This window comes from Bacillus rossius, chromosome 12 (genome assembly GCF_032445375.1).
Source record: "Bacillus rossius redtenbacheri isolate Brsri chromosome 12, Brsri_v3, whole genome shotgun sequence".
NCBI classification, from domain to species: domain Eukaryota; kingdom Metazoa; phylum Arthropoda; class Insecta; order Phasmatodea; family Bacillidae; genus Bacillus; species Bacillus rossius.
The window spans coordinates 10,242,183-10,364,078 of NC_086339.1; the positions used below are offsets into that span (position 1 = coordinate 10,242,183).

The 121,896-nt window shown below is 37.7% G+C and overlaps 4 protein-coding genes across 9 annotated transcripts; 1 reads left to right on the forward strand and 3 right to left on the reverse strand.

Annotated features, from left to right (window-relative positions):
- Window positions 1-13,381: 13,381 nt before the first annotated feature.
- Window positions 13,382-56,772, reverse strand: LOC134537507 (serine/arginine repetitive matrix protein 2). 5 transcript variants are annotated; one of them, XM_063378013.1, is made up of 8 exons: window positions 56,646-56,772; window positions 43,461-44,434; window positions 40,025-40,135; window positions 38,121-38,241; window positions 36,007-36,256; window positions 34,357-34,523; window positions 18,316-18,499; window positions 13,382-14,068 (listed from the first exon to the last, which is right to left on the reverse strand). In XM_063378013.1, the coding sequence occupies exons 3-8, from the start codon at window positions 40,125-40,127 to the stop codon at window positions 13,478-13,480; spliced, it is 1,416 nt and encodes a 471-aa protein (XP_063234083.1). In that variant the 5' UTR covers window positions 40,128-40,135; window positions 43,461-44,434; window positions 56,646-56,772; the 3' UTR covers window positions 13,382-13,477. The 5 variants fall into 5 exon arrangements, with proteins under 5 accessions (XP_063234083.1, XP_063234082.1, XP_063234084.1 ...); XM_063378012.1 differs by lacking the exon at window positions 43,461-44,434; XM_063378014.1 differs by lacking the exons at window positions 43,461-44,434; window positions 56,646-56,772 and having other exon boundaries at window positions 36,007-36,166; window positions 40,025-43,454.
- A 3,037-nt stretch (window positions 56,773-59,809) lies between these two features.
- Window positions 59,810-68,483, forward strand: LOC134537509 (uncharacterized). Its single transcript, XM_063378016.1, has 4 exons — window positions 59,810-63,193; window positions 66,511-66,609; window positions 66,917-66,971; window positions 67,662-68,483. The coding sequence occupies exons 1-4, from the start codon at window positions 63,110-63,112 to the stop codon at window positions 68,300-68,302; spliced, it is 879 nt and encodes a 292-aa protein (XP_063234086.1). The 5' UTR covers window positions 59,810-63,109; the 3' UTR covers window positions 68,303-68,483.
- A 3,221-nt stretch (window positions 68,484-71,704) lies between these two features.
- On the reverse strand, window positions 71,705-85,342 carry LOC134537510 (inactive selenide, water dikinase-like protein). Its single transcript, XM_063378017.1, has 7 exons — window positions 84,895-85,342; window positions 83,068-83,172; window positions 81,951-82,099; window positions 80,877-80,989; window positions 79,824-80,014; window positions 74,424-74,636; window positions 71,705-73,502 (listed from the first exon to the last, which is right to left on the reverse strand). The coding sequence occupies exons 1-7, from the start codon at window positions 84,917-84,919 to the stop codon at window positions 73,318-73,320; spliced, it is 981 nt and encodes a 326-aa protein (XP_063234087.1). The 5' UTR covers window positions 84,920-85,342; the 3' UTR covers window positions 71,705-73,317.
- An 11,533-nt stretch (window positions 85,343-96,875) lies between these two features.
- Window positions 96,876-119,052, reverse strand: LOC134537511 (sentrin-specific protease 6-like). Of its 2 annotated transcripts, none has more exons than XM_063378018.1 (11): window positions 118,672-119,052; window positions 115,681-115,850; window positions 113,821-113,937; window positions 112,139-112,366; window positions 111,665-111,774; window positions 110,489-110,589; window positions 109,225-109,325; window positions 107,030-107,252; window positions 103,282-103,455; window positions 101,810-102,165; window positions 96,876-98,142 (listed from the first exon to the last, which is right to left on the reverse strand). In XM_063378018.1, exons 2-11 carry the CDS (start codon window positions 115,788-115,790, stop codon window positions 98,136-98,138), a joined length of 1,527 nt encoding a protein of 508 aa, XP_063234088.1. In that variant the 5' UTR covers window positions 115,791-115,850; window positions 118,672-119,052; the 3' UTR covers window positions 96,876-98,135. The 2 variants fall into 2 exon arrangements, with proteins under 2 accessions (XP_063234088.1, XP_063234089.1); XM_063378019.1 differs by lacking the exon at window positions 118,672-119,052 and adding an exon at window positions 118,393-118,569.
- Between the last annotated feature and the right edge of the window lie 2,844 nt (window positions 119,053-121,896).

Here is a 121,896-nt window from a genome sequence, read left to right on the forward strand (position 1 = left end):
GTTTCCTGGAGGAGCCGGCGGTTCCCCGAACAGGCGCAGACATGCTGGGCACGCGCGACGGCCGCTCTTTTCCTGCTGACCTTGGGGTAGCTCGGCTGGCACTTGGCCAGGTCGCGTCAGTCCTCCCCCTCCACCGTTCCCAGTGGACAGGTGGTACCTAACACTAACTTATTACAATTTTCTAACTCCTCCCCCCCCCCCCCCCCTTCTCATTTACATGCCTGTCGGCGCGTTTGTACAACCACTGGGAAGGTCCCCGCCTACAGAGCTTCAGGAAAAACAACGCGATTTGAAAACTGCTCAAGATATCAGAGTTGTGTCTGTGTACGAAAAGCATTTAATAATTCGCCGAGGGCAGATAAGTAGTTTTGTTTCCGAATTAAGTTTTTTAAAAAAATTTTCTTTCTTCAGAAGAGTTAAAATGGTTAAAACACGCGTTTTCGGAGTAATTTCTAGGCCTAAAACAACTGGTAAAGATTCTCGAAATCACTTAAGTGATTCGCGTTACACCTTGTATCTTAATTTATTCGCCACATGTTATGGTCACCGCACAATTTCATTGTTGCCCTATGCACGACGAGAAGACTGCGCGCTAGTTCATAGCTTTGCTACCGCGCTAGAAATACAAGCTAGCGTCGCGCTTACAATCCCTCCTCACCAACACAGATACACCCCTGGGTAGACGGGCCTCTTAAAGCTGGTAACCATTAAACTAGCGCGTCACAAAATCCTTCATTTAATCCACTTCGTCACAACTCACTTTCGTATTTAGACTACACCAGTAAAACACTCTCTCTCACTCTTCCCCCGCCCCAAGGTTTATTTCTTTTGTGAACGTCATCTATACAGCTTTGTTCCAACCTTTTGGTCGACATCCTCCACCAGTTCTCCCATGTGCGCGCCCTTTAATGTAGAATGGGAGTGACTTACAGATCCTTTTATTAATTCCAGAGCAAGTAAAATTACGACAGAGCTGTCATTGGATTATTTCCCCATTTGACTAGGAAGGTGTTAGAGAGCTCCAGTAGCTTCCGTCAAATGTAACGCTCACACAAGGGCCAAGAAAATGCGGCCACAGATCACTTGGCACTAGCACAAGCCACACAGTCTTTGTGTTGCCCAATCACGTCGCTCCCATCTAGGTTAACATAAAAAAAAACAGCCAACGTACCAAAACCCATTTCCAACAAGCACTGATCTAAGCGAGAACCCGGCGACTAAGTGATGAGCCTCACTAGTCACAGACGTGCTCTCACTGGCAACTCCGGCGTCCGCCAGTTCTCGCCGACAGCAGCGCCGCTGGAAGACTGCGGGAAGCCTTCATTTCACAGACGAGAGCCACACACTAAGTTCACGCGGGAAGCCGCCTTTTCACACACGAGAACCAAACGCCCGATCGTGCATCTTCGTTTTTTTGTTTGTTCATTGTAACTCATGATAACTAAATGGTCAATTAGGTTAGGTTAGCTACATTATAAAAACTTTAAAACACTGTGGACGGTTGATTTGGTTAGGATAGCTACATTAAAGATACTGTGAAATCATGTAAACGGTTTCCTAGCCCTGGATAGCTACATATTAAAATGTTATTTGCTAAGCAACCATACAATTATTTACAGTATTTATAATGTAGCTAACCTATCCTAATCGACCGCAAAATTTAATGCCACACCGGTTAATACGAGATAGAACGGAAACAAAAAAGTGAGAGTGAACTGGGAAGCCTTCATTTCACAGACGAGAGAGCCACACCCGAAGTTCATGGTTGCTTTTTTGTTTACATGATTTCACAGTATCTTTAATGTAGCTATCCTAACCAAATCAACCATCCACAGTGTTTTAAAGTATTTATAATGTAGCTAACCTAACCTAATTGACAATTAGTAAACATGAGTTACAATGAACCAAAAAACCCGAATATGCACGATCGGAGGTTTGGCTCTCTCGTCTGTGAAAAGGCTTCCCACCGCAGAGTACTTGGGCGTATGACTTGGGGTCTGTGAATCTTTCGTTTCCCGAAGGAAATGCACGGTCAAGTGGCACACTTCACACGAGCTCCACCGAGCAACACTGCTGTGTCCGGCAGCGCATCTTATAACCGCTCGTGTCAAGAGGACCCTTGGTCATTCTACTTCTAGCTCACTTAAGGCCCTGCCACACTGATAATTTTAGCCTACCTATATATTTGGCAACAGAAGGTGCAATATTAGAATAAATATGACTTTTAATCTTCTCCATTCAATAAAGTTGGTCAGCTAAAAGATGTTTAAATCTTTGACTTAACTAGCTCTAACATTTCAATGTTAATCTAATCTTGAAACTAATATAATGCATCAGATTGCTTGATGGAAAATATTACTTGGCTGTGTTAGTGTCGTAAACCTCCAATATTATTCGACCAACTTAAATGGATGAAAAAGTTGGACAGTCCGACAGGATTATAAGAGCACAGTCAAAATTATGCCCTGGTTTCTAAGTTTGGGTGCAGAAGGGAGACGAAGCGTGGGATGCAATTTAGCTCAATCAAGCTTCTGCCAGGTAGTGAGGGGTCCTCCCCCTACTTCACCCTCCGCAGATCTCTTGCCCCTCTCAGCGTGGCTTTTACAAGGGAAAATGATTTAAGGGAATAAACAGTTATGTATATTGACGTACTGTCTCAGAAACAATCAAACGTATTATGGCGGAAGGCAAGACAAAGAGCAATGGCAGTTTGAATGTCCAGGCTATTACATCAACGTTGCTAGATGATTAAAAAAAAAAAAAAAGTGAGCCAGAGATGTGCAACATATAGGTAACCTCGGTAACGAGCAAATTCATATGAAACTCTGACATTAAATTTGAAGTAGAATTCTTTAAAATTATGGAGTGTGATAAATATATGCAAATTGTTTTTTTAATATACCTTTCTTAACCCAAATCACATAGTTTCCACACCCGACGCCAGAATTAGTTGCCAGAGCAGTTACATTGAATATTGAAACATTTGATTAGGTGAACAAAATTTTGAACTATATAATGAAATGATTCCCATAAAAGAAAAAAAAAAGACTTGTAGTACTAATCCCTGGCTTTGGACCTGATTTTTGAATATGAATTATTTTCAAATACTGCCTATCATATAAAAATTAATCAAACAATTAAAACTATAAAGTTTCCCTTTGTTTTTGTGAACTTTGGTTCATTATCTGCCACAGATAGCAGCACCATGGTTTCATATTTCTGTTCCAAGTGACTTCCGTTCCACCAGCCCTGGATCTACGATTTTTCTGAACCGGGGGCAGAGATAAATTTTTTAAAAAACTCACAAATATAAACTGAATGGGATTTTTTTTTGTTACAGAGAGAATACAAACCCTTTAGTAAATCTGCACTCTTTATTACCTATTAGCTAATAACTTTTTTTTGACATAAAATTAAATATAGGAAACAGACAAGCAAGAAAGTACACATTTATTAAATCTTTAGGTTCAAGCTTTCTCTCTATATATTATTGCCATAGCTTTACAATAGTGTACTTTCCTTTCTGAGAAAGAATCTACTAGCTCATCAAAAATTCGTCTCATAGGCAGTTTTATTTTCAATGGCTAGAATCGTGAGGCCAGATAGACATTCCTGACTCATTTTTGAACGTAGATAGCGTTTAATTATGTTCAGTTTGCTGAAGCTTCTTTCACAGCTTGCAGATGACGTCCGTAAACTATACTAACATTAGAAAATGTTTCTTGCAAGTCATGATTGCACTATGTGATAGGTTGAATGCACTTGATTGTCCATTCATTCTGGTTACTAGCTTTTTTCAATATGGAGAGTTCCTGGCAAAAATCAACTGCATTCAAGTCTTTCGAATGTATCCCCTTACTGGTACAACTTCTTTGATCCAATGTTCTGTTGGTTTCTCTCTCATTTCTTGTAAGATACAGGCTTTAACATCCAACAAACACTTTTTATGTTGGCCTATTTAACAGCGTAATGTTCGGGCAAAAACTTTTTGTCAAAATTTCCTATTCTTAAATACATTCTATGTAGTAGCGGATCCAGAGGTGGGGGGGGCTAAGGGGCTCAAGCCCCCTCCAAAAGCATCTGGGTCCACTATTGTTTTAGTGTTTGCCTTGATAAAGCCTAGCCTGAGCTGGGTCAAGCCCCTCCCAAACCAAAATCCTAGATCCGCCACTGATTCTATGTTATTTTTTGGCTATTTGACTGGACTATTACACCAATAAGATAATATAATTATAATATGTATTGTTCCCTATCTTTTATTCCTGTTAGTCGTTTATTTCCACTACGTTAGTTTAAAACTATAGTTTTTGCTAATAATTATAACACTGATAACTCGCACATATAATCAACCAAATAAACAAACAGCAATCATCACTTGACGTTTGACCGTTCTGGTTTATTTGCTTCAGTTCAAGTTAGGCCCTGACCCCTTTTGTCTGTGGGAACGATTTTTTCTAGATGCAACGGAGATTACGTACACTATACACGCGTTCAAAAATCAACTTAGGATACACTCAGAAATCAACTTGGGATGTGTTTAAAAACCAACTGGAATGCATTTCAAAATCAAAAAAATAATCGATAAAACGACGTGCGCTGGATGTTAGGTGCTTTGTGAAACAAGTTTTCTTCCTTCAAACATATGAATCTGGTGCCCTCTGAAATTGCCATCCTGGGCAGATACTCAGATCTGCCCCCCACCCCCCTTCCCTTTTTTTCCAATCCGGGCTGCCCTATACCAACAACTAAGATGCAACACATCAAAATTTGTGATGAGTTGTTCAGCAGCTATTCTAGGGACAAGTACAAGTAGTGTTACAAGTGTGGGAATTGTCTTATCGTAGGAGACAGACCTGACTGTAATAGCTTCAGCTGTATTTAATGGCACAAATAACTCATCTACTAAATTCTAATTACAACACACACTTGTGGCTGATATTTTATTTATCAGAACAAAAATTTTGTAACATTTTAAATGTTATAAAAACAGCAGATATGTAAAACTTATGTACAAGTATAAATTGACCCCAAGAAGATGAGAGTATTTGACGTGCGTAAAAATAAATTATAAATATTTTCTTCATAAGGCAGGGCCGTTACAGAGAAATTCACCGTGCAAAACGCTAGGAAACCAACACTAGCACGTTAGCCAGTAGTCGGTCTGAAACATCCACGATGCCACTCAAGAGTCTACACGGCCAAACTTTTCCTCAATCGCTTATCTGTGCCGCATGTTATCAGCAGCACGCTGGCCGACTGTAGCACAAACACGCAGTCTGGCACACAGCCAAGATCCCCCCCCTCCCTCCTTCAAAGACCAGTCCGTTAGGTTGTGTGTGTGTGTGTGTGTGTGTGTGTATAAACAAACACATACATATCTATCAATATATCTTCCTCTCTCAAATGCAGTGAGGGCCCTAGACTTTGCGAGGCTGTGAGCCATTTACTTTTGGGGGGCCCAAAATGTTTTGGAGGGGGAGCCTTTTTGGGGGGCCCCGAGATGCATGGAATAGCCATTCTCCGGAAATTTGAAGAATAAACTATGTATTTAAATCATTAGTTTCAATCCAACCTTGATCTTTAACATCGGCGAGTGTTTTAATAATTTGTCTTAGGAAATTACAATATTCTTTCGTAGTAAAGTATATTCGAGTTATTTATATAAATGCTAACGATTAAATTCCAGCGAAGTCGCATCATCACACTGTTAGGCAGTAAAATTATTGAAAGTTTTGAATGTAAAAAAATCATGAAAACTAAATATAATTCTAAAAGGTAAGGACAAGCACTATGAATTATGTACATGCAAATAACTATTGAATGCCCTCTTTTTCTCAATAATGCCCCACATTTTTCGCAAAAAAGTTGAGAGAACTGGCACGGGGCCCTGGAGCTGCCCCGCTCGCGAGGTCGGAGAGCACGCACAGAGCTGCTGCATCGGCACAGCCGGGCGAGATGTGCACCGCAGGTGGCATCTCGTGCTAGCACGGACCGTGGTCGCTGCTAGTTCAGACTCAACAAACAACCACCTTGTGATAGTATTAGTTTATTCTGACAACTATGCACACTATTACAATCAATAGTAAAACAAAATAAATTAAAAAAAAAAAAATTTAAAAACTGACAAATATCAACCTGCAAATGCAGCTACTATAATTAAGACAAAAGTTCAATCACTGCTATAACAGCTGTAAAGTTTTATAAACATGTTAAAACTGCAGGCGACCACCATCACTATGAACAATTATGTCAGACAATTCACTTGTGTCACTGAAAACATATGAACCATATGAATCAAGAAAAGATACTGATAATAACCCAGCTGCAATGATTAGGGCTCATCTGGACATTTTTGGAATCAAACTTACGAAATAAATACTTAAAAGAGTGCCTAGTATATCATGGGTAATTTGCTTTTTTTTTTGAGTCCCGTGTGTGCAATAGCACAACTGGAGAAATTTATATGCTTGTCACTTTTACACACCCCTACTTAAGAATAAGGATAATGCTAGTATTAATTATTTAAAAACAAATGGGCAGAATGCAAAGAAAGAAGCACTTTAGTTGAATTTTCTTTTGTATTATTAATGCCCGAATCAAAAGAGTATACGTAACTGTTAGAAACCTAATCATGATACTACGAGCCCAATCATAACCCTGTTTTATCTTAGAAATTCAATGGACTTCATTGTCAACATAGATGATAAAATATAGGAAAATACAAACTACTGGTTTATCAATTTCCAGGTATGCACCACTCATTTTTGTCCTGTGGTTTTATTTTTTTGTGTTATCCTTTCTATTACTATCTTAACTTATCTTGACAATGGTACATGTCCATTAAAATTCTAATCATGTATGTTTAGAACAAAAAAAATTACGTCACTCTCCCTCCATAGCCATAAAGGGCTGTCAATTCCCGAATTCTTATCTGTGAGAAAGCAAAATGAAAGCAGCCTTCCTTTTATAGCTTTGCTACAGTCCCATAATACCTCCCTGAATTTTTTGGATGGCATGCATGCGGGTAAGCAAAGTGGTGCTACTTCCATGCTCATCAAGTGGTCTCACATACTATATAGAAGGTACCAATTTATGTTACTATTTTCATTTCTGGAAAGCTTACAGCAGTTTCTAATATGCTGGAAACTATAGTAACAGTAAAATAAACTTAATGTAAAATAAATAAAATGACATCGGCTGCATACCAGTCTCTCTCTCTCTCTAGAAGTATATATAATACATACAATCATACACAGGGGCGCAACAACTAAATTTCCAAAGGGGGGGAAATATACCTTTTTATAAAGAATCATTGATCCCCCCTATTGAAGCGGGGGGGTCCGGGGAAAATCTGTATTTCAAGGTGGAAAATGGTGCTATTTAAGCAGTTTTAATATCTAAAAATTGATTACACAGCACTTTCTTTGCCCCCGTTTGTCCCCACTTCAAGGTTTCAGAGGGGGGGGGCAAAAATACCCTTGCCCCCCCCCCCTTGTTGTTGCGCCCCTGATCATACATGTATATATAAATATAAGGGCATAAGCGATTGGTGCACAGCAACACACACCGGCACACTTCAGTTCATCGCACACATTCACACGCTTGCCGGTCATTTGCTTGGCATCCACTGACAGGTTGAGACTGCAATATGGTTGGATGTCCAATGTTAACAGGACAAGTTTCTGTACTCACACTGTACAGAAATGTTCATCAACAAGACAACCATCATGATGCCTTTTGAGAACAGTGTGTTGATGATTGAAATGTGCATACAAGTATTTTTACACAAAAAATTATATCAAAATTTGCAATTGTAAAACTTAAAACTAACCACAACAAATGAAAAAAAAATAAAAAAAGTAACCTAAGGATACAACATTCAATAGTCGTGTTTGTAATTTTTTCCAAAGACATCACACTATTCGAATCTTGCCCTTGAATGTTAGTAAAAGAATGGTGTACCAACTTTATGAAGTAAGCTATAGATCACACATTCCAAATGTTCTGACTATGTATGTGGGAAGCACCTAGATACCAATCAGGTATCTCCACATTTACCACGCCAATAGAGCGAAACCACCCAACTACAGATCAACAATCATTCAAACACAGACCATATTTATTCTGCACATCTATGAATTACGCACATATCCTGTAACTAACCAATACTAGGCTGGGCAACTGCATGAGCAAGTGACACAACACACTCGGTTCGACAAGTCTTTTTTACATGCTTGAAAACCAAACGATTCTGCAAGAGGTGCAGTACACTTCCAATGTAATCTCAAGACTATGAGAGCTTAATCATCACGAGCGGGCAAACTTACGCAGCAGGGGTGTGTAAAACTTGCATTTTCACACCTGAACCACATCCAACAACAAACTATCAAATCCTCCCAACACAACTGCATTTAAATTTATTTCTGCTGCTCACTCTGAGCTTTACGCTTTAACACAATAAATATAATTTTTTTTTAATTCCTCAGGTGAAAATGATAGGATTAAAAATTTTATAATAACCAGTTAAAGGAAAATTACAAAGTTGGTTTATAGCATTTCTGTAACTACAATTAAGACTATGTTTCTAACACACCTACTTTTCAATACTTGAGTATGCACTTTAGTGATAACCGACTATAATGCAGATTTTTCACATGGGACTGTCTTGACTGTTCTAAATTAGATAAAACTTTTGTAGATAATGGTTTTAGTATCTTGCATTTAAATATTAGAAGTACATATAAGCAAAAACTTTGAACAGTTCTTGGACTTCTTATCAGATATTGGAGTAAAATTTGATATAATATTTCTTACTGACACCTGGCTAAGCGGACAGAGTTCGTTGTACTCCATTGCGAACTACAGCGCTTACTTTAGCAAAACAACGCTTCATAAAAGTGATGGAGTAGCAGTGTTTGTGGCTGCTGACGTAGAGGAGATTATCCTCGCGGGAGCAGTCTGCTTGCGTGTCACTGTCGCGCTCAGTTGCAGCGACGCCGCTGTTTCAAGTCAAGCTTCGCTTTTAGCAGTTTACAGATCTCCTTCTGGGTGTCTTGACAACTTCCTTAATTCATTAGACAATGCGTTTACCGTTCACAATACTTCAAAATTAATGCTAGTTGGTGACAATATAAATATATGTACGACTGTTTGTGATAAATACACAGAAAAATATTTAAACATTATTGCTAAACATGGCTTCACATCTTGTATTAACAAATATAAACGCAAAACACTTTTCACACAAACCTGTATAGACCATGCGTTTGCAAAAATAAAAAATAAAAATTATGTTTAAGCTGCTTTGTTACACACTAATATTACAAACCATTTTGCTACTGTTATTAGCTACAATATTGTGTGTCAAAGGTCTCTTAGGAAAAACAATATACAAACAAATTTTGATGGAAAAATTTTATCTGATTTTCTTGAGTTCGAATCTTGGAATTGTGTATTAAATGAACAAAATGTTGATATTGCAACATATAATTTTGTAAATTTGATAGAAAATTACATAGACAAAGCTAGTTTGTTTACTGTTAATACACGTAAAATTAAACAAACTGAAATTACCATTTAATACACAGCTAAGACAAACATTTTGTAACTACAGAAATAGGCTTACGTCTCTTATACGAATAACTAAAGATAATTATTATAAAAGAAAAATTGCTGAAGCACAAAATGATTCTAAAAAAGTTTGCAATATTACCTATTAAAGAGGTTACTGGCTCAAAAAATGAAAAAGTAAATATTAAAACTGTATTAAATGATAATAACATAATAAATGCCATGTCAAATCCTGAGCAAGCTGCAAACACACTATGTAAATAGATATTTTACAAATGTTGGAAATGCTATGGCTTCATAAATCATTAAAAGTAATTCTAGTAATAAGTCCAAAAATTATTCTGATGCTACAAAAATTGTTCAAGGGTGTTTATTCTTAGCTCCTGTGTCAGAATATGATATACAATCAATTATTTCTGAAATTAAAAACTCCAATGCGTTGGGTTCTGATAAGAAAGTGTAAACATATTAAAAGAACACAGATATAAATTGTGCAAACCTCTAGTTCATATAGCAAATTTAAGCTTAAGTTTAGGGAAATTTCCTAGAGGGCTCAAGGAAGCGACTGTCATATCATTGCATAAAGGGGGTAGCTTTGCATCCTAGAATTTTAGACCAATCTCTATATTAAGTAACATTTCAAAAATTATAGAAAAATGTGTTAAAAAACAATTAATGTCATTTTTGGATAACAACACAATACTGTCTGTAAACCAATTTGGGTTTAGAAAAGGCTTAAGTACAAATGATGCTCTAATTAAAGTAACAAACTTTGTGCACAAAGCCATAGAACAAGATAAAAAATGTATTGGTGTAATGTTGGATCTTGCTAAGGCTTTTGATACAGTCTCACATAAAATACTTTTAGATAAACTGGATAACGTAGGAATAAGAGGTTTGGCAAATACTTGGTTTAAAAGTTATTTGGAGGGTAGATCTCAGAGAGTCAAAGTAAATAATAAATTAGAAGACATCCTATATATAAATTTAGGCATCCCACAAGGCAGTGTTCTTGAGCCAATTTTGTTTCTGAAATATATAAATGATCTATGTAACTTAGGCATAACGGGGCAGGTAAGTTTCTTTTGCAGATGATACTACAATTTTATATTCATCCGACAGTTGGCCTTCGGTTTTTGAAACGGTAAATAACGAACTTAAAAAAGTCAAAGAAATATTAGATGATAGTTTTCTTTCTCTAAACATAAATAAAACCAAATATATTACTTTCTCTGCCCACATTTTGGATCAACCTATCGAACATGAACTAAAAATTCATGTAACGAAATAAACGTTAACTGTGAAAAATGTAGTCTCATAGAAAGAGTACAGGATATAAAATACTTAGGTATAGTGCTTGACTCTCTTCTAAAATGGGATAAACATGTTTCTTATCTTACGTACAAGATTCGAAAAATGGTGTATAAATTCATTGAACTAAGCACAATATTATCTATTGAAGGTATTAGAATGGTTAACTTTGCTATTTTTTAGTCTGTTATGCAGTATGGCATTCTGGCTTGGGGAAGGATGAGTAAAACGTCAATTAAGCCACTTATAACAATTCAAAAACTTATTTTACGAGTTATTTAAAAAAAACCACATGTACCCATCCAAGGAACTTTTTAAACTATTAAATGTATTTGATATTAAAAGATTGTTTATTAGAGCTGCAATAATTAATAAGTATCAAAGAGATAATCAGTTAAATTACATAGATCATAACTATCCTACACGGCATAGACAGAATACAAATTTACAAATCCCTCAATTTCATAAAACAATATCTCAGAGATCTTTAGAATTTTTGCTTCCAAAAATTGTTGTTATTCTTCTTGCAAAACTAAAAACTAAAAATTATTTTCAAATGAAAAAAAAAAAAAATGTTTAAAATTTGGCTACATAATTTAACTGATGAAGAGATGGCTTTAGTATTTAAGTAAGTTTTATATATTTTTATAACTTTGTACCTGTACTTTACTTCAATACCAATTTTTTAAAATTATATTTTCATTTATTCATGTAACAATGTTATAATTTATAATAATTTATACGTTTTTTGTTTATACATTATATTGAATTTTGAAAATTTCTCTTTTTAACTTTCATCTTTATATAACTAATGTAAAGTTTCTTAGGTTATATTTTATATAATTATTTCTCAGTTATTATACATTTACAAATGTTTACAATCGTCGAAATACCGCATGTAATTTAAAGTGACTAGATGCACTCACATACAAGCTTGCTTTCGTGAGTGCTAAATTTCCTGATTAATTAAGTGAATATTGTTAACAAAGTGTAAAAAAAAAGGGGGGAGGGAATTTATTATTATTATAATTATAATTATAATTATAATAGTGACGAATAGTAAAGACTAGAGCTGTGCCAATAGGAATCAGAAGAAGCAGATTTTGCTGATATTAAATTGAATTTGTTAATTCACTATAAGCTTGTTAATTTCTGGCCGATATTATTGAAAAATGAAAGTACCTGCCATAACCTAAAAACCCACCAGAATTCTTTTCACTTTTCATATTACTTCATGCTTTGAACTCGCATAATTTTTTATCTACGTGTACAAGCCATACATATAAAACTTAAACATTCTTGAATCTAATACATTGTCAATAAATATATCACCAGCACAGTAAAAATAGATAACAAAATTTTGCTTTATTTAGAGCATGTCTACCACTACAAAAAATGGAAAATACCAACTGCTTGAACTGCAAAGAAATGTTCGTAATAACGTGACAGACTTTTTTAAATTAACTTACAAAGGGTTTTAAAGCTGAATTTAAAAAAAATTAACCAAATTATAAATACGACTTCACATTACATAAATTACTTTTACTGTTTCCCGTTTCCAAAGTGACCACATAAAACACATTTCCGTATAAATGTTTGAAACCATAAATTTTTGCAGCTGCACGCGTTAAGATGGTATTGGAATTCAGGTTCTTGAATTGTAAACAGGTACAAAGTCTTGCAATTTTTAAAATTTTAAATTCATTATTTAAACTTCATAGTTTGTGAATCAATATATTTCATAGTAACTTGTTATTAGATAATCTTATTTTATATAATTCATATTAAATTTTCAACCTTCCATTAGTAATTTCATGTTTCCATAAGCAACAAACAGGTCATCAACAAACAAATGAATACCAGCTAAAAATACACGTTAAAATAAAGAAAGAGAGAAGGATAAGCAGCAAGTTAAAAGACTATCATAGGCCACGATTATACAAACAATGAATAACTTCACTGAAATATGTTTAACTCTGCAACTGGTTAAAAAAAACTGTCCAAACATGCTTTAATCTGCGTTATTTCTAGTTAAAACTAAACAGGTTTCCTAAGCACTTCAGAATTGAATGGGCTCCTAACACGGGTTTCAATATATTTGGTTCTTGTCAGGCAAGTATGTATTACAATTTTGTGTGGTTTTAGAAAGTTCATACATAAGGTTATATCAGAAGTGTTTAATGAACATTAAAAAAAATTATGTAAAATGTTAACTAGGGTATTAAGATAAAAATATATAAAAACAGTATTTTATTCCTTTAACTTCGGTGCCAGCCTTTTTTTGTTGCGGCTGTCGCTGGAGGAGGATGGGGAGGATGAGGAGGGGAAGAACTTTCTTTATGATCAGTTAGAATAATTTGAAACCTGGAACACATTTGCACACCCCTAATGCGAAGGCAACATCGACAGAAGCTGTACACACGTTCCAACCCCAACCGGCAGCAATGTACTGCTGCTTCGCTGGCAGTTACACCTGTGCAGGTGGCAACACGCGCTACACGGGCGCACTCGCCTGCACAGGCAGCAATACCTACCTGCGCAGACGGAAATGCGTGCTTTTCGGGCGTAGGCGGCGACGCACATTGCCAGAGCACGCCTACCTGCGCAGGCGGCGACGGCGCGAGCTGCGTGTCGCCTCCTCGGCGTGCAGCGCTGCCCAGTGCTCGTAGTAGCGCTCCGCCTCCAGCCAGTCCTGGTACTTGTACCACCACTCCTCCCACTTGACGTAGTCGTCCAGCGAGAGGTCGCGCAGGTAGCCGCGGTCCTTGTAGTACTTGTAGCGCACCCGCACGTCGTCCCAGGCGTCCAGCCCCACGGGGGCCGAGTGCAGCGTCTCGGGGTAGTAGCCGAGCCCGATGCGCCGGTCCGAGGCGGGCGCGGGGCTCGGGCTGCGGTACCGGTCCCCCTCGATCACCACCTTCAGGTCGGAGCTGTCTGCCTGCTTCGTGATGCGCATGTTCTTCACCCCGTCCAAGTCCCGCCGGTCCACCGACCACTGCGCCATCTTGCCGAAGCGCTCCGACAGGGTAAGGCGCGTGGCCCCCCCGCCCGACGTCACGGAGGAGGTGGAGCTGTCCTCGGAGGCCGAGGGCAAGGGGGAGGCACGTCGCAGCACGCTGCCCTCGGGCGGCGCGGGCCGGCGCCTCTTCCTGCGGCTCTTGCGCTTCTTCAGGCTCGCCCCGGCGCCCTGACACAGACACACCCCGCGTCACCTTCCTTCCTCGGCCCTGCGCACGCTCCTGGGTCTCGCTCTCACGAGTCTACGAGCATTCACCAGGTGATGTCCGAGGCCGGAATGGATTATGTGGAATATACCTAAGCACTGAAAAATTTCATCAATTTGAAATTCCTGAAGAAAAAAAAGGTACTTTTTTTTAACTACAATTTATATATGTACATTAAAGAAAAAAAAACTTTCAAACTCAATAGGATAAAATAGAAAAGAATGTTTCCCAAACTGTCTAAAAAGTAACCTAAGCAGGAAATAAATCCACCTTAAAATCTAACTCGCATGTTTAAAATTTACATCAAGAAAACTCAATATAAAATTGGTGGCTGCATTTACCAAGTACTAAATTGTTCATTCAATGTGTATAGCAATCACAGCCTGTGATCTATAGATGAAGGAAAAAAAAAAAAAAAAGCTTATTTATTTTTTTCCCTACTCACACAAAAGTTTTAACTTTTAGTTACTAACATACACTACATTTTTAAGCCGAAGTATGTTCAACAAAATTATTCCAGTAAAGTTACGAATGTTTATTATTCATTTTCTTAAGTTATATGCATCTCCCATGATTTTCCACAATTTTTTTGTTGTAAAACAACACAAATGAAAACAATGTTTGTAGGCTGCTAAATTAATTTTCTCTGTTTCTGTTAAAAAGTTTAAGTACTTTACTGAGATTTCATGTTTATCAACCTAACTTTAAAACATCCATACACTTTCATGTAACAAAATGAACTGTAAAAAGTTCTGAACATGCTTACAAGTAATAATAAAAAAAAAAGTTTGTGTTCTTTAACCGTCCTGTCACCATCAAGGGTAGCACACAGGTACCTAGGCACCAGGATCTAAAAACTGCTTCATGGGAAGATAATTATATACTATTGCTGAAACAATGTGTAGATGCCAAGATCTCGATCGATATGGCTAGATACGATTGTGAGCTCACGCGGATGCGTGTGTTTATCAATTGGCATATATTTTTTGTTGATCATCTCATTGATGTTTACATTCTCTGTAGCATAAAAAAAGTTAAATATTACGATCACTAAACTTTCAGTCCTTAACTATTTACCCAGCAAGTCACGTCTTATTAAAAGTTATAAATTCACATTTGTAATTAAAAATCTGCATAAAATATGTGACTCGTATGCGGGTAAATACGGTAGTTGTGGTGCTCACACCGGGAGTTCTGCGAATTTCCAGGCACACTATCAGTAATTACATTTATATGTTCAATAAACACGGGCAAAAAAATAATTGTTCACATAAAAATACTAAGCTCTGCAAAAATATTAACTTTCACTCCTATACAGCAACGAGCTGATACATCCACGTAATTATTAGAAAATTCACACAGGTTAATATTTAAAATACTAAAAAAATAAGTTTCAGGTTAACGTTCTTATTACTACACACATGCATTTGTGTTTTTTTTTATAGGATTAAGATGTTTTTTTTAGTTAAAGTGGTATTTTTAAAATTATTTTGTACATTGTCAACTTTCACATAAATTATTACATCTTTTATACACACCAATAGAATTATGTAATTTAAACTGCACTACAACTTACTGCTAATAGCATCAGTTCAAAGTAATGCTACAATTAGCAAATTTATATGTACATATAATACAATAAAATTAGCTCGACAAAACGGACACACATTAGGACATAAAATAAACGAAAAGGACATACAGTTGGACACACATCTGACAAAAAGGACACACAGGAGACACATTCATCAAAAAGGACACACACATATAGGACACATATTCAACAAAAAGAACACACACAGGACTGCTAACAAATGCCAAATGTTGATATTTAGGAGATTTTATTTGGTAGAAGGCAAATGTGTGTGAGACGGAACCAAATACTGTAGTAAGTATGTAGTTATCTTTAGGGGTGGGCGAATATAGATATTTTCGTTTCGAAGCGAATTCGAAGCAAATTTTTATAAATATTCCCGAATTCGAATCGAATATCGAATACTAGGCCAAATCAAAGAATTTATTAAATGCAAACACCAAACAACAGTAAACTAGCTATGTTTAGGCAAATGCTTCTGGAAAGCACATTTCAGGGACAACTGATTTTCTTTTTTTATCTCTGTGACAGATTTTTCATGACTTTTTAGTTGTTTTAATTGTACAGGGTGCTGTTTCAGATAATTTTGTAGAGTTGTAGTAGTACCTGTTGGAATTTTATATGTTTTTTGACATGCTTTGCAAGTTGCTTCTTTCCCATTGGCACTCTTGGTAAAAAAAAAACAACCAAATAGGACTTATTGGTTTTTTGGCAGGCGGCCCCTGATTTAAACCAGAAGTACTTTCTTCCATTATTTGAATATCAACTACAAATAATGTAAACTGCTAAAAATCTTTCACACACGTTTGCTAATACATAACCTAACTTAACCATCAACGCAACATTCTCCATTAACTTAGGCGTTTTGAACAATTGCCAAAAACTTAGCCACATAACTTTTACTATTTGTATACAACTAAATACTGTATGGTAATATTATATACGGCCGGCTGAACTTTCTACGTTATTATCGTATAATAATAATTATATTGAATAAGAACGATTAAAGGTAAATATAAACTTTTTTTTCTTTTTTTAAACTTTTGGCCTTCAGTTTACGCGCACAGCCGTTTAGAGACAAACTGCTAATTGTTTATTACAATCCGTCCAACGCAAAAAAAAAAATATCTTTACTCTTTGCACAAAAGAAAGTGTGTGGGTGAAAAACGGAGTGGTTATATTGTCGCCATCTTTGTTTACGATTATTCACGTAACTCATTTTTTCTACTGTTCCATCCATGGAATATTTTCCCCGTTTATTTACAAATGAATTTAATTCAATAATCTTATTTCATTGGATTCAGTACCTAACTGCTGTTTTATAAGTCCGTTGGTAATATTGTATCACGTTAAATCATTATTGACGTTATTTATGCATGGAAAAAGAGCTGTTGTGGGGGGAAATTAAGACTAATACCGAAGTCGGGAATAAATCTGGCACGTTTATAAACATGAAAATAATTGATTCGGAGTTTCTATTTACCATTTTCTCAGCAAAATACGATACTGACAATTATTTTACTCTACGCCAATGTAAACTGAACAAAGTATAACGAACATATTTGTATTATGATTGAGGTTAGTTTAAATGATCAGGCATATAGGCTTAGGCTAAGCATGTGTGTCTTCTCATTATGCTAAGTTAACTCCCAGTTGATGTTATTGATCGTAGGCATTCTTTAACTTTTAGGTAATGTATGTATAGTAAAAGATTAGCTTAGAAACTTGAAATGTTTTTTTCTATTTTTCGAACTTCGAATAATTTCATTTTTTCGAGTACGAATTCTCATATAACAAATGTTCGACTCGAATTCGAACTTACGAAGCTTTGCCCACCCCTAGTTATCTTTAAAACTTTTAGAATGTAATTTAGTTAAAACACTATTAATATTATTACTACAGGCTTGGTGTACACGTAAAACCTCTATCCACTGTATTTTTAGGAACCATCAGAAAATTATCACATGTGTGGACAAACATGTGGTGCCTTTGGTTTAGAGTAAAACTTAACCTCGAGAAAGTGGTAGGTGTAGAAATAAAAATACCTAACCTCTGAAGTTAGCTGGAATACACCTTAGAATAATAATAAATAAAAAACACTAGCAAATAACTTGTTTTTATTAAGAATTTTCCCCCCATTTCTTTAATAATTTCTTATTCATGCATCCTGCCTGAGGTATCAGTTTTTTTTAAAGGCAGAGTCATCAACAGATAGTAAATCGCAATAATAGCACACACAGCTTTCTTTTAAATATGCGGGAACAATATGTACTTTAATTGTAATAATAATAATCTTAGGCCTAATATAAAAATTAAAACACGTAAAAAAACAGTGAAAATGAACTGAGAATTGTATGTCATTCTGTAACACATTAAAGCTGCTTGAATTTCTATGTAGTTAGTCTACAGATATGATTTATTTTCCTGTAGTTTGAATAAAGTTAAGCTGTACATTTGGTGCTAAAAGCTAAGGTGCATTTTCAAAAGCTTTGAGCGCAGCACACATGCGTCTTGTTTCGTTGGAAAAAAAACAATTGTTTTAATATCCGCTTTTCAAAAGGTACAAATTTTTAACTAGTTTGAATACGCACACCGTTCCGGCTGGCCGGGGCAACGCACCTTGTCCCGGCTGGTCTTCCTCTTGACCTTGACCTTGTTGCGGGCGGCGGGCGGCGGGCTGGTGGGCGGGCGGCGCGGGTCGCGCGGGGGACTCGACTTCTCCCGCAGCCTCCGCGCGTCCGCCCGCGGAGACAGGGGGGACCTGTTCGTGGGCTGGTTCCTCGGCACCGAGAACGAGCGAGACCTGCGACATATCATCTCCAGTAACGTTCGCACAACTACATCTAACACTTCAGCAAATCATAAACAAATTTTCTTTTTTAATGGGACAGAGATCCACTTAAAATGTAAACGTAAAAGGTGGGCCACACTGCACAGGCATATAAAATACTCTTCCTATTCGGCAGAATATTATGCCCAACTACTTTAAGTGAGATTTTATTACTATTACGAAATCATGGCCAGAATTCAGTTGGATAACAAAAGACTAATTGTTACTGATAACATCTTAAATAACAACTTACAAAAATGTTAATTCTAAGTCAAAATCTTAATTCATTTTATAACAGTTTAAACCTCAGGCTAGTTCAATATTTGTCTCATCATAACATACTACACATCTTTATTGAATGTTAAAATATTATTTAAGTTCCAGAAAAAAAAATGTTACGGCCAATGATTGATTACTGAAATGGAGTCCATCGAATAACCACTACTGGCTTATAATGTTTTTTATTACCTTTCATAAAAAAATTCACACATCACTCTCACACTGGACAACTTCCAACTACTTAACTGATCCAGACCTCTCACAATAACATCACAAAACTTCACTTATTAAACAAAAAATTCTCTTTTTCATCTTCCACCAAAAATGTCAGACAAGACATAGGCATTAAATATTCTCAAATTACTTTCCTGCTACCTTCTAGCCATTTGTTCTTAGGCCATCGCTCGTCCTTGAACCTTTCGGGGCCCACGACCACAGAATGACTTTCGCTGACTAAATTACCATGACCGCACTCCTTCTCCAAAAGGAACAAGGCACTCATGCAAAGTAATTTTCAACCCAACCACAAAAATGCACATAAACATCAGTTAATACTGGCACAAGGCAACAGCATCTCAACCAACTCACGTGTCTTTCTCAAGCACAAACATCTGTCTCTGTCTCTCTCTCACACTCATAAAATTTTGCATCAGCCCAAATGATCTAGAACTTTCTAGGAAAATCCCTGTATTCACACATTTTTAAAATAATAATAATAATAATAATAATAATAATAATAATAATAATAATAATAATAATAATAATAGCGACAGCTCATAAAAACATAAATAAGCAAGCAAGAAAACAGATAAATATAAACTACAAGCGGCCTATTCACCATTAAGCAAGAATATATGTGGCATTTGCACCAAGCCCATTTTAGGGGTTTGTAAGTTAAGTTTTGTTCCTGCTATTTTAGTCAATGTTATGCTTAAGTTTGGTATTTCTTTTTAATTTTAGTACAGATTAATTATAAGTTTTTCCGGATATTTTATAGTCTTTACTACAGTGGTTGAAAGACTGTAAGTTGGTACTGTGCTTCTCGAAAGTTTGAGAACTGTTGCTGGAACATTATGGGTACGGGTACACATCGTTTGCCCTACAGGCGTTTGCCCTAAATGTAGGGCAAATGCCTGTAGGGCAAACGACTTTAGGGCAAATGCCGTTTAGTGCAAACGACTGTAGGGCAAACGCCGGCAAGCACTTATGTTTTGGATTAACGAAACCACGCCAACTTTTAGGGCAGACGCGTGTAGGGCAAATGCCTGTAGGGCAAACGACTGTCGAAAAACTTATTTTAGGGCAAATGCCTTTAGGGCAAATGCCGGAGCTTGGTCCGAATGGGATTATCAAACATTTTGTGCAAACGCCTGTAGGGCAAACGCCTGTAGGGCAAACGCCTGTAGGGCAAATGCCGTTAGGGCAAACGCCTGTAGGGCAAATGACTTTAGGGTAAACGAAGTTTAGGTTATTTTGGGAAATGTAGGTTTTTTCAATTATGTATCGATTCAAACAGTGTTCTTGTAGTTTATATTTCATCCGCAGGGAGCAGTACCTAAATAAATGTTTTCCCTCTGAATGCAAAGTTTACAAAACCGTCGCTAGATGGCACTTATGTAAGCCTATATCGAGGTTTGGTGGGAATTCATGTAGTATGAACTTCCTAGATTTACCAACAGATGGTTCCCTGTGCTAAGTTCAATGTTATCGAATATTTTTTCTGTAAAATATTTCGGAACATTAGGTGATGTAAGGTCTTCGACCAAAAAAAAAAATCGTATAATAAAAAAACAGTATTGGAGATTTAACAAAAATATCGCTGGGAAAAGGTTCAACTTTTTTTCCGGGGCTTTTCTTATTTCAATTTCAGCTGTCAGACGCGCATTACGCTATGATTACTTAAAATATTACGAGCATATAGGTAAATAATGCGAATGCTAGCTGTTCATTAGCATAATAGTACTAATGCGGTTAAACTCCTACATATTGTTCATACTATTTTATTCTGGAATGTATACACAACATACAGCTGAAGTACACAATGAAGAAGTACCTATTCCAGTTCGTTTTGTTCTGGGTTTTCCATAATTTGCATTTAGTTTGTAATGTTTGTGTTAGATCATTTTGACGTTCAGTTATAAGAGTTGGCCGATAATAGTCATTGGTTGGCATGATTCTTAAAATAAGCTATATCCGTAATATAATATATATTTAAATATATCCATAATATTTCCCATATTTCCATAGTGAATTCCACTTATATTCCCAAAATAAAATATTGAAGATACGTAATGGTATTTCTCAATAATAATAATAATGTTACTTTAGCCCACCGCACACAGAACGACTTTCCTTGCGGAATTGTATCCGTATTTGTTTGTTCCACAATATTCCTTCCTTCTTCCAAAGTGACTTGCAGTGACGCGATGTAATGTTCACACTTACTTAATAGTTCATTTTCAGGAAGATCACACCCTTGTACATCAGTAACTTGCCCTGATGAGGATCCATAGTCAACATTTGGTTTAGTCGATTGGAGTTCACGCCGTTTTAGTTTCAACTGACTATCTTCTTGGTAAGCCAGTTTACACCGAGTTGTGCCGTGTTGAATCTTTTTACGAATTACTTTCTTGTTTATTGAACCAGGGCTTATACCTGACATTTTTTTGAAAGGACTCTTCTCACAAGCTAAACCTTTTTTGAATCTTGTCCTGCCATGTAACATTTACGCTGAAAATAGCCTCGCTGTGTCTGTGTGTAGGTAATTTATTATTTTGCGTCCATTAAATTTGGCAACGAGGCTCGTATAGAATTCTGCCGGATTACTGTTTTTGTTTTCTTTGAGATATCTGTCACAAAAAAAAATGTCTTATTAAAAAAATTAAAAACCTTTTGTTCGAACAAGATTGTTTTAGATATGAAGCGTCTGTGTGCATAATAGTGTGAAATCATATATCCAATAATTATAAATGAAAAATCCCCGATGGCAGCCAGTCGGAAAGGTAGATTTCGCCGTGCGGCCTACCAATATAAAAATAAACTTTCTGAAAAATTCCATAAGTTTCAATAACTATGTAAAATCTTATGAATATTTCTAGAATATCCAATGTAACAATAAATTGCAAATTAATTGTTGGCTCAACAATATGTATGGGATATAAATCCAATCCAACAATACATAGACATTCATATTTACCTCAATTAGAAATTCTGAAATTCATAGGACCTAGATCGGAGAAAATATCGTGAAATTTTCTGTAAGTCACTCTGCAAAATCTACCTAAAAACGATCTGAGGAGAAAAAAAAAATTATAGTCGCGTACAAACTTAATTTATGGAGATGAACTGCGCGTGCACAACCAATACTATTTTTGATACATGATTGTTATGCTAACAGTTTTTGTTATGGTTTGCTGTCCTGTAAGCCCGCCCCACACGACGCCCAATTTCTGCTTTATATTCTATTATACCCATGGGTATAAAAGTGGGTATTAAAATTTCATTAGCAGAATGAAGAAAGAATTCATTACTCCATACACAAGATACCCAGAGTTCTAACAGAGAAAACAGCCAACATATTTGCCGACCAAGACTAGCAAGTCGGGTTGGATAAACCTATTGCGTACATTTAACCAAATACTGAATATATATATATATCTTTATATATATATTTCTTGTGTGCGTGTGTATGTCACTGAACTCCTCCTAGACGGCTGGACCGATTTTGATGAAATTTTTTGTGTGAGTTCACGGGGATTCGAGGATGGTTTAGATTCACAATTGGATATTTTATCTTGATTCTGAGTTAAGAAAAAACTAAAAAAACACGCTTTAAAAGCAAAAAAAACTAAGCATTGTTGATAATTAGCCTCCATAGCAACGGACTTTTGCATTGTTGTTGCCTTCTGCGTAAACATGGGAAAGGTTTTTGGTAACGGCAGTGGCGCGCCCAAGAGGAGGGGTATGTATAATGAGAAGATACAAAATGTCCAGCGTAGAAATACTTACCGCCATATCCATATCTCACAAAAAGTACATTTGGGCAGGACAATGTCTGTCGGGTCCGCTAGAAAGATATATAGAGATATATATATGTAGAAAGATATATAGAGAGATTGAGATATAAATAGAAAGATAGAGAGAGTTATAGAGATATACATAGAGAGATAGAGAATTAGAGAGATAAAGAGAGATTCTTAGTATACGTTTAAAAAATTAAAAAATTGATTGAGGCATTGCAACGTATGCCGGGGATTATCTATATATATTCTTACCTACTTCTATTAAATTTCAGGTGGATGTTAACATTGTCATTCCAGTTGAATAAATTTTTTTGACAAATTAGTTGTTATTTATACTTTTCGTGTCATTTTGGACTATGTTTTTTGACGTGACAACGTCTAATAAATCGATGAACGCCGGCTGCACGCACGAAAAAGTGTCCCACTACGGATGTTCCTGTTTGCTCATTGTACGCATGCGTGGCATCTCTCTTCATGCTCATTGTACGTATGCGTGGCATCTCTCTTCCACTCGATTGGAATGACCATCGATTTGACTTTTCAATCATATTTTCGTCGTTTGAATTATTAATATTATGTAATTTAACGATCGTCCACCGATTTTCAGCACAATCGGTACGGTTATTTAAAAGTAATGTTGAATATTCAAATACGTTTTGAACCAACAATGGTGCTTTACAGTTACACATAATAATTCAAATTACAACCGGAATCTTTTGCACAATTTTTTAAAAAAATATTGTAACACCTTATAAATAAGTTTGGTGTATTTGGGATGCGTATTTGTTATAAAATCGAGGTTTTAAAACGAAATAATATTATTCCCCTACCATGAACAAAATATTTATAAAGGTATATATAACATCTGAAACTATCAATTACTAAATACGGCTTCGTGGATGAGCGGTCAGCGGCGCTATTTTCTAATTTTAAGGTTGTTGGTTCGAATTCCGGCAGGTGTTAAAATTTTTTTTTGAACTTGAAAAATAAATACGGTGCACGTAACATTTCAAAAGTAATAAATATATTTGAATAATGATTGCAAATAAAAGTAAATTTATCAATTAAATTGATAGAAAAATTAAAAAAAAAATTATTCCTCAAAGAATATAACATTTTTAATGCCTAAATGGTTTGGTTGCAAAAACCTATTACGGCTCAGTCTCAGGCCAAATATGATATTTCCTTTTCTTCTGGATCAATTATTTCATCAATGTTTTGTTATGACGTTGTCACGTTAAACTATCGTCCGTAAACCGACTTTATAGACAATCATTTTTTACTTAATTCAAAGATTTGTGGTGTGTACATGGAGTGATATCTCTATTAATTTCTATACTCCTTTGGATAAGCGGAATATGGCCATCACAGTTTTACATATAAACAAATCCTACAAATGTTTTAAACATTATGACAAATAAAAAATAGTTTCACAAACATCCTTAGTTTTGTTTGGTGTGTATATTTTGAAGTTTAATATTATGTATGTACGTAAATTCTTAAACATAGAGTTATTTATTAATTTATTTAGAAAATTATTCATAGGTAGGTAATAAGTTTTCCTTTATATCTCTTTCGATTTGAAGTGTTTCCGAGCTATTCGGGGTCCTCAAAATCACCACCTCTCTCCCCCCCCCCCCCAGGTGGTTAAAGCCCCAAAATTTCGAAAGTTTAAAATTTTTTAAAAATCTTTCTCTTTCGATTTTAAGCGTTTTCGAGCCATTCAGGGTCCTCAAACCCCCCCATCCCTCTGGGAAAAAGCCCCAAAATTTCGATAATTTTAGGGAATTTCAAATATCTATTCTTTCGAGATGGAGTGTTCCGAAACATTCGAGGTCCTAAACCTCCACCCCCCCCCCCCCCCCCTTTTCCACAAAAGTGAAAGCCTTAAAATTTCGAAAAATTGGAGGAAATTGTATTACAATTAATTCATTACGAACTAAAGTGTCCGGGGCATGGTGGAACTTTTACCCAAAGTCGACTTCGCACCCAATTTTGTGGGAGGGGGGGTGGGGGGGGGGGGGAAGTGCAAAACCCCAAAATTACGAAAAATTCAAAAATTTCTTAAATTTAAGTAGCCTATACTTTTTTACTATTTGGAGTGTTTCCGAGCCATTCGGGGTCCTCAAACTACCCTCCCCCCACAAGGAGTCAAATACCCAATAATAAAAAAATTTCCCAAACTTTTGAAAACCTATTATCTTTCGGTTTGGAGTGTTTACGAGCCATTCGGGGTCCTCAACATCACACCTCCCCCTCCCCCCCCCACAGGGGTCAAAACCCCAAAATTTAAAAAATTTCAAATATCATTATTTCGATTTTTATTGTTTCCCAGCCATTCAGGGTCCTCAAATCACCCCTCCCCCTCTGGGGACAAAGCCCCAAAATTTCGATAATTTCAGGAATTTCAAATATTTCTTTCGAGATGGAGTGTTCCAAACCATTCGAGGTCCTGAACATCCACTTTCCGCAAAAGTGAAAGCCCCAAAATTTCGAAATATAAGAATATATATAATTGGATTTTGGTATGTATGACGTCCATAAACTCTTACACCGTTTGACCGATCGTCATGAAAGTTGGCACATCGAAGTGTTTTTATCATGAAGAAGGTTTTTATGCTATCCATTTTTTTTGTAACTCGCCGCTAGATGGCGCTGTAGCGCATTAACTTCTAAACCTTTCAACCGATCGCCATGGGTAAAAAGAAAATCATAGGTCACAGATACACAAACAGTAATTATGTGTCATTTCTTAATGTCCAACACACTAGACATATCGCTATCCATTTTGCTGTATTTCGCGGACAATATATCACCCGGTGTTCAGCCCGGGCAAAGCCGGGTACTGCAGCTAGTGTGTGTATATATATATATATATATATATATATATATATATATATATATATATATATATATATATATATATATATATATATATATATCGTGCCCACTGTTAAAGTCGTAAGACTGTGGGCATGTAACAAATATGTAATTAACTAAAATTGCAACGGTTTATATTGAAAATTATGTAATTCGGTGAATTATTTTTTTTAAATATTTATTTTGCTTCACTTACAAAAAATACAGAGAAGTTGATTCAGTGTTTTAAAAACAAGATCATAGCAATTTTGAAACTAATTTTTTTTAAAAAATATATTAACTAAAATTGCACTTTTTTTTTTTTTTGCTGATTCATTAGCATCTGAAACAGAGTTATATTTAATGATATTTCTTTGTGTATTATACTTTTACGTAATTCATTATTGTACATTCCACGACATATCAAAATCGTTCCTAGTTTACACTCATACCTATGACATTCATTCAAATATTGTGGCAATATGGATGATATGATTAAATGCATTTTGAAAAGTTGTACATTTCATTGGCTGTCTCACATAAAATCAGTCTTTTATTATAGTTCACTTGTTCCCATAAAACTTATAAGGGGTTAAGCTATAGTTGGGCTGGGCGAATTAGCAAAATATGCACACTCTCGATGGAAGTATTTTCACCGCATTCTACAAACATATTAATAAATCGACAGATTCAGTTGGACACATGGTATATAAAAATTGAAAATAGGCATGAAGGTCTCGGAGGCTATTTTAACAGTAACTTTTAAACACTGAAATTGTTTTTATAAATGCATATGAAAAATCTTCTGCCTTAAATTATTTTAGGATCATCGTTTTTAACACGACTTTAAGTGAAAATTCCAGCAGGCAAGGATAATAAAATTTTGTAAGCTCATTTTGTTAACGCTTGTTTTTATATATAGCAGCAATATTAAATTAAGTTAATTCGTTCGCTAGTTAACCCCCCCCCCCCATCTTGGAAAATATTACATCATCAACCTCTCTGTTAAAAAATGATTTAAAAAATACAATCCAGTCACTGAGATTGGCGCACCATCTGTTGTAAGGTTCAATTACCAGCTGCATTCTTAGACTTCAACGTTGGGAAAGCAAACAGTATGTGCTGCCATCTAATTTGTGAATTTTGTACTTTGTACTCATTTGGAGAATGGTTCCAACATTTGTTAACAGGGGCGACACACGTAACGACATCTATCTTCGAAAAGATTCGTAGGGCAAACACCTGTAGGGCGAACGACTTTAGGGCAAATGCCTGTAGGGCAAACAACTGTAGGGCAAACGCCGGCAAGCATTCATTTTCGGATTATTGAAAATTCGCAAACTTTTAGGGCAAACGCCTGTAGGGCAAACGCCTGTAGGCCAAACGACTGTCGAAAAACTTCTTTTAGGGCAAACGCCTTTAGGGCAAATGCCGGAGCTTGGTCCGAATGTGATTATCAAACATTTTGTGCAAACGCCTTTAGGTCAAACGCCTGTAGGGCAAACGCCTGTAGGGCAAACGACTTTAGGACAAACGCCTGTAGGGCAAACGCTTTTAGGGCAAACGCCTGTTTGGAATGAGGAATGCGAGAATATGCTTCGAAAATGCGTTTAGGGCAAACGCCTGTAGGGCAAACGACGCACTCCCATGGGTACTATATTCTATTTTAGTTAGGGATGGGCCGGTCGAATCCTCGAATCCCACAGAATCTCTAGTATTCGAAAGATTCGAAATTCGAGGGAAAAGATTCGGGATTCGAGGAAAAATATTGATGTAAATGTAGTACTTTAAAAACTTAAATGCTTACAATTAACTTAGCCTGTTTACGTTTTCTTTGGAACACATCCTATTGAGGTACAGTAGAACCTCGTTAATACGTGATGGTCAGGACCGAGATAAATACGGATTACCGAATTTCACGGACTAGCGATTAAAAGCTCGAAGGTCTTGTCAAGCTTCTCAGACACCGGCGTGCAGCTAGGTTAAGGCCGTTCACGGTAAGGGCAGGCCGTCTTCGAATTAGTGTCTCGGCTTAAAAAAATACAGCACTGCCTAGCCCAGGGGTCGGCAACCTTTTGAGTCGGAAGAGCCAAAAATTACAATTTACAAAGTTTCAAAGTTTTTAAAGAGCCACAAAAATTTTTTCTTGCCAACAATAAATAGTACTTGCATAAATAAAGTTTTTTGATAAGAAAACGAATCTATTTATTCATAAGAAATATTTATTCATATATAAGTAGTGTTTTTTCACAACAAATTAGATAATATATGGTCTTATTAGATAATAACTTATTATATATGTAAAAAATTAAAACAATCAAACACTTACAGCACTAACGTGTACTTCAATGACAATTAATTGCGCAAACACATTCAATGGGAGCGTTGGCTTTGCATGGTTTTAGAAAGATTGGATAAATTTGGCTTATAACTTGTGGTTTTAAGTTTCAAACACGACTCTAAACTTTCATTTGTTAGTTGGCTTCTTACTTTACATTTAATTATATTCATGCAAGAGAACGCTTGCTCGCACGAATATGTCGATCCGAAGATAGTCAGCACTCCAAATGCCAACTTCTTCACCTCACTGTAGCAATCAGGAAGACTATTCCATGCGTCGAATATAAGTGCCTCAACTCGCGGCATTTCTTTTAAAGCTGTCCTCTTTTGTTGCGTTACGTACATACATTTCTGAACCTCCAACTCTTCCAACTTGCTTTTCAACTATGTAAATTTTCCACTCCACAAAGCTTTACTTTTTAAAGCGAATAATTGCATTTCTAGAGATCCAGTATCAACTACAAATGGCTCAATGTGGATTTCGTTACCATTTGTGTTGAGAGGATTTACTATGAATGCTAGAGTGGTTTTGTTGGTTTTGAATTGTTGAAATCTGTCAGCAAATTCATCTTTAATTTTTTTTATAACTGTGCTGAAGTATTTCGTGTCAACAGTTGCACTGGTTTTATCACGATATTGCTTTAGAAATTTAAAATGAAGTAATTTACAGCTCTGAATATCTTCTGCAAAAATAATTAATTTTTCTTTGAAACTAACCAATTCTTCTACCAAAACATAGGCTGGGTTTCCCTTTCCTTGCAGTTTTAGATTCAGCTCATTTAATTTCACTGTGATATCCACCATAAAGTAAAATTTTTGCAACCATTTGCCATCCTCTAATTAGGGTGATTAATGCCTTTTTCATTGAGGAATGTATTTATTTCATTCAAGCACAAAGCAAAACGTTTCAACACCTTACCTTTGGAAAGCCATCGCACTTTATTGTAAAGAAGGAGGTCGGAATACTGAGTCTCCATTTCGTTTAAGAATTCTTTAAACTGACGATGGTAGAGTGCTTTTGACAAGATGCTGTTAACAATCGTGATTACCAAATTCATGACCTCAACTATTTCGGCCGGAAATGTTTGGGCACAAAGTGCTTCTTGGTGTATTATGCAGTGAAACGTAAGAATTTCGTGGTTTATTTTACTCTGAAGAATCGTTGTTGTCCCTTTATTTTTCCCTGTCATACTTCTGGCTCCATTAGTTGCTATTGAAACGATTTTATTTAAATCAATTTTATTATCTTCGAGGCATTTTTGCACGGGACCTTGGGAAGACATATACCTAACAAAAAGGGCAACTTGTGCCGTGTCTTTTATGTCGCAAGACTCATCTATAGCAAGTGATAAGAAGCCAGTTGAATGTCTTCCACCTGCAAATATGTTACATTTGAAGAAATTTTTGCCTTTCTGTCTTGTACTGTTTTAGCGGATAGTGGCAAATCTTTGATTTTTTTCAAGATTTCTGGTTTGTTTTTGAAATCACGAAACAGTTCTTCAGATGCACGTATGAAGCAATCTTTGACATACTCACAATCTGTGAATAGTTTGCCTTTTTTTGCGATTTCTAGTGATGCCGCGAAGCTTGCCAGATTAACATTACTTGTAGATTGCGTCCAGTTACTTAACATGGAACTTGATTGCTGTTTTTGTTTTTGGAGCTCGTCGACAGCTTTTTTTCGTTCTTCACCGGCTGGATATTTACAAGCAAACTGAGTATGTTTTGTAGTGAATTTGATTTCTTATTGTGTGCGAGTTTTTCGTGGCAAATGAGACAGGTCGGAAGGCCATCTGAGTTGCATATGAAAGCGAACGACTCCGTCCAATCCCGATTGAATTCTCGATGCCCTTCTTCAGTTCTTCTCTTTTTTTTTTGTAGATACCATGCTTGCGGTGAAGCTGTAATAAAGAATTTTTAAAATTATTATTTAGGTATCCAAAACAGCAGATGACAAGGTTTGCAATTATTTACTATTTTAATAAAAACACTTTCGCGGTAATATCAAAAAGTGTACTTAGATTCTTTTTTGACACTTCTTATTGACTTCAAAAAAGGAGTTAGGTATCCTATTTTAAAAAAATATGTATAATATGTATATTAAAAATATAATACTTATTATGTTACCTAGCTTTACTTCGGTTTTTTTATTATTATATATGTACATACATACCCCTGAGAAGATAATTCGCTTCTAACGCTTCTACTTGAAACAACAAGCTATACGTCACAGCCAAAGCACTGGTGAAGACGCCAAACTGTCTTGCGTCGAAACGAATTAAATCCTACATAGAAACATCAGACAACGGCTTCATTCGAGAGCTTCCGACGGACCACAGAACAAGGAGGGAGATATAGAAGTGCGACTGATATGTTGGAAACTGAAAACATGTTTGCGCGTCAAGTGGCGCTATCTGTTGGGTGGGCCCGTAAGTACTAGTAAAACGAAAACCTCGGGCGGATGGATAGCTTTAAATTGATAATTTAACTGCTTGATGACATATTGTTTAGTAAAATATAACAAGCGTGGAAAAAAACAGGCTTACTACTGGTTTGTAATAAAAAAAAAAGTATTTTCTGTATAAATAACCTGGTGATGCAGTATTTCTGGTACGGAACTAAAGAGCCACAGCTTCACATCCAAAGAGCCGCATGTGGCTCGCGAGCCGCAGGTTGCCGACCCCTGGCCTAGCCATTAGTTCACGGTCATTTACAACAGCCGAAGAGAGAAAGATAAGATCGTGCTGACCTTGAACCCCCCCCCCCCCTCCCCCCTCATACAGCTGAATGCCACGTCACTCGCCAGGCGCCTGCTGTGTGTTGGCTGTGTTGGCGGGTGGAAACAAAGGGAGACCGGAAGCAGAAGTCAGGACATCCCCCTCAAGTTTAAAGAGTGACAAATGTGACAGCTGAAAGAGGGGTGACACAAAGGGTCGGTACAAACAGCGTTGCAGAGTTTGGCGCCCACGCGATGGCTTGCAGTGTTTGCCGCCCGAGTGATGTTAATTTTAAGCGCTGACAATTTTTACTTTTTTTTTCTTCTCTTTTAAATCGTCACGGATTATCCGATTCCCGAATTAGCGCATCACACATTAACGAGGTTCTACTGTAGTGTACTTTTAATTCGTTATTATATAAAAAAAATTATGAAGCATGTACTGATTTGGGAAACTTACTTTATATTCATGAACATGGATGCATTGTCGCTACATTGGCATTAAATAAGGCATAAATCACACATGTATTCTCAGAATATGCTAAAAAATAAAATAAAGCACATTTTGGATCTTGACTAAATATGAATCTTTTTTTTTTTTTTAAATAACTTTACCGAGAAATCTGTTAATTAGTAATACAACAATAATGCCGACTTTCATTACAAGTTACGGTCGCACATGTAGTAATAACAATGAAATAATGAATGACAAAAATTAATACATTATACAATTATTATTTTAATCGCAATTCAATTTTAAATATTTTGATACACATTCTATTTATGAATTTTTTTAGGACCAAGTTCGGTTTGTGTAGACTACCAACGTTAAAATATGTATTATCTGAGAATTCCATGATGGCCAACCAATGAATTTGTTAGCCAATCATTTTGAGCAACATAAAAAATAACTAATATTAGTATAAAAAATTTTAATGGGTAAACTAGAGAAAACATCCCGTCACTTTTAACTTCGGGCATATTAATCACTATGCTTTAGTGAGGCTTTATTTTAAAAGACGCACGACAATATTTCTTATGGCCTAAAACCATTGAAGCCAAGATGGCACCTTTCAGTTTCCATTAAATATTTCAGGAAAGCGTTTACCTTCATTTGGGACTTTAAACAAATGTTGAATTTCGTTTTCCGATATCCGTGGATACATGAATCACTGTACTCACAGATAATGCCTGAATGCCTTAAATCCACCAAGTCGGATTCTACAGCAATTGTGAAGTACCAGATTCTTACGTGATCCTACAGTTAACCCAGAAATAAAAATTCTGGAATACTGGAAAACTCACTCTGCGTGTTCACCCAGGCTACATAAACTGTCCAAAAAATATTTGTGTTCACCACCTGCGACAGTCTTCTCTGAACATTTGTTCAGCACTGCAGGAAACATATGTGACCAAAAACGGAATCGTCTTGATCCAGACCGTGTCAAAATCCTTGTTTTTTTAAATAAAAATTTAAAGGGTTAAATAATTCTGCATAATGTTTAATATTTTCTCTTAACTTATAAATTATTTTATAATTAACCCTTGAGAACTGGATTCAGATTCGAGGGGTGGATTGGAGGTACTGTTTGGGATTCGGATTCGAGAAAAATGGGATTCGAACCATCACTAATTTTAGTATTTATTGTGAAGTGCTTTGAGGTCAGAACTATTTTTTTTTTGGTATGACACAGCGCATTAAGTTTGTCCAGCCGGGCATTTAAACATTTGTTATCTATTGGTTTGTTACCTATTGACTAAATATTAATGTCAAATTTACATGTGCTTCATTAATTATTATAAAGTCATAAAATGTTTTATTACTTTTTCAAAGGAAATATGTAAAAGTTATCATGTAACTCATGATCTTCTGCCTGTGACTAACAAAACAAGAATATCTATTATAAATAGGGCCTGGAAAAATTAGCATCTATTTATTACATAATTAGCATTTATGATGTTGAAAATTAGCATCTATTTTCCAGAAATTAGCATCTATTTTTGAGAAATTTGCATAAGATATTAAAGTTACATAACAATACAAGAAGTTGTAATAGTGTTTATACCCATTATGACGAATTTTAACACAAACCAAAATCATTAAACGGTATTTGTAAACAAACGTTTGACCACTAGTAATTTCAGATGGAAACAAACTGACGATTCGAGTTGACCAACTTCAGTACGCTAAACGTGCACCACAAAATGTATGATTTGTCCCTATGTAAAATATTGATCAGAAAAAAAATTTGAAGACTAAAGTGATTATCAACGAATGTAAAAAACCGCGTACTAAAATATTTGTAGTAGTTTTCAGCATTTAAAATATTTTCATTTTTATCTTTGCAAGTTCACTACGATCCCGTCAACGACCTAGATATTTTCTAGGTTGTTGGTTTCCGTGATGCGCTTCCCGGGAAATTTTGTTTTGTTAGGTTAGATACTCTTCATGAACAGGCAACACACGATGCAATGGCGAACGTAGGCGAACGTGATGTGATCTAACAAAACAAAATAACTGCGTCGATAAGTAGTGTGAACATTCTTTTCTAAACAACATTCAACGGTATCTTGAGTAAATCGTAAAGAATAAATTTACAAAATTACTTATTCTATACTATCATGCGTGATATTTGGTTAAGGAATGTTTTATAAATAAAGGTTAGGATTCGGATTTTATTCCTTCAACAAGCCTTGTCAGAAGCTATTGTTTACGGTAATTGTGTTATGGTGGCTATTTTCAAAAAAAAATACTTTGAGGAATGTGTGTTCAAGCCATTTTGTTGCATTCTATAGTGGTTTTTCGCCCGATAATGGCAATTTTACCGCGATTTCGCAAATATAGCATTTATAACAACAATTAGTAAAAAATCGCATCTAACCTCAAAATTCGCAAAAAAATCGCATCTATCGCAAATTGCGAATTTTTCCGGCCCCTAATTATAAAACAGAAACTCAGTAACCAGTGAACTTAGTGTTTATATTTATTGGTTATATTTACAAACCACATTAACACACCTTCCCTGCTGTGAGTGAATTAATAACAATATTTTATGTACTCACCCTCAAGTTCACTTCTGGATTAGCAGTTTAACCGATAACTTAGTCATTTCTTGCCTCTCCCGTTTCTACTATTTTTTTTCTTTTTCTTTTCTATAGTACCATTCTAGGGTACCCAAGAAAACACGAGGGGAAGGGTGTATGTTTATGTGCGGCATGTCTATTGAGATTCCTGGGAGGGTGCGGAAGTAGTTGGTTTTGTCCCAGGTTAAGGGTAAAGCCAACAAAACGAGCATAAACACAGCGAAACTGTATCTTTCAATAATCACCAAGCGTATCCGACATTGATTTCATAACGAAAATAAAAATGAATTTTCATTAAAATGTTAGGTTGATTAGATGTGCGCCACAAACTACACACCTCTCTAGAGAGGTCGAGAAGGTTAAGTGCCGTGACATCGCTCTGTCAACGCTTGCGTGAGCAGGCGAGTAGTGGAATGTTACCAATGGTACACAAGGGTACAGCAGGGGAAGACAAACGGTGGCCAGCTGTGCGGTGAATGCCGCAAAATAATCGACGTGATATAGGGTCTAAGGGATGGTTGCAGACGTACCTGGAGCGGTACTTGGGGTTGGGGACCACCTTCTTGTTGGTCTTGGGAGAGCAGACGGAGCAGGACTCGTCGCTGCAACTGCTGAGCGAGCGTGAGCTGCCCGACAGCGATGCGATGCGCGACGAGCGACGAGCTAGGGGGCGCCCTCCCCTCGGCGGGGACTGCACCTGTGCAGGCGTTCACAATTACGCGAAAACCCTCGCACGAGCGATTCAGTTCTGAATATTAATAACTAATGTTTAAATAACTATGTTAATAGTTAACAATTATATTAATACTTGGTTTTAAAAGGATTTGCTCTGCTTAATATGTTGATCAGGTAACTATAAAATGACCTAACAGTAGTTTAACAGTTTCCTGCGACCATGACACCCGGCCTCGGCAGTCTCTTGAATTGAAATTGAAAACTGATGAGATATTTTCTGTATCGAGGTTCAAATTCGCAATAGATTTAATAATAACGCAAGCTATCATGGTAACGGAAAACGAAACTTCCTTACTCTACTGTCCAACCCTGTGGCCCCCTGAGCAGCTTGAGACGCCATCAGATAAAGCGAGATGGTTGAGAACGAAAACAAGACATGGGGACCAAATTAGAACAATCACAATCACCTCCTTAAGTACTCACTAATTAATGAGATGGAAACATACAACAACATAAGTGAAGGATCAAAAAAAAAAAAACAAATAGTAAAATAAAGTATAAATGTAGGTACTACTAATCAAAGACCAATAAGTAGGAAACTAAAGCTTATAAAACAGAAAAAAAAAGTTAAGGGTTTTACACTGCACATTCAAGCAGAGGGCTAATACAAACAAGATTAAAATGATTTAATCCAGCATTCTATGATTTGGCACATTCCGTAATACAGCACACCAATCAAGTCTCACACGTTCGTTCTTGTTTTTTTCCAGGTGGATAACAGCTATTAAATGTGGCAGCACTGCCCGCGTTGTTAGTTTGCTCCATTTACCGTTACTGTCGGATTTCATTTCAGTACAGTTTTTTCCTGTTTTCTAGCAGGTTAAAATTCACATTTGGTATTCCCTTTGGAACTGAATTGATGTTCCGATAATCAGGCAAAATTGCTAACCCAGCACGGCGGAGGTCCCAAACGTGCCAAATCAAAGACATTTCATGGTACTAGCATACAGACTCAGTGCTCGTATTCAGGGCCGCAACTGGGGAGAGGGGGGGGGGCAAGCGGGGCATACACCCCTGGCGCAAAGCTGTGGCGCCGAAATCTCTTGCTTTGTAATTCCTAATACAACTGGTAACTGGTAAAAAGTTTTTTTTAACTTGCATGCCAGGAATGTCTAATCTGATTTACAATATATATTGTCTCAACATATTTAATGAACAAGTCTAGTGATTATACGGACTACTTTTATGGACATGGCGGGTTCATGCATGGAAGGTACAGTAGCACAGAAACTGTTACACGTAGGTATGGAAAATGCTTTAAATAGCACTATTTTTCCATAGGAGGGCCCCCGGACCCCCCCCCCACACACACTTTATTGGTGTGGTGTGTGCAAAAAAAGAGGGGGGGGGGGGGGGGGGGAGTGGCGCATGAATCCATTCGTGCCCGGGTGCCAGAGACTCTAGTTGCGGCCTGGGCAGTTCGGCCGCAGACGACGACGGCTCACCTTCTGGGCCTGCGGCTGGGGCGTGTGCGGCCTGCGTTCGCGCTCCCTCTCCCGGGCACGCTCCCTGGAGCGCGGGCGGGGCGCGGCCACGGGGGAGCGCGCGCGCGAGCGGCTCCTGCGCGGCGGGCGGCTGCGCGAGCGCGAGCGTGACCGGCGGTAGCTGGAACGGGAGCCGACCGGGGATGAAGCTCCTCCTCCGCCGTACAGTTCCTTGAAGCCACTGTGCCGCCACCTGGCCAATACAGCAGCGCTGCGTGCCAGAGGGCTCCGTGACAGCGACGCCACCTCTACGTCTCCGCATCACATCACATCACATCACATCACCACATATCTCCACACATTACACACTGAGCAACCTGGCCTGAGGCGCACATTCACAAGCACCCTTCACACTGACACTTTTGAATTTGGAACATTCATTACAGTTCTGGTAATACAATTGAGGAACAGAGGCATTTAGCAACTAAATCAGAAACGCGTTCCTGTAATAAACACAACTGTGAAGCCACACTGAATCATTTCTGCACAGGAACAGAGGCATTTAGCAACTACATCAGAAACGCGTTCCTGTAATAAACACAACTGTGAAGCCACACTGAATCATTTCTGCACAGGAACAGAGGCATTTAGCAACTACATCAGAAACACGTTCTCTGTGATAAACACAACTGTGAAGCCACACTGAATCATTACTGCTCTGGAACAGAGGCATTCAGCAACTAAATCAGAAACGCGTTCCTGTGATAAAAACAACTGTGAAGCCATACACTGAATCAATACTGCTCAGGAACAGAGGCATTTAGCAACTACATCAGAAACCCGTTCCTGTAATAAAAACAACTGTGATGCCACACTGAATCCGCTACTACTCAATACTGCAAACAAATCTCAAACATGTCTAACAGCTTGTGTGCACTGTGCAAGCAGTTAACAACATGCAGTGTCCACTACACAGCTGATGGGTGAAACCAGAATATCATTTAACAAGAAAGGGGAATGGGGTGGAGAATCATCTTCAAAACAAACAGATTTTTCATATGCCTCAAAACAACTAACAATAATAATGACACAGTGAAAGTTATTTTTTTCTACATGTTATGAATGTATTAGAGCTTAAAGTCTCACTAACATTGAGATCATTAGAGATGAAATGAGAATAGAGCATTGACAATGCCTGGGTGTGAGAGCTGGAGTACCATGAGAAAACCCAGTGGCACATGGTAACATCTTCCACTATTAGCAATGATATCACAATTTTTTTGTGATAAAATCAAGTGACTTTTTAAAAACAAAATGTGCTTAATATATTTACCATTAGTCTGAAACCAAATAGAAAACAAAATTAATTTGGCTTACATATTTTAAACACACTCCACAGTTATAAAAATTATTTTTTTTCTCTCTGTATAACAAAATGGAAATTAAAAAAAAAATACCAGTTGATAGTTATGGCATTAGCACGGACTCTTGGACACCTGAAATTAATATTACATCACATAGTACTGAGTGTGTTCGGTTACAGAGTGGTACCGAACAATTTTGGTGACGCAGTGGCAAGTCCAGCTTACATTTAAGACACAGTGGGTTAGATCCTGGTCACCTGCACTGAGGAGTGGTTTCCCACACCAAATCCAGGCGAGTGCTGGCGGAGCTCTTTGACAAATACATATGTTATCCCATTCCGTACCCATGCATTGGCAACAAGCTGTTATAGCCAGCTGGAATGACATTTATGAAAATGGCGCCGGCCTCTCGTGTCGTGAATGCAGCGAGCAGTGGCGTAGCCAGGATTTGTGTATGGGGGGTGTTAAGAAGCATGCTGCCCCCCCCCCCCCCCCGTATTAAAGCAGGGGGTCCGAGCTTCCTCCCCCGGGAAAATCTGGATTTTAAGGTGTAAAATAGTGCTATTTTAGCAGTTTTCAGTACTTAAATTTAAATATTGTAATGGTAAAAATTTTATTAATTTTAATAAGAAATTTGTTTGCGTGATGAATAAGAAATTAATTAAAGATTTGGTGCTAAGGGTGAAGCAAGGGGGGGTTTGAACCCCTAAAACCCCGTCCTGGCTACGCCCCTGGCAGCGAGCACCGTCACACAAACACACACACACACACCTGTTGGGATCCTTCTCTTCCGCCTCCAGCAGCTTCTTGTTCCAGTAGCTGCTCTGCGTGGGGCCGTCGCGACGGGCCTTCTTCATCACGTTGTCCAGCTCCCGCCTCTTGGGGGACACCGCTGCCGACACACACACCACCGCGTGCATCACGGCACGAGTCTCGCGTATATCACAGCCACGGGCCACTTTTACAAGTACTACATGCGCAGTAGTGTCTCCATCACCCAACTGAATGTGGACCACAGCAACCTCGGATGAGCAAAATCTCTTACAACACGGATGTGATAAGGAAATCTTCTCAATTTTCAGTTGGCCTAGTGGTATCAGCTTTTCTTCCTTGTAGAGAATCTTTCACGTCAACTCCATGATTTGCCCAACCAGAAAATGTCGTTTTTGAGGTTAATTTTCTTTAGACTTTAAACAACAGTTCATAGACCATTAACTAGGTCCTCAAGCAAATGATTCAAGAGTCTTAGCTGGTAATGACGCTTTAGGTCAGCTCTGACAAAACGGAATCTCGGTCGATATGAATAGTTATTTCACAATTCGAAACATTTTGAAACTAAAAGTAAAATACAAATGAGTATATTATTTTGAAATAAAAAGGCACATTCTAATTGCATGTCAATTTATTTCTAAGTGTTGTTCGGATGCACAAAATTTTTTTTTTCAAATGGTTGCCATTTATAATGCAAGAAGTGACCCCAAAAATGTGGCATTTGGCTGAAGCATCAAGGGCAGTGATTGCTGTGGACTGATTCTTGTCTTTTGCACACGACGATGATGTTCATGACTTCGTTATTTAAAATTTGGCGCATAATTTGAGGTCTAAGTTCATTTTTTACAAATTGTTTTCCAAAAACACATTTTTGTTGAAACCATCCAATCGAAAGAAGTAACTGGGTATAGAACAAATTTAGATGCATTAGTAATGAAATACCAACACTGCATGGAAATTCGGACATACATACAAGATTTTACAGGTTTCCCACACTGTTACTCTAAGCAATTTTCCTGAGTGTTCCCTATCTTCCTGTACAATCAAACTTTTTTTTCCCTGTCTCATCAATCTTTCCATATAATTTATTTAAATCAAATACTTACTGAAAAAATTCCAATCACATATATTACATTAAATTGATTACAAAATATTTTCCGACAGAGTTCACAGTTAGCACTATTTCAATTTCCATTAAAGCTATACAACAATCACTGCTAATCTGTAGTACAAAATCACTACATTTGGAAGAAAATAAAAAAATAAAAAATTGAACTAAATATTGATTGTGACACGTTGAATGACCGATCGTGCTTCAAAACATTAAACTAATACAAGTTGATTTATTGGTAGTTTCTCTTACATTTAATAATATTCAAAACACATGCGTTTATAACTGCGTATAATATTTTGTCAATTTCCCTGTTTTTTCGAGGTTTTTTTAAGACATCTTTCGAATTCACTAGATTTAAAAAAAAATTCCCAGTCGGCAGAAACCCTGTTTCGTAACCTCGGATACATACAGCCACTGCATCTTCCGTGCCAAACGGTCGTGACAGAGCTACTTCGCCAAACACGGCAGTCCTACGAACGGGGCAGGGACAGTTACCTGCGCGGCTACACCATGGCAACACCAACTACACCATGACAAACGGTGCAAAAACTGCAATGGCGCTTCAGTTAATCAAAGAATTTATATTTAGAATACAAATTTTAAGGCATGTACGCCCGGCCTCTGCGAAACATGTCTGTTATATTATACAGAGTTAGTTGAGTTGTACTAATCTACCTTCTTCTCTAGTTTTAAGCTGCTGCCTGGTTACCAAAAACCGAGAACCGGACAAAAATGCAAAGCGGACCACGGGTCCGACAGGCGAACTGACAGCCGGCGCCTCGCCACTCACCCCGAGAGCGGCTGGCACGGCCGGCGCCGCTGTACGAGTCCATGCGCAGGCGTGACGACAGCCCGGGCTGAGAGCTGCGGCGACGCGCGTCCCACGACGACATGGCTCCGCCTGGAACACCCGCGCGCGTCAGCCGGCGCGCCACCGGGCCCCAGCCCTCCTCGTGCCAAGGTGCCGCCATCAGCCCAGCCCGCCTCGACTCCCGACCCGACGGACGGTGGGTCCCAGCCCCCCCACCGCCCCGTAGCAGGACCTGGTTCTCGTTACTTCCTAGGCTTCCAGCATGCACGCGTGTACTATATTTACAGGGTTCCCACGCAAGTTCCCAGAGTTTTCCCTGTCCAACCAAAGCCTCTGTGTATAGCTAAAAGCTCTAACGCTCTTCCTGGTTGCGTATGCGGCGTATCCGCATCCATGCCCATGGGGGCCCCAGCCTGGACGTCCTTATAGGATATGAAGGCTGGGTTATCAAAAATGGAGGAGAGATCCTCAAAAATTGTCCAACCAAACATTTTTTTCCCTTTGTCGTTAATCAATTTTGCAAGAAGACATAAACATGACCACATGCAACATACAAAAGTGACCATAAAATCATTTTCCTCATACACTGTTTGCACCGTTATTTCCATAAATGTTATACAACCAATGCTGCTTCTGTAACAAAAAAAAACCATATTTGATAAAAACTTTGAAATTATACATTTCGGAATGTGGCCAGGTGAATGACTATCGACACTTGATCAAACTTCAAATTATTAATCAAAAGACATGTTGATTCATTAGTAGTAGTACTTACATTTTACTAATGTTAACAGATGGTATTTGTGATTAAAAGACAGATGGTTTTCATAACACTTGTATTTAAAAAAAAATATTAATTAAGCTGGTAATTAACATTTGCTCAATCTCCACGTGTTTTCAGGTTTTTAAGAGACCTTATCAATTTCCAGTGTGTTCATCTACTACTCGTAAAAGCCGGCAGCCTAGTCAGCCACGTGAAATGATAACATCGACACTAACGCATCACAGCGAATGACTACAGGTGATGGATTCCAAGCCAAAGGGATGTGAGTTCATCGTCTGGCTGTGACTAGCAAAGTGATTAGACAGTGGTGTGGGTTAGTGCTGCTCAAACAAATGACTAACTGCTAAGACACCACGATCAACTAACGTTGTGCAGAGTCAGTGAAGACTTGTATAGAAATTATAGTGCATAAGTAAGAGTTAAATTATTTACTGATGTGATGTTTTATTTTCCCTGATCCCACACATCGGTAAGAATAAACTGCAAACATTTTAAGAACTTTTTCCAGTACAGTAACATGAATACTAACCACACAAGTCACAAAAATTACAACATTAAATAAGCACTGCTCCACAATTATGCCTTCAGATGTATACGGAATGCAACAGCAAGATATCACACGTAAAACAAAATAGCTAGTGCTTAGATATTAAGAAAAAATTTTCTCTCAAATTGGAGGAATTTCAGCCCCTCTATAACATTAAATTCATAAACTAGTGATGGAATTTTTTTAACCTACTTTTTCCCCCTTAGCTCTAGAAATTGGTATGTACCAGAATAAACTCATACTATAAATGAAAACGCACACCCACACACAAATAATTCCTTCACTTAGCTCTCATAAGAAGTTAAACAGAGTACATTCAAGCCTAACTCTCAATACAAATGACTGAGGCATTTCTCATTATTTTGTCAACACTGGGACAACTCACCCAAATATCAAACATGCATAAAAATATTTACTTGCCAATGATGCCTATTAAGGCTTTGCAAACACTGACATTGCAGCAATGTGACAGGGTCTAAAATAACATGTAAAAGTTTTTGCTGCTTACATTTTGTATTATAAAATAAAAATAATGCTATGAATCTCTTAATCTGCCATAAAACATTTTGGGTGTATAGTAAAATAAGTGGTGTTTTTTTAACAAGATGTAATCACTTAGAGTCATCACAATGGCAGCAGATACTTTAAATATTATATTTATTCCTCTATTTATGTTTTACATCTCGTTGACCATTAGAGACTGTTCGGAATGACACGGTTCCTGGAAACTGGCAAGAAATCAACCATGTCCTACAGCAAGATACCATCCTATCCTTTACCTCAAGTGATTCATGGAAAAACTAAAGAAAACCCGATTACTGTACTGGGATTCGAACCCATGCGCATTTCCAATATTTTACCATTACACAATCTTGCTCTGTCATTTCTATTAAAGTTACATTCAATTACAATATGTGTATATATTTCTCCAAGTACTTTATAATTCTTATGTGTTTCACTTTACTACCTCCACCTACATAATTCACTTGTATTCATGTACGATAACACCAAACTATTACGAACACATTCAATACTACATATTAAGCTAATTTGCAATGTGGTTCTGTTTATAAAAGAATAATTTCAACAACCAAATTTAAGGGGAATTAGGATACAACTTGGATTTTTAAAAATATTGCTACAGCTTGCAAAGGTAGCTTCTGTACTAGATGTTTTGGTTATACAAGGCAAAAACCCTATTTTTGGGTACTTTTTTAAGTAAACATTTGTGAATGATATATAGTCATAGTTATCCCTGTGAAATATTCAGTTATTCTCTCGTGGCGGTTACAACTGAATGCTTGATAAAGACTAAAACAAGGCATAGCCATTGTATTAATAATAGGAAAGGTGAAGCTAGAACTGATACTTCTTCCCCGCAAGTTATGTACACCTAAAGTGCTAACAATTTATGATTAATGTACGTATACACAATACTTGTAATCTCTAGTCCTTCAAATGACATTTTAGATAGAGCTGCAAGCAATTAATATTACCACAAACAAAAAAAACCAAGAGCATTCAAGCAGTTTGATGGAATGAATGTAGAATGAAGTTTACTTCTGGTTTCCAAATTTTGAAACATACATATAAATAGATCCATCCTGACCACACTCATCAGATCCTGACATGCACTATTGCGAGGCGAATGTGGGGTATTGGCGGCACATTAACAAACTACGAGTAACGGAAGGACACACATGACCAGACAGCACAGAAGAAACATTCTAAGTAAACGATACGAACAACTGGGAGGCACAAACACAAGGACACATTACTAACGAGTGCAAGATACATACAGATGATTCCATGTCTCAATTCACTGTAGACCATCAAAATAAAAATTAAATTTAAATTATGAGCCCTAAATCAATCAGATTACAACTGTAAATATATATTGCATATACTACAAACCTGCAGGTCACAGATGTTAAATACAACAATGCTAAATACCAAATATACATGTCTTGCCAAGAACCAGAAATAACGGAAGCCTTAGATGAAGTAAGCTATAACCTTAAATGTTTGTATGTTTCACAACCAGAAGCACACAGGTTACCCAAACACACAAACCAGAGGCCCACCTGTTACCAAGGTGGATAGGCTAGAGAGGCCAGCCCGTTAACGAAGTCCTCAGGTCGTCGAGGTACGCAGAAATTGTGGCTTCCAAGTCGTCAAGGCCGACAGCATCACGCTATCGAGCTGCACGGAAACATTCGCAACCACGGCGCCCGCGCGTTACCGAGGCCCGTAGGCTACCGTTACCGAAGCCAGTATAATATTGTCCAGCACAGAGCGAACCGAGGCCCAGGAGTGCGTTCACTCCGAGCATTCGTGTTACCGGCACCGCAAAGCTGCAGTGGTCTACGGTTGTAATCAAACCACTAACCGCCCGCATGTCTTAAGGAAAAGCCTCATGCACTCAACAAGGTCAGCACTTTACCAGCATCCGAGAGTTGTATGAGCAAAGCAGGTAACCAACTCCCAAAGGGTTCAATGAAAGCTACACATTACTTACTCTAATAGGTTCAACGCGGTCAATGCAGTAACATCACTAATGGATTCAACGAGGCCCAAAGTGTTGCTAACACTCACGTGTTCTACGAGGCCTGGGCATTACCGACATCCTCAAGTTAACATGGCCCACACGTTACCAACAGATGAGTTTGAGGGCAGCACGTTACCGAAAGCCATGGATTCAACGCGTTACCGATATCCATGGGCAGCGAGTTACCGACACACAGGTACGAGACTCGTTACCGACAACCGTGGGTGCAACGAAGACAGCATGTTGCAGACAACCACGGGTTCAACGAAGCCCGCGCGTTACCGACGTCCGTAGTTTCAACGAGGCCAGCGCGTTACCCTCTTCCATAGTTTCAACGAGGCCAGCACGTTACTGACACCCATGGGTTCGAAGCCGCCACGTTACCGACATTCATGCGTTCGACACCAATGGGTTACAAGCCAGCGCGATACAGAAACCCACAGGTTTAACAAGGTCAGTGCGTTACCGACGAAACCAACGCGAAACCGACACACGGGTTAAATGATGCTGCTGCGTAATCGAAAAAACATGAGCAAAACAATGCCAGGGCATAATAGAAACACACATGTAAAACTATGCAAGTGTATTACTTACATCCATGGGTTGAACAAGTCAGCCTAATAATATCTACAGGTTAAAAAAAATTAATTTGTTACCAACAACTTAGTTTAACGAGCTAGCACGTTAATGTGGTTGGTGGTCAGAATGTGGTTAACATAGTCAGTACATTACTGACACACATATTCATGCAAAGTTCTAAACATTACTCAATTCAAAGGGAAAACTGTGGTCCAAACATTGCAAAACCTGTAAAATACTATGGTCCAAAATTAAAGAAATATGTACTATAATTATAAAATAACCAAACTTAATGACATAATTTTAAACACTGCACAGCTTAAGTGATATAGTGATTAAAACGTTACTCATGATAATGTGATCTATAAAATGAAACTGTCAGTTTCGTAAAGAGTACCTCAAAGTCTAAACTGATGTTCATTGGGCAACTGTAAGACAAAATAGGCAGTGTGGTGTTTACATCTCTACATTGCTTTGATATTATGTGTCCATGTGTTTTAGACACATTTAGGTGCCAACCTCACATGCCACAATGTCACATGTTGAAGTTAAGTCATAATTATTATTAAAACCTTCCACATCACTTTATACCAAACCATATGTATTCAGTACTGAGTAACGGGTGCGACATCTAGTAATGAGTAACGAAACATTACACACGGCTGGATTTCGTTACTCTCATTTTTCGTATGTTTTATGCATGCGCGCGCATATTCGATGAATTTACGTTACAAAGAACGATGTTTGTTTATTAAGTAAAGTATAATTTGGAAATTCGTAGTCCAAGTTTTTTACTGTTTATAAGAAAGTATTTTTACAAATTAGAAATATGTATGTTTTTGTTTTTATTATCGCGTATTTTCAAGTTTTTTTGTTTTATCTTAAAAGAGATAATATAATAAAACCGCTCTAATAGAGATTTAATTGTTTCTTGGTTAACAAAACCTGTTAATTATCAAATATTGTTAATTGTTTATATTCTATTTTTTATTATTATTTACGCGACGTCATACTGTACGCGTACGCAATACGACTCGATTCGTTGCTGCAACATAACATAACATGTTATGCTGTATCAGAAGTAACGTAACAATACGATAGTAACGAGTACTAATTGTTATAGTAACAAATACATACGGGCACACTTTTTTTCGTTACTTTTATACCTCTACTTTATACTTTTGCAAAACATTCTAAACTCTTTTAATGATCCCTGCACAGTTATTTCTGATTATAATAAAATAACTACAAAACTCCTTCTACTGACTCTGTTTTGTTTCTTTAGGTTTCCCATTGCACATTATGCACAGAGGCTGAATGAGATTACAGTGGGCTCCAAACCACTTGGGTGCTCATGAATGAAAGTCACGACAGGGCGCTGGAACAGAACACACGACCCTTGCGACATAAGCTTGACGCATTAGCAATGAAGACCACCGAGGGCCTTTATTGTTACTGTTCAAATGTGCACAAATATTACTTCTGTTATATTAGCCTGTAATACTCTAGAATAAAAAAAATATAAAATTATCTATGAAAAAAGTTAAAGAGCTCAGCAATTAAAAAAAAAATTACTTAGTTTTGGGGGATTTTATTACACAATAATTTCAAATTCATGTAAAAAATTTATATTAGCATTTAAATAATTTTAGCATTTATGGGATTTTCCCAAAGTAAGTTTTAGTAATTTTCTCTAAAATCGTAATTTTAAATCTGGAGGGAAAAAAAAGCATAGCATAGAAAAAAGCATTTGTGTAACGTAAGTGTTAATAGTTAAGCTTAAAATATATTGAAATATTTTTTGTAGTTTTGGTATATTAATAAGTATATATTATATTACTAATGTCATCAGGCTACCATATTATATTCTGGATTTAAAAAAAATTAAATTATAATTGTGGGCATTTGACTGTCCGTAACCAGCACGCAAGACGAGGGGGCGCGTAAAAGACAAGTAATGAATGTGAGGACCACAGTTGGGGAAACTGACTACGCCAAACAACCGCATCCGACACGCAAAACGACTTGTGGCACATCTCGCACGACAACTGCCGCGCCACGAAAAATTGCAGTTGTGAAACGCCAAGCCACGCCGCGCCGCATACGCCCGGTTCTCATCGAGAGCAGAGGACCGCAACACGACTCCACAAGCCAGAGAGGGCGCGCGCGCACGCACATCTGGTCGTGACCACGCACTGTTGCTCGCGCTCACGACCGCCACGCCCGACAGAGAACCATGTTTGCCAGCTGTGTCTTCAGTGCTGCACCAGAAGCGTTGGTCAGCATTCGGCCAGGGTGCTTCCACCCCAGCGGCAATCACGGCTTAAAACCATGGACAACTTTTGACAAGTTGTGTGGACAGATGAATTTTCTCACAACGCGTGCAAAAGCTAGTACTAGTTGGTAATTGGGCTGCTCGTTCTGCTTCCGTCAGTGACGTGCTAACGACCAAGCAGATTACGTTAAAAGTTTAGACTTAAGAGGCCACTCCAGTGTTTCAGGGGCACTACGCAACCCGTGTTAACCTCATAAGATTCAATGTTATTTTCATTTTGCTTATAACTAATTAACTAATATAGAGTTTTAAATGATGCTTGCTTGATATGTAAGACAACGATGCTCTTATTAAAGCCCCTTTGTTCAAAAACGTGCATAAATTATGGTTTTATACTAATCTTTACTCAAATGTATAAATGTATTGACTAGGTTTGAACCATAATTTATGCACGTTTTTGAAGAAAGGGGCTTTGATAAGAGCATCGTTTTATTACATATCAAGCAAGCATCATTTCGAAATCTATATTAGATAATAAGTTATAAGCAAAATGAAAATAGCATTGAATCTTATGAGGTTAATGCGGGTTGCGTAGTGCCCCTGAAACACTGGAGTGGCCTCTTAACTATGCTCAGAACCAATTCAAAGTTCAGAAACTGCTGAATGAGAGCAGCTTTGGTAATATGTACCGTATAATAACTTCAGTGTTGTGCCAGTTTCACACAATCCAATAGATTTAACACTTTCCAATCCTCCAATTCATGTGTCCAACAACTAGGTTATACTCTATTCTATAAAAAGGTGCACTTTTTGACAAATTCATTTAAGGCATACACACATCATGCCACAAAAATCGTAACTTGAAATACCAAAAAGTACTTTGTTTTAGCTAGCCAACCATTTTCCAAACGATGGAAGAATATTCAGCTGTGAAACTAACTGTTAAAGTTAACTATCCAAAAAAGTGCACTAGTTTGTGATATGAACTATACGTACTATATTTCATTGCTAGTTTTTATATATGCACTGAGTGGTCTTTCTTAAGTGAATGGTAAGAAATGAAATGGATTTCTTTGGGCCAGAAACATGAGGCACATGATGTGTACTTCCATTCGTAGACAAAAATTGCAGCACAACATTCTTCTCTGAGCGAGGCGATTAAATCAGGCAGCAAAATACTGAATATTGTGACATAATAAAAAAAATCTAACACAGATTCATACAGCACTAGACTAGAGCATTATGTATCAATTTAAAAAGAATATTTGGCTGCCAAGGTCTGAATGTTCCTTCCTGCGTGTCAAAAAACGTCTTTACTTATAACAAGATGAGTGTAGGTTTACACATTCCGTGTTCCTGGTACGATCCAGCCTTGCACGGCTCTGCTCGGAAGCAGTCACAGTTGGATGATGCTCTGTGAGTGTTGTCTAGAAATGGAAGTACACGTCACCTGCCTCACGGAACTAGCCCAACTATCTCCATCACATTTCTTACACATTACAGGGGCGTTTTTGCTACAAATTAAATTACAAAGTACTTTACAATTAAATTGGAAAGAAGATTGAGGTTTTCATTTAAAAATCATATTAATTTCTCTGTACATAACTGTGCTGTGAACAGTAGTTACATGTAAAAATTGTCTCTTTACACACTATATTTTACTACCACTTCTTTTTGAGTCTATGACAGTTGCAGAGATTATCTACTTTAGAAAGACCACTTAGTATACGTATTACATATATTAAAGCAGACCAGAGTCTACTTTGGTAAAAACATTCATGTATTTTTAAAAAGCGTTCCAAAGTAAGCTAACACAAACTTGATACTAATTTTTAAAGTAATGATAAAAAAATAAGCTAATTTTTAAAACAAGCACTCAAAAGTCCTCAAAAACTGGTTTTTAAAGATATTAACTACAGATCACCATTAGTCAACTTGTGACAATATGACTTCTATAATACAGTAGTGTCCCGCTAAACCAGACTAGATGGAACTGAAGCCTGTCCAGATCACTAAAAGGCTGAAGTAAATGGAATTTTCTTTACAATGCATGTTATACAAGTTTTAGATTGATAAAGGTATAAAAATTAATCTTTCCCCTTCAACAATACCACTTTTCCTACAACTTAATTTTAGTTTTAATATTACTACACATGTAGACCTAAGTTACCTATGAAATCTGTTTTTTCTAATCCCGCCCGAATTACCGGATGTATGGACGAGCGAGATCTAGATTGACAGGACACTACTGTAATGGAAAGCAGTTGTTAGATCTGCAATACCTACATAACAGAAAATTGTAGATTACAGAAGTAAACAATCAACTGCAATTAACATTATCAAGCCCTTTCACATAAGCTGGTGTAGTCGTATGACGAGCTGTGCTATCTAGGTGCCTCTGCAACAGAGGCAAACGATCACCAGTACTCATTGCTAGCAGCGCACGATTGCAGCAGAATGCAACGAAAGCAATGATGCATCATCCTTGCTTTGGTGTTACTTGAATAGCTTAGAAGTTGCAATAGTGCTCCAGAGGACAATGCCACAGCTATCATTTAAATTGGTAGAGAGCTCTTAGGCACATAAATTAAAGCAACTAATTAAAAAAAAAAATCAACAGCATCGGAACAGTTACGTTAGAAATTATTGCCCGCATAAATTGTTTTGAAAAAATAAAATTTTGATGAATACCAAAACTATGATGGAATTACAATATTGACGGTAATAAAGTAAATCAGAAGTTTTATTTATGTTCCATCATCATCTCAATTGAAATACAAATTCTCAGTAACCCAATACTGACAACACCTTTCCTTTCATTAAGCCTCAGCACAGACGCAAGTCCAAAAATGCTCTCTTCAAAGTTTATTATAGAGACTGGTCATTTAGTTTCCTCGCACCTTCAAACTGCTCGAGTGAAAATAAGCGAAGCAAGGCTAACTGCAAGGCTTCGTTAAGCAATAGCCCAATTACTGGTTCTCCACAGCACGCCTGAATATTGTTCATGTGAAGGGGCCCTTACATTCCCAAAAACAATTTCTAAATCAAATACAGTCAATAAATCAATCCTTAACCGTTTCTTCGTCACTATAAATGAGCTTGAGCCTCCTATGGCATCTGGAATTTTATTGTGGAGGAGATCCACTGATCACAAAATTTGTTCTTTGAATTTACTTACATGTGAAATTACATTACCTATGAAATGGTCAAACCTACAAAACAGTTGAGTAGGATGGTCTATATTGTGGGCGTACAAGGAAAACCCACTAAGTCCAGTTAGATAAAAAAAAATGAGATATTCATATGACAAAGTCCAGTTTTATGTGTTTCATGACAAGTATATTATATGACAAGTATATTATGTTAGATTAAACATGTTTCAGTACTGTATGTATTTTAAAATATTTTACAAACCCATATGAATATTAAAATCAATTTTTCTCATAATTTCATTATATGGACTTAGTGTTTTCCTTGTACGCCCACGATATATACCATTGAATTATTTACCTCATTTTTACAATGCTAAACAAGTAGTTGCTGTTAGAATCTCCTGTCTTCATCTCGCTACAGCTAAGCGGCCGCCCTTCCTCCCCTCTGGTCAAGAAATACACTCGTTCCAAACAAGCACACTGCCAGCCTTCTGAATCTGTTGTGCCAAGCCTTCTTCATTTCGCAAAAAAAAAATTTATATTCCCTATTCTCCACCTAGGTCATGACTATTCTTCAGTTCTTTTTCATTTAAAGACTTTAAAGTAATGCTCTTAAATTTTCCCTCAACCCTGAATCTTTCCTTTTCGCAAACCTTGCCCTAGCCAATACGTCACACAACTCTTGGTTTGTTACTCTTTCAACATTGGCATTCTGATTGGCCAGTATTATAGTTTCATTCAGTGTCGCTAAATGAGACCCACTTCAGGTTACAAATTTACAATATTTCCTTATTTCTAGATTTATAATACATGTTATCAGGTTTTTGTAATTTAGAAAAAGCCATAAGTTTGAGCTGATTAGCTTTTTATATCATCTTATTTCAGCCATTTTAGATGATCTTTATGGGAAGATAATAAAACTATCTTAAGTCACTAATATTTTAATTTGACAATTTTATATAGATATACTTTTATTTTAGTTTAATTTTATACATGTACCTAGTTCATTCCCCACAACTTGGTCCATTTTTATTCAACAGTGTACATTACTTTTCAACAAGTTGACAACAAGCAAGGAAAACTAGACTCATGTCTGATGTTTGAATGTTGGTGGCACTAAACTAATTACTTAAAGATCAACATGACAAGCTGCAGTTGGAACTGGCATGTGTTTCGAGTTGACATATGTATGCAATTGATTTTAAATTAGCTGCAAGCATTGTGTTCATGATAAAAAGAACTTTCAAGATAAATATGTATTTAAAAAAATGAATACCACGCAACCATTTATTGTCTTTCTTTTCACCATAGACCTAATATTGAAAGGAAAAAAATTGTTCATTTTTAACTGATGAGTAAGACCTATGTAAATTGAACAATTTCTTTTTTGGCACAACTTTATACTACAATGATAACTTAAATCAACTGAAAAAAAAAATTGTCTGGATACAATTGAACCAAATACAACAAATTAACCAAGATAGCAATGGAGACACGAGATTCCAGCATCAACACTCTGCCAATTTTACATGGCAGATGGCAGCGTGGTAACATAGGGTACAGCAAAGCCAATTCCACACAAAACATTCAAACAAAATATTTTGACTGTTCCATTAAGTGAAGTGGAACTGCTCACTCAGATATTCTTTTTCTTACTGTGTAAAATGTGTGTGCACAAGTTCAAATGCTTAGTTAACATGTTTGGGCAGAATGATTAGGGTTACAATGCATACACTTGTTAATTTATAATTTGTGCAATATTTGTTTAGTACACACAAGCTGCACACAACAGTTCACACAAGCACAACTAATGTATCAAAACAAAACAAAACAAAAAAAGGAATTTTAAACAAAATTATGCTATGAATATAAACATTTTGATTGGTGTCAAGCTGTATCGACAGTGTTATGAGCTCAGCCCCACAGCCAATGAGCTGTGTTCAAAGGGCCAAGGGGCCCGCCCACCAGGCATGCCACCTGCAGTCCAACTTGTGAATCCAAAAACGGAGCAATGTAACAGAGGCTGTGTTCAAACTGGTTAGATCATGATTTATATATAATTACGATTGAGCCTAAGTAAGTTTTAGTTCTTTTACAAGTCCACATAAAATTTCAAACTCATCACAACCCACAAATGCAGGTACACACTACAGCTTCAAATTATGTAAATTATGCAAATAATGTATTTTTTAATATTAATTTTCAAAATACTCCTAATGTCCCTAAATTACCAATAACTTATAATTCCAGGTCTAATTATAACAAAACCAAGAATTACATTACAGTGAAACTTATTTCAAATCATAAAATTATAAGCTTAAAAATTCTTTATAGTTACAAACTTACATATTTATGGGAAAATGGCAATTCAATAGTCCATGAATGAATTAATTCAACAAATTTCTCAGATATGAACATTAAATATTTATAAAATTTAAAAAAAAAAGTAAGGCCTCACAATTATTTTTTTCCAGCAAACTTCAACTTGAACACAGCCTGAAGCTAGCTAGGTACATGAAACTTTTGTTTGTACCACCGCGAGGGACTTGCCCCAACAGGAGCTGATAACGCTCTCAACTCGCTCCCACTTCCAAATCACGTAACGCCCCAGGAGTGAGTGTGCTCGCCCCGGCGTCTGGCCGGCGGACGGGCCCGGGACCCGGGACCCCGGAGAGCAGGACCCAGCAGCGACCACAACCAAAGTGGCAGGGCCATCGACCGCAGCATTCCGAGTTGCGTCACGTCGCAAATTCTCTTTCTGGGTTTTAAAGGGATTAAATGCCCAGGGAACCATGTCAAAGATAGAAAGTTAACGCAAAACCAAAATGTGAGTGCTGGTACTAGCTGTCAATACAAAAATAACTTTATCCACGTCCACTAGGGCAATGATAACCCAACTGCTCTCTCACGCTGAATGACCATGATTTAACTTGAATCAAGGAGTCTGTGTTGGAATACAGAAATAAAAATTAGTGACTTTCTTCCTCATTACAAAGGTACTAAAAAAAAAAAAAGAAGCAAATAAACAAATGCAGAAAATGTTTCCTGCAGATGTCAAAATGCACAGTGCTCCTTAGCTCAATAATCCTCCCCCCCCCCCCCCCCCCCCGAATTCTATTCCAAATGCCCAACTTAAAATCAAAATTTAAACCAAGTAATGCTTTCGTTAATGTACCCCAAAAAAAATTAAAATCCAATGGAAAATACTTTAAAAAATTAACAAAAATTGTAAGTATGAACTAAAATTTTTACACACCAAAGCTACGGAAGTTTAAATAAACGGCACAGCGAACACGTAATACCTTCAAGATTCAAGGACTGTCAGCAAAGCATGGGTCAGAGTTGCTACATTTAAACAATCTGATTCCTAAAACTCCCTTGGCTTATCGACTTTGGCTCCACTGCCTCAACGCGGCCCTGACACTTTCCAGTTGTGGTCACGGGAAGTCAGTGTCAATACATTCTTTCCACCATTCGACAACCTGTGCAATGCCCGCATGGACATTCTCAGACAAGTATTCAACAAGAAGAACACTCGCTTCACTGAGTTACAATTTCCCAAAAACATACACAAGTATTTTTAATTACCATTTAATCTCAGTAACATAAAAAATTAAACAGCAAAATCAATTATTTTCAAACTGCGTACAAGACAACACAATCACTCTGAGTACAGTTATAATGATACCAGCAGCAAACTTTTACGTAGCGGGTGCCTGCACAACAGTGCAGCCTATTGCGGAAAAAGGATAATAGCAGATTACATAGGTACGCAAATAACTAAAATTACAAGTTGAGGCAATTAAATCTGACATACAGGACCCTATCGATGTAGCATTACCACTTTGTAGATGGAACATCTATGTCATTAAGTTTTACTTTTTTAAGTGATGACCATTTCTAGCTTAACCAAATTAACTGTTCAAAATAGTAAACTACTTGAATTATTACAATGCTGTTTAACAGAACCATCAATCAGAATGAGAGGAACACAAAAGTATTTTGATTTTTTTTCCCCGTAAGAGCACCTATTAACACATAGATGTAGGTCACAATTTTTAATGATTTTTTTATGTGGTGGTGATAAACTGTACTTAAAGAGTTTCAAAGTTTATACTGCAATTTGCTAAGTTCACCCCTTAAAGTCTAACCACAAAAGTATATTTCAAATTATTCAACTAAATTTTGACAGTTCTCTCGAAAAATAGTGCACATCTGTGTATCTTTTTACCACACCTATTCCTTCATAAGTAACCACCAAAGTTTGTAAAATACCAACACTTTGTGTGTGTGTTTCCAAACAGATGACATAAGCTATGTGTGCTCCATGTTACGTTGGAATGCATTAGGGGCAAAGGGTGGTTTTCAAAGTACATATGGGAAACTACAATTTAAGTTTCATGATATTTCACACTGCTTAAAAGCTCTTTAGTTTTTAAGATAATTTTTTTATTATAATTCAAAATATCAATATAAATGTATACATTTACTTTTTTTTCCAAACAAGTTAAATTTTGTTCCTAAGTTTTTTGTCAGTCCTATAGCTGCTATTATAGTTCTAGTTATTCATGATAGTTGGCAGTTACATGCCATCTGCTTATGTTCATGCATGCACTACACACACTTGTCAGATACCATTTTTTTTCTTATCCAGTTAGCTACTAAGATTCAATAGTTGTGGTGGTGTTCATAAAATTTGTCTTGTAACCAACAAATTTGGTCAGTCCCTTGCCAGTTGTGAAATTTGTATAAGGTGAGATAAAAATCATGGTTTTACTTAGTTTAATTCACATCAGTAAACCTACTAATGGCCCATGTAAATCCTAAATATTCCATTTATTTGATAAGCAGAGCCAATTTAACCTGAAATTTGTCAGTCCTATGCCTGGCAAGATTCCATGGGGCTGACCAACATTCACGACTTACAACAAAAGAATGCCATTGAAGGCTCAAGGAATGCATACCATTACCTTAAAAATGACATATTTATCTATAAGTGACTTCATCCCTCACAATTCACAAAGAGCAAAAATAGGAAAGGACAAAACATAAAAAAAAACCTATAATTGTAGTGCATTACTTCTGTTAAATTTAAGTTATTGGCCTTTGATATTTAAGTTGGTAAATTCTTGAACTGTTGTATTTGTTTTATTTACAACTGCTGCAAGTTTAAATTTTTTTAAACAATATTTTTGATACATTGCTGCAGTATTTCCTCAAAAAGGAAGAAGAAATAGAATCACAGATCCTGAGAAAAGAGAGCCTCAACAACCGAAAGTAAAAATTATTAGAGGCAGAAAAAACAGTAAGTTACCAAAACTGATAACGGAGTTGACTCCAAGAGAACAGTATCCAAAAAGAACACAATGAAGTCTACCAACAAAGTTCAAGACTGAGAAAAAAAAACAGGTAAATATGTAGTGTATGGATTATCGTCAAAAAAAATTTGAAAAATCTGAAATAACTTTTATTATATGCTCTTTAACGTCCTCTTTTCATTAAGGTAAATATGTAGTGTAGGGATTATTATTGCCATTAGTAGAAAATGATGTAGTCGTTCACCTACGTCGCGAAAAAAAAAAAAAATCATAGGTACTAGTAAACAAGCAACAATGGTTAACGCCGCATGAGTGCACAAGATGAAAATTAAAAAATTTGATATCTCCTAAAGTATTTGGAATTTCTTATCTCCGCAGGCTGTAATGAAAAGAAGACGTAAAAAAGCATATAATAAAAGTTATTTCAGATTTTTAAAAATTTTTTTGACGATAATCCGTACACTACATATTTACCAAAAACCAAGCTGCGAAATACAGTGAATTTTTAGAAGCGCACACACCTCCAAATTTAAAAAAAAATGGAACTAACCTCAAGAATGTTCTTCAAGCCCTGACTCTGTCAAGAGACAACGCAAAAGACATAAAATGAAATACCATACAGAAAGACAGAAATTAAAGAAACAGATAAATGATGAGACGAAAAAATTGGACAAGTATAAGATCATATTAAATTGCCATGGATACGCAGAAGGCATCAACAATGAAAAAGCCCATTCCCATGCACAGGAATAAAGCACCAATAAAATTACAAAATTTCATCAAAAACATTTAAACTCTGCTTTGAGGGTTGGTTTTATCGAAATTTCACCTAGACAACGATGTTCCCCTCATTTCGAAGGTCAAGTGTGCAAAGTTTCAACTGAATCAGACGAACAATGCATAAGCACATAATATACAAACATTGATGTTTATATAGTAGATATGATTATTTTTTTGCGGAAAATCCGAAGTCCATACAACTTACCCAGAGCTCTAGGATCCCCCGCCCCATTTTTCCAACCAAAAACTCCATATCCTACCACAGACACACCCCAAGGTATTTATAACCTCTCATATCTTCTGCCACTTCTAGCAAATCTTTCTAGCAGAACTCCACTTTACAAACTATTCTTAAGATTTACAATTTTTCATAATTATTAACATCTAAACCAAATATTTCCCCTGAATGTTTCTTAATATCAAAATTCTAAGTGATAATGCCAAAGCATAGAATTTTTTATTTAGTTCTAGCCATTTCAAAATTATAACTCCATTTACCTATCTACACCAAAAAATTAAGAAATAAGGGCTCTAAAAATAAGTAAAAGTTTGCTGCAAGCCATTTTATGTTTTGTATTTAAACATATAAATTGCAAGAATTTTAACATTGTTGGTACCTAATAATACCGTAAAAATGTTACATTAATTTATAAACATCATATTATCTCTCAGTTCACTTATTAAACGGATACGAAATCAATTTCACCGCACAACCATACAATCGGCCATTTTATACATATGTCAAAATTGATTTGGACCATTTCCTTTTTCAAATAACAACACTAAATATACTAAAATAAAATTTCCTATTGTAATCGATATTCAGTGGGAGACTATTCTTGAAGCTATCGGAATGCTTCCACTAATGCCATGACTAAGTTCCGAAAATGATTTGTTAAACCATATTATTAAAAATTCACTACGGGAATTAAAAAACAGTATTACGTCAAAAAAGTCTGAATTTTTCCATTACCTCATTTGCAGGCGGAATTACAATTCTGACAGAGATATTAAATTTTGTATTTCTTTGCAACTTATATTTATCGAAAATAGAAGCATATTGTAATTCTGAAATAAAATTAAAACCATGTGGATAGTTAGTTAAGTTAAGTTAGCAAGAAGTAAATTTTATAAAATAGTACGGATGGCTAAATTTATTAGGTAACCTACATTTAACCGGCAATAAAAAATTAACCTCGATATGTTATGTATATTCAGACGTGATTATGTAGGTAGGCCTATCTCCGAGTTGTAAGTTATATAAATTAAATTTATTTCTAAAGTAAACAAAATCATTATTAAAATAAACTCATATACGAATGCTTTAGGAATATGTCAATTTACTGCATTTAAAAATTGCAACACGAGTTCCATTCCAAACTTTAAATTTCGTAGGTTCGTAAAGAGAAAATCTTGTATTTGAAGAATAATTTAAAGTCAAGGAATAGGTATTGACGCCGACCGCCAATGCTCCTCTGTCGCATATACCGCTATGCCTCATCGTCTCGCAAAAGCGTGTGCACCGAACGCGCCCGTGCGCGCAGCAAAGTGTAGTGCGTGCGACGAGGCGAACGCCATGCAACGAGTGCTGCACCAGCGGAAGGATCCAGCCGGGTGTGGCATATCCCTCCACCGCACTACAACAAATTATTTTAATTATATTTTTCCACAGGTTTTTATTGAACATTATTTTTCATTAATTAATAATTCAGTCCTGTCAAAATTATGTCTCACTGTGCGTTTTGTCCCGAACCTGGCCGGTTCAGTTTACCGCGAAATTCACACGTTTCCGCGGGAGGGCTGGCGGGGGAGGGGGGTCTCGCGCGACGACACAGTGTCCTTCGAGAGCTCAACCAGGCCGGCAGCCTGCGCGCAACACGGAACCTTCAACCTTTGCTTTCACCGACATGTAGTTTTCAATAGTGTAATACATTTTCAATCTTTTACGTACAGTTCCGCGGTCGGCCTCAATTTACCATGAGGTATTTAACTTATTTAAATCAGTGCTCCAAGATGAGTGTTCTACGTCATACATAAGTACTGTGGGGAGTTTACGTGAATTTACTTCGGCGCTTCACGCCCCAACTTAGCCTACAGGCTACTTAGTTTTGGCCCGCACGGGGCAGCCAGCAGGCGACGCGTGCCGTCGAACATAAATAACGATTCAGTCCCTGGGACATATCTAGACATCACGTAGAGTCGCCGGAGACACGGGCCTACGTACCACTAGCCCAGTTTAGTAAGTGTTAGGTAATAGTGAAGTGTATTGTTTGTCAAGATATCGTGCGCCATGTCAGAGTGTAATTTTGTAACTATCGCATCACGTGTACAAGTCCGTCCCTCACGCGCATTAAAATCGTGAGCCACCACTGAGGAAGTGAGCTGCGCGTGTGACTAGTCGCGTCGGGCAAACCGTTACGGCCAGAACGGGCAGCACCATGTATTGGGCTGTGCTGTATTAAATTCACCAACTATCTTTCAGAAACTTTGTGTTATTCTTCAGGCGTCCCGAGTGGCCATAACAGCTCGGGGGGACCCTACTGCGTTAACCCCTACCTCTAGCCACAAAGCCGAACCTTCCCTGAGATCACGAACCCAAGCAAAAATCACGTCTAAATAGTCAGAGGTAGCGGGGACGGCGTCAGTACTATATTTGTTTCTGTGAATGGAAAAATCAGTTTCTTGAATAATAACAAAAGTAAATATTACTTAACATTTTACTTGACCTCCTACCAGTGAAGTCAACACTAAAAGAATCGTTGCTACACTTTCATTAAAACTTTTCGTCAACCTGACAATGTTAATTCATATACCTGCTAAAGCAGTTTTACGAATAGACCATAAGCCGTCTACCAGATGGTAAATAGCGAATAAGTCCATTAGCAGAATTATTTAGATAGAATCAAGAAAAGGCTCCCAGAAGCTTAATTTTTAAAGCTGACGGAAAAATTCCTGGGGCCATATTCTTGGTGTTGTCGGGAGGGAAAAATCCTCTAGAGGAATGACTTCAGTCCGATAGAGAATTGCTAAATCATTTCTTGAAAACTCGTTATTGGAATTAAATATCATAATTATCCCTTTTGCTTAACACCGCCATTAGTGCTCCCTCTGAGAGCACAGGCTGTTATGTGTCCTCAACACCTGATCAGTGCCGTGCCTCGAACACGCCCGTGCGTGCAACGTAGTGCAGTGCCCCGAATGGCGTGACGTCAGTCACTGCCTCCTACGTGTTTAAAGCGCCCGGCCGGGTGTGGCACTGCGCAACTAAATAATCTGTTCATGCATTCGACAAAACAAGCAAAAACTAATACTTGTAAAATAACTAATAATTAATGTTAATTAAATAATCTTTTTGTAAACCAATATCGTTCACAAAACTGGCCGAAATCATCTTCCCGCGCTCCGCAGTTTCCCGCGGAATTTTCCCCCTCCCTGGCCAAGGTGGCCAGGGAGGTTAGTCAGTAGCCATCCAGCACTCGCCAGGGCCGGCAGCCCCTCGCACGGGGAGCCTTCACCTTTCACGCCAATCTCACCATTAACAGCAATACATAATTATAGTCAAACCGTTTCAACAGCTCCCCGGTCGGCCCCAATCGGCCGTACGATATTTCGTGCGGTCTTTCAATATAATGTTGTAAACAGTCAACCGTTTACAGGTTGATTTCATTATCTCATGTTTATTGTAAATTAATTATTATATTTAAAATATGTATTTGTATTATAAGTTGTACCAGCAATCACACTAATATGGATAGCTAAGGCCAGCCAGTATTTTTAGTCTTTGGAAATCGCAGCAGTTTAATAATTTATTGTCTTCATTTAATTATTCTTTGGACGCCTATTGCTTTTTCTGCAAGCTTTACATGAGTTAAACACAGGTTTAATTACCGTACATTGGATTTTACTACAACTGCTGAGTATTTCTTCCTGCTAGTTGCGAGCTCGCTGGTTGCTACAACAATTCCTGGGAAGTTGAGGTTGAAAAAGAAGGAATAGAGAAGGATTCTAGGACGCCATGTTCGAGAGAAGACGTTTCCCTTGCGATGTGTTGCCAAAAACCTGGTGCCCGCAAAGGAAACAAGAAGATCGAGTCCGCTACGATAGTTAGATACTACAGTATAAACGGAGTATTCAGATAGGAGAATTCTGAGTTCATCTACCTCAGAATACAGGGTATACGCCTTCACACGACATACGAGGCGTTTCGCGAGTGCTTCCAGCATCGCGACTTCTACATCTGATTCCTGCCATCTCGTGGTGAGAACTTTCCTTGTACCACGTTTTTTCAGGACCATTTTGATGTCGCCGATCCAGTCAATGAGTCGTAGCCTACGGCAGTCGTAGTGGATTAGAACTCTATTGCAGCGTCCCTTTCTACAAGTTCCTGCGACCATACACCGATCTACCCAGCAGTCCTGAATGGCCGAAGAACCTGCCCTACCACAACTTGAGCTAGTCGGTACCGGTAGTTGCAAACCTTGATAATTCAGTAATGACGGTGTGGTATCGAAACTGGACCCAAATCTATTCATGTCTGGCTATCTGTATTTGGTAGGTTATTTAAAAGCTGGTACATATTTAGGATAATCTATTCAGATCAATAATTTTCAGTTTAAGGGTTGTACATATCTATGTGTTGAAATTATATCAATTATAGTATTACAATACCATTAATACCATTTGATATTGTTTTAATTATTAAACGTTATCAGTTTTGTTATTAATCGTACACGAGTACAGCCAACCACCATACTTTGCCAGCCATTTAACATACATTATCTTTAACATACACTACACCGTACTATCATCTGTAATTACTCAAAGTTAAGTAACTGTGACGTGTTAACTGTGTCAAACGCAGTTGTAATAGTCATAGACAGAGACACACGTTTTCGCCACAATGTGTGACTCGCCACCGGGTCTTTCTTGTGCTACGTAAATTAATTAGGTGACCCACCGTGTCACCTGCGCCGCACGCTACTGAAACTCCCCACGGGGAATTAGTTCATCGCCCACGCGGGGCGGTATTGTGCCAAACGCAAGACTAAGTTTACGGACGATTCATCTACTGGGACGTGCAACGGTCACGGACGCGATATCCCGCCGGATTCTGCCGTGCCCGTAGCCAGCATAACGTGGCCCTCGCCACCACGCGTAGTAGCCGCCATTGTGTGACCACCTGAGTGGGACACTTGTACTTGGCCCGGACCCAGGACTAGCCATAGTGACTATAGTGTATTGTTTTGTATTAAGTAACTTTGTACGACCAGTCGTAAACGTATTTCACGTTACGTCCTGCACTAACTTTCACGTGTACAGAAACAGGCTTGCCGCTCACCCGAGGATTCATCTCGCAACTCGTCGGGTAACTACCCCTCTTAACGTACTAGCCGCCGGATTACCGAGTGACCGTAATGAGTACCGCCAATTGAGGGTGGTGTAGGCTGAGTGGAGGTCGACGATGATGCGGCCAGTCGCGTGAGAGTGCCATATGTGACGTAGCGAAGTGTAACGTGTGCGACGTAATAAATCAGTTAAAATTACGTGTGTGTTTTTTCTAATACGGCGTCCTGAGAGGCCATAACAGCCCGGGGAGCCCTTTGCCGACGCGTCCCTGCCTGCAGCCACGAGGCCAGGAACCCCGCCCTTGAGATCAAAATTCAGCAAAATTCTAATAATTTAGCGTAATTTCAAAACAGGCAGCGGGGACGGCATCATGCTGGTGGAATAGCAATTCTTCTAGATTTGAGAGATTTTGTTCTTCGGATCTTTGATTTGTTAAAAATAGTATCTTCATTATTGTAGTCTGAAATACTTTTGAATTTACTTGTTGCATTCGCAATTGGACTTTCACCCAGTGGCAAGGAGTCCTCCGCTTTCTTTCAGACTCTTCACTCCTTTAGTTGCTTCCCCAGATCCCTTGTATCACTCACACCCAGCATTGCTTCCTTCAGCCCATTTCACTCCCTCTCTTTACACACAAGGAAAGCATTACTCCCTCTTTTCATTGGTCCCCATACCTTCAGGAGTTTCCACCAGTGACATATCCACCCTTTATACCCACCTCTGTGTACCACAGTCACTGGCTGTCTCAATCTTCCCTCACGCTTTATCATCTTAAGGAGCCTGACAAACCTATTCACCCTTCTCCACCTCTTTTAGGCTTTCCAGCCCAACTTCTTAAACTTTCCCGACAGATTATTTATTCTCTCTCTTGACCTTCCCTTCTACACCACATACCCATCACTCCCTAACTGCTCTACAGTGCAACTTCTCCAGTTACCTTACCTCAGTCACTAGAAACTGATCTCAGATTACAGTAGCATACTCCATCATTGGCCTGACCTTACCATCCTCTCTTCGCCCTGTAGGGTTCTGCCAAGCAACATTAGCAACCTCTCATTACCACCTGCTAAACTGTTTTGCCCATCCCAGGGTATTTTGTAGGGTCATCCCTAGGTACTTATAATCACCAACTCTCCTGCCCCTTCCAGTTAAACACATCCTTTTTTACCTTCCTTTTCATCAAGAATCTAACAACCTTCATATATCCAACATTCAGCGACATCCCATTCTCGTCTGGCCATAGTTACAGCCTTATGATATTCACTTACAGATGAACCACTTCTCCCTCACACCTCAAACACTACTTAATCATCTGCAAATACTCTCATTCTGTACTCCATTTCTTCTCCAGTATAGTTTTTATTATCAGCAACAACAGGAGCTCCAACCAACTCCCCTGTTGCAATCCTGGCATCACTGACGCCTCTTCAGACCTTTCACCAAACAGCACCCAACCTTCGGGTAAATATGAGTCTTAATACACCACTCGTTCTTTAACTCATGTTAGTTTAACTTTAGGTTGGCTAGTCTTTTGATGTGTTGGGAGGAGGTAAAATTGACCCTTTAAATATTTTACGAATTAGCGTTCGTTTAATCTTTGTGAACTTTGGTACTGGTCGTCTCTCATTCTAATCCTAATAAACTTAAGCTTCTCCTATTTGTTTCGGTAGTCTATGGTTGTTGGACTAGTCTTTGGCTATGGTTTTTAAAGTTATTGTTAGTTTATTATTTAGTGATGAAGATCGTAAATATTTTGACAAAGGCAAAAGTAGGTAAAGCAAATAAAAATAATCTCAAGAAAGCAAAAAGAACAGTAAAAGTAAGTAAATCATATTATTTGGAAATTTTTTAAAACAAATTATATATATATATTGAATGGAACGAATGGTTAACTAATCGGTAAGGTTGGAATTACAATAGCCTTTCGCCACCGTCCATCCATCAGTCATGTAACCTCCCGCGAATAAGATGGCCAGATAAATATAATCCGTCCATCAAATATTTGTTAACTTCATGCTTTTGACGAAGTGACGGGTGATATAACCTCCAAATGTCAGCTAGATTTTAGCATGTAAATTCTTATATTAGAAATGTATTAAATTTTGTTTAATTGTTTAGCTGCTTCCAAAATTATTTTTTAACGTACGTTTGAACACTTTTCAAAAGCTGTTTTTGAAGAAAAAAATGTTCCGAGCTACATAAATTTATTGGTAATTATCGGACATCGCGTTTATTTAGAACGGAAAGAAAAAATCGGGTAACATGTTTTTCACAAACTACACACGTCCCTAAATGTACCCTCATGAAAAATAATGGTTTAAAGCCTACATCACAATACCTGTGTTTTTACACTGCCGCACCATTAATTGTTTACCCGTAATCATGTATCCTTTTGTTTAGCACAACTGTAGCCAACTATAGAGAATTAAAAATATGCTAATTCTTCTGTTTCTTGTATTGAAGTTTATCACTGGATTTTGAAGGCTTGATCCTGAGGGCATTCAGTACTTCGGAAGATCCTGTACAAAAAAAAAAATTGTGATATAATAATGAATTATGATCATAAGTCAAATTGAAGGGTACTTGTTGCAGATCAGCAAATAACCTCCAACCCATGCATGGATAAACTATAAAAAAGTACCCTCACAAAATATGTACCTGAAAACAAATGACAATGTCCTAAGCTGGATTAGGAATGGCAACTAGAGGTGTGTTATTGTAGGTATAAGCAAAGTTAAATTTTATCTTTACGTCATATTTAATTACTATCCTTTCAACTGCAAATAGGTACATTATAAACAGGTACAAAATAGTTTCTTTTACAAAATACATAGTTGAATAATTCTGATATAATACTGATAATACTGTATAATACTGATCCCTGTGACTGTAACATTCATAACTTGCACAAATTTATAAGCATAACATTAAACTATTATAGTTTACATTATCAAGTCCCGCAATCGGACTCTCGCAAAACAAAGCTAGCTAGCTGTGAATGTCAAAAAGAAAAAGAGTCAAATAGATACACACGTTATGCCACAAACGGCCTAACTTATTAACGTAGACCAGGCTAATATAGAACTTGCACAGCATGATACAGTTACTACAAAAAAAAGGAGAAAAGAATTGAAAAATTATTTAACCACAAAACCGTGGGTACCACGAGACTACTCGACATGGTTACCCTACTGCAGAATGCCAAACGTAATTTCCAAGTGGCAAGCCGAAACAAATAATTTAGAAGAAATTGCATTAAGCTACATAACAATCACATGACGTTAAGAACAGGGCCACAATCTGTTGGTGCCCAAGCACACAAACCCAAGTTCCGCGAAGTAACTTACCATGTCGAGAGCTTGTCATCACCGTACCCCTAACTGACTTAACGAGTTACAAACAGAACTACATGCTGCTCAAATGGAAAGTGACCTGACACTGTCGGTGGCTAAAGCTGAAAAGGCCTCGAGACCCAGCGCCAAAAATCCTCGAAAGCAGCGCCCCAGAAGGGGAACCGCGCAAGCGCAGTAAACCAGAAGGGTGGGGGATCAATTACCAATTGGCAGGAGAAGGAATCGTGACGTATCTAAAGGGTAAAGGAGGGGGAATGGGTAGGAGGGGTGACAACTACGCTGCGCCAAAGTCAAAGTACATGACGTTGTCATTACAAAATAAAAAGGATATTTTTGTCAATGTACAATCATAATTCTTTATTTTGCAACTTCTTTCACAGGATCATACCATCAGGATCTTTTGATGTACTGATGTAAAACAAGCCTCATGTGCCACAGGATCAAACCTTTAGGATCCAGGGATAAACTTAGATACATGAAACACCACCCAGATCAAACACAGAATGGCTGAAATCAAAGAATTCCTTGGAAGGACTGCAAAAGTCATTGTCTCAGCTACTTCAGTGCACAGCAGGTATTCCTCACAGAAAATGAACAACTATAACAATCCTATTAAAAAATTTGCGTTCCATTAGACTCGTCCATTACAACATGGCTAAAAATAGTACATAGGTACTTTAAATGCAATGTAACTAAACAAACATTTTGCAAAACAATTACTTATTCTAATAAAACAACAGATATGAAATATAAGGATTAAAAATGCCTTACAATTACAATGCAGTCATTATTTAAACAAATTTCATTATTACAACGCCTACATTGACTAAAGTTCTCCAAAAAAAGTTTTAAAAAACCCTCACACGGGTAAACAATGAAGGTTGGCGATTACATGAATACATAGGTATTTTAATGTAAGCTGTAAACTGTTATTTTTTCACAAACCAGTAGGAATTACGAAATCTTCCTTTCAGGGTTAATTCAGGAATATCTCAAGTATATGGAAAACATATACTGTATTCCTATTTTTCACGATAAAACAACGAATAGCAGCAGCATAAAAGCACAGGTAATGTAATGTAAGACATAAAAATGTAATTTTTCCACTAACTAGTAGGAATTACGAAACTATCCCTTGAGAGTAAAATTAGGGATATGTGTTGTGTGAAAACCGTTTTCCTATTTTTTCTTTCCGTTCTAACAAGCAGTATTGTCCGAATATTTCCTTATAAGTGCTTAGCTAATATGATTACATAAATTATTTTTTTCTTATCTTTTTATCAGTTTTGAAATGGAAAAAAAATTTTTTTTTGAAGATGAGCAGTGTTGAAAATCGCGATGCGGCTGACGGATAAAAGGACGGTCGCGCTATTGTAATTCAGGCTACATTCTGAAGAAAAGCCACTCAAAACATCTGTTTGAATAATTTCTTAATAGGATATTGTGATATCGTAAGATTGGTCGGTTGGATTGGGTTAGATGCCACTCATAATAGAGATTGAAAATATTGTCTGGTTTAAACCTTTTGAAAAAATTAAACATTTTTTATACACACAGGTGGGACAAATTTAAAAGTACTGACTATGATATTCATAACACATTTTTATAAAACAGTATGGGTCATGTATGTTTCAATATTGATTTACATTGCACTTGGACAACAGTACATTTGCATACCATGACTGCTCCATCATGGTCTGATGATGACACAAGTATAGGTAATGGTAGTGGTATTTTAAACTACTCTGGTTGCCACGTGACATGCGGCCGTTGCTTTTTGCAGAGGCTGTGCCCGAGATGCGCAGCACGCAACGTACGCTCTTGCCTGGACGTGTTCCAGATCGGAGACGATACGGCCGCTCTGCTGTGCACCAGTAGAGCCGTAAGTAGTTCACGCTCCTGTGTTCACTGTGTTCAGTTATCCCATTATTTAACAATTGTTATAACTCCCGTTTCAAAGTCACGATCTGAGGCCATGATTGTATGCCATAGCCATTCCTTCTTTCTCGTTCTTAGTCTATTTCATGTTTGGGCATTGTCTGGCCAGATTTTCGTAAATTGGTTATCCATCCATGTAGCTTCTGGATGTATTCTTCTGACACAAAGAAATAAAAAGAAAAAAGGACTGAAGCAGTACAGTCCTGGGTGTGATGCATGAATAGATTCAGGGGTGCACTGATTTGTTGCAGTGCCTGTACCAGTGTGAAGTGCGCAGGGACCATAAGCAGCTACATCGGCTGCAAGGTGAGAAGCAGGTGTCCTGCTGTCTGCCTCCCATTGTACTTGCTATTTGCATTATTAAACAGTCAGTAATTTGTAACAGTTATCAATTGAAACATATTTGTATTTTATATGAATGATGATTTGTGAATTTCTTTTCGATTTTTATGTTTGTTTTTGTTGCAATTGCACGTGTGTGTATTTATATAGTTACGTAAAAAAAAAAGGACCAGAGATCAAAGTACACATGAAGATGTACACACATAAACCACACTGTAAAATTTCTGCAGTTTGAAAGTAACAGTGCCAGTAAATTGAAGTAGAGGTCATAATTTCAAGTGGCATCTTTTTTTTAATCGAGGCAAATTTTATTTACTTACGCACACAGTGACAGTGGAACTTGCATATCATTAAGTTGCTTCCAGCACTGCCTATTTACTTTTGCCAAGTTAACATAGTAAAATGTTTTATATTACGCAGGACTATCTATGAGACTTTGAGTGTTCAGCCAGTGTTTCCGTTACATTGTTCCAACATTGTTTGACCGACTTTATTGGAAGGTGTTGGAAGCAAAATTTTGATAGCAGTGAGTGACAGGACCTTTGTAGGAAGATGCAAAAAAAATTCATTCTTCTTGGTGTACTAATTTTGTTCTGCATTAACCCTCTTTAACAGTCTGAAAGCTGCCATGTGTGTGAATGTTTTGAGATGCAGATAGCTGTGGCCACGAAGAGCACAGCGACAAGACGGCAGCGCTGAAGGACTGGTCGTTCGAGGGCAAGAGGGCGGTGGACGGGTTCAGGTGCCCGCTGAGCTTCGCGGGGGGCGAGCCGGAGGGGGCTTGCGCGGTGCTGACCTGTGCGGTGGGCATGCTGGGCGTGGTGATGGGCCGGGAGCTAGCCGCCGGCCCGGGCTGCCACCACGACGGCCGGAAGAGCTGCGATCGGAAGGCTGGCGACGCGGCGGACGAACTGCTGCGAGACTACGCGGAGCTCTGCCGACACAAGGAGGCGTGCCGACCGGGGGACTTTGCGGCGAGGGTGGAGGACGAGTTCTCGCGCCTCGAGGCGGACCTGCGACACCTGGGCGTTGACGTGTCCGCCCACAGGTGGCGGGTCGAAGGCGGTTACCGTGCCGCAGACACGACCGAGCTCTTCAAGCGGTGGCTCGGCGACCGGTTCCACTTCGCGGAGAGTCGAGGTCTGCCGTGCGGTGTGGTCAAGCCGAGCGGCAGCAACGCGGCGGAGGCTGACCCAGGTGACCCGCTCAAGGCCTGGTTCACTGATGTTCCAACTGGAGAATGGGACTTCAACAAAAGCCTGATCGACATGTTCCGGGAAGATACAGCATTTTAGCCAACTGTGCCCGAAAAATCTCTACGTCGTTAGTCTCTTACTAGCATCATGAGCACGATGTGTATCTTCAATTTCTATTTATTTGCACATTGAAAATGTGTTTTTTTTTTTTAGAGTATGCCTAAATTGATTAGGTCTATGCATGGTGTGTACTCAATAAAATTTGAATTGCAATCTGGTACCACGAATGTATGATTACTAGCTGTAGAGATTGTTATATGCATGTCATTAAGTTTGTTAGTAGTCAGATCTTGTAAGCACCTTGCACACCATTTAGAAACATTGCTAACCTAACCAATCATCCACACTACAGTAAAACCTCGCACAACAAACTCCTTTATAACGAAATCCTTGGTATGACTGAGTCCCGCCAAATAGCTATGTAATCCTACGTATTTATAACTCTAATTAACGAAGCATTTTTTGGATGCAACGCCAAAAACAGCCACTACAGCAAAGGTAAAACAGAAAAATCTACAAAATATTTTTGAAGGATTGTCATAAATTTTTAATTTTGCTTCGTAAATTAATTATGCTTCGGCAAGTAAACAATTCTCTTACAACGAAACTGGAAATTATACACACAGTAGATCAGGGAGGTAAAAACGCAGAAATAGCTAAACGATTTGACATTCCAAATTCAACGTCGTCTACAATAATATCATACAGTAAAACCTTTTTGTTGCGGACACCCCCCCCCCCCCCCCCCCCCCCCCACTATATCACAAATCGATTTCGAGGAACCGTGAAAAAATTGCAAAAAATACGAAGAAGATCGGACAGAAAATTAGTTTCTTGTGGTAAGTAGCATGTTACTGCATTTCTCTTGCCGAGTGCTGTACTGCCGTAGGCAGCGCATATCTAAAAATAGATACCACTTTCTGTCGACCGCACATTCCACGTCCCTTTGCCGGCAGGGTGCACATAAAGGTTTTTGTGGCACCATGTTTACGTTTAGCCTTTTGCGAGTGTCGCAGTTAAGGCAAAGATACCCGCTGGATTTCTCTTGATTTTGATTACTATCAGTTGACAATGTTTGCTTAGTTTTTAAAGTCCAATTTGGTATATATTCTGGCTTGAATTTGTGAACTATTGTTGATGACTTATATGCTGTTTTTTTTTTCTCCGCCTCGACTTGTTTTAACTGCCGCAGCGATGTTTATTTTGACAGCTCAAGCAATTATATTTTCCCGTGGGTTGATAGAAAAAGGTCGCTTCACCCAGCACATAAAAAAAGGCTACGCCACTTATTCCCCACACAGAAAACACACTGGTTGCCGTCTGTTTCCCCCGCATTTATCTTTATTCTAACATGCCTCTCGCGCGAGCAATAACGAAGCGATCACGCATTGGGCCATTTTATGCTTTGTTTGGTGACAGCAGCTTGATTTTATTTGGTATATTCCTTTTCATAGGTCCCTTGCTATTAAAATACATTTATATTTAAGTTTGAAAGCTTGTAAATTCCTTGCCAGAGATGACTGAACTCGAACTTGGTGTGAAAAGTGACATATATTGACATTTTTTTTTTGGGCGTGTTTGGTGGGGAGGGAGAGGTCCGAAAATATTTACAACAATCTTACCCCTCCCTTACCGCTTTAGTACCCCATTCATAATAGCCAAAGCGAAGTTGGGGTGTTATAAAACACTAGATGGTTTGTGTGTCTAGGAGGGATGATCTAGCCTTGAAGAATGTTACCGAGAGGGGAGGGAGGGGTGAGCTGATGCGTCACGAAGCCGCTGCCGCCAGGCGAGCTTCGTGTGCGCCAACTCGCGTTGCAGAACCTACTACTGCCATATTTTTAAAGAAAATGTCCCATTATTTTTTGTTATTCTTACATGAACAATATTGGAAGTATTAAAGCCAACACAAAAATAAGCTGGGTGTTAAAATTTAAAAGATTTTAATGATCTTTTATTTTTTTTTTCACATTTTGGTCAAAATGTCCAATTTTGACGGTTCTCGAGAATTTGTAAAATCACTGCTTCGTTAAATCCGGGGTTCGTGACATCGGGGTTCTAGGGTATTTAACTATGGCAAGCAGAAAATGTACATGTAAACTAACCAGTAAAAATAAACAGTCTTTTGACATATGTTCTTTAGAGGTGGCCTGTAGGGCAAAGGACTTGTCATGAAGGATGAAGTGGGTTTAAACGTTTAAAGCAAAGCAGTCTAGCATTGTGAGTGACAGCATCCTGCCATTGTACGGCTGGTTTCTTAACGAATTTGTTGGGGGGGGGGGGGGGGGGGGGGGGGTGTGTGTGTGTGAAGAAATCAACTGGAAAATTTCGGGAAAACAACTATTACGACCCTATTCCTGGGTCCTTTCAGAGGTTTGACGTACTTATCTGCTGTAAGCAAATCGAATTTTTTGAAATAATGATGGCTACAGAAAAAAAAAAATCCTTTGTATCACAAATCATTTGTTTGTTGGTTTTGAATTCACCTCATTATAAAGAAACCTCACTATTACAAACACACACAATATCGGTCCCTTCAAGTTTGTTATACCGAGGTTTTACTGTATTAAGCTTTTTCAATGTAGCTGAAGTAACCCACAAATCATATAACCGTATCGTGACATCTAACTGAACCGAGTGTTAAATGCTAAAATACTTAAAACATCACTACCCCCCTCTTATAAAATGAAAAAAATATATACTACATATATTTAAATTTGTAATAATTTTTCCCCCCTTCAGAATAAGTGGCAATAAATTTGATAAACTTTTAGTGGATTAAGTGTAACATGTACAATTTTCTATGCTATTTCTTAGATGCCCTGTTATACAACCACTCAAATAGACTGACGTGCTCTGTATATAACTATGATTAAAAAATGCTTTCAGCCTTTTGAGTTAAAACAAAATGACTGCACAAAATATTTAAAAATTCACTCAGATATGTACATATATGGGTATGAAAATGTGTGAATAAAATCAATCAGTAACAAAAAAAAGTTGTGTGACTCAAGTCATAAACAAAATATTTAATATGCATTATACATCATTTCTCACTGTTTAATAGAGTTTAGTAGATTTTAGCTAATTTGCAAGTCATAATTTTTTTTTGGATCTTAAATTAGTCACCAAAATTGCAACAAGAACGCATTATTTAATTTAGCATTGTATTCAGAAGAATATACTTGTTTTGGTGGGCTTTGCACAAAGCTGTTTTTCATCTTTTAACTCAAATTCAAATACATAAGACACTCATAAAACACTAACATAAAGCTTGGTTCAAATTGGCCACTTGCAATATGTATCGGATACTGTTTTTTCCCCCTTCTTTTATTCAAGTTAAAATTACCAGGATATTTCTGTCTGGAGAGAACCAGTACTATATACTCAGGAACAGCTTCACTTAAGTGTAAATCACACACAAATGTATTAAATCCAAGATTCGCAATGATAGTATTTTATTGATGATCCTCGCTTACAAATGATCACCGCGAGGTGGAAGCAGATATACAACAGCACATGAACAACAGTCCTAGAATCTCAGGTAGGTGGACATGTGTTGCATGGAGCAAGTGTTTTTGAAAACATGCCATGATTGTAACTTTCTCGAAGCAGCAGCACGCACATACTTTGCCTGCTTCAATGCACATGAAGCATGGCATGCAAAAACACTACCGGCCCGACATCAGACACTAATCCAAACACCCAATATAAATAAGAATAGGCTACAATCCAAGCCAAAATTTAGAAATTATTCTTTAAAAACATTAAAAGGCTGGAATGGAAACAAGATATTCACATTACACTTCAGCACGGTAAAATTTATATCATTATTGCACATTAGCCACTATTGTTCAAACAGGTCTTTAATCACAAATTCCGAAACTATAACAATTGGCTTACAGCATTATTAGTTTAAATAATTTTGAACCAATACAACTTAGCAAACAAAAAACAATGATATTTAGAGGTTCTAAGTGAAATTTGAATGAGGTTCATAACAACTTGGTCGTGACGCAGGCATGCGTACATGCAACATGTTGTTCATGCCGGGCAGACAGCATTTCTGCACACACATTCACTGTATCGTTACTGGCATGTACAAATGAACTATGTGTAAACCTAGTTAAAACTCTCTGGGACTTATCTTAGCATTGCAGTTACAACTTCTGTAATTCAGCCCATCTGCCTGAAGAATAATGTACAGAGATGCAGAGCTTATATATATAAAAAGAAAACAGCTGAGCACAGCATTTATTTGTTAGTACAAAAAATGTTTTTACAGAGCACAAAGTTTTTTTATAAAAAAAATGGTACAGTAACTGAACTTTAGAATACAATTATATGACAGACATGGTTATGACAGGCAGCTGTAATACTATATGCTTATTGGCAGTTAGCAGTCAACTATGACACAAGCGATGGAGGGCAACGTACTGCAACAAGCCAGCATTAAGCCCATATTCACAGAATTTGCCCACGAGATGACTGTACCAGTTGAACTTTTGAGAAAAGTATATGCATTAGCATATAAGAAATGTCGAGATGGCACGAAACCTCTCGAAACATCCTGAGGGCTGACAACAAAGCTATGTACAAACAGACCTCTCCTCTTTAAAAAAAAACTGTTAACTATCTGTCGCAGAAGCATTGACAAATAATCGGAGTCTCCGGGTAAAAGGTAACAAGTCACATTTTGGGTGATTTTTTTTTAGTTTATTCCAGCAATAAACAACTAAGTATACTTAGAATATGTAATGCATTTTTAATCATTGGTAAATATGTTGGTAAATAAAAGAAAAATGCCAAGAAAAATTTATTTAAGTATTTAAATTCAATTTTTTATCCGACTTTTTTTTTGTTTCTCCTGCAAAAAAGTGAATTCTTGACTTGTTACCTTTTAACCCGGAGACCGTCCAATTGTAAAGTGCTGCACCACTGCTGAACCACGAGTGGGGGAAATAGCCAATTATCATTTAAAAAAAAAATTCTATCTTGTTTAATCAAACTATATCAAAATACATGAAACAAAATCGGACACTCGACGGCCGGGGCTACCACAGCTCCCCGTCCTTCTCCTTGGCGGGCACCTCTATGACCCGCGGCTTGTCGATGATGCGCGCCGTGCGGTTGCCCTTCTCCACGATGCCGATGATCCAGGCCTGGTAGCCCTCCTGCTTCTCTATGTCCTTGCAGTAGGCCGCGGCCTGCTCGCGCGGCAGGCAGATCAGCAGCCCGCCTGCGCACACACCGAGCCGCGTCATGCCTGGGGGCTGCAACCCTAACTAAGCACACTTGAACATTATTTTATATACATAATTGGGTTTGAATATGTCCGGCTATTAGGGGAAAAAAGTACACACAGAATGCAAATTCTGCCAATTACTTCCCCATGGACTGGTGACTGTTCCATTGCATGTCAGTGCATTTGGCATGTCTGTTTCAACTGTAACAAAATGTCGCGCAGGATTTCAATTTTTTTTTTATTGTGCTGTTTAGTCTTGAAATTATATTTTTTTTTTATTTTATGACATTAGTTCACTACTAGAAATAATAATAATAATGTAGTAATTAGGCCTACATTAAAAAGCCATCAGGTTGTTGAAATTGGCGCGAAGTGACAAATTGTAACATTTCTACTGGATGAACCCAATATAAAGTACACCTCCATTAAGTAGTGTGTAATTTTCTGGTCCCCTCAAGTACTTAATAAAGGGAATTTACTGTATATCATTTATGCTGAAATATTAGCATGAAGAATGAAATATGGGTGTGCATGGTTTGAATAAATCTCTCTTGGTCCACCAACTCCTAATGATCCTGTGATAACTTTTTTTTGTTCATAGCACAGTGTCTATATCGTTCACATTTAAAACATTTGGATGGATTACACGTATTTCATTCTAAACAAACAAGTTCGATAAAACCAAGAGATTATTTACTCTAGTGTATTTCAGATTGTGAATGAACTGCAAGGCCCTTCCGTTAAGTATTCATAATGTTACTGAAGTCGGTGACACTTTGCATTGTAAGGTAAATAAAATCTTTATCTTTGGGTACAAGCAAGATGGATAGTGTATTTTTCTAGTGCTGAATCGTGTGTTACTGGTGAAACGTGTTGTGGATTGTGTGAAATGTTCATGGAACAGCGAGCAAGCACCGGAAGTCTCCGCCGAGTGGCCCTGCAGCAGCTGGAACATGTTGCCGCACGCCTTGGCGACGGCGGCCATCTTGGCGATGACGGGCAGGTTGTGGATGACGAAGGAGACCTCGTTCTTCTGGTGGCGCGCGAGGTTCTGTGCGTGCCCCAGCAGACCGAACCCGGTGACGTCCGTCGCTCCGTGCGCGTTGTACTTGTGCATGAGGCGGGCCGCTGAAACACCACACAGTCTCCACGTGCATCACGGCTCTTCCGCAGTGCTCACTCATGTTTAGTGACCAACACAGTGAAATTCCGTTACAACCTACTTCAGAATAACGTATCTTTCATTTCAACTTCTGATTTTAAATTCCCGCCCAAAACACCAATCTAAACAATGTGAAAATATTTCACCTCAACAATAAAAATGTACCCTACCTTTCGATACAACGACCATTCTTTTCCCAGTGCGACGATCATACGAGAAAACACTAGGGACGTGCGAAGCTTCGAAATTTCCGAATCCGAAGCGAATATTTTTAGGATTCGTATTCGATTCGTTCAAAAAAATAATATTCGTAAATTTTCGAAGCTTCGAAGGCAAACGAATATAAATTAGTCTTCTTTAACTTGCTATTTAGTATAGCCAATTATTAAAATGTGCATAATTTCTGCTAAAAACTTCAGGAAAATTGGTTAACGATTCGTATACTTACGTTGAGAAACATACCCACGGCGTACTTGTACAATTCCGTTGTACAAAAATATTAGGTACCATAGCAAATATGAACGCCATGACCATTACTAGTGCAGAAATTCATTTCAAAATCTTTATTTATGCCATTTCCATCTACAAGACATAAAAAAACACCACTTTATGCTTAAAATTTAATTTACGTTTTCTAATGTTTGTTTACCACGACAATATTTCCGCCATTTTGCGGGCAGATGCTGCCAACTAGCCGAACTACGCCAGTCAGTTGCACAATGCACACACAGTTGTGTATTAACATGATCACGGAAATAGTTTGAATGGAAATATGTATGTTAGTTTTTCAGATATACGCCGCACGTTTTTCTTTAAATTCTAGTTCCGAAAGTAAAGTGCCGTGGTTGCCAACCATTACATTTCACAGAATGATATTGGCTTGGTGGTAGCCAAGTAGCCTAAAATTGTCTTCGCCGTATTAACTGTGCTCATTTATACCCTCTCTTTTCTATGCCTCGACGTCACGTTTTTTTGTTTACTTGTTCACCACATTGGTTGAGTTCTATAAGCGTGCACTGTAAAATTTGAATGGCAAAAAATGTAATTACATTATACTTTAATTGTTTTAGTAGAAAGTGGCACCGTTTTATATTTTTAAACCTGCAATGGAATCGAAGGAAACTGCTAAGAGATCTCGCAGTGAAGTGTGGAATTATTTCACAAAATTGAGTGATGGAAAAGTTGCAAGCTGCAATAAATGCAAAAAGGAATACAAAATTCCAACAGGCAAGCAGTTCTCTTTATTATTTAGTAAGTGAGTCGCTGTTTAAAGCGAAAAGTGCATAAGATGTTGCGTGAAATGTGTTATTTGAAGTTTACATAAACAAAAAATGTGTAGGCTTACTAGGTACGTTTATTTGTGATTATAGAAAATATTAGGGAGCAGAAAAATGTGTTCCCGACGGTTTCAGTCACTTTCACAGTCCACAAATTAGCATATATAGCACAGAATATTTTGTTATAGGTACATTTTAATTAACTCAAACCATTTTTGTGAATTTAGTAGTTAGCACAATGATATGGTGTTGTTAACAGGATGTACAATGGTGGGTGATTCAGGCTACAGGATATTTGTCAGGCCCATTTCTGAATAAAGGAATTTGGGGCAACAGTAAGAGCCACATAAAAAAGGGAAATATGACAGGAACCTCAAATATCAGCAATAAATTGTGCAAGTATTAAGTAATTAATAATTCCTAAAATTACATTAAAACATAAAAATAAATGTTAACATTTCATTGTTGCAGGTACAACAAAAACTCTTATCAATCATTTAGAACACCATCCTGCTGAGTTTAAAAAATATGAAGAATGTAAAAGAAATACAAATGTTGCTCCCAAAAGGATGTGTGTAAAAGCAGAAACTCAGCAGTCTATAACAGATGCCTTCAAATCTAGAACATTAATGGATTCGTCATCCCCAGCTGCACAGAAAATCACCAAATTGATTTCAAAAATGCTAGCAACAACTTATCTACCATATGGATTTGTTGAGGAAGAAGGTTTTGTGGACCTGATGAAGCATGTCGCCCCAAATTATAAAATTCCATGCCGAACCACTTTTTCACGTCATTGTATACCAGCACTATACACTGAAGTGAAGACAAAGTTAAAACTTAAACTGCTGAATGACTTACCTAACTTGCTGTCCTTGTCGTTTACTTCTGATGGGTGGTCGTCAAGGGCTGGTGATAGTTACGTAAGTCTTACCTGCCATTACTTGACAGCTGATTTTGAACCGAACATTTGCGTACTCAATACACTTCTCATGAATGATTCCCATACAAGTTCAAACATTAGCAAGGTATTAAAAAATGCAGTTGCTGAATGGGGCATTGATTTGGATCTACAAACAATTCCAATATATTGCATCACAGATAATGCTGCAAATTTTCGCCTGGGTGCAGGCACAGTTTTCATACAAAGATCATGTTTTGCCCACTCCCTCCAACTAGCAATACATGATGCTAAAAATGAATGTGCAGGTGTGAACACACTTCTTTCAAAAGCAAAAGCAGTTGTAGGCCACTACAGTAGGAGTTCTTCAGCACGGGAAAGACTTCAAATGGCAATGAAACAAATGTCACTGCCCGTTCGGGAACTGATTCAGCATGTAGAAACAAGATGGTCAAGTGAATACAATATGTTGGCTCGGCTGTATGAAGTGAGACAGGCAGTAGCAGCAGAATTAACTAATTCAGGAAGCAATATTGACACTTTGTCAGTACAAGAGTGGAAGCTTGCTGCTGGTTTTATTGAGATTCTAGGGCCACTTGCTGAAGCAACCACGGAAATTAGTGGTGATAATTATCCCACTACATCATTAGTTATCCCTATTTTGCACTGCTTGAAATCACACCTTAGTAACATCATTACAGCCAAAAAAGATGGTGTGACATTCGCAAGATGCCTAGACAAAGCATTGAAGTCCAGGTTTAGCTTATATGAAACTGAATCAGTCTACTGTCTATCCATGTTGTGTGATCCAAGATTTAAAGGTGCTTTAATTGACCCAGTTTTGGCTTTAAATACCCTTTCTTGCAATGCTAAGAAGGTAAGCGTGCCTACGTATTCTACGAATGATGCACCTTTGTCATCTTTACCATCTACTTCAGGCACCGGACTTTGGTCAACTTTTGATGTATTGCCAAATGAAGCTCCAGAAAATGACTGCACTGAAGAATTGAAGAGATACTTGTCTGAACCTAGGATACCAAGATCACAGGATCCATACAAATGGTGGAAGGAAGAAGGAATGCTAAGATTTCCAGTAGTGTCGAAAGTTGCCCTTGAATACTTGGGTATTCCAGCAACATCCGTTACCAGCGAGAGATTATTCTCCACCACTGGTAACATAGTTACAAGTCGACGGGAAAATCTGATGCCAGAGCATGTCGAAGAGTTATCATTTTTACACAGGAACTTAAAGAAAAGAAAATAAATACTTAAATAGAGACCTTATCTGGTTTGGCACAAATATTCAATATTTAGTTAATGACATGTAAGTCTAATGTATATTTTTGTTTGCAATTTTGTGATTTTGAATGTGAGCCTCCTTGAAAATAGTAAGTGAATCAGTCTACAGCTTTCTTCAGTTTTATTTTTTTGCAAAATATATTACTTGAAAAGATACTTGTCTGAGCATGAAAAATACTTTTCTGAGTATCAGGACAGAATTTGTTTGTCTTATTTATTGATAAAATAGTTTTTTTAAGTCAGTTATGTATATGTATGTATAAAATCATATAAATGTTTATCCATTTTATTATCTTCCATTAGGATTGTTTGTTAATGTAAGCTCCATTTACATTTGAAATAACCAACTTTAATTTGAAAGTCATGTTTTTGTTTAAGACATTCATATTACTATGTTCATGTGCATATTATAATTATACAGATGAAAATTCATTTAAGCTAGAAGAGAATTTATTTCCAGACTCACTTTATTGAAGATCCAAAAAATATGTAATGGAACATTCTATAAACATTTCATTCATTCAAACACTTAAATTCTTTAAGGAGATATTAAAATAATTTAAGGTTTCAATATTATGTTTTAAGTGCCTTGTGCAAGACGTAAGATTAGAAACAAACTTTTTAAGGGTGGTGACAGTACAAAATGAAAATACATAATTGTGCAGTATGTCATGTGGGAGCAATATTTAACACATCTTGAAAAATTATTCGAACTTCGATTCGAATTCGCGAATATTTACAATATTCGCTTCGAACTGAAAAAGTCCACTTCGCACAGGCCTAGAAAACATGGTATAAAGTACTTTCATTACTAAGCATGAAAGTTGAGGCTTTATTGATGTACTTTTTAACGAGATTCTACTGTACTCATCTGCCATTCCAGTTGTGTCAATACAACCATTGAATCGTGTAATACAAAAATTACAATATCACTATGACAGTCAACTTCTAAAAACTACATCAATAATCACACTCACTTTTTTTTTTTACTGTGTAATTTGCTGGGAAAAAAGACAAAAAGGGAGAACATAAATACAAAGTTTCGCTATTTTGTAAATAATAATCAGTACTATTTCTTCTTAACAAAGCAGATGACACAGGTTTAGTTTAAAGGTTCTCTTCCCCCGCGTTAAGTAAGCTCGCTAGATGGAGACTCAACATTAACAAAGTGCCATCCTACTGTGAATGGAAGGCTTGGATGGATTCATTTGATGATGTGAAAGAAATCACTTTATAGGACACCTATAGCCAATTATTAGAGACCCGTGAATTTCGCGGGTTCAATGACCTCCAGGATAGACACCAATATCCTCTACACACTCGGGCAAATGCCAACTGTTCATTGGCTGCTGACTTGCGAGTCGTCTCGACTGGGTGGCCTGTGACTCGACACTTCTATGAGTGAGGGTCTCTAATTGGCCCTCAGTCCTCCAGATTAACAGAGAACCAATGACAGAAGCAGCACTAAGGTATAATTATTTAAATTTTAGCATAACACGAAATGAATCTGCGAAATTCACGGGGGTCTACCAATTATGTACCAAACAAGATCACAATGATCACAGAACATGCAGTAAAACATCCATTAAGTATTTTTTCTCTAAAAAAGATTTAAAAAAAAAAAAAAAATGGGCAGAGAAGTGTTTACTGGGGACAAGAGAACGTAGCAGCATTACCAATCTTGTTGAGGCGCGCCATGGAGTCCATGGCGCGCTGGTAGCCCTTGCGCACGTCGTCCTCCGACACCACCAGCTTGATGCGGTTCCAGCGCTCCGGTTGGTCGAGCCACTGGTGGGCGTTCACCGCGACCTGCGTGCCAAGCGGCTTCGTCAGCACCAGCACGTCGCCCACCACCGCGTTGTCCGGCCTGCGACACGCCAGCGCACACACATCCCGACTGCGGTGGCACTTGGTTCACATAGCAGCTCCGCACAAGAGCAAACACTGTACAAAGCAGGTGCGCAACAACAAAGGGGGGGAAGGGTATTTTGCCCCCCCCCCCCCTCTTTCTGAAACCTTGAAGTGAGGGCAAACGGGGGGCAAATAAAGTGCTGTGTAATCAATTTCTAGATAATACAACTGCTTAAATAGCACCATTTTCCACCTTGAAATACAAATTTTCCCCGGGGGAGGACCCCCAGACCCCTCCGTCTCAATAGGGGGGATAGATGATTCTTTATAAAATTGTATATTGCCCCCCCCCCCCCCCCCCCTTTTGGAAATTTAGATGTTGCACCCCTTGTACAAAGAGCACCCCGTCAGGTCCTAACGCAATAGGTAGGTACCACGTGAAATCACTATTCGAATCGGGTCCCATTCGCCTGGTTTGCTATCTTTGAGCCGTTAAAACAATTGCACAAGTTCTATCAGAAACGTGTTTGATAAGGAATTCTCGTTTACACACACAAAAAAAAAAAAAAAAATACGCACAACCTGATTGGTTTTTGCTTACAATTTTCCCTATTGAACAGTGGTTTCATGTACACACTCTCTTTTCTACTAAGTGAGCATGAGAATGCAGAAGCTGTTTTCATCACTAATCTTTCAACTTTTTCAAACAAAAAAACCTAAAATAGTAGTTGCTACAAGATGCAAATGATGTTTTATGTATTTTAAACTCTTAAGATGCAATCCAAAGAAAATAATACACCAAAAGTTATACTACTTAGCAAACTATCAGAAAACCCAGATGGTGATTCGCCACGCAGTGTGACGTCAAGCGCACTCACACAATGTACTCGTTGGGCTGGCAGACGGTGGAGGCGACCCCGCCGATGGTGCACCAGGGGTTGACGACCGTCTGGCCCCCGGTCACGCTGGTGCCCGCCTCCAGGGCGGAGTCCTGCAACAGGCCCCGCCCCCTCAGCAACAGCATGCAGTGTTTCAACCAAGCTCTCCCAGCCCTCAGCCTGCATGTGATGATACGGTGATGGTTCTCGGTGATGGGGGGAAAAGAGGTACAAAACACAAACACTGTACAGGGCCATCCTTCAATAATGTGTTTTGTCTTAGGAGTACGTGACGTTATCTTTTAGTTACCGTATTTACCCAAATGTAAGACGACCTCGAATCTAAGACCACCCTCAAACTACAGCCTCATGTGCTCAGGAAAAAATTTTTTTAATTGTATTAAACACATGCCAACAAATTAGATATAAAATTGAAAATATGTTACAAAGGATTTCAACCACCACTTTTTAAATACTGTTAACAGTTTATGTACAAACAGAAAAAAAATACCTATATGGCTGGTACTGTAACTGTTGGAAACTTAAGTGTTTCATTATGCTGATGCTTGTTTTTGTACAAGAAACTAGTTTATAAGATGGGCGCCATCTTGTGCTATAGAACATTCCAAAAACATCCGTCGGAACATGTGCAGCCAATAACTACTGCACAACCCAAAAACATTGACCCCAAAATAGGTATGTTTACCTAAAAATCAATGTATCTGAATCTAAGGCGACCCTTTTGTTTTGAATTATAAATTATGGTAAAAAATGTCGTCTAAGATTGGTATATACGAAACTATTTTGTTACAGATTTGTACGGAATGATCAATTTGTCTATCTCATTGGCATCAAGGTCATTGGAAGCGATATGAGAATAGAGTATTCCGTAAAAAAAAGCAGGTGAACACTCGCAGACCCACTGAAACATCCATCACTTTTAAACACGACATTCCCGCCAGGCGCCCCACCACACGCCTGGAATGTGCGCAGTGTCTCAGAACCGCTTCACCAATCCGGGCTCAGGGTTGCCAGAGCTTCACGCGGACGAAGGACGGGAAGCAAGGAGGTTACCTTGAAGCCTCGCATGAGCAAGGGCACCACCACGTCGCGCTCCTTCTCCGTCATCTTGGTCGACACCCCCAGCAGCATCAGCATGTTGTCGCACTCCGTCACGCCCATCGCAAACAGGTCGCTCAGCACGTTGGCGCACGCTATCTTGCCTGCAACACAGCGTCTCGCTGGGAGATCTGCCCCGCGCTCCGGCTCTCCACACCTCCTCCCCCGGGGGAAAAACACCGAGTGTTTCTTTTGACACGATGTGTCGCAAAACATCCATTCATAAGTGACCAAATTCAGCACTTCGAAATATGAACCAGCTAAATGAGTTTTCCTCTAAAATGTACGTGCCCGAGCTCACATCCACAGATGGCATGCAAAAACTTTCATTACTGCAGATTTACTTAACGAGCAACCTAAGCTGTAAATAGGCATTCTTAATGCTTAACTCTCAAACCTGCATTGACTCACACATTAAGATAGCTTCCATTCATGTGGCTTCTAGGTTAAGTCGTGTGTTTCATAAGTCAGTGCAGGTGTGTAAATGCATGCAAAGTGCTTAATATTAGCAGAAAAACTACATGAAATGGGTTCAGCTCATCAAGGCACAAGTTATTATTCTCAGGTTTCCCACACTTTCTTCTACCATTTTCCCATTCAATCCGTTTACGGTTTACAATTCATGATATAATTAGTTGTATTATCAAAGATTTTACTACACATAATTGTTCTAAATTATTGTTTTCTTTGTTTCCAGTCCTAACCAAATATAAATTGATCGTATGTATTGATATGCAAAATTGCATCCAGACTTAGGCAAATTTGGTTCACACAGTTATCGCTCTGTCCCACTTATCGCATATACGTTAGGGGATTACTCAATACAGTTACCAATTTTTTTTACGTGACAAACACTACTTTGTCTGAAAATTTTTATAAACCACCTTAAGATGTAACCTGTAAAACTTCTGAAAAACTAGTCTTAAAACCAAGGTTTTGTTAATTTTCTTGTGTTATCACATTTTTAAGACACATTTAAAATTTTCAGAGTTTTCCTTGTTATCTCTATTTTTCCTCTCTGTGTGGGAACCGTGTTAATTGATGCTTGGCTGGACCGTGCCGAAACACACACCCATCATGTAGGGGTCATCAACCAGCGGGTAGAAGAAGTCTGTGGTCTGCACCAGCGACAGCCCCCCGTGGCGCAGAGGAGTCACGGAGGAATCCATGCCAATGCCTGCAACACACACGCACACTGACCTCACACCATAGATCCGCTTCGTCGTCATGTTACAGAGCAACTCTCAGACTTGTGTGAACTGAACACATTGAAGGTAATTCTGCTGGGTAGAAGCTTCTTAGATATTAGACTGAAAATTTAAATAAAATATTTGTTATGTTAGGTCAGATACATTAATAATTTATGTAGTTAACATAACCTAACCAGCTTTTCCCTATAGTTGTTTTGCACCCTAATCGCAACCTAAAACTCTATACAGTGCAAAATTACCCTATAGCAAGTAATGTTTAAACAGTATCATTATGTCAGTTACTAGTTTATTATGTTTAGTGTTTAGTACGTATATCTTAAGGTAAACTTCTAAGGTAGGTTCTGTTCTAAATTAATACTTTAAAATGATATTTTTGAAGGTCAATCTGAAGAGGAACCACTTTTCCATGGGAAAAAAAATTGTAATAAATAATCCTAAATGATTAATTTTACTTCCTGACAATTTTCTAGTCATTATCTAAGAGGATGTTATTTTACTTCAAGTATTTCACTAGTATTGGACCATTTTAAAGAGGGGTTGCTAGGTTAGCAACATTGAAAATATGTGCAAATGGTTGGTTATGTTAGGTATTTACAATACTTATGTATAACTTTTAAATTATGTGAACATTAGTTCAGCAATATTAAAATAATATAAGCTCAAATGATATTACATTAATTTTTAATTTAGTTAACCTAACCTAACCAACCGTCCACACAATTTTAAAGTGGCTAACCTGACAGAACTGACCATTCTCACAAAATCACAGTATTATTTTTAATATGTAACTTAACCTCACCACTCATTAAAATGGTAGCGAAACATTTCAGAAAGGAAAAAAAATTAAATTTTTCTTTATTCTATTTCAGATAAGTGACTCTCCTTCAAAATCCACATTTTTGAGTTCCTCTCATTATACTTCGTGATTTCGTAAAACAGCACTGCGATATTTTTAATTTTTTATCGATAGTTTTATTTTAACATTTTGAATAATATACTAGGATGTTGTATGCAAGCAAAATCTTATCAATCGTTGGTTGTAAATTTTAGTGTGAATTATTGGTTAGGTTAGCAAGTTTTTTTTTTTTTTTTTTTTTTTTAAATTCATCACGGAGTTTTTTTAAACAAGTAGTAGAAAAACATTTTCGAATTTTATTTCTGAGCGCCTTCTCTAAAAAGAAATTACTGAAATAGGTTTCATTAGATTTTTTCATTTCTATAATTGTTTAATATGAACTGTCCAAAATGATAAAAGCTTATACCAACAAAAATCATTTACTGGATGCAAAAAACAAAGCAAATACGATGGTTGCTATACAAAATTGATTAAATCTTAACCACCTTTGAAGCATATAACCCTATATTTGGCAATACTGTTAGGCTTAGATCTACAAAAATTTAAATATTATGATTATTTTTCAGTTATTGTTTAACACAGACATTATAAATGTGATTGAAAACCCTACGAGTAAAATTAACATTAGAAAAATCAATACCATAACCGTGGCATATTCGGCCAGAAGAGGTTCAAATATATAAAAATATAAAACAGATTATTTTAATGGATCACATAATAAATACTAAAATTTAACTTTCGACAAGTATTCCTATTTTCACTTGTAGACACAGTCAAAAAATGTGATGACATAATGGCACACACACAACAAAAGCTGGGAAAAAAAACTCACCGATTCTGGGAACCGCCAAATGCATAAAGTGGGCATGTTCGTCCTGGGCATTATTTTCGTCTTGCTGTAGTCCCTCCAAGAGTTTCGCTAGAACCTCCTGGGGGACTTTACACCCTCATCCTTTTAAATCAGCAAAACGTGTCAGACGGAAAGATGCGTCCAAATCATGTGCCTCAGGATCGAACGGCCTTCTTATTGCCAAGGCATTTGGATTCCCTCCTAACTCCAACTGCGCGACGGATAGGGCATCTTGAGGAATTGCAGTCCCCTGCAAATCTTCCATTGCTGGTTGATAGAGAATCTTGAGTAAAATTAAGAAACACGGCGCAAAAAACTATCACTTCGCTACCCCTTCAGCGTCTCACCGGCACACAAAATGGCCTTCTCCCTCGAGGGACAGACAGCGCAAGGCCAGCGCACAGCGTCTCCCCAAACTCGTTTCGTGATTGGTCGACAGGTTTCGCGCCATGAATCGAGGGAGAAGCCAGTATTTCTCCCCAAGTTTTGAGGTAATGGCGGTGTTTTAGAGGAGCTGTGGGAAACTATAAAACTGTAAATAAAATATTGGCACACTTAAAATACATCACAACTATTATCTTTTAAATAGTATTTTTTAGGTTAAAGGTTATAATGTTTGAATTCAACAGTTATTACTACTTTAGTTATATTTCAGTTATATTTTATATAAAATTGCAGTGTGTAAGTGTGGTAACATTACCTTTTGAAAGTTTCGCTGGGTTGGTGCTGTACTTCGCAGGATAGCCTGTTTCAACAATGATGGAAAGTTATTGCTGTTTTCCAGTAATATAAAAAATAACTGACACAACAATATAATAATATGAAATCACAATGATTTAAATAACGTGTGATTTGGTAATTCGGGTACTTAATGCAATATACACATGTAAAATTAAATAAATTTTTAAAATGCTAAAGCTGAAAAAAGTGTTGTATGTTACGAGCTATATTTCAACACGACCAAAATTTCATGATCACTGAAAATTCAATATGCTGATATAGATAACCAAACGCTGTACATATTACATATAATTGGTGTTTCAACTATAGTGGCAATAATAATATAAGTAAATAATAGATAAATTTAAATTCGCCAAAACCTATTGCAAACATCCAAGACAGTCTAAACAGTTGAGCACGTTAGACGTTAAACGGAGGGGTAATATCATAGGGCCATAACAAGAGCGGTTTGGTTTTTTTTTTTGGGGGGGGGGGGGGGAGGAAATTGAGTTCAGGAAGGGTTTTCATGCATATGTTTACCCTTATAGTATGACGAAAATTACAAGTCTATTGCTAATATAATCCATTCTAAATCTTACCAGATATGAAATACGCGCAAGCCACATTTACAACTATGGCCATTGTAATATTAACTGACCACTGGGACCACCAATGGACGTCCCGTCGTCTTAAGAGGGTGGGAAAGGTCGCTTCGTGAGTGTATAAACAATTATATAATCTTAACACTTGACAGAATTCGATGGGGGTTATTTTGACGGCTGGATATTTTTATTACGAAGACCTGAATGTATAGAAATAGTCATTACAATTACAATGTGTTGTAAAAAATTGCAAACCGTTATTTTTTTAATAAAATAAAGGCTTGGAACTAAAGTTAGTAAAAATAAAAATAATTAGGCTGTAAAATTATTAAAATAACTTTAGAAAAGCTTCTATAGTAACCAAATCTTAGAACGATTAAATATATTAACATTTGAAGCTAATTTGAGCCTTTTTAAATATTCTGTTATGCAATTGTTAAGGAAAAAAAATAAATTTATATATAGTCTAAGATTTGGTTACCATACAGGTTTTTCTTATGTGATTTTTTATAATTGTACAGTTAATAATATTTTCACAATTGTTTTATTTTTATGAACAACCGATTACAATTTTTTTCGTTACGCTGTATTGACTTTTTTTATACATTCAGGTCTCCATAATGAAAATAACCAACCGACAAACAAACCCCAGAAAAGTCGTTCAGATTCTATGGTCGTTTTTATATTCTCTCCATTCATGCACATGCGACCTTATACCTATCCTTTTAATGCTCGTTCTGACGCTTCATGTTTATATATATATATATATATATATATATATATATATATATATACATATTTATATATATCCCGCCATTTCGTTTATTTAAGGGGTATTTCTGAAATTTTAACCTGATACCTCCCTTGGACAAATATTTTCAACAGATATTCACTAGTGTAATATCATGGCATGGGTATCTATACAAAGTTGCGTAAGTGTTGATAATTACGAATATTTGCGTGCTTTGTTTTACACCCATGGCAGAACAAATGCAAGTGAGGTATGGAGTTAAAATTTTAGAAATAGCCTTTAAAAATGTAATGATAAAAAAAAATCAACATGGCGACCATAACCCCTATCTTCCTCTCCCGCGACACAGTCTTTAATTGTTAGTGGGCGTTCAGTGCTGGTCACTTGCTGGACGACCGACGGTTCCGTTGGCCGAATTCAAAATGCGCAGTCTTCGTGTTGGGCACTCGGGAGTTGAGATGGTTCAACTTACGTCCAACTGGCGGGTATTTAAATCGTTTGATAGGGTTTGACGTCACACGGACAAGCAAAGAAGCTTGCGGCGACGGGATTACACTGAGCTCCGAACCACCGGGTGCATGGAAGACATGTCCGTTGATAAAAGGGGGGTCAAACCATAACCCTCTCAACTGCTGGAGATTGTATTAACCAATCAATATCATTTTTGTTTTATTTTCCTTTGCTCATACATAATTACTTTCACATCAATTATGCGAATATGTCATGTAAAATAAAAGAAAATTATTAAATTTGAAATGTGTATATATATATGTTATAAATAAATATTTTAAAATTTGGTTGTCTGTAAAGTCGGTTTACGGACGATAGTTTAACGTGACAACGTCATAACAAAACATTGATGAAATAATTGCATACTTTTATGAATAAAATTGAATCATTTTTATTGAATTATCACTATTTTGTATGGATACAAATAAGTAGTGAAATGAAATCTACAATTTAATTTATTGATAAATTTACTTTTATTTGCACTCATTAATTCAAATATATTTATTACTTTAACGAACCGATTATTTTAACTATAACTTTTATACATGTTTGCTATTTAACTTCTTCCAATCTGTGTTATTCTGTTAAGGATAGGACGATGATAGGAAAAGTAGGAAACGAATGGGAGTGTTTCAAGTTTAATGTGCCTCGAAAAAGTCAAATCGATGGTTGTTCCAATCGAGTGGAAGAGAGATAGATGCTGCGCAAGCGTACAATGAGCGTAACGGGACACGGCGTTACGGGACAATGTGCGTTACGGGACACTTTTTCGTGCGTGCAGCCGGCGTTCATCGATTTATTAGACGTCACGTCAAAAATGCAAAAAAAAAAAAAAAAAAAAAAAACAGAGAAAGATTTCATTTTGCACGCGTCTTTCAAGTTGGTATGTAACGAGCTGTTTTTCATCACATCCAAAATTTCATATCACTAAAAGTTGAATTTGCTGATAGAGTTTTTAAAAAGCTATACATATTACCTATAATTTGTGCTTTAAGTATAGTGACAATGATAATAGAATAAGTAAATACTATCGGAATTTACATTCGCCAAACCCTATTGTTAACATCCAGATTGTATATATGTATGTGTATGTACATATATTTATGTATATAGTATATATGTATATATAAACATATATATAATATATATGTTTATATATATACACACACAAAGAGTGCCACAGCGCCCACAGCTACAGGTTTTAAGTATCATTTTATAACTTTAACAAGAAACATGATATTTCATTATCGATTGCTATCATTTTGTGTTGTTTCCATGCAATATATTTAAGTTAAGTACTTGTTCAGCGTAAAAAAGAAGGCACGTACATGAATTAACTAAGCCAAACAAATCCGAATAACATAGTAAAAGTTTATATTTCCAGAAATTGCGCTAGCGACGTTTTGACGTTCGGCGTGACCGCATGCGCGCGTGATGGTGACGTAACTCACAACTCATGTTACAGACTTTGGACAAGGATTCGCTGTGATAAGGTGCGATGAAGTGATAGCTGGCATTTCGAACTTCACTCGTCCGCACATGGGGTGAGCACCACAGAAGGGATGGCAGTTTGGAGACGGTTTACCGTTGGACCGTCAAACCAAGACTTTGCGGCAGAGGTCAGCAGACCACGGTAAAAATCTCTGCGCTGCCACAGGAAAAAAAAAAATGAAAGAAAAAAAAAAAGATGCACAATTACGTCATGTCTCAACCTGCACTCCCACTTATCACCGCCCGCCAGGTATCGCCTGGTGCTTTTTATTTAATAATTATTCAATTAAATTAATTAAGGTTTTCTTGTTTCATCAGGAGAGCCCTACCAATGAATACCACTTTTTTTTTTTTTGCATTTACGTGTTTTTTTCCTAAGTAACCTTTATTTTTTTAAGACTTTATGTTGAATTAGTGAATACATTATTTTGATTGCATCTCGTTTTTTTTAATCGCCTTAAAATTCCACGTAGATTTAGAGGAAATACATGTTGCGGCTCTCTAAAAAAAATTGGAGATTGTAACTTAATATTTGGCTCACCTCACTCTAAAGTCTGCGACCTCTGCCCTAGGCAATTTACATTTCGGGGTCTTAACACTATGGAGAAGGACCTTCCTTACTCGGGAGCCGGGATGGGGGTTATAGAATAGCTCCCTAATGAAACGGCCAGAACATTTATCAAATAAACTCAAATCTTCTTAAGCCAATCTGGAACATTAAATTCAACCATTCTTTTTTCTCGTTTATCTATAGAAATTTTGATGTTCTCGGTACAAAAAAAATTATACTCTGGTTAGTTTTACTAACGCAAACAATAAATTTCCGGCGAAATCGCGCTGTTATATGAGGAATTAAAATCTTTTAAGGTTTTTTATTAGGTACATGAAATCATGAACATTTGATTAAAATCGAAAGGTATTGGGCAGCACTTTAAATTACACGCTAATAAAATTTAAACTTTTTTTTTTTTTTTTTCGTTTTCCATATTGTGATAATTTTTCACAGAAGAACTAGACAGACTGGGACTTAATTGTATCACAGGTTGGAATGCGAACAGATCCTAAGAAGATCTGATCTGTCGAGGAGTGGCCTCAACATAAGAATAAGAAAGATGTAATTTTTTTTTCCTAGCCTAAATTGTTCTAAGTGTGTAGGGGAGGGTCCAGGTTAGGGGAGGACCTAAGTGTGTCTCAGGCCGAAGCCTATACACTCTACCATGCGGGTTTTTAAACATGCAGGACAAGGGCGCGTGCATCGTGTGCTTATTGGGGTTTACTGGCCAGCCATGGCTGCAATTGGCGCCATGACTGACGCCCCATTGGTCGCCTAGCTTAAAAGCTAGCTAATGTGACCCAGGTAAAACCTGCATAGACAGAGGGAAAACCCTGGGCCGGGTCATGCGGGGATCAAATAACATGCATTAAGCAAGCAGGTAACTACTGGACAAGAGGGAATAAGGGTCCAGGTAAGAAGAGTTGGAGGGGCTGAAAAATAAACCATGCTGGAGTTGGGTGCTTGGGTCTTGCGGCCCTAAGAAAGTTGTAAGGAGTTTCACGGGACTCTGTGCCTAATGTAGGCGGTTTGTGTCTGGGTTCTCAGCACGAGGACCGCACGAAAAGAAAATGGCCGGCCCTGCTAGGCTGCCTCGGTGGCGCCCCTGTCGGGGGGAAGGGGGTTGAAGTGGCCGCTGGAGAGAACAGTTGCCGCACAGTTGCATCGCACAGTAGCTCTGCCGTCGCTGTGGGGAGCTCGGAGCTCGACAACGCGACTGATGTGTTTGCGCCGCGGCAGACACGGAGCGGTGACAGCTGCACCCCTTGCACCCCGAGCGCGTCTGCGCCTGCGGCTCGGTGCTGGTGGGTTGTCGCTGCCTCGCCCGACCCGGCCGCCTGCGTGCGGGCTTTTGCCGTCTCTCGCCAGCTCCACCTCCTTCAAGAGTCCAGAGACCACTTTACAAATTTCCTCCTGGAGCCTGTACTAAAAATTGTGTTATACTTACAAACGCGCGCAACCACAATTTTAACAGCTGTATCCCTACAAATAAAAAAATTAGAACTGAAACCAAAAAAAAATTGGTTGTCTGTAAAGTCGGTTTACAGACGATAGTTTAACGTGACGTCATAACAAAATATTGACGAAATGATTGCATACTTTTATGAATAAAATTGAATAATTTTTATTGAATTATCACTATTTTGTATGGATACAAAGGAAAGAAATGAAATCTACAATTTAATTGATAAATTTACTTTTATTTGCACTCATTAATTCAAATATGTTTATTACTTTAATGAAGAGATTATTTTAACTATAACTTTTATACATGCTTGCTATTTAACTTCTTCCGATCTGTGTTATTCTGTTAAGGATAGGACGATGATAGGAAAAGTAGGAAACGAATGGGAGTGTTTCAAGTTTAATGTGCCTCGAAAAAGTCAAATCGATGGTTGTTCCAATAGAGTGGAAGAGAGATAGATGCGGCGCAAGCGTACAATGAGCGTAACGGGACACATCGTAACGGGACACTTTTTCGTGCGTGCAGCCGGCGTTCATCGATTTATTAGACGTTGTCACGTCAATAATACAACGTACATATTTAAAAAAAAAAATCCCTTTCGGCACAGCCTACAGGCGTAGGTAGATTTCGAAGTATCCGGAATTGTTCTGGAAATTTATATAAACTTATTAAAAAACTTAACGTACATTTTTTTTTTAATATCCGCTGTAACTTCTCCATCACCGCGCGACCGTACCGTGGAGTTTTTTAAAAAAAGTACAAGGCTGACTGATTCGGATAGCAATATTTCTGCAGCAGGACGACTGCCAGAGGACGTAGACGAGTGACGTGAAGTGCAACATGTGTTGACAATCAACTACCCGTGCGGAGAAGGGAGCAATCATGGATGTCGTTAGTCAGTAGAGTCTTCACCATCAGGTGCAGCCACCGAGCTTAGCGAGTCACACTGGGAACTGGCGACCCACACTAACCCTGAGGTTAAGACGTCCGGGCTAACCTGGCGCCCTCCTGGACCAATCTCATATTTAAATTATTTAAAATTACCTCCGCGTCACTAAGTTCACCCCGGTTCTCAGTCACGGTGGCAAGGCGATGCCAAAATAACCTCACAGATGAAGAAATAGAAGTTACTGTTACTGTTTTCCTGATAAGCAACCAGGATGTATTCTCTATGGGGGATACAGACTTTGGGAGAACAAGCTTGGTCTACCATCGCATCACACAGGTGGTGAGGAACCAATCCGACAAGCCCCACGGCGGCTGCCTCTAACAAAACAGGAAGAAGCAGAAAAGTTGATGGAGGGTAGTGTAATAGAACCATCAGTGAACCCTTGGGTTTCCCCAGTCGTTTTAGTACGGAAGGATGACCAACTGAGGTTCTGTGTCGACTACCGGAAGCTGAATGACATCACCAAAAAAGGACAGCTACCCCCTCCCATGTATCGATGACACACTTAATACCGACTCTGGCACCAGACTGGACCCGTCTCCACACTGGACCTGAAGAGCGGTTACTGTCAAGTGGAGCTGCACCCCGAAGATAAGGAGAAGACTGCTTTCTCAACAGTGAGTGGTGCTGTTCCAGTTCACTGTGTTACCCTTTGGGTTATGTAATGCTCCTGAAACTTTTGAGAGATTGATGGAACTTGTGCTGCTTGGCTTGACTTGGAAAACATGCCTAGTATACCGGGAAGACATTATTGTGGTGGGAAATACAGAGAAGGAACATTTGCAAAATCTCCAGGATGTGTTCAACAGGTTTTGCCATGCACAACTTACGTTAAGTCCCAAGAGGTGCTTCTCATTCCAGCATGAGGTAATATTCCTGGGACTTATTGTATCACAGGATGGAGTGCGAACAGATCCTGAGATCTGGTCTGTTAAGGAGTGACCTCAAAATAAGAATGATGTAAGGAGTTTCATGGGACTCTGTGCCTACTATAGGGAGTTTGTGTCTGGGTTCTCAGAAGTCGCAAAACCAATGCATCAGCTGACCGAGGACCAGAGACAATTTCTATGGACTTCAGCATGTGAAACTGCCTTTCAAGACTTCCAGGGATACCTATATACTAGCCGCATACTTGCCTACCCCCGTCGACACTGATGCAAGCGGATATGGATTTGGTGCTGTCCTTTCTCAGGTTCAAGGTGGAAATGAACAATTAATAGCATACTATACCAATATTTGTCTAAGTCTGAACACAATTATTGCGTCACAAGACCGGGTTCTAGAAGCATGAGAAAAAGACTGGATTTAGTCAAAGTATTGTTGCCATGTGCCATGATTGGCTGATATTTTTGTGTGTAATTTTGTGATTGGTTGGAGGACATGTCACATGACAGTTCCTTTTCCTGTTGGAGGATAAACTGCAACAATGAAATTAATCAAAATCTGTACGAGGGTACCAAGAGGTAATGTGCTTTAGGGGTGGTTCACAAATAATTTATTAATGGTAGGAAGAAAGATTTTAGCGGCTGTGGTCCGGGCTACGCCGAACTTAAAACCTTTTTTAAATTTTTTTCTGATAGGAATTTGTTGACCACAGTAGTTGGCATTTAGCCCAAAGTAATGAGCAAGTAATTTTGCCACTGTTCTGAGGACTGAGTCCTTCGGCTTGTACCATGAGTTTCAAGCAAATACGGGATTTTATCACAAACAGTTCTTTAATGTTCATTTTTCGGTACCTACGTACAGTAAATTTGTGTTTAGGAGACAGTGAAGATGTTTTGGGTGAAGTGGTTGTATATTCAACGTGTAATTGTTATCATGGTCAGAAGATGGCGGCCGTGGTTACTGGGAATTTTCTTCAAGTATTAATAAAAAAAGCTGTTAATTATCAGTTCGTGTCCAAGAGACATTATTTCAGCAACCAATCATTGACAGTACCAAATATTTTAGGAAGTTAATATATTTTTTCAGTACCCAACAAATTTATTCAAGTGTTCTAGTCCAATGTTGAGCTAGCTGGAGGTCTGGACTATATAATGTTCTATACCTTTCATCTTATAGCACATTTGTGTAGACATCAATTATTTTATTTTTCTATTGCTTATTTATTTATTTTTTTAAATATTTGGAGTTAAATATAACATTTTGTAAATTTTCAGCCTTATATGCTATTAAAAATTATGCTAAACAATGATTTTGAAACACCTGTTGCAATGTTACATTGTATTTTCATTTATGCATTTCTTGTGAAAAACTGACATGTAGTTTCCTGCTTGAGGCAGACACTCAATGGTGCCGGCTGCCCTACCCGAGGGACACACTTGTCATTTTGACCAGCCGGGAGACTGAGATAGTGAGATGAGATGGGGCGTGGAGCAGCGACGGAATGGATTGTCGGGCGTAAAATTAAAACCCATTGATAATGTAAGAGAATCAAACAAAACAACAAATAGGACTCTTGGAAAGAAAATTAGTTACATAAAAATAAACTAAAAGAAGTCTAGTTCTGGAGCACTGTTGTTTGGAAAGGCACAGCTGTGAAATCCAGAAGGCGCAAATGAAACATTTCTATATCAAACATACATAAATAGCAGGCCAGTCTCATCCTGATATAATGTGAAAACACAAGCTGAAGCACTTGTTCCAGTGCTCAACGAAAACTGACACTTTCCAGCCGGTACTAACACGACGAAACTGGAATCTGTGCAACATTTTATCACGCAACGGATTATTCACATTGGTGAATGGTGTGGTCGGCTTACGTGAAATCCAAACCACATAAGAAATTTGCACCTCATGCGAGGGAGTGTATGCTGACGACGACGAAGCTGAAACTCTAAGGAAGAGATGCCAACAATCCTTCAGGTCTGTCAAGTTCTCACATCTCTCACCAACTTTGTAGGTGGTCAAACCAACTAATACAACTGTCCACATTATGAGTTCATTGAAGAGAATGGAAAGCCAAAACTAATAAATTTTTTTTTATAAAAAACAGTAAGAAGCCATAAAATAAGTTTTTTATAATGAATATATTTTAGAAGTATTTTAATGTTACTTGAAAAAATTTAAAATATCTTAAATGAATGTATGCATGCTATAACTTGACATAAGGTAAATATTTTTAAGTCAAAAAGGTAGTATTGAGGTTTTATTTCTGGTTATACAGTTCTTTTGCATGCAAATTTTTTCTCAGGTCTATAATAACTTAGAAGAAAACACCATTACAGGTCAACATCGTCAGTTTTAAAGTATAATGCATTTTTTTTTAAAAACATTAAGTGCAGCAGAATAATTAAATACGACAGGGAAAGATATAGAACTAAAAGGGATCCACCTTAGTTGAACATCCATATTTATAAATAAAAATTGGTTTTTTGTAAAGTCAGTTTACGGACGATAGTTTAACGTGACAACGTCATAACAAAACAATGATGAAATGATTGATCCAGAAAAAAGGAAATATATTCGGCCTGAGACTGAGCCGTAATAGGTTTTAGCAACCAAACCATTTAGGCATTAAAAATATTATATTCTTTGAGGAAGAATTTTTTTTTAAATTTCTCTATCTTTTGTTTGATAAAATCTACCTCTGCATACTTTTATGAATAAAATTGAATAAATTTTATTGAATTTTCACAATTCCGTATGGATACAAAGGAGTGAAATGAAATGTAAAATTTAATTAATAAATTTACTTTTATTTGCATTCATTAATTCAAATGTATTTAGAACTTTTGAAATGTTGCGTGCGCCGTATTTATTTTTACAAGTACAAAAAAAAATTCGCAGCTGCCGAGATTCGTACCGATAACCTTTGGTTTGGAAGTCATCCATGCTAACCACACGGCCACGAGACCATATTGAGAATAATTGTTTCAGTTTCAGATGGTATAAATTAATAATATTCCACGCACATTATTTGTTTGAATTTCTTTTAAATAGCATATTCTCTGTTGGACTCGAAATATTTACACGCTCATGGGCTCATAACTATAACACGGTGTGTGATTTAGTTGATCAAATAATAACTCATGACAAATATGTTATCACCAATGTCAAACTAAAGCGTGAAAAGTATCATACCAGCAATAAATATTTAGTACACAGCTAAAACAATACTCATATAACACTGTTTAAATATACTGATTTACACTAGTAATTAAAATAATATGTACTTGTAATATCGCCATTTCCTTGCGAATATACTCCCGTGGCGCGGTGCACAACAATAACCTCGAACCAGTACGCCGCCACGTGCCGGCCGAGTTCTCTGTACCGTCCGCAACATACCAGAGAGATGCCACGCATGCGTAAACAGGACACATCCGTAGTGGGACAATTTTTCGTGCGTGTAGCCAGCTTTCATCGATTTATTAGACGTTGTCACATCAAAAATAATAAAAAAAAGCATTCAGGGAATTCTCTACAGTGAAATATTAGAACATACCTAAAAAAAAATGCTATTTTATTGAAAGTACTTTACACTGAGCTGTTACTAAATGTAAACAATCTTGTTGGGACCTGAATATATATACTTTACAGTGAGATTCACTGTATTACTTAGATGTATGAGGGGGGGGGGGGAAGGGGGGGGGGGGGTACAACTACTGCTAACAAGCCGTGGCAAAGAAACTTGATGGGAGGTAAGTGCGAGAGTATAAACTGGATGAATTCTCACTCCTGCACTGGTATAATTGAAGATGATATGGCTGACTAAGGTTACTCAACAAAATAAACACCCAGACCTGCTCATTATATTTATTTATTAGATAAATTGGCATTCTAATATCAATTTTCTTATTCAGGTCTGGCATAATGGTACTGCATGAAGATAGCGAGTGTTACATTACTATCTACTGACAAAACACTTCAAAATCATCACGCTACATGCATACAAAGTAATTTGTTTCAGAAGAGCCCAATTAACTTGATAAGTGTTGATATATTAGAATACAAATGCACCACATCGGACATGTGGACATCATTCACTACTAGTGCTTACCCAAATTAACAAGACGTATTCATTTTTATTCACAATCACTAGAAAACAAACAGTACATACAAACCAAACTCATTCCCAAATGAGAAGTAATAATAAAAATTGATTTAAAATTTTAAAAATAAAACATATCATTTTACATTTACAAAAGTTTAATTTTCTTGACACATCATCACGTAGTGTCATACGTACATAGTTTAAGTCTCAACAGACGTGTTAGAGATGTTCAAAAGCCCACTTTAAGCCAATGCACATAACTAAACTGCAATGAAGTTCATGTAAAACACACAGAAGCTCAAGAATTTGAATGCTAGGTGCACATAAACATGTGTGTGTGAATACACACACATGTATAAACATGTGTGTGCGAATACACACACACATGTTCTCAACACTCGTAAATTAGTTTTAAACAGAACGCGTCCCAATCACGTGACAAAAACAATGTGCACGCATGTCATCTTCTTTGGTACTCCGAGAAAGATAAAGAATATTTGAACACTGATTCATAGTTTGACACAAACTACAATGTTCAAGAAAAATCATTCATATTTTGCACAAAAAAAAAATTGGTAAAATGAAATACATCTGCAGTGTACTATGTAACATGCATTTTTGACAGTTCTGCTAGGAGACTAGCCATAAAATATGACAAAAATTTGGTTTCTGTAAAGCTAACGTGTGTTCACTTAACCGCGTAGCCATGTCAAGGAACAAACACATAACTTCTGTGCCGAACTACGTACTTTTTAAATTAACGTAAATCATAACAAGTAGTCAGACAGCCTGTTTCCATTCTTTTTTTTTTTTGTACAATGCAAACAAGCGAGGATCAAGTTATAAATCAGAATGGGGAACTTTCAAAAACAAAATTTCTTGTAAGTGAGAGGTTGCTGCTCAGAGCTACAAACTCAGAAAAGCCAGTTCCAGAATGTTTCGGACAGACAGACATACAGCTCATTGGGGGCTATAGAGCACAATGAGATCACACTTCTTCCAAGTTTAGGACAATTGGTCGAGATGTGAAGTGAGGAGTCAGCTTTCGGGAGCACTCTCATCAATGGAACCTCCGCAGCGGGCGGCGACTCGAGTCACGTCACGGCGCGGTGACCAGCAGTCCCGACGGAGGATCGGTTAGCTGCATGCTCCTCAGATGAGCGGCCGCACACGACCAGATCGTCTCTCACGAACTGCAACGACAATCATCAGAATTCCAAATGATATGCATACACACACACACACACTCTCTCTCTCTCTCACTCTCTCTCTGTCTGTCTCTCTCTCTCTCTGGCTCTCTCTCTGTCTCTCTCTCTCTGTCTCTCTCTCTCTCTCTGGCTCTCTCTCTCTCTGGCTCTCTCTCTCTCTCTCACACACGCAACTGTGCCATCACTCATGAAACAACCAATCACTGTGGTTTGTGATGGCCAATAGAGCAAAGAGTATTAAAACAATACTCCAGAAACAATTGCAGTCAACTGAACACACACGTTTCACTATTAAGTCCACGGCTGGGTCACTTACAACTAGCAAATAAAAAATAAAGAATAAATATTTTTAAAGCTAATCCATTTCAAATCAAAAACGGGACGCTGCTGACCAATTTTGTTTAACTTTCTGTTTATGAATTTTTTTGTTTCCATTTATAATATTTTTTCTTCACATTTTAATCTTAACACTTTGGTTTCTAGCTGCCATTTTGTTTAAAAGGATATGTCACTTTTGGAATTAGCAAAGGTTTACGAAAAGATAATACCTAACTTTTATTTATTAAAGTATCAACTTGCAATTAAAAAAAATCTTAATCTACATGAAACCATCTACAATTCACATTACAGCAAGAAATATGTTAGTTTTAAAGAAATAATCTAACAACTCAATAAAAAAATCTTGTTTCATTAGAAAAAAGTGAGCGAGTCTTTCCATACTAGCCAGTGATGTGTAAACATCTAAACTCAGACACAAAATTTAACGTATAGTTAATTCTTTAAAATAATGCAGAGCATGATAAATACACAAGAAGTATTCACTTTAGAGAAAAACTGCAAATTTATTTTTTCTCTCCTTTTTACAAGCGGAGTGTTCCGAAGTAAAATTAAAATTAAACAGTCTTTCATTTTAAAAAAAAGTATTAACTTCATTGATAATTAAAAATGTGACTCAAACATGAGTAGGAACAAACATAGCGTAACCATAAATAACTATATTTGTCATAGTACACACTAACCATGAAAAAGTGTGGGCCGGGCAACCAAATGTAGTTTACTCAGCATGAGACAGAGTGCGCGTATGCTAAGCAATCAGCAAGATATTGATGTTAGATTACATGCATGCACTCTATACAGGAATCAAAATAACCAAACATGTATGATGCTAACTAGCAGTTGGCTACATTTTCATTTACATAAATGCTTCACAGAGGTGACAAAAAAAATAAAAGATTATAACTTTGAAAAAATGTTTATAAGAGAATTTACACACATTGGATACTTATTATTTCCGTTAGTTAAATATGTAAATAGTAATATTCTAACAAACAATGGATTTCAGCTTAAATAAAAACATGGTTTCATTTGTACATGAAACAAAGTTTTAGGGCAAGGGGACTTACATAGAATAAAATTATGTAACTGTAAATATAATGGAGCAAATGGCACAGCCAAAACATCTGACCATATTGCGTGGGAATGTCTTAAATGATCCTTACTGTAATCAGTAATCACAGTATTTTTCCATTCCTGACTGCAACTGAAAACTGTCCTGTGATCTTTGGCAAAGTCATGTTTACTACCTACACAAAGCACTTGGAATCTAATAGCGGTATCAAAAACAATATGCAACGTTTATGAGAGAATTTTTCCTCTCCTAATTATGACACCCTGAAATAATAGTGTGATTACGTGAGTGTGACAATTATGCGATAAAACATGGTTTTATGTTACATTGTGGGACCTAAAGAAAGTACACTAGACTCCCGTTATAGCGAGGTGTCACGGTTCCGGGTTTGATCCTCGCTATAACCGTGTCCTCGCTATAACCGAATTGGACAGATTTTGGCCCCCAAAAAATAAAAATTAACCTAAAATAGCATAAAAATTGTGTTTAAACCTGTATAATTGGAAAATAACAGGTTATATTAACGAAATCTTAAATTCAGTGAGCAGATGTGTGAATTCTCTTTAAAACGATACCCCATAAGTACGGATGCGATCACCGATTGCGTAAAAATAACCAGAATACCCTACCACGCCACGTAAGTATAGCATCTCAGCCCGCGGCCGACGCAGCATTGTCCTGCTATCTATTGCTGACGCGGGCTGTCTGCTGACGACCATGTTGGTTCGGTGGTGCTAGTGTAGCGCGACGATTTAATTCCTTGCAAAAAAGCAGTAGTGCGGCAACGCACGTACGCCTCAAACGAAATAGTCGCTGGAAAACTATACTTTTTTCATTTAAAGAAACCTGTCAACTTTTTTAGAAAATAAATTTGGGATTAAACTCAAACCATCACCACCCCTTTCCCGGACAGATACCCCAACAACTGACCGAAACAAAAGTTACAAGAAAACTGCTCTAGTGATTCGGAAATAAATAAGGTAGTGCCTACTAGAGGTGTAAAAATAAAGAAAAAATGTGTACCCGTATGTATTCGTTACTATAACAATTAGTACTCGTTACTATCGTTACGTTACTCGTTACTTCGGATACCGCATAACATGCTATGTTATGTTGCAGCAACGAATCCAGTCGTATTGCGTACGCGTACAGTGTGACGTCGCGTAAATACCTAATAATAAATTGAATATAAACAATTAACAATATTTGATAATTAATAGTTTTTGTTAACCAAGAAATAATTAAATCTCATTAGAGCGGATTTTTAATATTATCTCTTTTAAGATAACAACCAAAAAAAACGTGAAAATACGTGATTATAAAAACCAAAACATACATATTTCTAATTTGTAAAAAATACTTTCTTACGTTGTTTCTGTTCCAATCTCAAACTTTGTCTACACACACAATACCTTTAATAAACAGTCAAAAAACTTGGATGACGAATTTCCAAATTATACTTTACTTAATAAACAAACCTCGTTCTTTGTAACGTAAATTCATCTAATATGCGCGCGCATGCGTAAAACATACGAAAAATGCGAGTAACAAGATGCAGCCGTGTGTAACGTTTCGTTACTCGTTACTAGATGGCGCACCCGTTACTCAGTACCGAATACATACGGTTTGCTACAGCTCTAGTGCCTACTATTTGTCAGATAGTAAAATAAATAACATGACGTGTTTGTAAACGTGTCACAACTGAAATAATTCCAAACAAGTTTATAAATATTTGTGTATTATTAACGCGATCAATTAGCATCAAGTATAAAGACGGCTCTGACTTTTTTGGCATAACATAGTTATAAACAATGTTATGAAATGCGTACAAGTATATGTATATTCAAAGGCTTGGTTTATTCGAGTCGAGCATACCATGGCCTTGAAGCCAAGCAGAAGTTTGATAAAAGAAAGAAAGGATGGGATTCTATTTTTAAAGCCACGCACTTAGGTGGCGACTGAAGCGGGCTTCAAGCGATCACGCCGTAAATTCCTCAAAAATACCTCGTTATAGCCGTGTTCTCGCTATTACTGTGCTCGCTTTAACGAGATTCTACTGTAGTTGAATGCAGGAAAAAGTTAATACAGAGAACGCAAATACAGAGTTTCAATGTACAACTGAAAGACCGCAGCACTACACAGAGGATTTTTGGTCAGGTGCGTTTGGTTAAAAATTTGTTTGAAATGACGGTGAACCTGGAACACGAGTATGTTCCTATACTGTGTAGAGGAGCCGGCCGTTACCTTGTGACCCGGTTGTTGCGGCACTTCTTCGGCGGGGAAGGGGCGTGGTCACGATCCAGGTGCCTGTCTATCCTCTTGGCACGCAGTACCTCCAGGGTGTGCCTGGAGGAGGCAGGGGTGCGCGGCTGCCCCTCTTCCTCGTCGCTCCGGTAGTCCACCGACAGGCGGAACAGCCCGTCGCGCTGTATCGGCACGATGCGCTCCCGGGAGGTGGCGTGGCGCGGGATCAGCGGGGCGTACAGAAGCAGCTGCGACCGAGGGCTGGCGTTCGCCGAGCTCACCGCCCGCACCAGCAGCTCCTTGGGCCCGGCCGCCGCCTGCTTCCTCGGCACCGCCGCCTCCTGCCTGCCTGCAACCTGCGGGCCACAGCTCTCCAGCCGACAACACACTGCTAGGGCTACCTGAAAGTGGTAAATAAAAGTTTCAGATTTCGCCATTACAAATTAGCAAAAGCGGTGTTAAAATTCACTTAAAAACACTAAAGGAGTGCTAAAATTTACTTAAAAACACAAAAGTGGTACTAAAAACATGAAAAAAAAGTGTGTGTGTGTTACCGTAAATATATCTGAAATTATATAAGTTAAATAATTTTACTTGAACCTACTCATTACTGAATACCCTAAACAAATAGGTAGGTTGCATAATATTTATATGACAAACTTTTGATTTAGACACTGATTATTAGTTCGTTCCCATAAACTAATCTGGAAAACTATTAATCCCTTTAACAAAATCTATAACACACTGTTGACCAACTAATCATCATCGTCACACCATTCGAAAATGAATGTTTTTTTACATTTTTCCGTTTTTGGCGCGATTTAAAAAGCTTTCTGCTTGATATTACGACGCTGTTCCAACTATGCCAGCGCCCCCGGCTGACGTGGTATGGCCTCACGTAAGGATGTTCCAAACACCGCCACCGTTCGCCCAATCATCTGCTTGCTTTTGTATTTATCCGGTGTTGTTCCAAGCTGACGTCACTGCCCCGAGCGGTGTTTTAAAACTTCGCCTGTTTCTATCCAAACATTATGCCGAAAAGGAAAATAAACGCCATAGTTTTGCGTATTTTTATAGTATATTTTTGGGTTTAACATTATAACGTGAGCGTGTGTAAGCTTTTGTATGCTTTCGTGCATTTACGACTAATGTTCAGTGGCGGCCATGTTGCGGTGTTTGTTTACCAGTGACGAGACAATTCTTTTACCCAGTATTTAAATTTCGCATAAAAACACTGCGATTTCGCGTTTTAATACTAAATTTCGTGTAAAAACGGTGTGTTATGGCGATTTCGCGTAAAAACTGTATTTTATGGTGATTTTGCGTTTATCGTCATTTAATCGCGATCGCGAAAAGAACAGGCCCCTACACATCGCTCATGCAGCAGGCAGATCGGGAGTGACGGGTCGCAGCTGGGACCGAGACAGTGTGGAGGGGGGGGGGGGAGAGTGAGAGAGGGAAGTAGGGCTCACCTCCTCGTCCGCGATGCTGAGCGGGCACACGTCGGGCAGCTTCAGGCTGGCAGAGCTGTCCCTCATGAGCCGCGACAGCAGGTTGCGGATGTCCTCCCGCTTCTTGCGCACCACGCTCTCCGGGAACCAGTTCCGCAGCGACCGTATGGGGAAGCGGTAGTCCCTCAGAGGCTCCTGAAACCAACGCTCTTTATCGTCACAGCCGTGCCCTATTTTTTCACACCTGCTACTCTACATATTGATACTAGACTTTCAGAATAAAGTATAAAAGTATAAAGTTGAGGCTTTATCGATGTAATTTAAAATGAGATTCTACTGTATAAAAAATTAATTTTTCTGAAATTTTTCATGTCCTGAGAATGCACTCTTAAAATATCTGCATTTAAATCCAGTACTAGTAAATAAGAGTTTTTTTTTGTACAAGTATTGAAAGCTTAGGATGCTTAAATATTTAATATACAAATAAACAGTCTGAGGAAATGTTTTGCATTCAGGGTAGTAAGTGTGCTTCAACAGTATCTGATTACCGTATTGGTCCGAACATAGGCCGACCCCTTCTACAGCACAGTCAAAATCAGGGAAAAATAAATTTTAACTAATAACTAACTGAAATGATTACCACAGTAACACTTCAACTAAGTTAGTATTTATTGAACTGACAAAATGTGTTATTCTTCCGTTTATCTTCACGTTCTTTTGTAGTGGTGCCAACATTTTATACGGCAATGGCTACATTTTCTAAGTTCATAGAAATTGTGACGTAAAAACATTTACCGGTACGTTTAATTTTGACGTAAAAAACCCAAATTGGTTTCATGTAAAACGTGTATGAATTAACCATAAAACAGCCAATATTGCAAATAGGTTTTTTTATTGTTCTTGTTACTGTTGGTATATACCGGTATTTTTTTTATTCGTGTCGCAACTACAAGTTGCCAACACTGGTGCCATTAACCTATTTTGATTTTCCTGTGGTAGAAGAGTAAATAAAGCATACTAAGGTAAACAACCTTACGGCAAAATTGCTGTTTTTACTAATTGAATCGGTCATTGTAAAAACGCACTAAGTCCATATTTTACCAAAAATGTTTTTTAATGGTAATGAAAATTTTCGGGTTCGCCGGATTGATTGATGTTGAAAGGAACTTAGTCCCTACTTTCCATAGATATAAAACAGGCATATGCGTTATTGCGGGCTCTGTTAAAAAGAACTAAGTCCATGGACTAAGTTCCTTTTAATGCTGATTATTGATTTGTGGAGTTAGTTCCTTTTATTGATGACAGGCTTTTAGATTGCAGCACATTTCAATCTTGCAGTGCTATATGATGCATTAGTTATACTTTCTCTGTTAGATGTCTCTGCCTGTCTAGTTGATATTTCAAGTTTTATTGAACATCAAAAGATTTTATGTTTTCCACCTTCTTTGTCTATGGATGTACTGTTTATATTTGGTATTGTTGTGATGTTGAATTTTTGATGATGAGATACAAGAGTAATGGTATGTAGAAAGGTTTCTTAAGTTTGCATGCTGTGTCTCAGAAGAGAGTATTTAGGTTAGCAGCACTGCTACTGAAAGGAGAGAATCCTAAAGATAAGCGTGGTTTGAATCCCATTGCCAAAAAATGTCAGACACAGTAAGAAATAACATCCAGCAACATATTGAGTCATTCCCAGTGAAAACTACTCATTACTCATGCAAAGAGGTGAAGTATCTTGATGGTAAGTTAGATGTAAAGCAAATGCACACCCTTTACGAAGATAAATACCAAAAAACAAATGTGTCTTACAAATATTACAGAAAATATTATAATGAGAATTTTCGGTATCGCTTTGGAAGACCACAAATCGATGTGTGCAGCACGTGCGAAGAACTGACAACAAAACTGAAAAGTCCTCATCTTGCGGAAATTGTAAAACGTGCCGCTGAATCGGAGTTAGTTGTTCATAACGCAGAAGCCAAAAATTTTACAAGTCTTTAAAACAAACTGAACAGTTATGCAAGGAAAATTCCCATGTGGCAGGAATAGTTTTTGACTTCATGCAGAATCTACCCTTACCCCACATACCAGTCCAAGAAATATTTTACTTATGTCAGTTATGGGTAAACTGCTTTTGTGTACACAATTTAAAATCCCACCATTCGTGTTTGTAGGTATATCACGAGGGCGTGGCCAAGAAAGGTGCCAATGAAGTCATTTTTATTGGGCTACATAACTCACTGTGTGTCTAAAGATATAACAGACCTATACTTGTACTCTAATGGCTGTGTTGGCCAAAACAAAAATCATTCAATGATCTGCATGTGCTTAGGACTGGTGCAAAATAAAATGTTACAAAATATTGTACATTGTTATCCTGTAAGAGGACATTCATTCCTTCCCTGCGATAGGGATTTTGGGTTATTCAAAAAGAACATTAAGAAATGTGATAGAATCTACACTCCAAAAGAATATGTTAGTCTGTTAGTACACAGTAAGTCAAACGTCACAGTAAAGATGATGGAGACTGAAGACATTTTGGACTTCAATACATGATGGCTTCGTTTCTTCAAGAAAAACTGTGTGGCTATAGAATGTGTGGGAAGAGATACTCCTCGTGATTGTAAAGTGAATTTTACTCCTTCCTGTTTCAAGGAGTTCAGATATTCAGCAGCAAGGCCAGAAGTAGTTGAGGCATGTCCTTTTATTGGTGGACTTGTTACATACACCTTTCCTTTGGCTCAGCCCAGCATTAATAATCATTTCTCCATGATTATTCCAAAATCATACCCTGCAGGAAAGGTGCTCATTAATCGTCTAAAGCTGCAGGACATCCAGAAAGTTGTAAAATATGTCGTGGGTGACACGTAAACGCTATCATTTTATGAAGACATTTTATCATGGCCAACAATTGTATAAGTGGAGGACGAATGACTGAAATACTTTCCAAAAATGGTTGTTTAACATTACTGAATTTAATAACAATCAATGACTGTCTTAATATTTTTAAATATCAGTGTTTTTTTAGTAATATTCAATCATTTACATAATATTTTCAGCATTCACTGTTAAAAGGAACTAACTCCAAAGACTTTAGGCTTTATATATTAGAAACTAAGTGTAATCTGAGACAGGACATCAGTTTAATATGTTTTTTTAATGATAGAAATTTTATATAAAAAATTTTAACATCATAACAGTTGAACATTTTGTTTAAAACAGTTTTAGTTAAAATCCCACAATTGTGATTTGTGGACTAAGTGCATTTTTACAATGACCGATTCAATTGTTTACTGTAAATACCACATTTTACAAGCAAATAAAATTACAGCAGCCTGTTAAATACAGTTCAAAAATAACCAGACCGAGCTTTTAAAAGCTATGTGCTACAAGTGACCACATCTGTGTACTTAACTTACAATATGATACGTTAATGGGGTTAAGTGTGTTTACTAAATTTCTAAGTTGGAAAAATTACTGATTCCACGTAAGTACGGCGGAATTTTAGGCCAATGAATTGTATACCTGATAACAGTTTTATGCCATAAGTGATTCTCCTTGAAATGTATGTATTAATTATACTATTTTGTCTAGTGCCCCATTAAAAGCCGACTCTCGATTTCAAGGTTGACAAAACTGGCAAAAAAGGTCGGCCTATTTTCGGACCAATACGGTACTGTGGGGGGATACTGAAATATCCCTGAAACACTCATCGCAACTGAAAACTGGGCGAGGCAACTGTGCTGCGGTAAACGAAAGCGACCAGCACCTTGAAGAAAGCCTCAGCGTACTGCAGCACGTAGAGACCGCAGTCGGTGTAGTTGTTCTGCTGGGGCACGCGCGGAACCGCCCCGCACATGGTGTGGCGCGAGAAGGAGCGCTCCTTGCCCATCTTGAGGCGGTACTCCACCCGCAGGTAGTCCCTCAAGGTCGCCATGACGCGGCCGTGGCTGCTGGCCCCGCGCAGAGAGTCGAAGATCAGGATGCAAGGCCTGCACCAGACACCACACTCGACTGCTCTCTGGCCACGACCGTCCTCGTCGATAAAACACCAAACAACTGTCGCCAATGCCACCATAAAGTGCCGGGCAAAAGCATTTTTTTTTATCAAATAATTTAAACATTTTCATAATCAAGCGACTGCCCATTATAGACAAAGCTTAACCGTATTTACACGCAGAAGGGTAGACCCTGCAAATGTCGGCCACAAGCACTTACATAGTGCCCACACACAAACTCCGGCTGGTTTATTTTTTAGAATTTCTCCTCCTCCTGCAGAATGCTACCCCATCACTTCCCGGCGCCGGCCGGGCAGACAAAGCACAATAGCTAGAGGCACGATTTTTTTGGGGAATCGTGATAAAATGAAATAACACCGAAATTTGGTTATACACACGAAATAAAACAAAATATGTCGAAGCCCGCGAAATAATGCGAAATATGCCGAAGTCCGCAACATAACCTTAATTTACGAGATGCGTACTGCCACAAGTTCAGAAGTTCCACCAAAGACTACATGGTTGACGCGTGATGGTGAAGTGAACACACGAAACAATTTTTGTATATTTGGACGTTGCGATACCAATTTGACGCATTTGACCGCAACGAAGCGCTAGTGTAGCATGTTTTATTTGTGTTGAAGTTTTTTTTTTTAGTTACGTGAATCTAAGACTATCCAAAACTAATGTTTTGTTTGTTGTTTATTTCACGAAACCAGCAAACGGTAGTATTTTCAATTTATATTGTATGATTTCAAGCGGTTTAAACTTAGGCTTGTTGAATTTTGCTTCGGGTAATCAATGTAAATTATTCTGAAACACAAATATTTCATAATACCGAAGAATAAAGTCTCGGCAAACGAGAGGGTTAAGGAGTTTGTTGGTGAAGGTTTTTACATGTGTGAAAGTAATTTGATGTGTAAATTTTGCAACTGCCGGCTCGAACATGAAAGACGCGATACTTTGGTGAAACGTGTGTCGAGTGAAAAACATAAAAGGTGTAAAAAGAGTGGGATACCCACAAAAAAGCAAGTTTCTATTTCCGAGTCGGTAGTTACAATGAAAAGGGCCAAAAATGATAAAGAAGACTTTATCATAAAAACAACTGAAGCCTTTGTTTCAGCAAATACTGTATCCCGGTGGAGAAATTGGACAATCCTGCACTTAGAGCATGGTTTAAAGAGTGTGTGAAGGGTGGTGGTGACCTACCAACTGCAGATTGGCTACGAAAGAAGTACAAATACAATGAATTTTATTTAACATACGAACATACCTTTCCAAAGGAGATTTTTTTGACAAAATTAACTGTACCATGTTACAGTTTATTAAGTTATTTTCAAAGTTTAGAGTTCATTAGTTTAAGATTAAAATTTCACCATTCTGTAAGTGTAACACATGCCATTCTTTATTTTATTAAGATTTTACAATGTGTTTTTATGCATTAAAAATAATTAATCTCTCTCTTGCATAAATACTTTTTTTTAATACATTAGATAAGTTATGTATCGGATTGCTTTTAAAAGTCTTCCATTATAAAATCGATAACACCGAAATCTGTTTTTTTAAAACCCAATTTTGCCTTATAATAACACCATAAAATCTTGCCTCTAACAATAGCACTGCTGAGATATTTTAAATAAACAATGTTTACTTACATATGATGTTATATATACATTAAAAATAAAAACCAATTCAGGAGAATTATTTATGCACATACTGAACAACAGTGTAATTATATTTTTTTTTTTAAAGCCCAAATTGGAAAACTTACACAAGATTAGCACTATTTTTTTTTTTAAAACTAAATATCGGAATAAAATCTACGACCCATGCGTGGGTTAATATATGGAATGTCATACTAATTATCTTCGATCATTTTATTTCGATTTTGATCTGCGTGGTTTCAGCTCAATATTTGCTGGTGCAAATACTAAACGGTAAAGGCTGGTTGCGGGTGAGTACATACTGCTTGATGGGCTCGGGGTGCGGCTTGTCGCGGCTGGTGGACGGCGCGGTCGCGAGACTCCTGGGCAGCAACACGTGCCTGCCGGGGCCCTCCGAGCTGACCTGCAACACCCGGCACCAGCTGCAGTGTCGCTGCCCGTCTCCGCCGGCGCCCCCCTGCCGGGCTCCCTTTCAGAGGCAACCCATCAGGAATGGAGCAATTGGCGGGACACATGGACGGGGGGGGGGGGGGGGGGGGGGGGGGGGGAATCGGGCGTAGCACCGAGAATACCCACTGTCTCACTGCAACAGGAATCAAAGTCTCTATCTTGGTAAAGCAGAAATGCAGGGCTTGAAATACATTCAGATTAGCTGCAAAGAACTAGGAAAACAAGGGTACGTATTTAAGCATGCACAAAATAAATCCCCTAAAAAAGGATTTTACTCCCAAACATTCAACCTTATTGCTACACTGCCTTTTTCTTTCATTTTGTTCTTGTTTTCACGTTGTTGATTAACAGCAAGCCGAAGTTATCATAGCTAACATTAACAAGTGCCTGTAAAACTGTGGCCTTCTTCTTTCCACATCTCGTAACTTTACTAGTACTTCATTAAGCTTTACTAAATTGGTAGCCATAAATATTAGTGTGGCAGCTGATGTCTTATCATACTTGTCAACATCAAAATCAGAACCCTTTATAATGTAATAGGGAAAACTATTCAACTAAAAATATTACAATAAAAAAAAGAAAATTACACATCATCAATGCCTCCATCCATGAGATGGGTGTGGCGTAACATGCCTTACACTAAAACCCATAGAAAGTGCTACACAGGTGTGACCATAACCATAAGCATGGAGTTTTGGGTATATGTAGGTTCATTAACAGATTTAGAACAAACGCCATTTGCTCATGAGTATTTTCTTATACATAAAAACCCTAAACCGAAAACACGAGAACAACACTAGGTTTCTTTCTTCAGTGCGACTGGATTGTCGAAAATTTTACATGCCCTAACACGACCCTGAACCAATAGAAAATAACACGTTTCCGAGTTGACGAATTTTGCGTGGCAAACTTGAAATGCATGGATTCGAACATAGAAGGCAGTTAACAAATAAATGACTAGTTTTGATGAGTGGTACAGAACTGTGATGACTAGACTGCTGGTGAACTACACTCCTTGCTGACAAGTATTTTAGGTACTCCTCTTCGACCCGGACGCGAGGGGAAACGAGCTGAAAGCCGAGCGGCGGGGGAGGGGGGGGGGGGGGAAGGACTCACGTCGTCCTCGCTGACGTCGCTGGGGTCCTCTTCCTCGCTCTCCGCCTCGTCCCGGTCCGACAGGCACTCGGCCGCGTCCAGCACGATGGTCGCCATCTTGCCTGCACGCGGCAACAAGCGAGCGTCATCTGCTTGCCCAGACAGCAGAGGAGACGAGCAATTCCCACCCTCCCTAATTTCTCTATCCCACTGCGAATCTGGTCACACACTAGCCATCGCCGCACACATCTGTAATTACGTGGAAATGTTTTGTGCCCAAATATATATTTTTTTAAAAATTACTTATATGGCTGGATGAGCAAAATTGAACTCGGTGTGGCTATTTTCAGGCACATCGTGAACATAAATAGCACAGTAACAGTGTATCTCATTGGCCTTTACGTCACCAAAGTTTCGGTTCATGGCCGTATGATTTACAGCGGCACTTGGCCAAAAAAAAAAGTTGTTTACATTGGCAAAAGAAGCTGCAGTGACTACACACATTTAAATACAATAAATTTCACACTATTCACTTTCTATTTTCTTTGCTCAGCCTAAACTTTTCTGATGGTTTGCTATTAAATGCAGCATTGTTACAACGTAAACTGAGGGAAATGCTCGAACATATAGTGGGAATAAAATGCTTTAATACTATGGGGAAAATTATGGTACAAGTAATAAAATATCTTAATTACAGGAATTTGTAAATCCCGGGTACGTAAAATTAAGTTTCTACAGTATTTATGTATATACAGTAGGTCATGTTACATTGTAAAGTAAAGGATAATAGGGTAGTAAGACTTCAATTCCAAAATAATGAAAGAGTCATTAATTGAGCTTGCTCAAATTTCGAGTTTTTGAAAAGCAACAAGCTCGAGTTTGAGTAATAAAAAAAATTGACTCAAAACTCAAATTTCGAGCACTATCAGGTGTCTATTAAAAAGGCGAGCACGCACTGTATTTTCTTAATGATTTCGTAAGCTGAAATCCCTCGCTGCCTTGTCTGAGGAGACTTAGACAGGTAGAGAAGCAGTGGCGGATCCAGGATTTTGGTATGGGAGGGGCTGGACCCAGCTGAGATTAGGCTTTATCAAGGCAAACACTAAAACAATAGTGGACCCAGATGCTTTTGGAGGGGGCTTGAGCCCCTTTGCCCCCCCTCTGGATCCGCTACTGTGGAGAAGCGACTGCCATCACCTGACTTCCTGGGCCGGGACTCCTCGATCACGTCCAGGGGAGTATCGTCGCTCATCCGCACGGGGCCCGTCAGTCCCGGGAAGCAGATGACAGCCAAAAACCAGTGCACACTGCAACACGCCGTCACGTCCACGTCAGTATCCGACCACGAGTGGAGCGAGTATACGTCGATTCTCACCAAGGTGTGTGTAAATGAATGAAAAACACTGGACAAGATAATAAATTAAGACTCGCACTTTGACGACCTACCCAAAATCCTGAAAATAAAGAATTATATTGAGGTACTGACATCACTTACAAATATTACATTTCTGGAGACTTGTACTGCGATTATTCACAAAAAGGAATTAAATAAGTTTTGCACTGGTTATGGGATCTGTTAAAGGAAATGTACCCCTAACTGGAAAATTCACTTGCGAAGCTTCGACCGGGGGTTTCACCGTGATGCAGACGAGGCAAGGGAACAGCACTCACTTCTTGTTGATGGGTATGAGGATGAACTTCTTGTGGAAGATGTTTATGTTCTTGGTCCAGCTGCGCACGCGCGAGTGCCGCTTCTCGGCGGGCGAGAGGGGGGAGGCGTCCGGTTGGGCCTGGCCGCGGGCGGCCGGGGGCTTGGTCGTCAGCCGCTTGTAGAAGAAGGAGCTGAAGAGGTGCGTGCAGGCTTGCTCCTCCTCCTTCAGCATCGTGTTCATCAGGTACCTGCGCCCAACGCACCTGCTCGCTCCGTGCGTGCCCAGACACTGATAGGAAACCTCCAGTACCATTCTGGCAATCCTGATATACAATTTTTTTAAATTTGAATCAAAAATTAAATTATTTTTCTAATCAATTCCAATGTATAGTGAAACATTTTTTTTGTTACACCTCAAAAGAATAAAAACAAAATTTCCAAACACAGTAAAATGAAAATGAGATAATTATACATGAACTATTATGGAGAGGTATAAAAAGCAAAGAAATAAAAACCCTGGCAATGAATTTTTCTTAAACAATCAAATTTTAAGTTTGAAAATGATCTTGATTATCCCACTGATTGTATACATAAAAATAGAGTACTTTTACTAATTTTTTTTTCATGATCACAAGTTATTTGTTATGTATAAGCAAGTTGCGGAAAAAAAAAATTATAAAAAAATATTTTTGACTGCATACAAGTTATAATCTTTTAATTTAAATGTTTTGTTAATTAGTCCAGCTTGCTGTATCTATCTGTAACCAGTAGTCTAAAAAATATTTGATTTGAAATGTTGAATCAAATATATATTAACAAATATAAATAATTAAAAATGTAATTGTTCAGCTGTTCAAAATCTTAAATCTCCGAAAGTTCTTCACCAATTACTTTGAAATTTTGAAACAGCATTGCACTAGAATACGTGCATGTTTTTTTATACCTATGTCACACCTGTGACAAGTAAAGTTCGTCTTCTGTTTTGTAAAGCTAAAGATAAAGATACGAAGATATAGACATAGAGGGTACAGTACAGGATATATCTTTACATATAGACACACACACAGAGAAATATAGTGAGATTTATAGAGGGACATAGATAGAAACATTGTATATGTGTACCTTCTTCAAACAAATTACAAAATTTGAAGGAGGCATATAATAATAATAATAATAATAATAATAATAATAATAATAATAAAGAATGTTGTCGCATATTGACTTATCATTGAAAAATACTATTTTACATATTTTTTTTTTTAACTATTAAATGTACGTCAAGAGTATCAAAGAAAGGTAAAAGAAAAAAAAAATTATACGCTTGTGAAGAGCTTATAAGGTAGATCATTATTCTATTTTTTTTTTTTTTAGATGGGTTATGAGAAATTACATGTACATCAAATATATAGGTAGTAGTTTTACACATTTTTTTGTTATGGATCTCACTGAGAATCAGTGATAGTTTGTAATTTAGAATTTACATCTATGATAAAAAAACAGTAAAAAAAATACTTAACATACTTGATAAAAAAATGTTTTGAAAGTTAAAGGCAAACATGTAATGTAAAAAAAAGGGGGCCATCGGCTGACAAGTCGAACCCGCACTCCTTTCCGATTTATTTTAAATAGTAACTTCCTGCAGAGCAAGCCGACCACCGAAGGCAACAACCTCGGCCGAGCACCGACGGTTCACATGACTTACTTCAAGTAGAAGTCAATGATGACATCGTTAAGGAACTCGTCCGGTGCAAGACAGGCAAAATCTTCAGCATTGATGGCAATGCCGCCCTTGGTGGGGGGCGGGGGATATATCAGCATGCTGCAACAACAACCCTCATGCTCTGTCCCAGCGCTCACGTCGAGGCAATAACCCACGGTGTCCCGCTCACAGTAAGAAATGAACCCATTAGCCTCCCACTTTGAAATTTTGAGAATCAATTACTAAAAGTATGAACTATTTAAAAAAAAATTAAAAATTTTCAAAAAAGCACTTTTTGAGAAAATCAATATTTAGAATTTGATTTCTCAAAAACACTTTTTTTTATAACAAAGTATGTTGTGTTGTAAATCAAAAGAAAGAGCATTTAAAACTGAGTAAAATGACACCACTCCAATCTCTCTAGCTCAATTAGGAAAAAAGCTATGGTGATTTTCAAAATATGCCAGTTACGTTTTTTTGGCTGATTTTGGGGAACTTTACATAGCCGTAATTTTGAAACCATTTAAGATGTTTGAAAAAAAAATGTAATTTTTCTTAATCTCTATGAGGACAACCTTCATACAGAATTTCATCAAATTCTAAGATTGTCAAGTAAATTTATTTTAGTGTGTTGATTTCATATGGAATGACCCTTTTGGGACTTTTTAGCAGTTTGTCAACAAATATTTCATATCATTAAATATTATAATTTTGGCTCTGTTTAAGAATAGCATATGATTTAAAAGACTGCCTTTTTGTTAATAGTGACAGACAGCTACAAATAGTTTTTCCTATAAAATTATAATTGGTGTCACCATGAAATTTTTTTCTTTCAGAATGATAAATGTAATATGCATGGTCTTCAAAAAATCAAAAAGTAAAATTAAAAATTAAAAAAAAAAAACTCATAAATAATAATGGCATTCAAAATATAATTTTTTAATGTTAACTAGCAGAGTAGTATCAATCTGGCAACAGTAGCTGCCATTTTTACAACTAAGCGTTAAGACATACTATAATTTATGAGTTATACTCTATTTACTTAATTTTGAAGTGAGTTGGAAGTCTATACCCCAATATGCATTATCATTAAGGTTTTCCTTTACCCTTTAAGTCAGTTTATTGCATTTCCATATTATGAGTCTGTTTTATTGCAATTTCTACTGATGTTCATAAAAAAGTCAGTCAAATATTAATAATTACAATTTTTACCTAGCTTATTGCATCGTGGTCATTCACTTGACAGCGAGTAACGCAAACAAATTAACCTCCATAGCAACATTTTTAATAAAATATTTCTTTAGTTGAGAACCGCGCTTTGCTACAGAATTCAACGATAAACTGGAAGAAATACAAGTCAAAGACTCCAAAGTGGATTCAAAGTTTTTAAAAGCCTTCAAATTTGCATTTATTTAACCAAATTATAGTGTATCATTATGATGGCAAAAATTATAACAGAAAGACTGGATTAAAATCGGGAAGTGAATAAGGTGTGAACAATGTAATAGTTACTGCCATGGAACTATCGAGAAAATGTGGCCAAAAATCCCTTGAAAATTTTATTCAAAAAGAACTAAAACAAAATTTTAAAAAATGCTGCAATATGCAAACAACATCCTCCCCCCCCCCCCCCCAAAAAAAATCTATGTACCAAATTTAAAAGACTTCAGGCCTCATCATATGCTTGCTACGCAACAGACAGATGAACTATCTCTTTTATTAATATCGATAAAGACCTGGAATTAAAACAACAAAATATCCAACAATGCGAATGCCGGTGAACCTTGATGTCGCGAGCTACCCCCCGAAGACACGCTGAGGTACAACGGCAGACATGAGACCCACGAGACCGCAGACACCTACCACACTTGCTTCTGCGTCTGCGGCAAGTTGTTGCGCGGATCCGCGCCTACGCCCGGCCGACCGTCGTGCTCGTGCTTCTCGTTGGGCGTGAGGTCGACCACATCGTCCATGGGTCGAGCTGTTGACGTGGATGGCTCCACCACTCTTCAGCCCTGTCCGCACGTTCAGAACTGCAACACGCAGCAGTGTCTGTGGTACTCAATGTCGGTGGGAGGCTGAGAAAAAAAAAGGTCATTTGAAAAAAATATTTCCTTTTTATCTGACGCAAAAATTGATTTGTCGAGTTCCTGAATTTTCTTTTTACAATTCTGTATTGTCGGAACAGAAATACCTTTAGAATTATTACCTCAGGCAGATTTATTTTCTTGTAGCGTCTTTTAAGAAGCGCAAAGCTGAAAATAATGTTTCTGGCAAATGAATAGAATGTTATCATTTTAGCATTTCCTGCTGGTCGTAAAGATGCTACACCTATCTCCAAAATAGGTGAGTAATTAAATTAAATTTAGTATTGGTTTTTTGTAATTGTGTCAACTTTTTGCTAAGTTAGGTTTCACGCACATGTCAGAAATTGATTCAAAGTGAAAAGTTGGTTACATTACGTCAGCAACATTAAAAATACTGTATCAGAAATTTTTTATGCTAATTCCCTAACCTAATAAACCCTTCACATGATTTTACTGTATATATTTTGTGTTGCTAACTTACCCTTCTGAATATGAAAACTGTTAATTACATGCGAACTAACTGAAAAATCAGGATGCAGCTCCACTAAATTATTACAAATAAAACAAGAAAATCCAATTTTGGGTGTTTTTTTTTAGAGTGGCAGCCCTGAATTCTCTCTTGGAGTGTCCCTAACTATTACTGATGTCCTGTGAATGTCTCCTTCCCTTCTTTCAATCCTCCTAAACACACTCCCGCCACCCATTTGACTGCCCACTGCTGTGCTTTCTCCGAATCCTTCACCTCTGCTCCTGGGAATGTCCCAGATCGCAGCCGCATATTCCAGGACTGCCCTGATCATCGTGGCGAACGCTCTTTCCTTTACCGCTCTGCCCGCCCATTTCAGCATCGTCCCCACCAGACCCCAGTGCCCTTCAACTTTTCTACACTTTCTTGCGCACCTGGTTTTCCCTCCCCCACTCTAGATCTGACGTTATCCCAGTGAACCTCATTCTCTTTGCCTAAGACACATTTATTTTTCTCTATCCTCCATCCGTCCAGCCTGTACAAGTCCTCCTACCAACTTGCACAAAACACAGTTATTCCACAAATAATCTTAACAGGCTGTAAAACACAACACCCAAGTCATTCATCATTATAACACAGAAGTTGTCCCAGGACAATTCCCTGTAGTGCCCCTGTTGTAACCCTTGTCTTCCTCTGACAGGGTGTCAACACTGAAAGAAATAAAAATAATAATCCTGCCTGCACCATGCAATGTTCCACTCCATTAAAATCATCATACTTCAAAAATCATACAACAAAAATTTAAATTATAACAGAATATTGTATATGCAATCTTATAGTGTTTCAGAATATGAAATTAAACAACATCAAAAAGAAAAAAAAATGCTTTCACAGTCTGGGTAATGGCAGACAAGCATGACATTTCCCCTTCAAATTACTATCACTGGGAATTTCTATGACTTCTACAGGATTTCAAGTAAATTTTCTTATAATTGCAATAAAGTTCTCATATTTATTCCTTTGATTATCAAAACAATACCTCTGTTTACTCAATTTCTCCAAAACGAACACACAGACCCGCACGGGAATAAAAAAAAATGCCACGACCGCGTCAATGCACTGGCAATGTAATGTAGGCTATAAACAGTTATTTTTTAGAAATCAGTAGGAATTAAGAAACACTGGTTTCAGGGTAAATACAGGTAAGTCTCTAGTATTTGAAAAAGTATATCTGAATTTTTTTTACTTTACGTAAAAGCCCATCTGACAGAATATTATCATAATTACACTCACTATAATATCTTTGTTTAGGCAATTTTAATATTTTTCCAAACAATATTTTACTTGTTTTCAAATCCTTTTACCCCACAATTTCCCTCAAATTCATAACTCTACCAATTAGAAAATTTCTCATAATCCAGTAGGAATTTAAAAATGCTTTTGTCTGGGAAAATAAACAAATGTCTGTAGCACTCAAATATAGAATTGTTGGAATTTCTTTTCCCAAGGAAATGCAGCATATCGAAGAAATAAGCAGCCTTTGATTTCTTACATTTAAAAATCTGCAAAACTTCACATCCTTCTTATCCGCAAGCAGTCTGTTCCCCCAGCTAGTCAACCGGTCATATGGTAACTTCTCAAAGTCAACAATACATTCCTCTATTTGCTTTCCTGCATTCAGTTCCTCAAGAAACCCCCTTGTAACCCATCCAATCACACCAGGCAGTTGATCTCATCTGTAACATATTTGCTTCCTCTCCTCTCCAATATTTTTACATACTTGCTGCCCTGAAACTTGCTGAACTAGCCTTGTCTAATACTTCCTTGTAAATTGGTACTCCTTCCACATCCTTCCCATATTCAGAAGGTTTGCTCTCCTCCAGACACTGATTGAACAATATGCTCTCTCTTTCTCTCTCCTCCCTCCACCCAACCCGGGGGCCAAACTTCAGCGTAACGTTTCTCTCTTGAGTCTCCCAACCCCACATCTTTGTCAATCTAACATTTACCACTTATACTTACTTGCGGTCCAATTCACTCCTCTTTATCTTCTACTCCTTTCATAGTCCACCAGTCGTTAAACAATTACTCTCAAAATCACTGCTTTAACATTTGCCTAATTCCTTACTTTTTACTAGTTGACATTATTCCACTAAACAATACGCGTAAATCAATTTACTTTAAATTTGTTTTATTGTATTAGTATAGTCGGGTTATAATTTCAGCTTACTGATATTTTTTTTACTTAAAAGAAATAAACACATACATGTTATTTCACGAACGTTTAGTTCTTAAACTTACCTCCAAGTTTCTACGGGAGTTTTGTTTAACTGATGGGCAAGAAACAATATTTACTACGCCCATCAGGATTCTCAGATAACATATAGTCATAAAACAACTTACTGGTACAAAATAAAAGCACATAAACATTTAAAAAACGCTAGATCAAGATAATAAAAATAATATAACCACACTTTCGGTCTGTCATTCATAAATAACAAATTAATTTCAACAAAGCTGCAAACATTTGTGTGTATAAAATCATTTAAAAACAAAAGTTCCCTACTATTGGTCAAATTTTACATTGAGCGTAGCCTAAACCAAATTTTCTTTTTGAAAAATAGCATTATGGATTACAAATTAGAGCTAGTTTATTTACAAAATGTATATTGTTTTGTATTTGGTTTGGGTCTATTCTAGTGACTGAACAAAATTGTAGAAGCGATCAAAATTCACAAGAAAAATTTATCAGCCTATTTACTTTCGAAGGCAAAAAATAATAATTAAGTTAATGAAATCAGCAATATATTCGAATTTAATATTAAGCCTTTTTTCAGCTATTTAAAAAAATTTTAACGCAAGAGTTTAAACAAATTAAATATCCAACTGACGACACTCGTCGGTGCTTCCTCGGGATTCGAACACATGATGTGGTGCAGAGAAGTGCAACGCAACTAACTAGCGCTGCCATCTCAAAAACGATAGTTGCCCACATGACTATCGATTAGAATGATTGTTTTTGTAAAAAGGTAAAATAACAACGGACTTACAACAATACATTCTTGTTTAAACCTTGCGTTTATATATATGAATTAATAAGAACTATTCAAAGTGCGACTAAGTCTCCAAACATACCCTAGATCGACTACCACTCCCTTCACTATTTTGCACAGGAAAGCAACCCCAAGTGACTCGGCACCATTCGAGTACTCGGGCAGTCTAATCAAAGTCTCATCTCACACTGCGCTGGGGCCGGACGTGTTCACGCACCACGGAGTCACCATCGTCTTTGTTTATTTGAAGTAGCAGCAATAGTGTGTTTATCAATGTGCGACTGGCTGCTTAATTAATTTATTTTCGTCCCTCCGGAGCTCGTTTTCGCTTACTAGGTAATTTCCTTTGTCAACCTAGCCATGTGGTGTGCAGTTCTTACATAATGTGGACCTAGCCACGAGGCATTTTACCTTAGCCCGCACAGGGCCGCCTACAGGCTTTAACCCGAAATTTTGTTGCGAGCCATGTGCCTCGCCCGCGTGGTAGGTGAACTATAAAAGCCCTCCGCCCGGGCATTTTGCCATTTATGGTATTGAATGATTTCCAGTCAGATGCCAGACATTCAATCCCTAGTATTTTATTAGTGTAACTGTCAGTGTTTTGTGTAATCTGATTCTGCACTATACCGAGACATGTGGACTTACCAGTAATTCTATCCACCTAGGACTTCAGCATGTGCTATTTTACAGTGAAGTTGAGACGATAAAGCGATCAGATGTGCACCGGCACTGGCTCGTATGTGGTCTCAGAGTGAAGATACCAGTTTCCTGAAACCTTGTGATTTGTGAATACTGTTGAGACAGCAGATTGGCTCAATGTCAGTTGATGAACGACTTCTCTTTGACTGCAGCCAGCTTGCAACTAAACACTTGGGAGGTTTCTTCTGGCGTAGCATCCATGGTTTTACGAAAACTATGAATGAAAATTACAGAGATGTGTTCAGGTCAATGTGTGATAAGCATCTGATGAGAAATATTGTAGTGATGGGCAGAACGGTTCTTTTGACCGAATCGGTTCTTTTGGATCAGTTCCGTGAAATGATTCGTTCAGAACGATTCGTTCATCTCGGTCAAATCGTTCTTTTCTGTGTATGGGATCTGGGTCTTTTATCAGGTGTCGTAACTCGTTCATCCTTTAGAGTATTAGGTATGTGTTTTTGTATTTGAATTTGAACATTGCTTTCCGTAGCCAGTGAATCACAGTTGCGTATATGAAACAAGATTATTTATATTTTATTACTTTTTAAGTTACAAATATTAATATATAGGCTATTTACACTCTAGTGACAGTAAAGTGTTTACATGTAGACCAACACATTTAGAGAAGAAAAGACAAAATATTAATACTACTACTGCGATTCAGTATGAATAGAAACAAATGAAGTACATTAATTAACCCAAAAATGGTAAGTGTGACAATTGTAGTTACTTTCCCTGTTATTTTTAATTCATACGTTTTTTTTTTTTAGTTTTTTATTTCCAAATTTGTGTATGTGAATGTGAAAAAGCAATTATAAACCACTACTTAACAGTTGACATTTTCAGGTATAGATACTTTTCATGTTACACTATTTTATTTGATCTGTTATCGTTTGCTCTTGTGAACATGCGCACGCTGTGATTACTAATTCTTCAGACTCCTGACGTCATGAATATTTTCACGAACGAATCAGACCGGGCGCGTGGCCGGTTCTCTCATCTCGTTCTCTCGTTATATCGTTTTCTCTCCGCGTTTTCGTTCTACCGAATCTTTCAAGGTACCGGCTCTCAAAGAGCCGGTTCTTTACATCGCGAACGAATCGCAAGATTTCGTTCTCTCAAAGATTCGTTCTTTTTGAACGAATCGTTCACGAACGACCCATCACTAAAATATTGGTCATATTCAGATTATCGTGGCCCGCAACTCGTAATTAACGAATGAGAACATTTTACTATGCTTACATTCAGATCGCATCGATTTGAAAAATATTTTACAGATTTTAATGATAAAGGCATCCTTGTTAAGATAAAAGATTAGGCTTTCAAAAATAAAAAGTTTTGTGATAATCGGAAAAGCCATTAAAAAAAAACACCTTTTTGTGCACAATGGATAGGTGAGTTGATTTAGCTGTATGCGATTGTAGAATGTGTAACTAAGCACTGTCCACGCACCAACATCTTGTAACATGCAAACACTTTGGGGTTTGGGACAAGCACCGCAATGGTAGCATCTGCCAGCACTGTTGTAGAAGAGTCTTTGTCCTTCATTCAACCCTTTTAGTATCTAATAACCTAGAATGAACTAAAAAATTACATAACTAGTACCTACCTAATACCAAACCCAACAAAAAGAGTACGTACTGGTAGGAATTACTCGCTGCACCCAGCTACACACTACATTGCACCCATGGTTCCATAAAGGTCTCACAGGAAACGAGGGTAATGAAGATGCATGTCAATTGCCTCTCTCCTGAATGCTTTTATGGAAACCAAC

Bases quoted from the DNA above. Each gene is read 5' to 3' on its own strand.
- LOC134537507 (XM_063378010.1), bottom strand. From the start codon at position 40,205: ATGGCGGCACCTTGGCACGAGGAGGGCTGGGGCCCGGTGGCGCGCCGG. The intron at 38,242-40,024 runs GTGAGTGGCGAG...GTGTGTCGGCAG, and splicing joins CCGTGCCAGCCGCTCTCGGG to CGGTGTCCCCCAAGAGGCGG. The intron at 14,069-18,315 runs GTGCGTTGCCCC...TGTCTGTGTCAG, and splicing joins GGAAGACCAGCCGGGACAAG to GGCGCCGGGGCGAGCCTGAA.
- LOC134537509 (XM_063378016.1), top strand. From the start codon at position 63,110: ATGAAGATCGTAAATATTTTGACAAAGGCAAAAGTAGGTAAAGCAAAT. The intron at 63,194-66,510 runs GTAAGTAAATCA...TGCTTTTTGCAG, and splicing joins AAGCAAAAAGAACAGTAAAA to AGGCTGTGCCCGAGATGCGC. The intron at 66,610-66,916 runs GTAAGTAGTTCA...GATTTGTTGCAG, and splicing joins TGCTGTGCACCAGTAGAGCC to TGCCTGTACCAGTGTGAAGT.
- LOC134537510 (XM_063378017.1), bottom strand. From the start codon at position 84,919: ATGCATTTGGCGGTTCCCAGAATCG. The intron at 80,990-81,950 runs GTAACCTCCTTG...GGCCTGTTGCAG, and splicing joins TGCTCATGCGAGGCTTCAAG to GACTCCGCCCTGGAGGCGGG. The intron at 73,503-74,423 runs GTGCTTGCTCGC...GTGTGTGCGCAG, and splicing joins CCACTCGGCGGAGACTTCCG to GCGGGCTGCTGATCTGCCTG.
- LOC134537511 (XM_063378018.1), bottom strand. From the start codon at position 115,790: ATGGACGATGTGGTCGACCTCACGCCCAACGAGAAGCACGAGCACGAC. The intron at 111,775-112,138 runs GTGAGTGCTGTT...GGCGTGTTGCAG, and splicing joins CTCATACCCATCAACAAGAA to TGTGCACTGGTTTTTGGCTG. The intron at 103,456-107,029 runs GTGCTGGTCGCT...CGTTGGTTTCAG, and splicing joins ACGCTGAGGCTTTCTTCAAG to GAGCCTCTGAGGGACTACCG.